At 36.4% G+C, this 144,179-nt stretch overlaps 1 protein-coding gene across 2 annotated transcripts; it reads left to right on the plus strand.

Annotated features, from left to right (window-relative positions):
- Nucleotides 1-2,137: 2,137 nt before the first annotated feature.
- tafa3a (TAFA chemokine like family member 3a) lies at nt 2,138-110,456 on the plus strand. 2 transcript variants are annotated; one of them, XM_051897019.1, is made up of 6 exons: nt 2,138-2,291; nt 10,250-10,382; nt 78,412-78,524; nt 102,436-102,585; nt 105,434-105,558; nt 109,713-110,456. In XM_051897019.1, the coding sequence occupies exons 3-6, from the start codon at nt 78,413-78,415 to the stop codon at nt 109,722-109,724; spliced, it is 399 nt and encodes a 132-aa protein (XP_051752979.1). In that variant the 5' UTR covers nt 2,138-2,291; nt 10,250-10,382; nt 78,412; the 3' UTR covers nt 109,725-110,456. The 2 variants fall into 2 exon arrangements, with proteins under 2 accessions (XP_051752979.1, XP_051752978.1); XM_051897018.1 differs by lacking the exon at nt 2,138-2,291 and having other exon boundaries at nt 9,918-10,382.
- The last annotated feature ends 33,723 nt before the right edge of the window (nt 110,457-144,179 follow it).

The raw sequence follows: 144,179 nt of genomic DNA on the forward strand, positions 1-144,179 counted from the left end.
TTATTTTGTTGCTAATGCTAATATCTTTTCACATTTCCAGGTTTCTCAGAAGCTGAAGTTGTCATAGTTGGGTAAACGTTTATAGCGGTGAATGAGAGACTTCATTAAATATATTTTTTGTGTTTTCATTTGTGTGATGAACAAACTCAAATAGTGTTTTTACAACTTTCAAAAAGACGAAAGTCAGAAGAGAGAAAGATCTCATTTTTACCGTCACTCCCACAGCTGTATTAGAAACACCTTCACAGCAGCGTTAAAGGTGCAATATGTAACATTTTCTGTCCGCTAGAGGTCGCTAGAGGCCTATTCAAAACAAAGGCGTAGCTTGATGACGCCAAGTTTGAGCACGGAATCTTGGGACATGTGGTCTTCACCTCACAGTCGGTGGAAAATAATCGGGATAGGACTCGGGCAGAAATCATGTTCATGGATGTGATTATTAACGTTACTGTAGTATGAAGCAGAGCAGGACCGAGTGTTGTGGGAGCTGAACGAGGCCCCTGGAGCGATTGCGCAACACACGCCTCACGAGCGGCAGAACTTTTATTATGCCACAGTCGCCGGCACCACTTTTCCAGTCATGAGTATAAGGTAACACAGCTCTGTTTATCATATTAGATACATTTGAGTGTGTTGAAAATGATGTTATAACGTTACGTTCGCTCAGCGGCTGCTGTGAGACACTTGTTGCACACTGCAGTAAGCTAGATCGATTTTAGAATATCATATTAAAAGCTGGATGGCTTGTGTTGATAAATGGCATCGAATTAATTTTATAACGTAGCCTATTGTATTATGGAGAAAATGCTGTATTACTGTTACTAAAAATAAAGCTGCATCTGTTTATGCTATGTTAGCTACTTCACAAAATAGTGTTTTTCTTTGAGGCATGGTAAAGCATGGTACTCACAAAAAAAATCAAGAAAATTAGATTTTCTAAACGTGTTGCGCTATATAACAATAATTTGTTTTCTGTCTATAAATATATCAAAACAGTTGTTCCCTTGTCTATTAAAACATGTAATATATTAAAGCGTCTTTGGTGTTTTCATGGTTTCTACAAAATAAAACAGAGGAAACCGAGGGTAACGCGGGTATGACGCAATTGACAGGCGATTGCAATTTTCTCACGATTTACAAATAGTTGCAAACATTTGGGATATTGTAAGTACTCAAGTGAACAAAATATATAACACTGGCCTAGTGGTTTTTGGATATTTTACTGCAAAATTCTTACATATTGCACCTTTAACTTCTTTTTTTTTTTTTTGTAATTTGATGCAAAGGTAATATAATACTAAGTATAGTGTTATAAATGTACATAAAACTTTTCAAAAATTAAAATATAAAAAAACTGCAGGATTTACGATATTGATGACCGTTAACACGCGTCATCACAGTCTGTGAAAAGGGTCTATTTATCGTGAGAGATGCTGAGAATAAGTTGGATTATAACTACAACTACTTTTCCTGTACTTCTTGTACTTTGAAGTTTTTCAAATGAACTTATCACAGTATAACATTGACACTGAAATGGTCGATTTTTAAACAAGATTATGAAATCGAACATTTTCTATAATAAAAACAAAAGAAAACTGTAGATAAAATCTTTCACTCACTCATGCTGAAGGCGTTTCAGAACTCTTTCTCATTCTAAGCTAAAGACTGCCATCTACTGGCTCTCACATGAAATTACAAGTATTTGCCTAAAAAAACAAAAACAAACCACCATTATAGAATTGGACTATAAACCTTGGTTTTACAATTTCTGTTTCATTGTACTGAAAATCATTCATGATTCTTTTCCATTCTGTTAAAACCTTAATTAGAAAATGTATAATTTTGCTAGCTGAAATATTTATATTTGCTTTTCCACAGGAAAGACATTAAGAAGGCAGTGAATCAACCATTCTATGACCAGCTGCAGATAACAGGTTATATGGGAGAATCTATTGATTAAAGTGTAAACGAACACACAGTAATGTGTACATATGTCTCCATGTTTGTGTGTTGTGAACCTGTTGCATCATGTTGGCAATAACAGGAACTCGTATTGAATTATTGATTCACTGCTGCTTTCCCCCTGAAACCATTAGTTCCTTATTCTCTCTCTCCACGTTACACTTCAATTTTTTTTAAAAAAACACACTTGACAAGCTGCACTCATCACATCCACAGAGGAGACCTTCTGAGTTCAAATGAAGGACTGTGGTTTTGTACCAGCCATCTTATTTGGACTCAATGAATAGCTGTACCCTGTTAGACTGGAGGACACTTTAGTCTTCCTGGATGTGAGTTTTTTTTAATTCTTTTTTTTTTTTTTTTTTTACACAATATCTCTACATAGTAGGCTATTACAAAAACACTCTGGATTTTTGCTTTCTGTGTGTTGTAAAAGGTACTTTCCAAGAAAAGGGTGAATGATGAATGAAATTAATAAAAGGACGTGCTTATATTTCAGAAAATGTTATTCGACTGCACCTTAGGAGGTCAAACTAAATAGTATACCATATATATATATATATATATATATATATATATATATATATATATATATATATAATGTTTTGAGTATATGAACTCTTACTTTCTATTTATTTTATATGAAATTTATGGCATGCCTGTTTTCATTTAATTTCATTTAGGAATGAAATTAAATGAATACAATTTAAAGATGTGTGCTTGCATTATAAAATAATACAAAATAAAATAAAATATTGATTTTCTACAATAAAACAAAAATAAAATGTAAAACTATCTACTGAGCAAAAATGTAGGCCAAAATAAAATAAATAAAATAAAATATTCTACAATAAAACAAAATAATTTTAAAACTATCTACTTTTCTTGCTATATATACAGTGGGTACGGAAAGTATTCAGACCCACTCTTTGTTATATTGCAGCCATTTGCTAAAATCATTTAAGTTCTTTTTTTTTCCTCATTAATGTACACACAGCACCCCATATTGACAGAAAAACACAGAATTGTTGACATTTTTGCAGATTTATTAAAAAAGAAAAACTGAAATATCACATGGTCCTAAGTATTCAGACCCTTTGCTCAGTATTTAGTAGAAGCACCCTTTTGATCTAATACAGCCATGAGTCTTTTTGGGAACGATGCAACAAGTTTTTCACACCTGGATTTGGGGATCCTCTGCCATTCCTCCTTGCAGATTCTCTCCAGTTCTGTCAGGTTGGATGGTAAACGTTGGTGGACAGCCATTTTTAGGTCTCTCCAGAGATGCTCAATTAGGTTTAAGTCAGGGCTCTGGCTAGGCCATTCAAGAACAGTCACAGAGTTGTTGTGAAGCCACTCCTTCGTTATTTTAGCTGTGTGCTTAGGGTCATTGTCTTGTTGGAAGGTAAACCTTCGGCCCAGTCTGAGGTCCTGAGCACTCTGGAGAAGGTTTTCGTCCAGGATATCCCTGTACTTGGCCGCATTCATCTTTCCCTCGATTGCAACCAGTCGTCCTGTCCCCGCAGCTGAAAAACACCCCCACAGCATGATGCTGCCACCACCATGCTTCACTGTTGGGACTGTACTGGACAGGTGATGAGCAGTGCCTGGTTTTCTCCACACATACCGCTTAGAATTAAGGCCAAAAAGTCTCATCAGACCAGAGAATCTTATTTCTCATCATCTTGGAGTCCTCCATGCAGGCTTTCATGTGTCTTGCACTGAGGAGAGGCTTCCGTCGGGCCACTCTGCCATAAAGCCCAGACTGGTGGAGGGCTGCAGTGATGGTTGACTTTCTACAACTTTCTCTCATCTCCCGACTGCATCTCTGGAGCTCAGCCACAGTGATCTTTGGGTTCTTCTTTACCTCTCTCACCAAGGCTCTTCTCCCCCGATAGCTCAGTTTGGCCGGACGGCCAGCTCTAGGAAGGGTTCTGGTCGTCCCAAACGTCTTCCATTTAAGGATTATGGAGGCCACTGTGCTCTTAGGAACCTTAAGTGCAGCAGAATTTTTTTTGTAACCTTGGCCAGATCTGTGCCTTGCCACAATTCTGTCTCTGAGCTCTTCAGGCAGTTCCTTTGACCTCATGATTCTCATTTGCTCTGACATGCACTGTGAGCTGTAAGGTCTTATATAGACAGGTGTGTGGCTTTCCTAATCAAGTCCAATCAGTATAATCAAACACAGCTGGACACAAATGAAGGTGTAGAACCATCTCAAAGATGATCAGAAGAAATGGACAGCACCTGAGTTAAATATATGAGTGTCACAGCAAAGGGTCTGAATACTTAGGACCATGTGATATTTCAGTTTTTCTTTTTTAATAAATCTGCAAAAATGTCAACAATTCTGTGTTTTTCTGTCAATATGGGGTGCTGTGTGTACATTAATGAGGAAAAAAAATGAACTTAAATGATTTTAGAAAATGGCTGCAATATATATATGAAATGAATCAAATTGTACTCACTCCAGAAATTTAGGCCTAAATATGTTTTGAGTATATGAAGTTTTATATGAAGTTTATATTTTATATTATTTTATTTTTTTATATTTTATATTTTATATTAAGTTTATGGCATTCCTGTTTTCATTTAATTTCATTTAGGATATATATAGCAAAATATATATATAGCAAAATAAAATAAAATTAAAAAAATAAATAAATAAATAAAAATATTTATATTCTACAATAAACCAAAGTAAATATATCAACTTTTCTTGCTATATATATATATTTTCTGTTCAATAAGAGTATATCAAATGAATCAAATTGTACTCACTCCAGAAATGACCAAAAATTTAGGCCTAAATATGTTTTGAGTATATGAAGTTTTTATATGAAGTTTATATTTTATATTATTATATTTTTTATATTTTATATGAAGTTTATGGCATTCCTGTTTTCATTTAATTTTAATTATTGGATATGTATAAATATAATTTAAAAATAAGTGTGATTGCAAAATTAAATTAAATTAAATAAGAAATAAAATAAGAAATAAAATAAAAGTATTTATATTCTACAATAAACCAAAGTAAATATATTTACTTTTCTTGCTATATATTATGTTCAATAAGAGTACATCAAAAGTATCAAATAGTTCTCACTCAAGATATGAGCAAAAACAACGTGTTTCATAAAATATATAAAGGTTAGAGTTATATAAAATGACACCTTGGCTGTAAATCCACTCTCTGTATTTCCACACACTCAAAAACACTATTGTATCCACCAGTCATGCCCATGTGTCTACACTCAGTGTGCCTTAACCTTTAAGAAAGCAACAGCAGTGTGATTGACTGCTTGGCCCTGAAACGAAGGTATCTCAGGAAACATATAACATTTTATCTCAGAGGCTTGAGTTTCACCCTTAAGCGAATGACTAAATGAGATATGCACCAGAAGTGCTGGCTACAAATAAATAAGAACAAATGTGAGCTTATCCTCAGCATAACGCAGATGTGATTCTTTAGTCATCGCTGAGCCACTTGACACTATAGTTCTCATGTGCCTTTCACTATGTTTTGTAACCGTTTGAATTCAGAATTTGTGCAAATGACCCAAGTGCAGGTCGTTACATCACGCACATTCACAGCTGTTATTTCACAATCATGTCATGCATTGCCCTAACCTGGATATAGCGGCATCCTACTTCAATTTTGTTTTGACACACTGCCATCAATTCTTTCAGAATATTACACGGCCAGCGAAGATGAAGCACCTTCAGTGCAAAGGTTATATAACGCAGTCCCACAGACACACATCCATCACTGATAATGAGGACAGATTACTCCACAATTCAGCTCCTTCATGTTCTTCATCTTCTATGTGCTACAACAGCTGAGGACGGGAATATTGGGTTTCTGTTTACTAGTCTTGGATCAGTTTTGCTTGTTAATTTCATATAGCACAAAAACTCTGCTGTTCATCTGAGCATAAGGGCTGCAAATGTTGGTAGTTTTCTAAATCACATCATTACATTACATGGCTATCATGTTAATTTAAGAAACCTGTGGTGAATCAAGGGTGAATCAAGAAAGCTGTCAAGAACTTGTCACTATGAAATATGAAAAGGGGTCTATTTTAGGACCATAAAGTTTTTTTTAAACATTATGACAGTAATATATAGCACATTCCTTCATATCCTCTCGTCCAATTGTCATTAGTGCAAAAAAATCCATCCATCCATCCATCCATCCATCCATCTAAACATCCATCCATCCATCCATACATCCAACCATCCATCCATTCATACGTCCAACCATCTAAACATCCATCCATCCATCCATCTAAACATCCATCCATGCAAACATCCATCCATCCATCCATCCATCCATCCATCCATCCATCCAACCATTCATCCATCCATCCATCCATCCATCCATCTAACCATCTAAACATCCATCCATGAAAACATCCATCCATCCATCCGTCCATTCATACGTCCAACCATCTAAACATCCATCCATCCATCCATGCAAACATCCATCCAACCATCCATCCATCCATCCATCCATCCATCCATCCATTCATCCATCTAAACATCCATCCATCCAAACATCATCCATCCATCATCATCCATCCATCCATCCATCCATCCATCCATCCATCCATCCAACCATCTAAACATCCATCCATGCAAACATCCATCCATCCAACCATCCGTCCGTCCATCCATCCATCTAAACATCCATCCTTCCATCCATCCATCCATCCATCCATCCATCTAAACATCCATCCATCCATCCATCCATCTAAACATCCATCCATCCATCCATCCATCCATCTAAACATCCATCCATCCATCCATCTAAACATCCATCCATCCATCCATCCATCCATCCATCCATTCATACGTCCAACCATCTAAACATCCATCCATCCATCCATGCAAACATCCATCCAACCATCCATCCATTCATCCATCTAAACATCCATCCATCCAAACATCATCCATCCATCCATCCATCTAAACATCCATCCATCTAAACATCCATCCATCCATTTAAACATCATCCATCCATCCATCTAAACATCCATCCATCTAAACATCCATCCATCCATCCAACCATCTAAACATCCATCCATCCATCCATGCAAACATCCATCCATCCATCCATTTGTCCAACCATCTAAACATCCATCCATGCAAACATCCATCCATCCAACCATCCGTCCGTCCATCTGTCCAACCATCTAAACATCCATCCATCCGTCCATCTGTCCATCCATCCATCCATCCATCCATCCATCCAAACATCCATCCATCCGTCCATCCATCCAAACATCCATCCGGCCGTCCGGCCGTCCATCCGGCCGTCCATCTGTCCATCCATCCATCCTTTGAAATATTTAAACATGATCTTATTGTTGTACTGCTACATTGTAAAGAAAATCTCAAAACTCATTGTATTTTTGTATGGGCTTTATTGAGTTTTACTTACTTCCTAAAAGTTGAGATAACTTTTTTTTTTTATCAGTTTGATCACATTGGACAAATCAATTGGATAAACAGAGTAAATTAAGTTTAATTTACTAAAATCAAAAAAGTTTTTTATAGTGTGATTTATGTAGATTTAAATGATAATAAATAAGAATCACATTTGTCAAGAACATTGGTGCATCCGAAATGGCATACTGTCTGAGTAGTTACTACATTTGAATTCGAACTTACTTCGTGACCATTAAAAAAAAGTATGTTCTATATAATATGAATGTGTTTCGAATTAATGTAATCCAGATGTACTACATCCGCCATGTTGTCATTATCATGTGACCTACCAGCGTCATTTACATTGCTTCACCTCCATTCATAAATGTTCTTCCATGGCCTCATGGGATAGTAAAGTGTCCATCGAATGCACACTTCAGAATCTCGTGGGACTGGCGACATAATCTGCCCTATTAACATAACTCCTCCCCTGAGTGAGTTGCACTCCTTGCCAGAGCATTTAACAGCAGCATTCAAGTAACGTATTCTTATTAAAGTTACTTATTAAAGTTAACTGATATGGCTTTAAAACGCATGCAGATAATAATCTTTCATGATGACGAAAAACTGCAATGTCACGTGAGTGTAGCCACAATAGAGATGATAATCAAAATGATAATTGTTAGTTTTGACAGAGTATCCGAGGCACGAGCTGTAAAGGCTCCGCCCTCTTCTGCAACTGGGGTGGGGAGCAGCAGCTCATTTGAATTTAAAGATACATGCACGAAAACGGCATGTTTTTCCTTCCATTCAAAAATAGGCATTTATAACATGGTAGAATAAATGATCTGTGGGGTATTTTGAGCTGAGACTTGTCATGAAAATAATGTCAAAAAGCAAAAATCTTCATGGTCATAAAATAGGCTTTATTTCTTTTGTGCAAAATATATATTTTGTCTGCATTTTTGGGGTAAAATGGGACTTGTTTTTTGTGAGAATTACCTATTTAATACTGACTTGATGTTGCATTTGGGTCATGAGATGACCTGATATATTGATTTATTTATCTATTTTAAAAATTTATATTTGTAAAAGTTCTTAAAATGGACCGACAGTACAAAAGGCAACAACAACAGCAGAAAGCATTGATCGGTTTGTGCAGGGCACGGGCCATCAGCGGGAGGGTTTTGTTTATGATGCTAGTAGAGTGTCTATGGTCATTAAAGGTGAACACTAATGTACTGTGCATCATCCCTGAGCCAAAGCAATCACTGACCTCATTGATTATTCTTCCCATCTGCTTCTTATGGAAGTGGGAAGCCAGAGCAATCTGATGAAGTCATAATAGTACTGGAATTACCATATGGAACCATTTTATGAGTGAGACCTAATAGAGAATAACAGACACATGCAAAGATGCACATTTTTCTTTGAGGCTTCTGAGAAATGTTCAGTCATCTTTGCAAAGTAGAATCATTCATGCAATGCCAAACTCGGTTGCAATAAAGCTTCTCAGTGCAAATCATGTTGGAATTGATTGAATAAATTAAATTAGGGATAGTGATCAAAGTTCTGTGCAATTTGGGGTTCATTAACAGATGTGTTGAATTATTCAACCTGTATTACACTACTTTTGATTCAAAATGTATTTTGAATTTTAAACAACACTGTTTTTGCATTATATAAAAAATATCAAATCAAGTGGCATCTAAATGTGGAGTTTTAAAAAATGAATATGCTTGTTTTCGTTTGGAATTTTTTAATAATAATAATAATAATAATAATAATAATAATAATAATATATTTTTTAAGACAAACCAAACTGTAGCTCTAAGATAATAACACACAGGTTGTTATAAAATATGTTAATTTTAAATATTTATCATAAGTGATGATAAACTATGAAAAGATACGCCTTTAAACAAATGTATTTTCACCACATAAGGGGGAAAAATCATGTTAAATCATAATTATGACAAAAAGTCTAAATTATAACATACTAAGTCATATTTATGAGATGAAAAATCTAAATTATGACTTAAAAATCATAATTGTCATTAAAAAGTCAAAAGTATGAATTAAAAAATCGTCATAATTATGATATGAAAGTAAAATTATGACTTAGTATGTCAATTTCGATTTTTAAATCTCATATTTAAAACTTAGTATGTCATAATTTCAACTTTTTATCTCATATTTTTGACTTTTTTTAAAATGTCGAAATTATGACACGTCATAATTATACATAAAAAGTTGAAATTGTGACATAAAAAGTCAATTATGAAATATAAAGTCCTAATTACAATATAAAAGTTAAAAAAAATCTTTTTTTTCCTAATGAGTCGGAAATAGGCTTCCATACAGATGTCAAAAGGTCTGATATTTTGTCATCTATGGCAATGACATTCATTCATCACGTACAATGAGTCAGTAGCCACCAGGGGGCGCCATTTCTCCACAGCCCCGCGCGCACAGAGATCTCCCATGGGTTCAGAACGGATGCTTGAAGTGCTGAACACTTGAGAGGCGAGTCGAGCACCTCACCATCCCTCTCCACACAACACAGCGAGCAGCCATCCTGAACACATGACTGCAGCAGCCAAAAGCCTTCACTACATAACCACATGAGAAGACTATAATGGATAAAGGGATTTTGCAGATTTGAACCCTTCGTTATAATAACTGCAACTAAAGATCTCATCATCCATGCTTATTCAGATCCGTTCCAGCGCGCAAAGTTCAGACGTATCTGAAGGAACTTTGGAGAGTGGGAGTTTGAAGGACTCATTTGAGACTTTCTGAACTGGTGCAGGAATCGTTTTAATTTGATTTGCATTCTTGTTTGAATCTGTAGGTGATGCTTTTCTCGGGAGCGTTTTTGCGCAAAGGGAAATTATCAGTCGTTGGCACTGCTGGGGTTTTACTTCTGACAATGAAAAGCAAATGAAACGGTTATCCCTTCACTCTTATTGACGGCTCAACGACAGGTAAGTCCTGGGTTATTTTATATTAGAAATTAGCCTTGAAATTAGAAACATTCTTTGTACATCTGAGTTATTAAATGAGCAAAGCATGTTGGAAATAGTCTTCGATTTTATTACAATTGTGTATTTATTTTTAATATATTATAATTTAAGTTCCAAATAAAAAATAAATAAAAAAACAACAAAAACTATATATATATGACTAGACATAATCATAGTAAATAACTTAAACATAATTGACAGCTATTCTTCTCTATTCCTGATTTAAAGTGTATTGATGCAGATTTACTATGTATTTATTTTATAACTGTGTGGAATTTTGATTAAAAAAATGATACAGAGCTGGTGTTATGAAGATGGTAATGGTAGTGAGAATACAAGAGCTGAAGATGATATGATGTCGATGGATTTGGTAGTTAATAATAGAGAGATGATGGTGACCACTAAAGTTGGACATTGCCTATTATGGTGAAACACATGAGGAACACCCAGCCGACCAATGTGAAATCCTCTGTGGTGACGGGTTTGAAAGGTAAATCGGCTTGTTTGGATCTGAATCATTGCTGATTGTTGTTGGGGTTGCAGATCAATGTCACATTACCCATAATTACTGAACAGTTATTATAATAGTCAGCATCTGTGCTGCAGGCCACAGTACAGGTGCACCCTTGCAAATAAATTCAATGACTGTGTCCGAAATATTCATAATGCTGCCTTATCAGGCAATAATGTAGGAAAGCATGCTGGAATCCAGTGTTTCTGTAAAGTTTGGCTGACATTCCTTAACTCCTTTCCTTAAAAACCTATCCAATAAATTCCCACTTTCCAAAATGAAGTCCCTCCCTACAAGTTTTTTCCTGGAAGTAGGCTACGTCACATTTACCAAAGTAAATTCCCTGCATTCCTTTCTGAAGGGGTCTATCGCTATGCCCGAATCCCTTCCAAGGGTTTACCTTCCAAGTGAGATCTTTGAAGGGATTAAGGGTGTATAGGGGACCAAAAAAACTGTTCCTTGAAACGCACTTGTGCGTCATCTTGCCGAGCCAATTGGAGGTGCTGTCATCGCACAATTATGTACACCACTTACCTGTGCTAAGAATTATGGGAGCGAAGTGTCCATCAGTTGTACCCTTTTTTAAATCCTTCATTCCAAAGGGGCCAGTTTTGAGCACTTCGGTTTGAAACAGCCCTTCAGTATGCTGGCCATGATTGTCCTCACTCCGAATTGGCCTTGTTTCATGTTGAATTTAACATCAACTACTGAAATTGCCCCATCTAGTGGTTTTTAAAGCATTATATATATATATATATATATCCTTCACTGACAATGAATCCCATAAATCTGTGTGTGCAGTTCAGCGGTTGGTTCAAAGAATAAAAATGGCATTTGACAGAGCAGTTGAAAGTAAATTAATTTATGAATACCATTTTTCCTTTCAACTTGAATTGTATTCCTACTAAGCATTGTGGTTATTAAATATTCACTTGGCTGTCTAAGGCTCATTTACATTTGTTCTAGATCATCAGAATTCAAAGCCTTAAGAAATTTCGAGTTCTGAAGTCGTAATTATGATGTGATGATTTACAAGTGATTTGGTTCATTTAAGTGATTTTGTTTGGAAGTAAATGGACACAGTTAAGCACTTTCTTATAACTTTCGCTCTTTTCACATCCTGACAAAGACAGGCTTTTTATGAAGCCTTTTAGCGCTATTGGAACAAAGTGAACAGCAAAGGTTGCACAATGATGTTTTATCTGTGTATTTTATCATTCACATGCTGCCGACAGAGAGTGTCACGTATGTCTCTTGTCTTATGAACTGGCAAAATAAGTAGTATTTTCTGGCATGCTTTTTCACTATTATTCATCAACAATGCACAAAATGCATACAGATTTAAATAATCAGTGGTTGTGTCCGAAAGCTGAAAAATGCTGCCTCCGCAGGCAGGATACAGAGGTAGGAAGGCAAAGAGGCATGTCCGAATCCAATGATGGTGTCACATCCTGTCTGCTGAGATACCTTCATCTGATCTATTTTTGAAGGCAGGATAGATGTATCCTTCACTGCCTACAGTATGATATCACACAATCCATGATAGTTGAGCTATAAAAATAAATATACCATCTGAAAGTTGCAGTTGGTGGTCAATTTCTGTGTAAACATACATTTTTTATCAACTTTTTTCACTTTTGATGTCATTTCCAGCGAGAAATTACTATTGAAGTAATTAAATATTCGCTTTGTTATCATCAAAGCTCTCTCTAATTTGTTGCAGATCATTAAATCGTTTTGCTGTATCAGAAGTCTGTCCGAAATCAGTTTTGTGAAATACGTCTGCTCATAAATGCTGCTTGCAAAGTCATTGCCTGATTGGGCAGTGAGTGATGCAACAAGTCAGCTGATGCAACCAACATTTACAAATGACAACTTAATTATTACCAGTAGCAATTAGCTTTCACACGATTCTTTAACTGACACTCCCACGAGTTCCACTTAAAGGAATGAAAATTTTCACTCAAAAATTTTCATAATTTACTCACCCTACCCGGTGGTTAATAAAGGCCTTCTGAAGTGAAACGATGCATTTGTGTAAAAAAAAAAAAATCCATATTTAACAAGTTATGAAGTAAAATATCTAGCTTCTGCCAGACCACCTTCCATATTCAAGTTATGAAGAATGTGTAAACTGGCGTCACGTCAGTTACACTTTTTCCGTAAGTTGAATAGTTAGCTTTTTGAACCTCTAGAGTTTTACACTTTCTTCATAAAAAAGAAAGTCATATACACCTAGGATGGCTTGAAGGTGAGTAAAGCTTGGGGTAATTTCATTTGAAAGTGAACTAATCCTTTAAGAGGTGTCGTCAAATAAACAACACTGTCTGTTAAATCACTGATTAGGCAAGTAAGCAGCTACCTTTGGTTTCAGTAGTGGTGGGAGAAACTAAGCTTTTCAAAACTCTGAATCAATTGAACCACTTGCTTTGCAAAATGATTCACTGTTTCGAACTGCTTGAAACACAACAATCTAGTGACACCTGCTGGTTGCAATGAAAACCCAGCCCAAAACATGCATAAAAACACCTTTTACAAAGCAATTGCAAATGTTTTCTTGAAAGGTTAAAGGTAGGGTAGGCAATTTTGGAGAGGCTAGCAATAGCAAGCTAGCTTTGAAAGCATAAGATCCCACCCTCTCTTCAGAGCGCTTTCCAAAGCCACGCCTCCTCCAAAACACATGAACGCACACAGCCAGAGCAGAATCTGCAAATTGTCACGAGAGTAGTTCACCTAAAAATGAAAATTCTGTCATTTATTACTCACCCTCATGTTGCTCCAAACCTGTAAGACCTTCGTTCATCTTCAGAACACAAACTAAGATATTTTTGATGAAATCTGTGAGCTATCTGGCCTCCGATAGACTGCAACACAACTACCACTTTCAAGGCCCAGAAAGGTAGTAAAGACATCATTAAAATAGTCCACGTGACTGCAGAGTTTCAACCTTAATGTTATGAAGCGACGAGAATAGCTTATACCTTTTGTGCGTAAAAAACAAACAAAAATAACGACTTTATTCAACAATTTCTTCTCTTTCACATCAGTCTCCTATGCAGTTGACATAGTAATCATACAGTGCAGCGCTTCCGGGTTCTACGTTAGAACGGCAGCTCATTATTGGCCGGCTCCTGCGTCAGCATCACACGCATGCGTCGTGCTGCTCACGTGAACAGCGTCGGCCAATAATGAGTCAGCGTTCAGACGTAGAACCTGGAAGCGCTGCATTATGTTTACTACATGTTTCTTACTGAGTCATATATATATATATATATATAATATATAACAAAAAGTGTTTCTGAAAAACATTACCTACCCTAACTTTAATCTATTAAATGGAGTCTAGAAATCATCAAATACCATTAAATATATAGTGTCTGTATAATGTGTGTTCTTTTATTAATTTGTAGGGCTTGTTCTTGCAGGTCAATAATTTTATTATACAAATGTGTCATTACAAATGTTTACAACTTTATAAAACTGATCCGAGATCAGGTAAAAACCATGTAGAGACTGGTTCATGGGTTCACTGAGATCGCCCCCTGAAATTTAGAAACCTTTTGAAACCGTTATATTGTAACGAAGCCTCGTTTACAGTTAATCATGTGACTTTGGCAGTTTGATATGTGCGCCGAACCACTGATTTGAAACAAAAGATTTGGAAAGGTTCACGAAGCAGTGTTTCGAAAACATCCATCACTAGGTTTCTGAAACAGCCTATGTATTAGTAATCAAGACCAATGGCGTATTCACTTATAGCCTGTAATGAGATCCTAAGTGTGAAAATGAAAATGAACCGTGCCGTAAAACAAGAGCAGAGCAGCAGGAATGAAAGCGAACACCCCTGCTTATCTTGTCAGCAGGGCCGTCCCTGACTTCACCAACTCTCTGCACAACTTCTCCTCCTTTTACATCCCCTCCTTTGTCTCCATCCTTTTCATCTGCCCTTCATCTTGCTTTTCGTGTCTCATGTGCGGTCAGCTGTTTTTTGCAATTAGCGCTATCATCGCATTTCATCCAACAGAACAGTGGCTGTAATAACCTTACGGCTTTTGTTGCATGCTGATACTATTCGCCCTTGATTAATTGTGCTCCCAGGAGAGCGACTGGAGAGCCGCTGTAGATCTTCCCTTTCACGCCCCGTGACAAGTGACCCATTACTGTGCTTTATAGATTGCCGTCAGCAGCCTTTGAAAACGCCTGTGGGCCTGTTGGGCGATGATTTTATTGTGCCGTGTTATTTGTGGGAATTGCTGACAGACGGACCAAAGGGCAGCTGCGGATTTTTTTTCGGTTTGTTTCACTGTGAAACATGCCGCTGCTCTGTTAGTTTAAGTCAATGTGTCTGCTGGGCAACTTAAATTGGTTATGCTCTCCGGGTCACGCAAACAAAGGTCACAGCATCGCAATCTGTCTCACATCTCAGAGCATCATTTGACAGTCTGATGACAGATCACAGTGCATTACAGAAACAGACGCTCGCTTTCACCCACATATTGGCATTTCAGATCATTTTCTGCAGCACCACTGAGAGAATTTGTTACTTGTTGTACTTTTCCTATAAAAGGAATAATTTACCCATAAATACAAATTCTGAAATTCAAATACGTTTTTTTTTTAATTAATTATTTACTTACCATCATGTATGGAAGCTTGTTTCTGCCACAGAATAAACAACAAAAAAAGATAATTGTAACTGTTTTTCTCACAATTACGAGTTTACATCTTGCAATTGCAAGTTTATATCTTGCATTTCTGACTTTTTTCTTGCAATTCTGACTTTTTTTCTTGCGATTGCGAGTTATATCACGCAATTCTGACTTTTTTCTCAGAATTGTGAGATAAAAAGTCACAGTTACCCTTTTTATTTTTTATTCAGTGGCGGAAACAAGCTTCTATAATCATGTAATTGAAAACCAGTATGAGCTCAAAAGAAGATCTTTTGCAGAATGTCCTGGCTGCTTATTTCCATGCATTTACTTCCATGCTAGTAAATTTCACAAATAATTACAAAGAAACAGCAACACATTGAATTGAACATGACATTTTGACACTGAAAGGCTGAAATGTTTTCTCCAATAATATTTTGGTTACGCTTTATTTTAAGGTGTCTTTGTTACACTGTAATTGTACATTTAAGCACTGAGTAATATTAAGTAACTACTACATGTACTTACTCTAGGGTTAGGATTAGGGTTTGGTTTAGGGTTAGTTGCATGTAATTATGCATAATTGATAGTTATTACTACAGTAACTACATGTAACATATGTAAAAATGACACTGTAAAATAAAGTGTTACCAATATATTTTTTTTAATTTACAGTGCAACAAAAGTGACCATAAAAGTACCATAAAATAATTCATGTGACTTATGGCTAGATTTGACATCTTCTGAAGCCATATAATGAGGAAAATACCAAAATGCAAGCTATTATTCACTGAAAATCTTTTTAAAATCTCATTCACTCCTTCATTCATGCAAATGTGTCATTCTTGGTTTGATGATGATGACAGAAATGTTATCTTTAGGCAAACCATTCCTTAGCTAGAGGTTGCAGCAAAAGTATGCTTTCATATGTTTCAGAATATTGCTCTTGACAAGATTAAAATAATCCCTTGCATTTCTCCTTCCTCTTACAAAAAAACAATGTTTTTTTCCCCTAATGAACTTGATATCCTACATTGAAAATGACAGCATTTTAATGAAGAGTGCTTTTCATCTGACAAGATAGTAAAGGCCAGTCAGATTTGAACAGATATTTCTCATTTGTAGCCGTGGTCAAGCTCAGGTACTATCCATTTGAGAGCGTGTGACCTTCTGATCGGTGAGATATAGATAGATGGTGGTCTAGCACGTAGGAGGAGCTCTCAGACTTCCTCTTAAAGGCAGGTCAATGCGGCAATCGTTAGCAGTAATAGGATGACAAGATACTTTTTTACAGACATTTGCGCTAGCAATTATACAGGACTTAACATTTGCTTTTAAGGTCAGGAACATTAGAACAAGACTAATGGATTTGTGAACTACACATGAAGCATTTCTTTATCACATTTAGTTTTCCTCTGCAAGTATACGTATGTGTAAGAAGCAGGTGCATGAATCACTTCTGCTGTTGCACAATGATTTCAGGAATAGAAGCTTCTGGTAAGCAGGTGGTGTCTAGCGGCCTTTTTGTTTCCTACATCAGTGGTTCTCAAGTGGTGGTTCGCAACCCAGAATTGCTTGCATGTCTAAATGCAATTCTAAATGCAAATTATAACATATATGAATTATATTTATTATATATATTTTTAATTATTATTTAATTATATAAAATAATCCAAATGATATTACTAAATATAATAATATTAATAATAATAATATAAAATAAATATAATATAGTTAATAATATAATAATAATATTTTGCAAATACTTTTTGGTAAAAATAGCACTCTATAGTAAATATATATTAACATTGTTATATTAACATTAACAAATGCTATATATTATTAATAAATTAATAATATGCATATTATTTGGAATATATATATATATATATATATACCAAATTACTAAATATAATAATAATAAAAATAAAAAGTAATATATTATGTGGTGTATGTGTGTGTGTATATATATATATATAGAGAGAGAGAGAGAGAGAGAAAGAGAGAGAGAGAGAATTTATTGATTATATTAATAAATAATATTATTATTCTAATGTTATTATTAATTATATTAATTTTATCTATAATATATAAACAACAAATTACTAAATATATAATAATAATAATAGAAATTATATATATATATATATATATATATATATAGTGATATTACTGGGATGGTAAATAATATATAAATATAATTTAGTATATTATTCATATAAATAAATAAATAAATAAATATTTCCATCCATTGCATCTTGGTATGGGTTTTATCCAGTTCTGGAGATTTAATCTGTCTCATATGCCCAACAATATGCAAAATTAATGCTCATGATAGTATTATTACATTTTTAATTTTATTTTAATGATATTTTTGCTTACTTCTCCTCTTGATGTCTAATGTAAAATCATGGTCCTGAAGCAAATCCAGTTGAGAACCTCTTCTGCATCTGCTATAACAGTCCAACTTATATTTCTAGCCACACCAAGCGATCATAGATCATCACTCGGGCAGATTTCATTCGGAGGGAGGGGTGTTTAAGATCACTATACATGCATGAGATGGCATGTGATTTATTGCAGAGGCGAGGCAGAAGTGCGAGAGGCCCGTCCAGCCTGTTTTGTTTCCTGAGGAACAGAGCGCTGTAGTCGTGTCCTCGGCCTTTAGCCTGTCGAATTCTAGAGGCTGTAATTTGGAGATATTGCTTTGCATGCTTGTGAGAGGGAACTGCAACCGATGCGAGATGGATTTGCCATTGTCTTCCTGCTTCAGAAATGAGGCTCCGCTCGGTGCAATCACACCGTTGCTGTGTCAAATTGAAATCATGCAGCCAGTCTGGTCTCTGTTAGCAAGAAACGGATGAAACACAGGCACATTGTAACAAGGGCTCAGAAACTAGGAGCTTTTCAGTCTAAAAAACAATGTTTTATATGTTACCTAGGGTGTGATGAGATCTTGTGCGACGAGATGGGTTGTTCAATAAAACCATATGATTATTTGCTTTCGATACTTTTATTAAAACCAGTTATTCCCTCATTATTATATATGTATTTTAAGTCATTTTAAAGACACTTAGGACTATTTTTATTACCGTAAAAAATATAGTCAGATTAATCGACAAAATAATCAACGATTACTCGATTACCAAAATAATCGCAACAACAGGCAACAAAGGGAGTGAGGCCATGTTGGGCTGCTTTAGAGAAAAGGAAGAGTTGTTGTAGTAGAGTGTTGTTGCCATGCTGTCATTTTATGCCAGATTGCTTCACAAACGAGGGTCAATTCAACGCTGGATTTGCACAAAAGATTAACATGATGGCACATGCTAGTCGATGAGTTGAATCAACTCCACAGCAACTACATAAATTTATCCACTAACCATTCAGAAATGTCCAGATGCATTTTAAAAGTTGTAACTTCTTCCTGAGTCTCTCCATCAGTGTCCGACTCCGGTTTGAACAATGTAAGCTGAACACTGTTACTGACAATCATCATTTTGGCTGCGTGAGATTCTCCAGCTTTGTTGTTGTTGAGTAACCGAAGCGCGAGCTGTTAAAGCTCCGCCCTCTTCTGGAAAGGGGGCCGGGAGCAGCAGCTCATTTGTATTGAAAGGGACACACACAAAAACTGTGTTTTTACTCACACCCAAATAGGGGCAAATTTGACAAGCTATAATAAATGATATGTGGGGTATTTTGAGCTGAATCTTCACAGGCACATTTTGGGGACACCAGAGACTTATATTACATCTTGTGAAAAAGGGCATAATTGGTTAGGCAGAACATTACCAGACCAGATAACTTTGAAAGAACATTCTGTTAACATTGCTACAAGAAAGTTTGTACATAACTTTGAGAAAATCTTGCCAGAACGTTCTCCGAGGTTCTGAGAACAGTCCTTGTTAGCTGGGATGACAACATGCCCATAACAACTAGCCCCAGTCTTCCCGTTTACCGTCTTCACTTAGTGTGTTTTCATTCATTTTAAAGCATCCACCTGGTTTTTACATTCATGCAGAGCTAGCATGGATAATGAAGCAGCGATGGGGATTTTTCCTCCATCGAATCCTAATCTTTGGGTTTGTAATTAAAAGTACTAAAGCAGTCTCAAAACAGCATGCCTGAATTACCAATTCAGAGCCACTGCAGAGCATTGAATCTGCAAATATAGCAGCTACAGCACACATTGAGATGGATGTCACACTCGACGTAATGTGTCCAAAGCTCAGTTGCGTAGCCAATTGAGAAAGCTGTGATGGCTCATAGGAGCCGTGGCTTATCTCACTGTGTGTGCAAGAACAATGACAAAGCCTCTACAAAATAACAACAAATAGTCAAGTGACAGCACAGAGAAGAAGATGCTGGTCCCAATGATGGCTGTTATATAAATTAATGAGTTATATAAATTAAAGGATTCTGAAAAAATGTGCCATGGTTTCCACAAACATATTAAACATCACTGTTTTGGACACTGATAATAATAAGAAATGTTTCTTGAGCAGCAAATCAGCATATTAGAATGATTTCTGAAGGATCATGTGACACTGAAGACTGGAGTAATGATGCTGAACATGATACTCCATTACTCCAACTATTTATTATATTTAATAATTATTACATTTTGAAGACAACTGAAACAAAATGAATATGGCTGGCAATAGATTAACCTAATCATACTCTAATGTTTAATTTGCCATTAAAGTGATAAAAAGCATATTATTATTCTAAAGACATCATGATAATGTTTCCAAAATTAATTATTTTTTCTCACCCACTATTGTAATGTTATGTTAGATGTATAAACCATATCTATTGCTGTCTATAGAAAATCATTGTGATTAATCTCAAGGTTGTGTACTTTAGACATAGTCTAACAAAATGAAACAGTATCAAATCCAGCAAAAACACTGTGTTAACTTTGAATTTCTTCTCATATTTTCCACAGTCTGCTATAGGATGCCCTCGTGGCCCCTTTGGCAAGTATGTAAACCCCTGTGTTAGGCTTATAGGCAATATTTCATACTTGATGAGCTTCGACAGTAATTACATTCCGCCTCACAAAATCTGTAAATGACCAGGCCCAAATGGTATCAGTAGGATTTTTTTGTTTTTGCATTTTCTGTGTGGATTTTAGGGCAAATCTGTGGAAACATTAATCCTAACCTAACCCCGATTTAAATAAATGTAACTGCAAATGCATTGAATGAATTTCACAGGATTAAATGTTCAATTTAAACCTTTAGCAATAAACACTAACTTTGGCTAGAAAAACTGATTGTAATAGTGCTTCTTTCGCTTCATTTCATTTCATTATGAAATTAAAGGTGATTTTTCAACATTAAAATGTTTTCTTCCATGCCATCTTAATATGTTGAGACAGCTACAGTGTAAGTAATCCATTCACAGTGCTGGTTAGTAATTGATTACATGTAATCTGGATTACGTAATCAGATTCCAAATATTAAGCACTTAAAATACTTGTAATCAGACTACAGTTACTTTTTTATTGATTACAATTTGTAGTAAAATGGTAGTAAATCATTCATAATTTGTTGATTCTCCCTAATTCTTTTTCATAGTTTAAATTTTCCATTCTAAAAAAAGCCTATCGCATATATACTTTCAGAAAGTGTTGTGAAATTGCACACACAGACATTTCAAACACATTTTTTTATTATAATTTTTTTAAATTATATTTTCTTTCAAACACATTTTTATTATAATTTTTACTATTTTTTCTTTCAAACACATTTTTATTATTTTAAAATGATTTATTTAAGTATTAGCTTTTCATTAAACTCACAATCCCCCCCCCCAGTCTGGGAAACTGTAACGTAATGTAATATTTAATGCACTTCATGTTGTTGATAAAGAATGAAATACATTTTCTTTCTCTTTGTATTTTTATATCAATATGGTACAATATTATCCTATTTAAATTAATGGGACAAACAAGTTAGGTCAAAAGTAATCTAAAAGTAATCCGATTATATTACATTAAATGTATAATGTAACAGATTACGTTACTAACCACAATTTTTGTCATGTAATTTGTAACAGACTACAATTTGCAAGTAATCTACCCAGCACTGACCATTCATAGGTTAAATCCCCTGAAATGTATGACACCATCTCATCATACATAGCCAGTGTTGGGGGTAACGCATTACAAGTAACTCGAATTACGTAATCAGATTACTTTTTTCAAGTAACTAGTAAAGTAACGCATTACTTTTAAATTTACAACAAAATATCTGAGTTACTTTTTCAAATAAGTACCACAAGTTACTTTGTTTTCGCATTTATTGACTGACAGCTCTCTTGTGCCCATGTTAAGAGATATCGGGAGTAAGTGCAGAGGTGTTGTGTTCACAGTGTAAACATGATGGTTATTCTAGACTAGTTCTAGACTAAATATGAGCATACATTTACTCATTTACTTCTCCTGCATCTTATTCTTCTGTATTTCAGAATGGCAGCACAGCTGAAAAGTTTGAGCTGCGCCCTCTACTGTACAGGAGTAAATTTGCATTTCCTTCAGCCTGAGGCTTATTCATTTGACTTTTGGTGTGAAAGGGCCTTTACATTTACCAAAAATAGAACATTTTTGTTGTTATAAAAACAAACAAAGAAACAGCCCAGCCCAGATGAGAAAAAGTAACGCAAAAGTAACACAACATATTACTTTTCATAAGTAAGTAACGCAATTAGTTACTTTTTTAGGGAGTAACACAATATTGTTACGCATTTCATTTGAAAGTAACTTTCCCCAGCACTGTACATAGCAACAAACTCATCCAATGATGTGAGTTTGGGGGCGGGACGCTCTTTGTGTGCGACCAATAACAAACAGGTGGAATGATCTGGAAACCTACTTGAAAACAGTCATTGTTTTGCAATTCTGTTTGGAGACTCTAGTGTTGCAGAAGTTACTTCACCTTTAAATTGTTTTTAGAGGGAAAATCCATTAAACTGAATTTAGTTGTACATCACATAAGCAGCTAGTTGGGAATCATTACTCTAAAAATCACATAACCTTGATTATGCAACAGCGTAACCTTGCGGATATTTTGCAAGTGATTATTCCCTGCGCCGACGTGCTCTTTCTTGAATGCAGCTCCATGTGTGATTGGATTTAGCAGAGAGCAGGGCGGCTTTGTGAGCGCAGAGAATGTGAGTGGGCATCCTGGAAGCTTCTGTGCCACCACATAATGCTTGACTGATGTGAGGAGTGAGAGACAAAGAGAGAGAGAAAGAACGAGATGCTGAAAGAAACAGAAGGAGGGAAGGAGAGGGAAGGGATAAAGGGACAGAGAAAGAAAGGGGGATACAAAAACGACAGTGCATGAGAGAGGGATGAGGAAGACAGGCGACAGAGGCCGCATGTTTTATAGATGCCATTTAAAAGAGCGTGCTGGAGTGGAGGCAGACTGCAATGAACTGTGACCGCGACAAAACACCAAGACAATAAACAAACAAATTGGTTGCCTTGGAGTCGTCAGTGTGCCATCCCGCCTCCCACCGGAGCGAGAACATCCCCACATCCTGCACGGTGTGTTCCTTTGAGATTAAAACAGGAAATGCATCTCTCTCAGTCTCATTCTTTCTCTCTGGCCACCGGGTCTCGATTGCTCTCATTTTTTCTTCTCTATCTCTCTCTACCTCCTTATGTCCCCAAAGGAAAATGTTATTGCTCAACGGTTGCTTTTTCATAGCTCATGAGATCTCAGTTATGTTTCATTCAAGTATCAACTTTTTTTTCTTAAAAAGGTGAAAGACAAAAAAGGTGATAAAACTAAAGTTTGGATTGGCAAGATTTTTTTTGAAAGAAGTCTCTTATGCTCACCATGGCTGCATTTATTTGACCAAAAATACATTAAAAAAGTGATATTGTAAAATATGTACCCCCCCCCCCCCCATTTTTATATATTTTAAAAGGTCACATGGTCCTTCAGAAATCATTCTGATATGCTAATTTGGTGCTCAAGAAATATTTCTTATTATTATCAATGTTGAAAACAGTTGTGCTGCTTAATATTTTGAGGAAACTTTAATATTTTTTCAGGATTATTTGATGAATAGAAAGTTCAAAATAATAGCATTTATTTTAAATAAATATGCAAATGAATTTGAAATGAATATTTGAAACATTGCAAATGCCTTTACTGTCACTTTTGAATGATACAATGCATCTTTGCTGAATAAATTTCTTATATATCATATCTACAGTGTGTGTGTGTATATATATAGGTGTGTGTGTGTGTGTGTGTGTGTATATATATATATATATAGTGAGATTACTGGAGTAATTTCAGAAAAGTAGGCTGGAGTAGTAGGTAAAGCAGGTCTCCATTTGCTCTCCATTTAATATAATTTTCTTGTAGAAACATTATAGATATAAAAAGATCTCAGATTTTACTGTTCAGATGTTCTTTTTTCATTGATCAGTGACATTGATCAGATTATTTTTGTTGATTTTGATGAGAAATATTTGAGAATACATTGAAATTTTTTTTTTTTTTGCAAAAATCTGAGCAGTTTGACTTTTTTTTATGGCAGCAACTATTTACACTAAGTGAAAATAGCATATTTTCTTAGTGATAGATGCTATTTAGGTGAAAATAGCGACAGATTCTATTTACACCATGTAAAAGTATCAGTTCTTTGCAATAAGAGTAAATAGTAATTAGATGCTATCTATACTTTATATTGGCAGATACTATTTGCACCTCAGTATTTTTGTACATTAACAGGAAGAAGTAATATCATAGAGTGTAAATGATCATATTTATTAAAATATGATTATTCACCCTTATTGGGAGAATAAAAACCCTCCCTACACCTTCCCCTAACCCTACCCAATAAACAAACAATAAATAATAAACACTTTTAATATTATTAAACACTCGTTTGCAGTTTATTTCCACTTTTAGAACATTAGTTTCATTTTTATTGAAAATAAACGCGAGCTTGGCAAACGGCAGATTCGAACCCCCTTGATTGCGTTAAAAGCCAGGTTTGCAAGCCTTACTTGCTATTGCTGCGCCACTGAAGACATTGAATTCCATGGATCTTTTTAAAACTTGAGTGGCTCAACCAGACATTGGTGGACGGAGCTAGTGTAAATAGCATTTGCCAACAAGGGATGCTATTTGCACTTAGTGTAAAGAGCATAGATGCAAACTCCTCACCTTTCAGTAACAACTCACCTTTTTGAGATCAATATAAGTCCCCTATGGGATTTGCATAGATCCAGTGAGAACGTGTTTTTATAAGGGGGGTGGGGGTTGTTTCAGTAAGTACTGTACAGTGCTTACTTTACTCTTTACTTTTAAAACTGACAATAAAGGGTATTTTATGTATGTGATGTCTGAGATGTGGGACCAGTGAAGAGAGAAAGGGCAAACAGGTTGCAGTTCAGCTCAGTATTGCCATCTAATCAGCCAATATTGTCTTAAATAGCCTGCATAGCACTTCATCTTTTATAACATGAGATTTTGACCAAATGTATTCAATCTTGATTTTGGTAAAATGTTGCAACAATATGTTGTTTTTTTCATGAAAAATTACAGTTTTGGACATATAAGGTAATAAAAATCCCTTAAAGTAACTACAAAGGAGCATGTAAAGCAAATATCTTTAAAACAAATCTGTGCGGAGCATGCCCCCGCCCCACGCAATGTTCTCACCTTTTTTTCCCCTTACTAGTTTGCATCCCTGAAAGAGACACTCCAATTTTTTTATTTTCCCTGAAACTCTAAAAGAGACACGTAAGATTACTGGAGTCTTTTTCTCAGGGGATAAGTATCCATTTAATCTCACTGCTCTGATCTCATAAAGAGATCTCATTTGTAATTTTACTTTCCTATGTATCTACATATTTATATCTGTACCTCTTGTTTTTATTCCTACTTGCAAACACACCAAAAGTAATTGTGTATATATGCTACGGTAGTTGTGTTTTACTGCAATAACATCTGTGTGTTGCTTGAGTTTGAATGTAATTCTTATAGTCCGTGAGCCGGTCGCTGTATGTCCACTGGTTGCCCTGGGCTCCATCAGGCTGAGTTTATGTGGCAGTCTTGTTGTGAGGCGCTGTGTAAACACAGTGAAATTGCTCAGGGCCAGATTTCTCTCTCCACACTCTCTTTTCGATCCCACCGGACTTATTTTCAATATGCCACTCTCAAAGCAAACCATATTACCATAAGCTCTCTCAATATAGCAGGGCTGTGCAGAAAAATATCATCCCAGGCTGAAATTTTGATGATCAGCTTAGCGTGACTTTTTCAATTTTCCCATGCCTACCTGATTTCAGATCGAGCGCTCATTAGTTTACTTTCATTTACATGTTTGGAAAGCACGGACGGACAAATTGAGATGCAGTTGGAATTTAGATATAAATGACATTTTTTTGTACAGCCACTTTGTTTTAGTCACTGGGTCTAACAGCAGTTTGACTTACTGGCTTATTATTATTCTCAAAGCCAGGGTGAGAACAGGTTTTGGTTATTAAAGGGGTGGTTGATTAAGATTTCACTTTTTTAACTTAAGTTAGTGTGTAATCTTGCTGTTTGAGCATAAACAACATCCGCAAAGTTACGACGCTCAAAGTTCAAAGCAAAGGGAGATATTTTTTTTTTTAAAGAATTCTCAGTTTAAGGACTACAACAAACGGCTGGTAGGGACTACAATGAGCTTCTTCTCGGATTGGTGACATCGCTAACCCTAAAATTTACAAAAACCCTGCCCCCGAAAACACGCAACAAAGGGGTGAGGCCATGTTGTAACACATATGCAATAGCATGTCATAAAAGCAAGATAAGTCATAACTGTAATTAAACTATACCTGTTCTATCTTCATGCAGCATATATTCTCTGGCTCTGTAGGCATCTTACAACAGTTCCCACATGATCGATTTATAGATTATCATGACAGAATATGCTAATCAGTGACTTTAAGATATCCCACATCAGCTACATAAATTAAACAACTAGTAGCCCAATTCCAGGGGAAAACTGCAGACTTGGCAACACTGGCTAGCACACCAAAACGGAAAACCCACGTGACATGGCACGGGAACAAAAGCGACTTCAGCAGATGTTAACACAGTAAACAAATCAAGTGTTTGCTAGCAATAACTACACTAAAAACAAGAGACAAAAAACAAATACACTTAAAGGCTGCTGCCGACTTCTCCTGCCTGACTGCTTCTCCTGTAATGCTTTGTAATACTATACTATTGCCTTCATTTAAAATTACTCACCATGATTTTTGTTATACTTTCCACCTCAATTGTCAAATTTTTGCCTGAGGAGTTAAGCATAGCAACCATTAGGATCAGTCCCTGACAAGAACATTTGGGTTGTATGAGGATTGTGTCCTTAAAATACCTGTAGAAATTCCTACAAATATTCAGTTTACAGACAACTAATTTACTGCTTCATTCATTGTGTGCAATTAAACAGGACATATTTGTCCTGATTATCTCATTTGTTTACAATGAGCACAACATATAATTAAGACATGAGGTGTTTGCAAATGGAGACCATACGCTGTAGAGTTGTGCTCCACCATTACAAGTCACGGATGTACCGCCCACGTTCCTGACAGCATAATTGTAGCAGTGCTGGAACCGGCCTCAGAGGCTGCCATCTAAGCTGGAGTCGTCCCACTTGCCCTCCCCTTCTGTGGGTTCCCGCTCCTGCCGCACACCCATGCCACGCTTGTTGTAGCGTGTCGGCGTTTGGCAGCCCTTATTCCTTCTTCTTTCTGTTTCCCCAAATCTCCATTATCTCCAATGCCGCAGAACGTCCTGAGGCCTTTACTGTCAGTTCTCAACACAGCTCTGAACGTTCGGTTTGGCTTTGCGTTTTCAGATAAAGCGGGTGTTGCTCTTGCGCTCTCTGACGGAACAGAAGAAGATGTAATTGGGTGTTTCTTCAACTATGGGCACTTTTGCCCTGTGGAAAATTAATTTCCTCAAAACACTCTTCAAGCTCTCCAATAAGTTTGCTAACAGTGTCCAACAGTGTATACACATGAATCACAGGGGAATTCTGTCATTTTTGCCATTTCTTATGAATGTCATATACAAATCACCATTAATTCTGTAAACGACAGCGGTGGATCTATCTATCTATCTATCTATCTATCTATCTATCTATCTATCTATCTATCTATCTATCTGTTTTTCTCTATCTATCTATCTATCTATCTATCTGTTTCTATCTATCTATCTATCTATCTATCTATCACAAAAAACTTTATTAATGCCACAATTGATGGAAATGATAATGATGGAAATGTTTCAAAAAGAAAAAATCTATACAATGAAATCAGCCTATAGTTGAAGAGACTGCGTTTCCTTTTTTTTCTGTTCCTTCACTCTGCACTTTTTACGTCATCTCCCTTTCTATCTCTCTTTCTCTCTCTCTCTCACGCTCAAGCAGCATTTGTGCACCCCAGCAACCTCTGCCAGGTCCGCCCCACGCCTGTAATCATTAGGCTGCAATTTGGGGCTGAAAATCGCAATTATAGGCTACGGCAATCGGTTGTTATTTTTCTCTGATGCTTGTTATTTCTGTGTCGGGGCAGAAACGACCCCTCTCTGATTGTAATTAGGGGAATACGAGACAATAAAGCACACAATTATGTGAAAGGTTTCCGCACATTTTGCGCTTCTCAGGCAGGGCTGGGGGCGGGAGTCCCCGGGTGTAAACTGCAGCAGTGAAGAGTTGACAGATTGAAATGGGCGCCCCTGGCAGTTTTTGACCCTCTCATGTCTAATAAATAAGCTTGCAGAGCAGAGATCGAAAGATCGACAGAGGAAAGATTTCACTCTCTTTTTCTCTCCCTTTTCCACCACCTGCTAGGGCACTTTCTTCTGACCTAACATAGAAAGTCTTCAAGTTACTCATCGTCAGACAATTCTTTGAAAGAACAGCGAGAACTTCAAAGGAGGTCTCTGATCATAAATTCATTCCACGCCGCCTTGTCTTGGCCTTGATCTATGACAAAGAATATGAAACAGATATCGGAATATTCACTTTTGTTATCTCTCCCCCCACCTCAAACCCCACCCACGAGTTGGACTTGGCTCAAGGGCAGCTTTGGGCACATGGCCTTTTGATCAAGTCGTTTTCTCTCATATGTATATGTGAATATGCTATGTAGAGATAAAACTAGATGTGAAGATCGAAGCAATTCGTTAGTTGGAATGGAGCCGTTTGAAAACCTAACAAGCGATAGCATAAAGATTCCGTATCGCTGGCACATTTTGTGGGGGAGGGAAGTCAAATCCTTCACGGTCCAATCGAGCCTGTCAGTTTTAGCAGTCAAACACAATATGTGCTTGTTTTAAGTGTTCTTATGACCATCATGGGAGTCTAACACTGTGCTGAGATTTAATTTTTTTGATTGAGCCCTGAAATTAAACAAACATGCTTTGGAACACAATCGTTAAATAGTTTCAACATGTCAGGACATTATTAAAACTCATCAATCATTGGTTTATTCGTCTACAGCGTAATAAAAATCAAGACTAGCAAATCAAGTCAAAGTTGGTTTGTGTCTTTTCAACAAAATGGAGGATAAATAATCATTCTTTTTTTTGATGCTTAAACATTATTTCTTACAAAGCCCCAAAATGGACTTGGGAAAGGGCAAAAAAATGAGACGGAAGGAAAATTATATTTTAATGCTTTTGCATTCTCTCATAAAACTTTTGTGTTTGCCTGAGAAACTTTTGTTTGCTGTGATTTCTTTTAGATCTGTAGATATGCAAATATTGTTTACTGATGTTCAGCTGCAAATAAATTATGACTTAGTTAACATGTATGTGATATATTTTAAGAAATATCTTAGTCAATTCCACAATGCAAAAACCTTTCCATGCCAGGCCCATAGTTGACAATATTGTAATGTACATTTTTACATAATTTTTCCTGTTGTTTTTAAGAAAAGATTCCATAACAGTAAACCATTTAATGACAATAACAAAACTTCAAAATACTCAAAAAGACATCGCTGGTCGCCATCTATTGGTGAATTACCATATTAGCCGATATATTGGGGTATTACTGTTGGAAACATAAGCAAAGTCTGGACGCATACATAAAATTCATGGTGATTTGAGAACTATTTTTGTGGCCATTTCTGCATATGACTTTTAAAACATTCTGACAGTGTCCCCTTCATATCTGTCATATCATACTACAAGAATTCAAGATAATGGAAAGACATTTTGTGCCCTTTACTTATCTAATTTAAATGTCTTTGGTAGATATTTTTACAAATGAGATTTTCTGGAAATAAGCTTGCTGGAATTTTGCATATTTTTAAGCTGAAAGTATTCATTTTACACATTTATCTCATTGATTTTGATTTTCTTTGGAGCCAAGAAACTTACAGAACAGCATCAACCAGTCCAACAAACACTCTCCCCCCAAAAAACAAATAATAATAATAAACAAATTGTAGTCACAGGGGCAGTACCCTCAAAGGGACATCTTGAAAAACGAAAAAGTTTTTTCTTTGCGTTTTTCATATACAAACGACAACGTTGTCAAAATGATCCCCGTTCACACAGATCTGCGAAAACTACTAAAAACTATGTATTATTTATGCCAGGCCAGTAGATGGCGATGTCACTTTGTAAAGAAAAACTACGTGCCTATTGACTGAACATACAATACACATGCACATGATGTCACTGTTTTCACAAATTCACTTTTTTGAAGTATTTTTTCACAGAGAAAATAATGGTATTGTTTTCAAAAACTTGCACTTTGAAACCCGTTTTCAAAAGTTTGCATTTTCAGGCCACCAAAACACCATTGTTGTGTAAACGAATGGCCAAAATGCATGAAAAGTTTTCCATTTTTAGTTAGAAAACACCCTTATTTCCCCTTAAAATGTTCATAGCAGTACCTTAAGGGTACATATTACTTCAGATTAGTAATATGTACCCTTGAGGTACTGCTATGAACATTTACCTTATCTTTGTACCATATCTACGTTGTACAGTTGTCCCTGTCTCAGCCTGACAAGCTAAAGGTTTTTTTCTGACAGTGAATAATTGAGCTAATTGAGAAGAGGTGTAATATTACTCACTGTTCCAGACTAATATTGACCTGGTGGAGGAAAAAAAACTGGTAAAGGTTTCGATAAAAGAGGTACAAAAGTCATATCTATACTAGAAATAATATTACGAGACTGGGCTCTTTTGACTTAGCAACCACCTACAATATCTTAGAATCATAGTGGCGAGTTTTGCAATACTCATACACCAGGCATTTTCTTGTGTAAAAATCTATTTCCTTCGTTTATCACATGCTCTTTCCTTTCTAAAGCGCAAAAATGTTTGAATTCTTAACTTTGGACACTCATTGATAGATCAGCAGGCAACCAAAAATGCTGCTATTTGCAAATTAGGCCCATTAGGCACATATGGTTGGACATCTTGAATATTTATGTCACAGTCACTTTTCAACCATTCTCCGGGTTTGCTTCTAGAGCCATTTTAAGCACAGTCCCACATACTTTCGATTCTTCTTTTCCACAAGGCATTGTGGTGGGTTGGATTCCAAAGCAACATTTTGAGACAGTGTCAAGAATTACTATGTAAGGAGAGAGAAGACAATGGCTTATCTGCAGCGCCTCTGCATCTGTGGAGGTGACTAATTTCTCCGAGCTACGGAACCATCACTTAGAGTTCAGCGGGGAAAAAAAAAATGATAACGTGTGAGAGAATGAGGCACACCAAGATTGGATGAGCTCTGCTCTACTTTTCACAGGAAGGAAGAGCTGCCCACATCACTGGAACCTGACATGCTCTCTTTTCCCACTCTATGGCCTCCTGTCTGTTTGACAGCCTGATCCATGTTTACTTCCTCTCAAAAGCTACGGACAAATCATAGACGGCCATGAATGCCTCCCCTTCCTCTCCCTCAATCTTTTTTCTGTGTGCGAATGTGTGTTCGAGACGCCAACCCTGATGTTCCCTCTCTCCTGCCGGTATTTCCACTTTCTCAATGCATGTCAGCCAAGTGGAAAAGACCTGTCAATCAAATAAAGCATGCACACACGCCAGTGTTTCCTAAAGAATTCTTTTTGTGCAGAAACCCATGCAATCCTGTTTCAATCAGTCCTAACTACATACTTTATTTTTAACATTTGTTTATTTATAATTACAATTAATGTTGGCATTAAATATTTAAAAAAAATATTATTATGCACCTTGACCACTACAGTACATGGCATAATAAGGATTTTTTTTTCTACCATTGGAGCAATTTGAGTTCATGCTCATTAAACGTATCAGCTCATAAGAGTCCTCTGTTCACGAATGGTACAGTGCATGCAGTGCATGCAGTCGGCGAAGAAAGACATGTTGTCTACAACATTTTTTTATGCCATCACATTCAACTCAGACTGCCAACTCACGATTTGGGTAAAACATAATTTCTTTTGTCATAGCGCTGTGCAGGAAACTCTGGCACACACATAATTAAACGTCAAAGAGCACATGCAGATCTTGCAGTAAAAGTAATTCCACCCTTCCACAATTACTCTGAATTTTGACAACAGACAGATGTTGCTATTGATTCATTCTCTCAACTGAACGTGTCTCTTGAACTTACATAAAACTCATTACACAAAACTTTCTTGATGATGTCTTTCCTAGAGGTCCACAATTAAATGTCAAATAATCATATACTACCGTTCAAAAGTTTTGGGGCCTGTTAATGTTTTTGAAAGAAGTCGGTAACATTTTACATTAAGGTTCCCTTTGTAAAGGGTTTATAAAGGTGTTTGTTAATGACTAATAACTTATTTACAAATGCATTATAAGTCGTTGATAAGCTGTTATAACTGCATGAATAAAAAGGGTGACTTTAACATAATACCTGCCAAACAGTGAGCCATTTTTAACTCACATGTTATAAATGCGTAATAAATGTATTTATTCACACATATTTTACTCAGAACCAGATTTTCTGGTTATTTCATGATGCAGCAAAAATATACTGTTATGGTGAGACTGAAGGATGATTTATTTGTGGCTTTCTCAATAATATCTCATGACTTATGTCACTTTTCTCACTGTTGCTCATCAGAATTTACCCATGATACTCTGTAAAAAGGTCATGATGCCTATTCAGAGGAATGTATAAAAACTGATTTAATGTTTTTCAAGATGAAATTATCAAACTTTATTTTGAAAAAAAAAAAAAACATACGAGCACAACCATAACTTGATGTGATATTAATAATGAAAAATGTAATTACTTATTAGTTATTATTATTATTAGTTACCTGTGAATCCTAATGAAGGTTGAACCATTTATTCATGAGTTATAAATGTTAGTAACCTGTGAAAGTGAACCTTAATGTAAACTGGGGACACGTGAATCATGTATTTATTTATAACATTTATAAATCATGAATAAATGGTCCACAGGTATTCACTTCACATTAAGGTTGACTTTCACAAGTACTAACGTTTATAAATCATGAATAAATGGTTCACAGGACATCACTTTACATTAAGGTTCACTTTCACAAGTTACTAATATTTATAAAGCATGAATAAATGGTTCACCCTTCATTAGGTTTCACAGGTAACTAATATAATTAAATTTTTCCTTATTAATATCTCATCAGTTATGGTTATGCTCGTATGGTTTTTTTTTTTTTTTTTTTTTTTAAATAAAGTTTGATCATTTCATCTTAACAAACATGAAATCAGTTTTTATACATTCCTCTGAATAGGCATCATGGCCGTTTTGCATCATAGTCGAGTATCATGGGTAATGCACAGAGTAAATTCTGATGAGCAACCGTGAGAAAAGTGAAATAAGTCATGAGATATTATTGAGAAAACCACAAATAAATCATCCTTCAGTCTCACCATAACAGTATATTTTTGCTGCATCATGAAATAACCAGAAATCTGGTTCTTAGTAAAATATTTGTGAATAAATACATTTATTAAGGATTTATAACACGTGAGTTAAAAATGGCTCACTGTTTGGCAGGTATTACGTTAAAGTCACCCTTTTTATTCATGCAGTTATAACAGCTTATCAACGACTTATAATGCATTTGTAAATTTAAATTTATTCTAAAGTTATTAGTCATTAACAAACACCTTTATAAACCCTTTACAAAGGGAACCTTAATGTAAAGTGTTACCATGAAGTCTCTTATGCTTAACAAGGCTGCATTTATTTGATAAAAAAAAAAAAATACAGTAAAAACCGTAATATTGTTAAAAAAATTTTTAAAAAAAGTTTTAATATATTTTCAAATGTAATTTATTCCTGTGATGGTAAAGTTGAATTTTCAGCATCATTACTCCAGTCTTCAATGTCACATGCTCCTTCAGAAATCATTCTAATATGCTGATTTGCTGCTCAAGAAACATTTCTTTTATGTTTGTGGAAACTATGATTTTCAGGTTTCTTTGATGAAAAAAGTTCAAAAGAACAGAATTTATAATTTTGTAACATTGTCTTGACTCTCACTTTTGATCTAACTGACCACAAACTTTTGAACGATATATTCATGATCATTAGATCGTCATCATCATAATGAAAAGCTTATTTCTTTTATTAGCCTATACATAAAATGTTCTAACTTTATTGAAAATTAAAAATACACAGAGAGATAAAAGGAAGGAATCTTGTCTTTAATGACCACAATGATGAATGTGTCTCACAGAAATCTGGCCATAAAGTTGTACAATCCGTATAAGTGGGCACTTAGAGGGAAATCTTTCTAGGGCTAAATTAACTTTTAAACAGAGCGCTGACCTACAACCCACATCTCAATAATCACTGACATCTCTGCAATAATTTTGAAAAGATGCTCAGTTTCTCAGTGTGTTCAAACAGTTTGTGTTAGTAGTGTTTTTTACTTGAACAAACTATTCTCATTCACTTCCATGCGCTATATCTTGTTCATTAAACTCTCTCCCTTGTGAAGCACATGCCTGCTTTGGCCTTTTCCCATTTCAGAGACTGACTATATCACAATATGATATGGGCTGTAAGTAGCACATCATTGGTGGGACATACTGTACTGAATGAATATGCCCATACACTGAACGAGTTGGTGTTTTTTTGAGGCCGAATGACTCAAGACAGCGCTTAACGAACGAGGACAGCACTTGTGACTGAATGAACCAAACGAGTTGTACCGAATGAGAATCTGCTGACAGTGACTGAACAACTGAATTAATGCACAGTTTTAAGCCCAAGGCCCTCAGGCTGAAGGAGAGCTTGGGTCTGGAGAAAAGTATGAACTATTATAATTGATTGTTTTTTTAAAAAAACTTTTCGAAAGCAAAAATCTATATAAGATACCAGTTTATCTCGCTACAACATTATTTTCCCTGCCAACACTTTGCAGTTTAGAATCAGAACGAGCGATGCCCAAATAATAAATGAATGACTCTTTTGAGTCGGTTCACTCGTGTAAATTGGCCAAACGTCATAGCAACATTGTCTGAATAGGTTCGACATTAAGTTTGATTCTTTCAGACAGTTCATTCACGCAGTGAATCGTTTGGAGACGTTTCTCATTCCATAAAACAACGCAATAGACTAAACAAAATAGATCGAAAGAGCGAAGTGAATATTTACTTGAAATCAAACATAGAAATCCATCCTTTTTAGAGTCGAAGAATTTAAGTTAAATCTCAGCACATGCATCCTGTGAATGACTCTGTACGATCAGGGATATTCAACCAGAAAAGATATCACGAAACAAAGTAAAGTTAAAAGTATACGAATTCATTTAAAGTACCATGATATTACCGTGTTTCTACTGAATTCCGTCAGCTGTTTAGAATCAGAACGAGAGATTCACGATTCGCAAATGAACAATTCTTTTGAGTCTGTTCTTTTTAATGACGATCAAACGCTACAGAAACACGGTTAGAATCGGTTCATCATGATTCAGTTCGAATCATTCCGACAGCTCTCTGACCTGCTAATAGTCGTTTGAGGCGGTTTCTCATTCCGTAAAACATTAACAGGAAACTTTCCGAACCTAGGGAACACAAATAGCACCGGATTAAGTGGATATTTACCTACAATCCATAGAAATACATATTATCGTTTACGAGCGATGAAGGTCTTTTCTGTGTTAAACACATGCACGTGCCACTCCCGAATGACTCTCCAGGGGCCCGTTCTTTGTACGTTGCTAACTCAGTTAGCTGGATTTGATTGATGACGATTTGGCATGATCCGTAAGCTTAAACCTGCTCGGGAGCAGGCTTATTACATGTAAACAGGATTAGATTGCATCTTTTTAAGCGGAGATGATGCTTAAAGTTTATCCCAGCCACTGCTACTTTCCCACAAGAGTACCCCAATGTAAACCAGGGACAATAATAATGATTTAAAAATAAATTTGCAAATAATATTATAATGTCGTGTAGTATATCATAATATAGACACAGCCAGTTTTATCCATTGAGAGATTCATTCGTGAGGGAATAATTACCTAATAATTTACCGATTAATTTCATCTTACACACATGATGTACAGACAGTCTATGCCCTGAGTGCATTAATTTGAATTATGGGAGTGGCTTGATGAAGCGCAGGAGATGCAGATAACTTGATCTTGACCCTTAAGAAACTTTAATTAATGCTGTCAAATCTGCTTCAAAGGTAAATGAGTTACTAATTACAACATTGAAATAAAAAGTGTCTGTACAAATACTAGAAATCGTGAATATAGCCTAGCCTAAATAATTGGGTAATTTTGTAAAAAAACAAACAAACAAAAAAAAACCATTTTGCACATTTTGTTTATCTATTATAACATTTATGTCATTCTTCTGTCATTTTATTCGCTTGGCTGTTGCCTTATAAATGTCTAGAAGTTCGCCAAGTTTTTTGTCAGGTGTCTTTTTTAAATATATGATGTCATTACGTTGCCGTCTTGACTCCAGCCAATCGCTGCATTGCTGATTGTGGTTTCGAGTATCGATACATCTGCCCTTTTCAGGGAACACGAGAATGCGCAGTAATCTTAATCCAGATATTTTAATCCAATCCGCAAATTCGTTTGAAGAACCAAATTAGCCAGAGATCAGTTATCACGATTAGAAGATCTAGCATCTGTCAAATCGTCTCAGATGTATTTAGCGAGGTACGAAGAATGGACCCCTGGTAAATCAGAAGAGTATCAAAACAATACATGAAACATCAAATGTATCATGGGATTACCATGTTTTTTTTTGGACATGCACTGTGGTTCTTTGAATTAGTTTAAAGTACTATGTAAATATCAGACAACACTGAGAACATATGGTAGTCATTCATAGTACAAAATTGCATTGTATTACCGTTTGATAAGTTCGCTGTGCTATGCTGTGGTAGGCTACTGCTGTTGTTTTAAAGGGTGGTTTTGATAAACTGTATCGTGTGATTAAGTGGTTTAGAGATGATTTGTCTTTGACAGTTTGTGCACCTTGCATCTGGCTTGTTTTTTAACCACTCCTCACTTTCTCTCCTCATTAACACACCAGCTGGCAATGCAGGATTTGTTTTAGTAGCCTACTTCTTTTAGAGATGTTTTTTGTTTTTTATTATATGTATATATATATATATATATATATATATATTAGTCATAGTCACTCATACTACAATCATTGTCACAAACAACTGGTGAAATTAGGAAGTTGATAGAAAGAGTCACTGAACAAATCGCTTAACAAAATAGAATGAATCTTTTTGGTGAACAGATTCAAAAGATACAAATCTCGAAATCCCCAGCATTAGCTCCTGCATATGCATCTACACCTACACACACACACACACACACACACACACACACATGTCTGTGCATTCATGTACAACTTCGAAAGCACTATTCTCCATTATTTATAGCCTTGTATCTCAGGCTTAAAATTCAGGGATGGTATTGTTGTGTGTGTGTTGATGAAGGCCAGAGTGTGTGTGGATGGACATGTCATTTTGGCTCCTCATTAATGACAGCGAGCGAGCATGAGCCTCTCTAATGCATTCTCCTACCTTGTTCTCTCTCCTCCGTAAGTGGCCTTTGCCTTCCCCTGACAGGACAGAGCCGGTTCTCAACACAGGTGTGATGTTCGACAGACAATTTTCCAGGCTTTTTTTCCTTCAACCTCCTTTTTTACCTTCATTCTCTCGGGTCCCAGGGAGCACCGCCCCTGTGAGATGGAGGGATGAAGTGGGAAGAGCAGGGACGAGAGTGGGCAGGCGAGTGGATAAAAAGGCTGCTGTTCTTTTTCATTTGTGTCTTTTTTTTTCTCCCCCTCATTTTCCCTCTTCTCTCAGCCAGCTTTTTCTCTGGCTGTCCTGGTTTTTGGTTCTCCAGGGCCAGGGCCTATATTCGGCCGCCATCGGTGTGGGGCTGAGGTTTCTCTCAGATTCTTTGGTTTAATCAACATTCAGCAGGCTGATAAAACAGAAAAATTCAAAGTGGAAATCCAGCTTTAGTTGCTCTCTTGTAGTGATGGGCGATTTGGTTTTTCAATGGCTGGTGCCGGTATCTACAGCACATGGTGGCTTATTGCTGATACAATACCAATGTATGAGTACATTTGCAGCTAAGGCTGGCTGAGTCTATATCAAATATTTATCAAATAGCTGTGATGATTTTGATCGCAAAGTAAAATTATGCAACATTTTGAATACTGTAGTGATCTTTAATGCACGACGATCCTTTCTTGTCTTCGTTTGAGAGCATATTTAATTAGTGTCCCTGGTTAAAACTTCTCATTTAAGCTAGTTGAATCAACCATTTTAGCTGTTTGTGGTTTCTGTGACTGGGGAAAAAACTCTTTAGGCTACACAAATCAACCTGAAGGCTTACATGATGGTAAACTTTACTAATGTATATCATTCGCCAACATAGTTATTGTCTAGTTAGTCTCGCGTAGCCAGACCTTCAGATTGACAGCAGAAGGTCTGGACTCTATCGAAACTTTCGTTGGCCAAGGACCGTCCAAGAGGACGTTTGAATGACATGTAATGCAACCAATCACAGTTCGCTTTGTTCCGCGTTATGTTTAGGGTCGTGAAAATGTAACGCTGATGTCCCTACAATAACAGACCAGTGTGCATCTAATAATTTATCATTCAAGAACTTTGTGCAAGTTTACTGCAACAATGGAGCCGTGAACTTCACATGCTTTTAAATCCAGCGTTTAGTTGATCCTGATAAACACTCATTCTCACAGTTTGGCGTCACAGCATTTGTTTCCAGGCTGACCGTTAAAGAACGTGACACACACGTTTCCTGGACATTCTGTAGAAATCAACCAACCAGATGGTGTTTCCAGTTAAGTGTGCCATATGCATCAGACGTTCAGCCAGCGGTCCGTGGGTGTGACGTCTGAGGCTGAGACTGTTGTCTAGTTAACAAAGCATAGGCAAATTTCATTTGAAAGTGCGCATGACTGTGCCTTACTTTAAAGGATTAGTTCACTTTCAAATGAAAATGACCCCAAGCTTTACTCACCCTCAAGCCATCCTAGGTGTATATGACTTTTTTTTTTTTTTTGATGAACACAATCGGAGAAATATTAATAAATATTCTGACGCATCCAAGCTTCATAATGGCAGTAAGAGTTACCAAACGAGTATGAGTTGAAGAAAGTGTCTCCATCCACATCCATCCATCATAAACATGTACACGGCTCCGGGGGGTTAATAAAGGTCTTCTGAAGCGAAGCGTTTGTGTAAAAAATATATCCATATTTTTACAAGTTATGTAAGTAAAATATATAGCTTCCGCCAGACCACCTTCCATATTCAACGTACGAAGAAAGTGTAAAACTTTTGCAGTTCAGAAAGCTTACGCTACACCCTACGCCTTCCCTATTCAACTTACGGAAAAGTGTAACTGACGCGACGCCAGTTTGCACTTTCTACGTAACTTGAATACGGAAGGCAGTCTGGCGGAAGCTAGATATTTTACTTCATAACTTGTTAAATATGTTTTTTTTTTTTTTTTTTTTTACACAAACGCATCGTTTCACTTCAGAAGGCCTTTTTTAACCCCTGGAGCCGTGTGGAATATGTTTATGATGGATAGATGTGGATGGAGACACTTTCTTCAGCTCATACTCATTTGGTAATGCTTACTGCCATTATAAAGTTGGGATGCGTCAGGATATTTATAATATTTCTCAGATTGTGATCATCAGAAATAAGAAAGTCATATACACCTAGGATGGCTTGAGGGTGAGTAAAGCTTGGGGTGATTTTCATTTGAAAGTGAACTAATCCTTTAAAGTTTAGGACTTGAAATGAGAATTAATTATCTTGATAAATAGCAACTAAATTCAGGTTCAAGCTATTAGATATTGCCTTGTTATGTTTTTAGTTAAAATTGACTTCAACTTATCTCTTGTCACGTATAGTAAAATATGTTTGGCACATATGTAAAGAATGTTTTCTGCTAAATGGTCTATGAAGGCAATTGAGGTTTTTAAATTTGTGGCAAGATCTTCAATAGTGTTCAACAGTTGGGTTACCAGAAGTAAAAATTTATTTTCTCAATAGAGAAAGCGTTTTTTAATGATTCCATAGAAACTTCAAAAGAGACCTGACCTTCCATTAGTTTCAAGGTTGTTCATTTATGGTATAGACTTCAATTAGCAGTATTTCAACTTAACAAATAGCATTTACATCTAAATATATATGGTTTTATTGTGTATAATCAATTAATATAAAGCATTAACATTAAATTGTGCCATCGAATTTATTTGATTCCATCATTCACGATCCTTCATGGAACTATAATTATTTCATAAAATAGTCTTGTACCTTTGTCTGTTCCCAATTGTTTTCTTTTTCTTTTTTTAACTGTAAATCAAAGATTGTAATATTGTGACTCATCTCTGAGCTGGTTGGTTTGGTTCATGTTCTTTATTTAAGATTTTTTTATTAAAATCCTTATGGAGAAAATGAATAAGAAAATTACTTTCAAGGCTACTAAAAAAAGTGGGTGATTGCTGTTAAAAAATGACCTCACTTTTCAAAATGAACTGTCAGGGATCATGTGATCATAAACCGCACAATTACTTCCTTACGACCGTTGTATGTACATTTCGCTAATGGCCTTCGAATGCCTTTCCCTTCCTGTAGCAATCCCGAAACTGCCATTTGTAATTCGCCCCATAACGTACAGAATGAGCTAGTTAATTTAATAAAAGTGGGATGCAAGTAGTATAGATTACTGTTTACACCAGGGTGCAAATAGCATCTGCCAAACTTTATTTGTGATGTTTCATTTAAGGTTTTAATATTAAGAGCTGTATCTGTAACAAATGTACAGTTCCGTAGCTCGTTCACAACATGGCTGTTCTCTTAGTCAATTATTTGCTAAATGACAGTAAACAAACACAAGAGCAGAATGATCTCTTTTGCCATCTGATGTTAATAAAATTTTCTTCCAGTCAGGCTGCTATAATGAGACTTATCCTTTGTAAATAATCGCAAGTATGTACAGTAAATGCCATAAAACGAGGGCTACTGCACAATGGCTGTCAGCAGACTCTGCAGTGAGAACTGTATTAAACTTGCACAAGAAAATCAATTTGGAAAATATAGAGGCAATTATTTTGTCTCCCACACAGCCTGACAAAATAACTGCCAAGTGAAGCTGGGAGGAGAAATAAATAATGAAAGAGAGAGAATGAGAGCAAGCAGTGAAGAGACGTGACTACATGAGACGCATTAAGAATCTTGCAGCCACACAAACCCAAACAGATGCTTTAACATGATTTACGACATATGTTAATGGTATTGAGGAAAATACCTTTAAATGTTGCATTATTGTGTTTGTCCTACTAAATTTTAAGTAAGTAATTACGCGAGGGCGGGACAGCTTGTCACTCACATGAGGTCACAGCAATAGCAAACCACAACCATCCAAACAATTCCTGATGGACAAAATCAAGTCCCGTCCTACATTTTTTTTCATCTTTGAGAAGCAGTTTCACTCGGATACACTTCACAATAGGGAAGAAAAGACTATTGCAACTTATCGCATCTGATATGTTCCCCATAGTTTGCATGAAATAAATATGCCCCTGCGAATACATTTTTGGGGAATTTTTTTTTTTTTTTTAAATTTTATATGTCAACATGAAATCAAAATTGATCCCATTTACTGTCTTAATGCATGTTTATGGTCTTATTGCTAACAATTCATTACTGTAAATTATCCCAAAGAAGGTGTTTGCCTTTGTAATAATTAATTTAAAGACCCCCTGTGGTGAAAATCAAGTTTTTAATGTTGTTTATATGTCTTTGTGGTGTTTTTAATATGCTTTAAGACAAACCATGTGCAAATTCATATGTCAACACCATTGCTGAGTATTTTCTCCTAAAAACTGCAGTGAAAAAAAGACAGTCTCAAACCCGCGGTTCGAAATCGCTGGTGTCTGTGACGTCACAAACTACCTTGTAACCAATCACGTCAACTTGCCGGCTTTAGCATATCATTAACAGCGAACTAGCAGGGGAGTCTCGAGAAAAGCCAGGTTATCCCAGTATATTTTTCTGTTGATATGAAAAATCGTGTAGATTTAGCAATATGGCGGGTGTATGATGTATATTACGATGTTATGATGACCTATATGCCTTTCTCCACCGGCGTTCTGAGTTGTTAAAGCTAAGGATACTGATTGTTAGAATGCAGCTGTCTGACTCTGACATGGCGAACGGGAACATGGTTTGTGTAACATTAGCAACACATTATTAGCTGTTTGATAACATAGTCAAGCATAAGGCTAACATTAATTGTATGTGTCTGATGTTGTAAAGAGCGATACCATTGTGCAGCGTTTACCTCAGTAAGTTGACCGAGTGGATCTCTGAACTGGCGTGAGTGAGAGGAGGCGGGGCTCATTTGCATATTCATCGATCCATGTATATTAAATGAGGCAAGGGTGTAGAGTTACATTCAAGCTATTTTAAGGCATGAAGAAAAATTTTTTCACAGGAAAAAACGTTTAAATATGTCATTTTGGTGATCAAAGATGAGTTTTAAGGGATACAATTATTGACTACTTGGGGACTTTAAATACATTAAAGATGCTTGTTTTTCTTCATAATATCTGTTATATAGAAACCACTTTTCATGATCCAGTCAGTCCCTGATGGGAAAGACCAGGTCCTGCCCTACATATTTTTTCTTTCTGTACATGAAGAAAAAGTGGATGTGAGTGCATGAACTTATAGACCCAGTGCACTGGAAATCTTTTCCCAAACACACAAAGAAACAAATATTTTCACAAATGTAAATAAAAAATTATTAAATAATTAAAATAACTAAATTAAAATTGAGTTATAAAGAGCCACTTACTATAGAAGAAGGTGGGGCCATTGTTTGAGGGGTTTAAAAATAAAATATGTGAAATTTTCTAAATGTATTATTTCAGCTGTCAGGCTGTTCATTCTTGTCATTTTTAAGGTTGTTTTAGGTGTTACGTTGTCATGGCAATGGAGTCCTTGTCTACAGGCAAGTGACATGGTGACAGATGCTTTCTGGGATGCTGATATTTAGACTGAATTTTGTTGTTTGGAGCAAGAAACTAGAGGACTTTCCATGGGCAGAATACGTCTAAGGGAGTTGGTCAAGGATGATGAGCTGTCGGGTACCTGCAGTGTGGTGTGTTGCAGATGAGTTATTCAATAATTAGGTGAGTTTATTTGCTAAAGACTGTCTGCAGTGTGAATGCCTAATGTGAATCTTTTGTAAGATGATGCTTTTTCTTTGATGAAGCTTCCCCTTTAAAAACACATACATTTAGTTTCAATTTACTTATCACTGCACAACCTACACATACCAGCATAAACACTCCCGATAAATTATGTTATTAAAGCATCTATGCTCACAAACCACTGTTAATTTTAACAGAAAAGCAAGCATACTGTATGCAGGATTTGCCATGGCAGAAAGCCCGCAAAGAGCTCTCGTTTTAAAATCACTAAAAAGCTGTCACTCGTCTTGGTTTATCGCGATCTCAAAAAATTCTGTTATAATAAATGAAGCGGCCTGCACAATGAATCGCTTATTTACACAATGTCTACACTTTGTTTGTTATTTTGAGAGGATTTATGAGTGTGCAGGACTCAGAATCAGAATCTTCAGTGCTAACTTAAAGGGATAGTTCACCCAAAAATGAAAATTTGCTGTTAATTTACTCACCCCAGGCCATCCAAGATGTAGTTGAATTTTTTTTCTTCAGTAGAACAGTAAATAAGATTTTTAGCTGAAACAATGGTCCTCTGTGATTCATATAATGGAAGTCAATGGGTGCCGTCACTTTGAGATTAAAAAAAACATATGCAGACAAAACAAAAGTAATACCCATGGCTCCTGACGATACATTGAGGCCTTAAAAAATGAAACGATCGGTCTATGCAAGAAATTGAACATTATTTACAACATTTTTACCTCTAATCCACAGCCAAACGGTCCTGAGAGTGAGCTTTTTGTCACTTAATGACGTCTGCGCGGGAGCGACCTCACATGAGCTGACGCTGTTTGTTTACTACAGAGAGGGAAGTTGTGTGTTCACCAGCAATACGAATGTCTAAAGCTGTTTAAAAGTACAGGTCATCACAATGGCTGACGATTTCGATGTAACACTAGACAATTGTGGAATTTTATGCCATTTGCCAGCGCTGTGTGTAAGAGGTATAAATGTTTCAAATAATTTTCAGTTTCTTGCATAGACCAAACATTTCACTTAAGACCTCAATGTATCATCAGGAGCTGCAGGTATTAATTTTGTTTTGTCTGCATATGTTTTTTTGAATCTCAAAGTGGCGGCACCCATTGACTTCCATTATATGAATCACTAAAAATCTTCTTTAGTGTTCTACTAAAGAAAAAAAGTCACCTACATCTTGGATAGCCTGAGGGTGAGTAAATTAACAGCAAAATTTCATTTTTGGGTGAACTATCCCTTCAAACACCTCTGATTGGCCATTGCGTTCAAGAAATCAACAGATACATTGTGATTGGCTACATTGCTCAACACTGCAAAACAAGCTCTTTATAGCGCAAACACAGATTCGCACTGGATCGTTTGCCAAATCTGTTTCGCCAATATGCTATTATTATGAAGAAAACTGATCCTAGACCAGTAGTTATAAGTATGTTTTTGCTCTAAAAGCAGTCAGAAGCAGCAGCAGGCAGTGGTTTGATTAGGAAAATTTGACGCTAGTCTCAAGTCTGTGGCCAGGGGAAGGCTAAGCCTTGGCCAACCTTACACACGCTCCTCCTATGTTGGTAATGTGTTTGCAGTCCATGTTTTTTCTTTGCAAGACATGAATAAATTTTTTTTAATTAATTCATCAAGCACACCATTGCACGGAGAGAAAGATAGTACTCTTGAAAAGCTAATACAGAGTATAATTAAGGATTGAGTAATGAGCATTTTAAAATGTATTAAGGTATGCAGATTGTTTTCAAGGTTGTAATGGGAATATTATTGTTACTGTAATCTTTAAGCTAATCTGTATAATAAAATAATTTCAAATTACTGTAATTTTTCATGCCCATATATTTGTTTATTTGGTAAGTAACAAAATAATAAGTGGTATTATATACAGTTGAATGGTCATTATCCCCCAAAATAAACTCGTCCAGAATGCTATATGTTTTTATTCAGTGTATTAAAAGAGGTCGGCAAATACTGAAATACTCTAAACAAGAGAAACTGATCTGCTGTAACAGGCAATTTCACTGTTTAAGTGAAAGGATTGAGCAGTTGGTTTAGTGGATTTTAAAATGTCCCTACCGATGTTAAAACAGAACCTACGTCCTTGGAATGAATTATTCTGTTTCTGTAGAATTTGACGGCATTGGCAATTATCAGGGAACGAAAAGGCATTTTGTTGGGTGCTGCACTTTTTGTAGAGCTGATGGAAATTACTCTGGACTGTCGTGTTGGACAGAGAATGAGCCAGATGAAGGCTCGGGATCCATCAAGATGAATTCATTAACTTGCGCTCTACAGAGAGCTGATGAATGGACGGAATTTATGATTTTGGAGGTGTGTCTAATTCACGGGCTCCTCCCATCTCCACAGGGTCTATCTATATGCCTGTTGCTCTCTCTTTTTCCCTTTCTGCTTCTGTTTCTGGCCTTTTGGGTAGGCTGATGTAACCGTGTGACAGAATCTTGCAAATAGAGGAAAGAAAGAAGAGGATGGAGGGATGAATTTGTAAAAGAACGAGTGGGAGATTGTGAGGACAGGAAGACACCAAGTGGGAAGATCAGGTGATCTGAATCTTATTAGACCAGCAAAGCATGACTGTAGTTCTCAAGGTCTTGACTACATTCTCAGAGGGCTGATTATTTTTGCCTACATTTCAATTTGACCTCACTGGTTATAAAAGAACGGCAAACTGCTCATCCAGTCAAAGACAGTGAGGCGGATTGACTAAAGTGACACTTCCCAGCAATTTTATTCACTAACCATCAACAATTCAGCTTAACCAGTGACTTTATTTAGTCTATAAAGTAATAGATCAAAGCAGATAGTGTGAGCAAAAAAACTGGCACAATTCATTCATGGTTAATTTTCACCAAAGTCCACATAACCACATTTTGTCCTCCCACATCTGCAGTAGGGGTTTTATTTTGACTGATTCAGGGGTGAATTTTGAGTGAGGACTCTTTAAACTCAAATCATATGGTGTGTGTTTGTGAAGGTTGTTATTTGATTTAATACCCAGTATGTCACCGAGCTTTGAAATATTCATAGTTTTGGATATGACAGCTGTGAGAGCTGGAATATGGGTATGCGTGTACTCATGACAGCTGACGCAGAGATAATGATAAAGGTGACAGAAAGAGAGGCAAAGTCGGTCAGTTTTGTGCCACTGAGTGACTCTTTTATTGACTTATTATTGCTGTTTTTGAATATACAGTAGCTGCTGTAGAAAACAGTTTTGATGTAAGTGAGTTAGGATAGATACTAGAGCTGAGCAGTATGGCTAAAAAAAATTGATCTCAGCCCTTCAAAAATATTTGTTTTATTTATATATCAAGATATTTATTTATCTGAAGTGCTGGAGAGGTAGATTTATTGATTTATTTATAGATTTATTTATATTATTTATTTATAATGGAAGGTAGACTTCCTTGAACATTTTGTGATAGGTAAATAGATGCAGATAAATTATTGAATCTATTTTGCAGTCAGCAGCTTGCCTTTAACTGATTTGCAGAATCGAATTTTCCAACTCTCACACCGTTTTTGCTACTGAGTAAGGAAGAATCATAAAGCTAATCTAATGAGACTACTTTAGAAAATTGTATAGCTAAATAATAAGTGCTGCAAAATCATTGCAATATTTACAAAGTCGTTTAACTTTATATACAATACACTTTGGTACCAAGTTGGTACTGAAATTTGAAAAATGTGATGATACCAGCATTTCCCCCTAGCATTTGGAGTGCTGTTGAGCGGATTCTTAAACACCTCTGATTGGCCATTCTGTTAATGCACTCAACAGCTATGTCTGTGATTGGCTACCCTAATATATCCAATGATTGACGCCTACTTTCAAACGCTCGTGTGTAACTGTTTAAGCGTTTGGTGAAGAGTGTCAAAGATGTCCATTTACAATGTTTTTGAAGCATTGATCATTGTAGCCAATCACAGACATATCTGTTGAGTGCGTGAACACAGTGGCCAATCGGAGGTGTTTAAGAATCTGCTCAACAGTGCTTAAAATGCTAGGGGGAAATGCTGGTATTGTCACATTTTTAAAATGTCAAGACCGACTTGATACTAAAGCCAGTACTTTTGACAGCCCTAACAATATCATTATACTGAATATTCAATATATTGTCCAGCCCTAGTAGATACAATTGAAATGTAAATGAGGCTGTTATGGATAAATGTACAGTCTTTCTTTCTTGAATTTTTTTGGTGTTTGGAAATCTTTTGGAAAAAAATGTATTTTCAAGGTTTTTCCTGAACATATTCATACATCCATGCCTCACAGCCTTGTTTAACATTACATCTTCTACATGTCAAAGGTCAATGGCTTGTTGACACACATTTAAACTTTACTGTAAAGTTCCAAGTAGTAGATGAATGAATGAATGAATGAATGAATGCCTGTGAGGAGAAAGATGTGGGAAAGCATGATGTCATTAACAATTCTTTGTTGTATGTCAGACAGTAGCTACTCTACTTTTTGACCGCTCATCTTTGCAGACTCTCATTGTGTACATTGTGTTTAAGCCATATTCTTAGCCCTTATACATTTAAAACGACATTTGAAAATGCATACCGCAACGTCATTATAAATTTATTATATGGATTTAAACTGTAATACTATCATGTCCTATGAATTTATTATTTAGGGAATATGTAATAGAGCTGTAAACAATTATTCTCAGCACTTAGTAGTGAGCTGCATTTGTGTGTCACAACAAATATTGGATTAGCTAAACCACACCTCAAGTAAAATAATAATACTCTCATACTGTATGAGGGTTTGTAGAATCGGGCCATAAATACATTACATAGTATAATATTTTACCATTGCTGTATAAGGGATTTTTTTCTTTCTTTCTTATAATGATGATAAATATATTTGAACAAAATGGAAAGTATGCTTTGAATACTGTAGGTTTTGGACTTTTTCATTTAGCATTTAATTTTCCATTTTTTAATAGAAGTATGTGTTAGAAGTTAAAATTGAAATGCTCAGATCTAATGTGTAAATATACTAAAACATCAAATGTGTTAAATTACCAACTGCAAAAACTGTACAAACCCTTAATTTAACTTGTTTAATTAGCACTAGCGATTACTCTGCGAATTTTGGTATTTTTTGTTCAGAACTGAGATGATACTGCATCATATACTGTTAATCATCTCGCCTAAAAATAGTCAATTGCGTTGTGTGGAGTCTCACAGTAACATTTCTTTATTTTATTTCCTCCGTTGTTTATCTTATATTTTAGCGTTGTCTAGGGACTTGATTTGATCTTAATGATGTGGCATCAGATTGTATAATGATGTGTTCATTCCTCCGAGCCACTTTCTTGTTTTTCTTCCTGTACTGTAGAAGAAGAGCACAAGAGAGGCCACCCGGTAAACAAGGCTAAAAATAATGACTCCTAAGCAAGGTTTGATTCGGCCAGCTCTTTCTCCTTGTCCCACAGGAATTACTCTCTGAATGCACACGGCATTGCCTTGAATTTTTCCTTTTCTATGTCCTCAGAAAAATACAAATGCTTATTCAATGGCTTTTGTTTACCGAGTCATTGACTTGAAAGTCCACCTATACATGGATATAGTATTCCTCTCTGTACTGTGTGTGTGTGTACAGGGTGCGCATGTGTTTATTGCTCAAACAAGTTGTTTTTTGCACACAACGAATCAATTTAGTAGCAAAGCTAAGGCCTTGTAGAGATGAAGATGCAATATAGTAGGGCTTTGCGTTATGGTGGTTTATATCATGTGACGATAGAAATGGGTTCAAATGGTAGATTTAGCAATGCCTTTTATATTGCTGTTCGAAAGTTTGAGGTTGGTAAGATTTTTTTTTAATGTTTTTGCAAGTTTCAGCAAAGGATAAATTGATTTCTAGCCCTTGCATTAGCTTTACTACTAGATATATTTATGGAGATGAGATATAAAAACCACCCTGTACAGCTATGATCAGCTGTTCGGCTGAGCTTTCGATGTTTTGTTACGGAAAGGCTGATCGGTTGGTTCTTGTCACATGACCTGCGGTGCATTCTGAAAAGTTGAGAATTTTTCATCTCGATGCGCCTGGAAAACGCACCGCATGTGCGTCGCGACCCGTAAAAACATTTAATGTAAATGCACATAGCTTAAACACAAAAATACTGTGATTATATTCCATTACTCATTTAATACATTTGTCTACATTAATAATAAAATTAGATACGAATATCCCACATTTCTGCCATGGTTCAGTTAGTTACTACAGTAAATCCATGGTAAATGATGGCGATATGTATCGTTTCCTGTTTGTCAGCGCTGTTTCATCTGGCTGTAAACTAATTTAAATCACCGAGACATTTGTGTTTTTTGCTGAATTCATGCACTTCTCACTGGATCTCACACCGCTGTTTAGTGGTCACGTGACCAAGACCGATCAGAGTAAACACATTTGCTCTAGTACGCTCACGCTACCGTTTGAACTTTGAGCCAAGCGGATAAATGATCCACGTGGTGCACCGTTCAAATGGGTTTTGTTCCGCTTTTGGCGCATTAACATTATCAAACATTTATCGAAATTATTATATCGCAATAATTATCATTACCGTTTTATCGCGCAGCCCTAAATACACTTTGTGTGCACAAAATAGATGCTGAACACAGTCAAAACGTGCCTTCTGAGAAGCGCTGAGTGACCATCTGTTTCGGTCACTGATTTCAGCCCTCCAAAACCATTTCTGCCCGAAATCGAAAATAGCTGTTTCCGCCAAAAATTTTCGGTAGCTGAAATTTCAGTTCATCCCTAGTAAATTCACCATACAGACCAGATGTTTGTTTAAAACATACAGTATTCCAGACTTTTTGAGCTTCTGTGGGAATGTATATCCCTCATAAAAAGGGTGCAAATGACTTTAATTAAATTTAATTTACATAAAAATGACACTTCTGTCGTCATTTACTCTTACTCATGTTGTTCCAAGCCTGTAAGACTTTCCTGTCCTTCTGTGGAGCATAATAGAAGATATTTTGAAAAAGAAAATATATTTTTTTGTCCATTCAACATTGTTTTGTGTTCCACAGCAGAAAGAAATGCAAATGTTTTGGATCAACATGAGGGTGAGTCAATGTGCTAAATGGAAACGCATGAAATGATGATATCAAAACGCAGTAAATGCTGGTACTGTGGTGCTACAAAACGGCAGTAATATCCAAGCTTGCAAACTGCAGATGGGCTCTATTACAGGGTAGTGACATTTAGAATTATGATTCATAAGTGAGTACTACGCACAACTGTGTGGCTATACTTTGATAACTGTAGCTTTTGACTCAAGCTTTTAAGGGCCTTTCAAGTTTAAAGACTTCCCAGAATTCTTACGGTAGACTGGCTAAAGCATTTCCTGTGATGTAAAAATGGAGCTGTAGGATGACAGAGTGCGCTTTTGTTGAGGTGACGCTCACCTCCCTGTAGGTTTGATCCATTTGAGAGCCTGTCTTGCTTGTGTTCTCCACCGTCAAATTGAAACAGCTTCGTTTCCCCAAAACTGAGACATCTGCGGATCAAGCCATCTCGCCTGTGTCTGTACTGTCGGGCCTGGTCTCTTTCACAGCCCCAGCTGAAGACTCGACAATGGCGCGATGTTGTTCGCATACCTGCCGTGTCAAAAGATAAAAGCCTCTCGTCTTTGTGGCGTCTGAATACAGATTGCGATGCGGTGGCACTCTCCATTCTCTGACCTCCTGCCCAGGCATCTGGCGTGTTTTTGCGCTAATGAATTGCCTTTTCATAATTAGAAATGTCACGTTCTTCTCGCAGACAGATAAGCCAAAATGACAGCTAATAAATAAAAGCTGGAGAAACAGAAAAAGCACTGGGTCTTCTGGATTAGAGAACAGATGCTAGGGCTGCTTGTGTCGTGCTGTATTTTCCCCGTGTTTGGCGGAAGCCCGTGAGGAACATTGCCAACCGATTAACAGCTTCGTTTGGCAGATTCGTTGTTTTCACACCCTCTGATGTGAAACAAAAAGGAAGTATGACATCACAGAAAGCTTGACAGGAACATGCAGAACTTTGTCTGAAGGCTAGTTTCGCCCGCTTTATTTGTGAGTTGCCCTCTCCAGCTTTGCGCCGTCTAATCTTCGCCCAAACTTTTGAGAAGAATGTCAAAGTTCATTGATCTCGTTTCAGGTCTGAGTACAGCTGCGCAACGTCTTGAAAGAAGAATCTGATCGTTAAAGTTCATTGATTCTATTCTAACTTGAGAAAGACAAGAGGTGCGCTCTGAGCTCACCTCCAAACCTCTTCAAACCTCCTGCATCATCTTGACTAGCTCACCTTCACCACATCACTGGTTAACATTCAGCTCACCGTCAGTTCCAGCCTGACAGGTCACAGCCTAACTGAGAATTAAAGATTTGTTTCTCTGCAAGGATGGAATATCTTCTTTCAAGCTAATGAGAGGGGCTCAGGGCATTCCTGTCCTGTAGAAACATCCTTAGCATACTCATCCAGAGGGCTAGCAGTACCTGCGGTCTAAGGGTCGATGAACCGTTCGTAGTGCCACCTGAACTTCAAGGCTGTCATAAGGCCTTTCTTCTGAAGTGGATAAAGAATTGTGGTACTACTGGATCATGTTGTATCATGTTGCTTCTTGGTATTTCAGTGCAAAACCTGTGTTCTTCGGGACACAAATTAAGATATTTTTGATGAAATCCGAGAGGTTTTTTTTTTATCCTCCATAGAAAGGTGATAAAAAAAATGCGTTCGAGACTGACAGGGTAGTTACGTTGCTTTCTATGGGGGATAAAAAAACCTCTCAGATTTCATCAAAAATGTCTTAATTTGTGTTCAGAAGATGAACGAAGGTCTTACGGGTTTGGAACGACATGAGGGCAAGTAATAAATTACATAAATTTAATTTTTGGGTGAACTAACCCTTTAACTACAGTAGTGGCCAAAAGTAAAGTTCCGAAGGGGATATTTGTTTTTTATGACCCTACAAGTTCGATTAAACAAACAAAATACGCGGAAAATATTTTTTTTCTGACAAGGCAAACTACAGTTACAGGTTTTATTTTACTATACAAAAAAGCATAGAAAAGCAAAAAGTGGAGATGATCCTCACAGCAGATCACGAGATCCAGGGGGCGGGATTGGATCTAGAACCAACTCCTCCTACTTTACATATCCCTAAACCTACCCGTCTCTGCCCCCTGGATCTCGTGTATTCTGCAGTGAGGGGCTACTGAAAAAGATCACAAGAAAAGGCATACATTGACAACAACATAATCAGTTATTAATATTTCTTCTTATTAAAATGTTCTCTCGTGTGTTCATCATTTCTTTGTATGACAGCCTGGCCAAAGATTATGCCTGCACAATTTGGCATGTTTCATTGTGTTATCACAAATAAAACATTGGACTCCAAGCACAACTACGTAATATGATTACAAAATCTGTAACAAATTTTTAATAATATTTAAATAAAGGGTGATGTCGTCAGTTTTCCTAGGCCTGACATGTCACTACTGTACTTGCAGTTTAGTTTAACCTATTTTTATTTTATTTTATTTTATTTTAATCTTTTGTTCTATATTTTTATTTATTTTTATGAACTAAATTAAATTGAAATTTCCAGCCAAAATGTAAATTGTCAGTCTTTACTCGTCCTCATGTCATTTCAAATCCATATGGCTTTCTTTTTTCAGAGGAAAGAACATTTCAGCATATACTTACTCACTTTTTAGCAATAAAAGTAATTTTCTTTTCCTTTTTTTCAAATTGCAATTACATTTTCAGGCATATTTGCATTGTTACCTGATTTGCATAATTCCTTTATTGAATTGTGTGCTAAAACAACATCAACGAGTGCATCTAAACAGCGCTGTTAGCCGACGCAATGTATTCTTGATGAGATGTAGATGCCCATCATTATATAATGTCCTGTAAGTTCAAAATCAAATCAACCTTCTTTTTGTAAAATATGATAATTGCTGATGAATTGATTGCTCAAAATGACAAATGTGCAGATTTTTCTCAGAACAACAGAGCTTCAAAATACCAGAGAAATACTAATTATGCTAAAAATGAACCCACGGCTCACAAACTGTTCACGGCGGGAGAATGCTAAATTTGCTGCAGTCTTTTGTTTATTTGATCCGTCAGTTTCCCCTGTTGTTTGCAGATGCAGTTCTGGAGGAAAAAAAATCCAAAATAGGTTGGGAATGTTGCTGCTGTGCACAGCTACATTATGTTCTGCCTCCAATTCCAAAGAGTTAGATGTTATGCCTGATACATTCTAATGCTAGTATGCTAATATGCTTCGGGTTTGTTGCTGTCAGGAAATGAAAAACGGTTGGTCACACACTGAACTGTTTCCCTCACCTTATCTCTGAGCCCGGCCACAATACAGTAATGAAAACCGCAGGCTGTTCCTTTCAGAGCTCGACTTTCTTACGGTGATAAGGTAGATGTGAATACAATGTGAAAGGCTAATGGATGAAGATGTCCAACAGGTTCATGCTGTCATGCGACTGAATTAAATAATGCCACCATAAATCAAGGAACGCTGCCATAAAACTATAAGTCTTTGTCATTGTACTGACACACACACAGCAGAAGACTGTGCAGGCTTTTTGTGTATTCTGCAGAAATCTTCACCATGATGAAGAATCATCTTCTTGATTTAAAAAAAAAAACACAAGATGATCCTAAAAATGTAATTATTAGTGAATCTTGCTAAGTTAAGGCTCTGTTATTTTTAACCATTATCCAAGCAAAGGAATTTTTAGATTTGACTTTGGAAAGAAGGTATGGGTGATATGACCAAAATCTTATTTCACGAAATGAGTTTTTTCCACGATAACGATATCGATATCGATAACGATAACGATAACGATATTTGTTATTAAAAAATAAGAACAAAGAAGCAAATTACAAACAATAAGACAAATACAATATAACAAAAATATTAATTAAACAAATTAAGTACAATAGGTTTATTTAACGTAGTTAGAAATGGTACAGAAATTGAATAATCAAATGTAAAAATAAAATACTGCATAGTCTTCATTGTATGAATTAAATATAAATGTATTCTTATTAAAGCTACAAACGTTTTTCAGTCAAGAGCAGTAAGTTATTTTCTCTTTTGTTTGATTTACATTAATGACACAGAGCAGCAGGTTTATTAGGCTGCTGTCACTTTAAGACCGAATGCACATATCCATTATACTGATACACGTCCGGTTTACATCCAACTGTTTACTTTCACTTGAGACATAACCGACTGTGTTTACATGAATACTCCATCACACGATGGGCATTTTGACATAATTGTGTGTGTATTCGACCATCCAAGCGCAATAAAAGACGTGAAAGAGAACTGAATTCACGATCGTATGCTGAGAAACGCAGCTTCCTGTGCACGCGCTTCAGCAGTGTGCCAGTCAGCATTAGCACCGCATTGAGTTCTTTTTCACAGCTTATTGTGCTTAATAACTCTTTTTAACATTGAACACGTCCTGCTCTTGAACGCGTCTCATTTATCAGTTTTGTCAGTCTAAAGTGTATCTTTTATCAGTCTAAAGTGTATATATTTACATACCGTGATATACACAATATAGCAAAATCTCTAAGCATAGAGATACCGATACCGATACTGTCGCCACAATATATATTGTCATACCGCCCAGCCCTAATGGAAAGTATTTCCGGTCTTATATAATGTAATCGTAACAACCAAGAATAAAGCTGTTGCACAAATAAATAAAAAAAGACTCTATCTAAGGAATATTTTTGCCTGCTGTTATTGCTTTATAGACATGGATGTGTATGTCTCTGCATGACACAAAATAACTCATTGAGGTGAGGACATGAAGTATAGGAGGTTATTTGAGATCACGCAAATGGAGACTACGTTCGTTTAGGGTTAGTCTAATTCTTGCATTTGTGATAATAGCAAAGTGAAATAAAGGGAGGTTTGGGGGGTTTTACTCATCAGTTTTGTTTTGTTTTGAGGCACTGCCTATCAGAGATTATGGATCTTAACTAGGTTTTTACTTTGTCAATAAGAATGATCTTGTGCTATTTTGAGCGTTTGCTTGACAAATGATTCGGGCATTCAATGAAATTCATTTACTTTATCTTTTGGATGGAAAGGCTTATCGTCTTCACATTAAATGTAAAATCAGATAAGCCCTCTGGAAATAAATCTGTAGAGAGCACATTATATTTATGGATTTTCAAAATACAATTTTATAGCTTCTGTCTGTACCATGAGGAATTTATTTCAGTATTTATTCAAGTAAATATTTGGCTGTACTGTTTCATAGTAAGAGATCTGATGGAAATAAAATGACTTGCCATTTGCATTTGTTTATTTTATTTATTTATTTATTGCATTTAGGCCTAAAAGTTACTCTTTAAAGGGATAGTTCACCCAAAAATGAAAATTCTGTCATCATTTACTCACCCTCAAACCTGTATAAATTTCTTTCTTCTGCTGAACACAAAGGAAGATATTTGGAAGAATGATTGTGACCAAGCAGATCTCGCCCCCCATTGACTACCATAGTAGGAAAAAAAAAATATTATAGTAGTCAATGGGTGGTGAGATCTTCTTGGTTACAAACATTCTTCCAAATATCTTCCTTTGTGTTCAGCAGAAGAAAGAAATTTATACAGGTTTGAGGGTGAGTAAATGATGACAGAATTTTCATTTTTGGGTAAACTATCCCTTTAAGTCAAGACTTCTAGATACACAAGCTCGATTGAACGAGTTTTATTTAACTCAACTATTGTTTAAAAATTACTGTATTGCTATTGTTTTTTATACAAATACCATAGAAACCATATAGTTAAATTTTACCATAGTATTGAGGTGCTATATGTGTTATCATGATCTAAATGTATGCTATGATGGAAGACCAATGGTTAATTAGAACAAAACTCAAACAGTCAGAATATTTAAATTTTACCATATAAAAATGCGGTTGTTGCAATTTTTACAGATGTTACTGTTTTTATTAATGAACATTAATTTTCATCTGCATCCTGACTCAAGCTACTACTACTGTCAACTCAAGCTACTGTCAAATGTGCATTTCTAAGAGACAAAGCATGTAATATTATTAATATTGCAGCCTGCACTGCAAACTGTGCTGAAGATATGCGTCATCAAAGTCAGGCAACCTGTTTCATGACTTGGAACAATATCTCCCATTAGCACATGCAGAAAATAAATTTTTATATTTTAAGGAAAAATTCATAAATGTGAAATGTGTGTCATGTTCTGACACTAAAGAGTAGTTTAAAACCACAATTACTGGTCTGGTTTCTACAGCTTTCACTTAGGAGCAAAAATTTGACATTTATCATAATTATCAAGATCGACTAATATGAAAAATTATATCGTGATCATTTTCTTGATCATATATCGCCCAGCCCTACACCACATGAATTAAGTATTAGCCAAGCATTTGTGTCTTTGTTTGCATACTTGCATAAAGCCTGTTCTTAGACGCTTTCATACTAAATCTGCTTACAATACAAGGCATATTACATTTAAGGGCAGTGTAAGACATCTAAGCCCTAAACCTCAGCAGCATGACATATTTGAGAACTCCTAAGAGCACTAAACTGTCTGCGCACAGGCAAATTTCCAGTGCCACTACGTTAAAGTCTGTGTGATATTGAAAATGATGTCAAAGCTGCCTTGGAGGAAAGGGGAAAGAAACAGAGGACGTGAGGAACATGTTTCAGAACCACGGACAGCAACCCAAATAGGCACTACACATTAGCAAGTGCTTAACGTCTAGACTCTGCTAGTTCTCCAGAATTATAGAATTGGGTGCAAATGGTTTATAATTTTTTAGTGTTCTTCAGTCTGCCGCTGGCACTTGTGTTTAGTGCAGTAATGAGGCTCTGTTGACAGGACCTTGTAGTCGAGCTAATGGAGCGTGGGATAGATTTGACCAGCTCATCTCATTAATTGTGGCTGTGTGACATACCATTACCACCTCGACCCAGATTAAGTGGACTATATTTTAACATTCAGAGGTCAGCGGTGCTAGCTCTCGTTCAGATTGTCCCGGTCACTGTGACTTTTTAAAGTCACTCTGAAATGTGTTTGCAACCCACTTTACTCCCATAATATGACGTTTCCGAGTAAAAAGGAAATTTAATGAAGAAAAATGTAGGTGGGGTGATCATGGCTGGTGGTCGGAGGGTAGGGACTATAATGAAAAATTACAACATAACATAATTGCAAAAGATTCTGATTATTCTGTGAAGTGGTTGAGGTATTTGTGTGAAGAAAATAAAGAGGGGCAATTTTGATGTTTAAATCTGTCTCTCTTTCTGCTTTTGGCATGATCTAGTGCCCCATTTTTGCATCTGGAGTGCTGAAAGGATTCCAGCCACAATATTGCCTTGAAGAGATAATTTATGTAGAGACAATTATGTAAATCAGTGTTTTGCATACACATATTAATAATTGCTCTATTTTAGGTTTAAAAGAATATTCTGGGTTCAAAATAAGTTCTATCAGTAGCATCTCTGGCTTGCTGTGAATTACCACAGATCATTTTGACCTTCAGTTTGTTAAATACACTTGCACCATGGAAGTCTAAGGGGTGAGGTGTTCTGAAATAGTTAAAAGCAGTGTTTGCATTAGCATATTATTATAACAGGAATTTTCTGGTTTCAAAATAAGGTAAAAGACATGTTAACAGTAATGCAGTTACAATTGAGGTCTATGGGTAGGGCATTCCTTTGGGTGTGTGTTAAAACATGTTTATGAATTCTTCTGTACAAAAATGATAATGATATTATGCTCAAAAAAGTGATATTTACACTGTAATGTTGTCTAAATAATTATTTAGCTGTATTACTGTTCTAGGCAAAAGAATACTGTCTTCACTGTAAAAAGTGGTAACCTGCAATTCTTCTGTGAAACACAAACATAGTCTGAAGAATTGTAGTGGTCAAAAACACCACAACAGTAGTTGGGTCATTCCATGTCAAATCAACCAAACTTCGGAAACTTCCCCGGCTCAAATTTTTGATTTTGTTAATATTTTTTCTGTAGTAAGACAAACATAAATAGTGATGAAAGCCAAAATATTAAATGTCACAGATGTATATTTATTGAGTAATCCACTGTTTTGTAGAGGGGGGTCAAAATGACCATTTTCACCTGAGATTTGGTGCCAATTTACAGGGGTGTGAAAATGACTTTAGAAAGATGGCAGAATCATTATTTTATTTTTACACAGAGATTGGTAGGTCTATTAGTAAAATAGGTTGACTTTAGCAATCTTTGTCTCGTTATATGCCAACAGTGACAGTTCAAAAATGGCAAAAAGCACTTCTTGTATTTTTTTTGTCTCAAGTTTACATGCCTGTAACTCAAGAAGTATTAAAGATATCTTAATATCCTTTTAGATTCTGGTTCTTAACAAACTTTTCTTTTGGTATCTTCATTTTAAAGGCCCTGGTTCAATTTCAGAGATATGGAGATCTTAATGCTGCACCATGAGTAAATTGTACACATTTTCAGTAGTCAAAAACCAAATGTGGGTCACTTTGCATGCAGCTGATACTTTTTTCTTTTAAAGAGGAATATTTGAAGAACAAATACTGTTAAAACTAGATCTTTCTATCAACAAATTGCATAGAACATACCTGTTTGAGTGCCATAAATATTCCTTTTCCAAAGTTCTAAAAGTGTTCAAGATATCTTAATATCCTTCTAGATTCTCATTCTTAATAAACCTTCCTTTTGAAATATTCATTTTCAAGGCCCTATATAGTTAAATCCCATAGATATAGGGACCTCAAAGCAGCTACATGTTCAAAATCAAATTGTTGAATTTTACCCATTTTCAGTGATCGAAAACCAAACGTGGTTCACTTTGCACACAGCTGATACTTAATGCATTTAAAGAGGATTGTCTGAAGAATAAATATTGTTTAAACTAGGAATGTATCTTGCCAAAGTCTGTCTTCAAAGTGGTTCGGTATAATTCCCTCCCAGAGCTCCCAGATTTTATTTAGCAAATGTTTTATACAATATTCCAATTTTGCAAAAGTTAAATTCGCAACTTTAGATGGAAATATAACTAGTACATTTGACTACTTACGGTATGTGTCCAGTCCCCATTAATTGTAAGTGTATGCAAAACATGAACCAGTACTTTATTCAAAAACTGTTCCTTTTCTGCTCCTTGGAAGAAACTAAGTCATGTGGGTTTGGAATGTCATCCAGAATGTTCTTTTCACCGCAAACCAGTTCATTTTTTTCTTAGTTCTTGTTCTGAAAAGTTAAGAAGTAAGATCTAAAGAGTGAGAGTTGGAGAGAAGGTTTGATATTGAGTGAAAGAGAGGGGACAGAAAAGAGGAAAAATTATTTGAAAAAAAGGAGTTGACATAAATGGAAATAAATAGACATCTCTCCCTCACCTGGGTGGCCCCTGGGCTACGCCCCTGAACTCTGTGCTTTGGAACTGCAATTGTGGAGGCAGCGCCCTGCCCCAGGCTACCTGCAAGGGGTTAACTGGCAATTATGTCTGTTTAATGCAATGTCAAGAGCATCTATTCACAAGCAATGAGAACGCTGTTCCCCTCAGAGCTCTTCCCTCTCTTCATTTTACACATAAGCAGGCACAGACTCATGCAGATGGCTTGCCGACAGCACAATCTTTCCCGGAATCCCTCAGTTGTTCTCTGATATTCAAAAGGAATACATTTGTTAAAGGAGTATTAGCATTTTGAAGTCCATCAAAGGGCTCTTTGTAAGTAAAAATGAACTGCATAGTGATGCCTTCTTTTAAAATGGCTGAGTTGATGGCAGAATTTTTTCCAGTTCTATCCAATAGTGACTAAATTGTTATTTACTGAATAAACTACAGTGGCCTCTTTTTTGGGCAAATATTTCACCACTTTCTTATTACAGTGTGTACCTATTTAACTTTATTTCTTATTTTAACTCATGACAATATGTGATATTCCAAGTTTTCTGCAGTAGCTTTGTGTGAGGGGAAAAACAGATCAATTGAAGTTATTATTCACTGATTATCTTTTCCAGCGCTGCTTTCATATCTCATTTGCATATATTCAAATATGGTAAATCAAAATGTGTCAAATGTCATGTGGTTCTCTTGGGTCTAATAAGCAGTCACAACATGCCAAATTTGAATATGCAGATATGGAATAAGAGCTATGACAGTGAAATTTTTTTATTTATTTTTTATTTCAGTCTGTTCTCAACACAAAGCTACTGTGAGAGATGTAATGTTGTGCACAAGTCATATGGTTTTGTGGTTGTTGTTTTTTTTATGTGGTCTTTTTTAGTTTTTTTTTTGGTCATTTTTATATTTGGAAGCATAAACATTATGCCTAACATCTCCATTTGTATTCGACACAAGAAAGAGTCTCAGATTTGCAACAACATAGGCCTAAGCAACCTGAAGCTCGAGTCGCCATTGGCTAGTAAATTTTTTATTTTACTCGCCAGACTTTTTACATGGAATGCAAGAATAATGCAAATAAAAAATTCTACATAAATATAATATAATAAATTTCAAACTCTATTAAAGGGTTAGTTCACCCACAAATGAAATTTCTGTCATTAATTACTCACCCTCATGTCGTTCCAAACCCATAAGACCTTCGGGTAACACTTTATTTTTAGGATCTTTTAACTAGTTAAATTTATTAATACTTATTAAGCACATATTAATGCCTTATTCTGCATGACCTTATTCTACATTCTTAATGGTAGGAACCCAATACCTAAACTTAACAACTACCCTACTAACTATTAATAAGCAGTAAATTAGGAGCTTATTGAGGAAAAAGTCATAGTTAATAGTGAATATGTGTTCCCTATACTAAAGCGTTACTGACCTTCGTTCATCTTCGGAACACAAATTAAGATTTTTTTGATGAAATCCAAAAGTTTTTTTATCCCCCATAGAAAGCAACGTAATTACCGAAATTCAAGGTCCAGAAAAGTAGTAAAGACATCGTTAAAAAAGTCCATGTGACTGCAGTGGTTCAACCTTAATGTTATCAAGTGATGAGAATACTTCTTGTGTGCAAAAACAAAACAAAAATAACAACTTTATTCAACAAATTCGTCCCTCCCTTACCATTCTCCTACGCTGTTTACGTTCAGCGCTTCCAGGTTCTACGTCATAACGCCGGCCCAGTATTGGCCGACGCTGTTCACATGAGCAGCACGACACATGCTGACTGATTTACTCGCATTGCAGAGTGTTGATAAGGGTGAGTAAATGATGGCAGAAATTCCATTTGTGGTTGTACTGTTGTGTCTACTTAGTGTCCAAATCCAGTTTGTAGCTGCTGTATGTTCAGTCATATTTTTGTCCATCTGCTGTATATACTTTTTATCTTTATTTACCGCAGTTTCCTTGCAGCCGAAACATAGCCTTACGGTCTTAATTAAGTTATGAATAATATATGGAAAGAGTGTTTATATCTCTTGTAATGTGTTTCGGAATCATGGTGATAACAGCAAAACATTTTGTGTGTCATAAAAGCAACGACGGATTTAGTGAAGCCCTGCTAAACACAGCTTTATGTAACACGTTCGTTTATGATGATATCCAGTAATGTTTTTCCATAAGGCTGCGGGGGAGTGTAAATTTGCAGCAAGACAGCTATAGGCAAAATAAATATTAATCTCTGTGCATAGCAACAAATTTATACAGAAGTCAAGACTATGTGCATAAGAATAAATGGAAGAAGGTGGAAATGTGCTTCGGCAAAACCTTGAGCGCAAATTACTTGTGTGAAATAAAAAGAAGAACCCAAAATCTTTACAAAGAGTCTTTAAAAAGAAGAAACAAAGTAGTTAGAAGTCAAACATGCTTTTTACTTTGTCTATCAGCTCTCTACGAACTAATGCACACATATGTGCCTCTTTTGGATTCTGTTGCTGGTTTTGGATAAACGATCATATTTGTGCTTTGGTACATACATAGTAGTGACTCTATTTTCTTACAGTTTGTAGCTTCATTCCTGTGGCTATCTTGCTGAGAAGCTAATCTGTATGCATTAGGAGTGACCTGCATAATGATTTTAAAGAATTCAAGATTGTGGAACGTTAACAACTGAAATAAAGGAATAAAGGCTCAAAATTGCTCTGAGAATTAGCTTGTCTAAACATGCCAGAGAACTCAATTACATATCTAATTAATGTCAGCAGCGTCTCACAAGGCTAAGAGCTGTAGCCGTTTTTTATTCGCTGCCCTTGAAAGGAATTTCACATTTTGCAAACAAGCAAATATGTTGTGCAGATTCAGTACAAATGAATGTCATCTGCAAGGCTTTGAAATTTAGTGCTGCTTGCTAAGGAACATATCATGATTACTACTGCTCATTTCTTAAAAAAAAAAAAAAAAAAAAAAATAGTATGAAAGTGCAACACATCCTGCACCATTTGTGCTCCAGACGTGAATAATATTTCAAATCATGTGGTATGTTGAGGAGAGGTGTACTATTACTTTTCTATATGGTCAGACTTGCAATTTTCACCTGGCAGATGATAAAATAGGTAAAAATATAAATCCCACAGGCTTACATTGAACCAGGGACCCGAACCATGTCTAGAGACTTGCGAATGAGTTCTTTTGATTTTAATCAGTAAGCGACCACCCAGAATACCCTAGCAACCACATAGCAACATGCTAAAAAACAGTCGGAACACTAGCTGTATCAACAACATTGTTGTATATTTGATTTGAACATGCAGTGTCCATACTTTATATTTATGAATGAAAAAAAAATTCTAGAGAGGTTGGTAATATTTAGGAGCCTATTCAAGATTCACAGAGTTCACACACACGCACACGCACGCACGCACACACACACATTGTGTTTTCATGTTTTATGGGGACTTTACATAGACATAATGATTTTTATACTGTACAAACTGTATATTCTATCCCCTAACCCTAAACCTAACCATCACAGAAAACTTTAGCATTTTTACATTGTCAAAAAAAACACATAGTATGATTTATAAGTATGATTAGTATTTAGTATGATTTTTCCTCATGGGGACCTCAGTGTTCCCACAAAGACGGGGATTTTTGCCATCTTTGTTGAGATATTTTGTCCCCATAATGTCCCCCCCCCCCCAAAAAAAAACAAAAACAAAAAACATACGGTACATACTAGAGTTGTCAAAAGTACCAACTTCGGTATCAAGTCGGTACTGAAATTTTAAAAATATGACGCTTTGAGTGCTGTCGAGCGGATTCGTAAACATCTCTGATTGGCCATTGTGTTCAAGCTTACACAGATACACATGGGAGTGTTTGAAAGCAGTTGTCGCCCGTTTGAAAGCATAAGACGCCCGCTTTCAAACACTTCTGCTCCCGCTTTCAAATACAAACACTTCCGTGTGTTAATCATTGTAGCCAATCACAGACATATATGTTGAGTGGGTGAACACAATGGCCAATCAGAGGTGTTTACGAATCCGCTCAACAGTGCTCAAAGTGTCACATTTTTAGAATTTCACTACCAGCTTGCTATCAAAGTCTAGTACATACTAGTACATACATGTATAGATTGATTGATTGATTGATTGATTGAAGGGTATTTGATGACCCAGTGAAATGATTCTTGTTTTTGACTTGAGTGGTTATCGGTTGCTTCTAATGCAACTTTTAATAAACCAAGCAAAATTGCTACTATTTTTTTTTTTTTTTTTTATAATAAATGGGTGCACGTTTTTATATTGTGACTTTGCCAGAACAGAGAGTGGGTTGCAGAGCGAGGTGGATTGTGTACTGCTCTAGAAAACAGTGTCAATTGAACCCATTTGCATCCATAAACCAGCTTAAAGTATCAAAAAGAGCTTGGAACAGGACAAACACAAAGAGAAAATCCTTTCCCAGTTAAATTGTTGGTGTGTAATGACTCGCTGATGCCAGAAATCGAATAATCTTAACGTGGTGGTGGCAAAAGTGTAGGCCGTGGTAATTCTTTTGCTTTATTTTGTCATTCCATTATTCCTTGTGCTTACTCATCAAGTGGTGTTTTTTTCCCAATGGTAGAATGGTGCAAAAAGCGCCTCTTTAAACTCAGATTATCTTGCTAACCCTTTTGTGGACTCTCTTGCTCTCTCTCTCCCTCCCTTTCCCCGCTTCCCCTTTGCAAGCTGCATTGGTCAATAATGTAAGACTGCATGCTCGCTGCTTCTTGACAGCAGGGCAGCAAATGGAGCAGCCAAACCTGTCTGCTGGTACTGTGAATAATGCAAGGAGGCTGTTCACCAGGCAGCACTGTTCCAGAGGCACACCGTCTTCTCGCCGCTTGCTGACTAAGACTAATGCGGAGAGAGAAAGATTCCTGATCCTAGATCAGCACTCTCACTCTGCAGACCTTCACAGCAGGTGTTTTAAAGAGCCCTATTAACACAGCCAAAGCAGGTCTGAGAGTTTGTGGTTTGCCTTTCCCTCTTTTGCTTAGCTTCAATTCTGCTGCTCTCAACCCATTAATGTGAATCATTTGTTTACTTACTAAAAGCTTAGTGCTTAATAAAACACTAGCTTATAGTAACGGTCGACCAGTTTCTGGAGAGCAAGGCAGCCGGCACATTTTAAATAATTGCACTATTTTAGTTTGACTTTAGTTTACATTAGTTACTTTGGTGCTATGGGCTGAACTATAAAATGAATATGATTAAATATTGTAATTTTATTTTAGTGTAATTTAAAATATTACAAATATTTCTTATATTAATCGGTAATCAATTTATAGTTATTTACCATGTCCTGCATGTTTCCTGTTAGTCATTTCCTCAATTATTCTATTCTATTCTATTCTATTCTATTCTATTCTATTCTATTCTATTGCCATTTTGTGAATAATCAAGTTAAAATTTCTGAAGTATATTTCTAAAAGTCTTGTATACATTGTTTATTTCAGAAGGCACTGCAAATGAGGAATGACCAGTATTTAATTATTTTTTTAAATTATTTTAATTATTTTTTTTTTTCCCGCCAGTGTTTTTTTTAAAAAAAGTTGCCAGCCACTGCCAGCGTCTTTGATCATTTTTACAAAACTTTCATAGCCCCAGAATATTTTGTTGTATGAATATCTGAACATGCAAAAAAAAAAAAAAAATATATATATATATATATATATATATATATATATATTGCATAAACATAAGCAATGCCTTGTTTCTGCTTCTTCACCTGTGTTTTGGTCCGGAGATACTCTACTCTTTCAGTAGTTGCATAATAGCATATACCGTATAACTGTGAAAACACGAAAAGCTGGAAAATTCTGTCAATGGCTGGAAAGTGTAGTCTCATAAAATGATGGAAAATTCCTCAATGGCGGGGAAAGAGTAAAATGAGACATGCACAAAATTGTTAAAATGTATGAACTCTTATTTTGCACAATGCTTTAAAATTATTCAAATCATTTATTCAAAATTTATTCAAAATCCCTCAAAAATATTTTTAAACAGGAAAATGTGCATTATTGTGGTGATATTGGCCATTTGATCTGTGCATCATGGTATATTGGTCGACTGCTACTTGCCTTCTGTACTGTTTTAATGTTTCACAGATATGATTTAAATATATACAGACGTGTAGGAAGCTGAAACCTGGTTGCAGAAAAAAGACAATATATTTCAGACAATATGTTTCAGACAATATATGTCATTTATTGCATCATTCTTTTATCTGTGGCTTATAGAAAAAAGTCTTGCTGTTATTGTCTGTACAGATGACAAGTGCAACATTGAAGAAAACACAATTATCGATCAAACTCGCAGTCATAGAGTGAAAATCACAGCAGATCATTCTTTTCTGATACAAACTCTGCAGTGTCCAATGTTTCACGGTGGTCTGGTGGTGAAGGGAGAGTATAGCGGTCTGATGTTAATTGACAGTAAAAAGTGTTTCATGTTTGAGTCCAAGAGAGAGCCATGAGGTGATTGACACTTGCAAGAACAGAGCAGCATGATGTCATATGATTCTCAGTTACTAAACCTCACTGCAAAATCATCTGCTTATCATACACACAAATTATCGGATGTGTAAAACTGTAAGAAAATGTTTTCTTTTCAATGAATAGACCCTGCACAAGGGTGCATTGTGTAGAGACCCTCTCCCTGAGTTCAGCAAGACCTCTATTTGATGTTCACAGTTTAATCTGAGAGATGTTAGTCTTCACTTGATAAAACAATTTATCAAGTGAAGAAACGTCACATTGTAGCATTCTGGTGAGCTCAATAATTTTTTTTTTTTTTTTGTGGGAACAACAATATGCTGACTTTATAACAGTGTGCTGACTTTATAAAACAGCGTGTTTTATAAATGTTTGGTTTTGCACCTGTATTTGAGATATTTTTGGATGTGCATGCTTTGTTTTTTAGTCTTCACTTGATGCCCTTGATGTTCCCTGTTGAATGTTGGTTTTACACCATTTATGATTTTGAATACATGTGAATATTCTCTTTTTTTCAAGTGTTTGTATACAAATATTATGTAAAAAAAAAAAAAAAGATTCTTCCGCCAAGAAGTGTAGCTCTTCAGAAGCGGAATGGTTGCAGTGGTGCAGTGATACTGATGTAATGCGGTCACAGGAACGCGGCTCAACCAGTCATAATCAAGGACTGGAATAATCTGTTTTATAACCTTTTTTAAACTTTTCTGTTAAATAACAATACAAAAACCTGGCCAGCATTTGAGTTTATACTTATAGACATATTATAAAATTATATTTATATTATGTACATTCAAAAGTTTGGGGTCAGTAAGATTGGAATAATAGATAATGTTTATTTAGTAAGGATGAATTTAATTGATCAAAATGACAGTAAAGACATTTATAATATTACAAAAGATTTCAAATAAATGCTGTTCAAATCAAGGAGTCTTGAAAAAACAATCATGATTTCCACAAAAATATCAAGCAGACAACTTTTTTCAACATTGATGATAATGATAATATATTTCATGAGCAGCAAATCAGCATATTAGAATGATTTCTGAAGGATCATGTGCCACTGAAGACTGGAGTAATGATGCTGAAAATTCAGCTTTGTCATCACGGGAATAAATTATATTTTAAAAATGTCTTGATTTTAATCCAAGAATGCCCATTTTATGTCTATTTAGAATATCAGAGAGAAAACTGCAAAATAAAGAGCCCAAGCCCACTTGTATGAGTCACTTGGCATCTCTAAAGTGCCAAGATCTTTAACTCATTTGGCCTTGCATTTTTCTTTAAACTACAGCATGCAAACTGGAATGCAATTAATCTGACTTCATGCACAGCACTACACTGTGAAGCTTCACTTTGTACAGAAATTTTTAATTCAAGACTTTTTTTTAATGCCTCTAAGCAGGTATTTATTTCAACTCTTAAATCTAGCTCATGCCAATTTGTGGGTTCTGTCATCAGCATTAGAGCTTTCAGACTCCAGGGCTCACAGTTAGGAGGAGGAGTATTTTCTTATGACTGACAAAAACAGAAGCATAATTTTCTGCTCAGGCAGACACAGTGTCAGCTGAAAAGCATAGGGGGAAGCCTGGAGATCCACTCAGCATGCCTTTGATCGCATTACGGCTCTTCTGGCCTTCAATATGCTTTCAATTTGTGTCAGATTTCCCCCTCGTGCTTTAGCATTAGCATTTAGCAATCATCTGCTTGAGTGAAATCTCGGTCGGTGGAGGAGAGAACAGTTTGGGCTTTGATGGTGGAAAAAATACTAGTAGTTTGGAAACAGGGAAAGTGGGAAGTGGGAGAGCCCAATTTTCAGATGAAAGAAAGAGTTAAAAGCAGTCAAGGTTGCATACTGATTGCTTTAGTTATTTAGAATGCACTTCGCTGGCTTTATAGAGACTTTTGCGTGGAAAATGCACTAGATGACGGCGCCTAGCTGAATTTACATGTTTAAGAGTGTGTCGGTTTTCAGTGTTATAATATTTTTTTTCTATCCTAGGCACCACTTTTAAGTAGGCCATTTGTCTATAGGTTGATTTTTTTCACCTTTAAAACGTTGCTCTTGGTCTGACATATCCAGTAGCCCCAGGCTTTTTTTTTTAAATTCCACAAATGGTGCAGAAATAGAAACCTTTAAAATAAACAAGACATTTCAGATATTTTTGGATGTGCATGCTTTCTGTTTTTTTTAATCTTCACTTGATACACTTGATGTTACCTGTTGAATGTTGGTTTTGCACCGTTTATGCTTTTGAAAGAACGTGAACATGATTTTTTTTTGTTCTTCAAATGTTTGTGTACAAATATGATGTTAAAATAGAACGCAATGCCTTTTAGGTTTCACTGTCTGTGACATACGAGTGTTTAATGGTTTTATGTCCTCTGATAATCTATTGATAAATAATGATACATTAATCTTTTTTAAACTTTTCTATTAAATAATACAAAAACCTGGCCAACATTTGAGTTTATACTTGTAGTAGAATAAATAGAACAATATTATAGTGTCCCAATCAAACATGACGTGATAAAACATTAAGTGATAAAAGGGTATCCATGTTAATCAGTGTTTTTAACCTAACAATCCAAGTAGCCCCACCCACATACTGAAATCTCATTGGACCAAAGTACTGGTCATGTATATTAATAATAAAATTATGCCATGGTGGAGTGAGTGTAACTGTTGATTGTGTTCTAACCAGACATCACGTGACAACATTACATAAGCCACTGTAAGAGATTGTGACGGCTTTTGCGTCACCAAATAACTCTTGCTAATTTAATGCAATGTTTGGTTTAAAATAAAATTAGGACGGAACATAATAAAAGGGTTATTTTCTTAATCCATCTACCATTTTCATTTTTCACCATACAACTGTTTTATTAAAAATGTAATTCAGAGTATGTAATTAGAATGAATGCTGTAATTCCTTATATAATTAATGAACCTAATTGTAGTTCTCCCCCTATAAAATGAGATACATTTTTTTGTTCTAGCTGTATTTTTCACCCAATGCAAAAAATGTCCTCTGATCTGACATTACATTTGACACATTCCTTGCGTATCCTCTTTGGAGTTGTATGCTAGTCCAAGTCATTCTGAAATGTTTGACCTCTGTCCCTCAGCGGGACCTATGAGGAGAGACCTGGAAAATGAGAGACACTTGCAGAATGAGTCGGGCACATCCACAGGGCAGTCTGAGCCGAGACGAGATGTGTGTACATGCATGTACCTGTACGCGTGTGTCTATAATGCAGGAGTTTTAAACCATGGGTCCACCGGTCAAATGTTTGAGCATAAACAACATCTGCAAAGTTACAATGTTTTCTCGAATTCTCTGTTTAAGGATTACAACAAATGGCTGGTAGGGACTATAACGAGCTTCTTCTCGGGTTGGTGACATCACTAGCCCTAAAATTTACATAAACCCTGCCCCCGAGAACACACAACAAAGGGGGTGAGGCCATGTTGGGCTGCTTTAGAGAAGAGGAAGAGTTGTTGTAGTAGAGCGTTGTTACCGTGCGGCCATTTTACGCCGGACGGCCTCACAAACGAGGGTCAATTCAACGCTGGATTTGCACAAAAGATTAACATGATGGCACATGCTAGTCGATGAGCTGAATCAATTCCACAGCAACTACATACATTTATCCACTAACCATTCAGAAACGTCCAGATGCATTCTAAAAGTTGTAACTTCTTCCTGAGTCTCTCCATCAATGTCCGACTCCGGTTTGAAAAATGTAAGGCTGAACACTGTTACTGACAATTGTCATTTTGGCTGCGTGAGATTCTCCTGTTTTGTTGTTGAGCAACCGAAGCACGAGCTGTTGAAGCTCCACCCTCTTCTGGAAAGTGGGCTGGGAGCAGCAGCTCATTTGCATTTAAAGGGACACACAAAAAAAGCAGGTTTTTGCTCACACATATTCTGAGCTGAAACTTCACAGACACATTTTGGGGACACCAGAGACTTATATTACATCTTGTAAAAGGGGCGTTATAGGACCCCTTTAAGATAAGGTGACACTCAACTGGATGCTAGCATGTCTTAAGTTTCATGGCTCTATGCCATCAGGAGTGAAATCTATGCCATCCTTGTTTCAACAGACGTTTGCTGGTAGACTAAAGACAGGTTTCCAGTGGCTCAGTTCGTGTTGTTGCGGAATCTTTCATCCTGGAAATGAAGAGCACAGGAGTATTCGTAAGGAGTTTTCGCTGTGTCACAAAGTGGAAAGATCACCCAGAAAAACAAAGAAAATCCTTTGTATTCTCAGCTCGGTGAAATGCATGCAATCAGTGTACGGTTTGACTTTTACAGACGAGATATGCAAGACTTTGACTATAGCTTCCCCCATATTTTACCAACCACTTCTTGAAAAGGCTGTCTTGAAGCTGCAAGGAAAATGATGTTCAGCTCTCACATTCATATAGGTGTGTAATCATGCAGAATTCTCTTTCTTGTATCTATATTGCATTCTCTTTCCTTTTTCTCAGTTTTTTTCCCCCCAATCTTACAACAAATTGTTCCAGTCGTTTAAAGTCATGTGTGCCTGTCGGTAAACCATATAGCATCAGATATCATCCTTTGAGTCAGAACCAGGGTGCAAATTAGCACCGTTTTCGACGAGGACAATTTTTGTTATGACAAAGATGTGAAGCATAATTTGCTAGTTCCTACTGCTAAATCACAAGTTAAGGTCTTTGCACACTGAGTTCGAAATTGTTGTATGCGTTTTTACATATTCGTCATCCTAAAAATGTGTCACGCACAGAAACCTTGCATACTGAGTCCGGTGTGTATTAATTAATCCGTTGTGTAAAAATTCACAAAACAATACAAAATAGAGTCTTCAAGCAGTGAGGATGATTTTGTTGTCCTCTCTCTTCTTAAAAAGAGAAAAAAAAAGAGGAAATATTGGGTCCATCTAATTCTGAGATTGCATAGAGAGGAAGGAGAGTTCCACTTCCTTATCAAGGCACTGCAGGATTATCCCAAGAGATTCAAAGTTTACTTCAGGATGTCAGTGGCTCAGTTTGATGCTTTGCTAGCGATACTGGAGCCACATATTAAAAAGAAGACCACTGATATACACTGCCTGGCCAAAAAAATAGTCGCTGTTTGGATTTTAATAGGCAAATATTTAAAAGTCTATGGATGGATCATTATTACAGTGATTATTATGTTTCTAGCATGTTATATGTTTGGCAACAGTCCTTTTAACCCTTAAAGATGGAGTGTGTAGCTTTTCATTTCTCAAACAACCATGTATTAAGATGTATCATGGCCATATTCCAGGATGACAATGTCAAGATTCATCAAGCTCAAATTGTGAAAGAATTGTTGGGAGGGAGTATGAAGAATCATTTTCACACATGAATTGGCACTGACCTCAACCTCAGTGTAAGTTTTTGGGATGTGCTGGAGAAGACTTTCCAGAGTGCTCACCTCTTGCATTGTCAATACAAGATCTTGACACACAAAAAAAATGCGCCTCTTGATGGAAATAAATGTTGTGATGTTATTTTCATCAAGAGGTGCATCATTTTTTGGTCGAGATCTTGTATTGACAATGCAAGAGGTGAGCACTCTGTAAAGTCTACTCCAGCACATGTAAACATGATTGACACAACGTGAGGTCGTATTTATTTTCTATTCATCAAACAAAAACATTAAGCAGTACAACTGTTTTCAACACTGATAATAATAAATGTTTCTTGAGCAGCAAATCAGCATATTAGAATGATTTCTAAAGGATCATGTGACACTGAAGACTGGAGTAATGATGCTGAAAATTCAGCTTTGCATCACAGGAATAAATTTAAAATTTTAAAATATATCAAAATAGAAAAGTTATTTTAAATTGTAATGATATTTCACAATATTACTGCACTCTACTGTAACCTTGGTGAGACTTCTTTCAAAAAACATTTCCCAAAATCTTACAGACTCCAAACTTTTGCATGGTAGTACAGAATACTACAGTATTTTGTTACATTTTTTTTTTGACAGTTTCAAACGTTTGGCTAACCATGCTAGGGACATCTGAGACTGACCTGAACAGATTGCACCACAATAATTGCTTATAGAAATTCCTTTAAAACATTGACAACTGAAAGTTATTGTTTTGCACATCAGTCTGAACTCAGATGCAATAGAATCCATTTATAAAAATCTACATATATTGCTATTGATTTCACCAACTGACTGCCATCAAACGCTGAGCTTTGAAGGCTCCATATTGGCTGGTATTAGAAGTTTTCAACGCAACTGAACCAAAAGGCTTGTCACACACAGTGTTCTGCCCACCATATGTTGTCTTATTAATTTTAACACAAACACATTTTGATAGTGTTTCTGATCAAAAAATAAACCGTATTGTTGAGTCAGTGATAACAATATTGTCTGACAGGTCTTCTGTAGATAAATAGATTGTGTATTGTCCACATTCATCATTTTTTCTTTTCTTTTTTTTTTTTTTTTAGATATCATGAAATAAGAGATCTAGTGTTTAAATATTATTTGTTGTGGACATCCTTTGAAAGAAAAAGCACATTTGGTCGCAAATAGACTAGCCCATTTGAAGTGAAAGCTTAATTTATAGTCTAATTTTGATTGTTTTATATGTAAATCAAAGTTTTAAATTGTATTTGTTATAATATTTAGTTTGATGATCACCATGTTTTGAAAGCTAAGCACCTCCTTTGACTGAGCATTTGTAGAAAAAAGGAACTAATACAGTACTTCAGACCCATTTTGAATCCTATTTGTAGAAAGTGCCTAGCGCCCAAACGTCTGTTTTCCCCCTCCTGGCTCTTGCTTGTCAAGGCCCATCAATGGTGCTGTGGACCCATAACTACACCTGAGGCCCTCTTTTCTTCCTCTGAATACATCCCTCTCTCTTTCCTTTCAGACCTTCTCCATCTTTGATTCCCCACTTCACCCAGCAGATGTCTAGATCTTAAGTTGCACTCCTGTGGTTGGCTAACTGGCAGACGCGAGCCTCGCGTGCCCGCTTCCTCCAAGCCCTGTGGGGAAACGCGCCTACCTGGGCGGCTCTGTAATTTTGTTTTCTCTTTGCTTCTTTCATATGAGCGCACTTACATCCACGCAGCAAGGTCAAGCGAGTCTGGAGAACTTGTATGATTCTACATCTGCAGGATTAAATGCATTTACCGCCTCCGTTCATACGAAGAGGGTGAGTTTGAGAACCAGAGAAACGAGAGATTTGACGAGAAGGACTAAAATAAATATGTCAGACATCTTGCCATCTGCACGAGGGGCATTCCAAAGGGACTAATTAGCCAGCCGTGGTGGGCTGGATTGCTCGTTTGAAAGTGATTCGCTCTTCTAGGGGAAAACAGGTGGAGGAGTTTTTTTCCTCTTCACTCACTTTATTGCGTTTGAGTGGTTTTGCAATTGCACTTTTACTCTTAATGCTTGTTCTTTGAATGTTTTCTGAAATGCCTTCATTGGTGTCTTTAATGCTGTCAATCAGCTGCTGATGTTGGTGTCCCTTAGGTGTATAGTGTTCTACACATATTGCAGTGAGATGATGAGACTGGGGAGAAGACGCTTAATAACTTGTTGGTTCTTTCCTCCCTCTGGTTTATGTGTTTATGTGCTTTAAAAGTGAGTCATACTGCCTCAGAGGGAGTGAAGAATTGTGGGTCCACAAAGGAAAAACAGGATTTGGATCATTTGGAATAATATACTACTATTATTTTTGCACTATGTTGTGCTGTTTGCATTGTATGCACATTTTATGTATGCATCACATAAGTCTGCGGTGTATTGTGCAAAATGTGCAAACATTTTTTTTTAGGTAAGAATGCAAAAGAAAGTGATGAGTTTTATCGCAACATAATATGCCACATTTATTTGGAATAGAAATCTTTTGTAACGTTATAAGTCGTTACATTCACTTTTGATCAATTTAATGATTCCTTGCAGAATAAAAGTATTAAGGTTACTTTATTTTAAGGTGATGTAGTTACATTGTACTTACTCAAATAAGTACTGCAAAATATTAAATAACTACATGTACTTACTATAAAGTTACGGTTAGTGTTAGTGTTTGATTTAGGGTTAGTAATTATGCATAATTTTCTGTTATTACTATAGAAAGTAGATGTAGTAACCCAGCTGTTGGGTTAAATGTTTGCCCAATGTGCTGGGTAGTATTATTTAACTCAACTATTGTTTAAAAATTACTTTATGGCTGGCTTAAAATGAACCCAAAATTTACTTAATCTTAATCACTTTAATAAATGTTTATTGTTTAATTATTATTCATTAAAATTATTAATAAATGTAAATTGCCAACATATTTTGGGTTCATTTTAAACAAGCAATACAGTAATTTTTAAACAATAGTTGAGTTAAATAAAACTACCCAGCAGGTTGGGAAAACATTTAACCCAACTGTTGGGTTAAAACAACCAAATCACTAGGTTTGTCCATTTTCAACCCAATTTGGGTTGTTTTTAACACAGCATTTTTTAGAGTGTAGTGTATACTCTTACTGTTTCTGCATTATGTAGTATGTATACTGTGCACAGAATGCAAATGTTTGTACTATTCACATATTATTTTAAAAACTTAGGCACTATACAGTATATACTGACCAAATTAATAGTGAACTTAATGGCTGCCTCCATCATACCCTGAATTGGATCATGTGTTTTGAGGATTTGATTTGGACCACATGAGGGCTTGTCAAAAGCTACATTGTTTGTTTCTTAACACTAAAAATGCAATTGAATTGTTCTGCCCTTAAACCAAAACATGTCCGCTTAGGAAAGTGCTGTTACACGCCTGGGTTTGTTAGGAAAAAAAAACATTCTGACCTCTTTGGCTCCTATTTACCCACGTCTCTCTTCAATCAATACGTGCGAGCCCTTTGGGTGCATGCAGGGCGACGTCAGCTATTTACAGTGTGTGTGTTTTCAATACTTCAACTCCAGTGACTTGTCAACGACCTCATAAGCTTGTGAACCCCATCGGCTTTGTGCGGTTATTGCGGGCAGAGAGGCTAATTGTGCTTATGGGTGGGAGAAAGAAAGCACGGGGGAAAGAGAGAAAGAAAAGACGCTGGGTTGATGAAGGATATGAAGCTCTGACAATGTGTGCAAAGACTTAAATTTTCTAATCAAGTTTTAAAAAGTGCTTATTTCATTTTTTAATTTTGTTTGCTAAGGCAATAATTGCTGTTTTTATTTCTCGTAAGAGTTAGGAGTCTGTTGTAGTTTGTGTTATGGACATGAATGTTACCTCAGATTGTGTGGCTTGTTGAGGAGAGGTGTTAACTCTTTTCTGGGTAATCAGACTTGACATTTTTCACCTGGCGAATGATTAAAATGGAAAACAGTACAGTGAAGCAAAAACTAAGCAACCACTTAACACAGACGGCAGCAGGTTTATTAGACTGCGGTCACCAAGACCTAATGCACGCTTTCTTTTTCAACTGTTTACGTTCTTAAAGGGTTAGTTCACCCAAAAATGAAAATTCTGTCATTAATTACTCACCCTCATGCCGTTCCACACCCGTAAGACCTTCGTTCATCTTCGGAACACAAATTAAGATATTTTTGTTTAAATCCGATGGCTCCGTGAGGCCTACATAGCCAGCAATGACATTTCCTCTCTCAAGATCCATAAAGGTACTAAAAACATATTTAAATCAGTTCATGTGAGTACAGTGGTTCAATATTAATATTATAAAGCGACGAGAATATTTTTTGTGTGCCAAAAAAACAAACTAACGACTTGTATAGTGATGGCCAATTTCAAAACACTGCTTCCTGAAGCTGATTCATAATGCTCCGAAGCTTCAGGAAGCAGTGTTTTGAAATTGGCCATCACTATACAAGTCGTTAGTTTGTTTTTTTGGCGCACCAAAAATATTCTCGTCGCTTTATAATATTAATATTGAACCACTGTACTCACATGAACTGATTTAAATATGTTGATGAAATGTCATTGCTGGCTATGCAGGCCTCACTGAGCCATCGGATTTCAACAAAAATATCGTAATTTGTGTTCTGAAGATGATTGAAGGTCTTACGGGTGTGGAACGGCATGAGGGTGAGTAATAAATGACAGAACTTTCATTTTTGGGTAAACTAACCCTAAAGTAGGATCGCGTGGGTGCTTGAATTGAGATCGCGATCTTTTTACGATTAATCATGCAGCTCTACTATTAATTTTTGAAAACGTTTCTGTGAATGTACTCTGAATGCTCAATGCTTCAGTTTTTTTTTTTTTTTTTTTTTTATGTTTTAAAAACGAAAGTTTCTCACTGTAGTAACAGTTAAAAAATGTTAGACAAACATCCAACTAAACTTTTCAGGTAAAAACGTTCTATGAACGATGTATAAATAATGTTTTGTGCTAACATTTTGAGAACATTATTATAACTTTGAACAAACCTTCTGGAAGAACGTTTGTTAATAACATTGAGAGAACCTTGCCATGATGTTAGCCATAATTCTGAGAACATTCCCTGTTAGCTGGGAAGCAGCTTTATAGTAACACGGTAAAAACACTCTATGCACTACCAGCTGCATAGAAACAACCACCAGAACACCCTGGCAACAGAATAGCAAAGCCCCAGCAATCATCTAGAAATCCCCTGCATAGAAACACCCTGGCATCCACTCAGAAGTCTATTAGCTGTATAGGAATGCCCTGGAAATCATCCAGAACACCCTACGCTGTGGCAGTCAGTTTTTAATGTGTAAGCACTACTGTAGAAATCTAGTCCTACTATATATAAATTTTATTTTTCTTTATATCGACGTAGTGTTCATTAACATGTTTTAAGTCCTTTTTTGGCTTGCAAAATGCAACTGAGGGCTTTTTCTCTAATCAAATAGTACTGATTCAGAAAACGCCTGCCTTGATCAAAACCTCAAATTGGGTTATTTGCATGCTTCTGCTGCGGCCACAAACCAAACCAATGTTCTTTTAGTTTAGTGTAATGAAGGACAGGGAAACCTCCAGAGTCTGACTTACTGCTGAACATATGCAGAAAAGCCTCACAGTCTCTGCCAAACATGCATCCCCTCACATGGAGCCCGCCTTTGCTGTAATTTGAGGAGAGATGTTGGCAAAAGACATGAAAAGATGCCTGTGATACTGCTGTTGTCCCCCCTTCACAAGAATAAGACAAGCTTGGCATGTCGGCACGATGATTGCTTTTGTGTGTTCTGGTCTCTCCGGACCCCTCAAAGACAGAGAGGGAATTACTGGCCTGCAGCCTCTGATAGTATATCAAGATTACGGTGCTTTCCAGACAAGAGCGGACCACCGCCAAAGAGCGAGATTGTGTCACTCGCTAACACATTTGAAGGATGGCTGATATTTGAGGAAATTAATGGCTGTTTGGATTCATGTCTGCTGCGTTCTAAACTATTTCGCATTTTGAGGATTTATGGGTCATGTTGTGCTTTGGAGTCATATGTTTGACTGACTGCATTTCAGGATAAAATTTAATATTTAATCTGACATTTAAATGGTACTGGAAATAGGCTATTTTCTGGGTGTTTGAGGCAATTAAGGGAAATTGCAAAATGGTTTGTTTGCCAAATGGGGTAAAATGAGAATATTTCCCTACAGAAAAATAGCATGGTATTCCATTGAAATGAACAAGAAATCAAAATAGCCATTTCATGTAACAATTTGTCACTTGTAGACAATATGATTGAAGTGCTTGCACATGCCTGAGTTTTGGCTACAAAAAGCTGTTGAACATTTCCACGCTTATTATTCATTACTGAACACATCTTGACCTTTTGTGACAACATGCCCCAATAGTTTACACAATATGGTACAAGTCGTTACAACAACAACAATCGTCTGAATATGCTAGTGTGGTTAATGAGATATAGCCTATATAACAACAAGCCCTGTTCCTCAATATCAAAGTACTGTAGTATTACCATTTGAAAGCATTATTAAACCATGGTACTTATATTTCCATGTGTTTGATGGTGTATTTAAGATAAATTAGCTGTTTGCTGACTGTTATTTCCCATATGTCATTGAATCATATGGTAATAGCCTTTATGTATATTGTGTGTTTGTAGGATGCGGGAGAGGGAACTGCAGCGTGTGGGCAGGAGATTGCTGCTGTTGGGCATCTGTCTGCTGTCTCTCTGGGGTCAGCTGAGCCTGGCCTCAACACATCGCAGCCATATTGGTGAGTTGCATGCAAATATATACACATTAACTTTAATGGGAAGCATTAGAGAAAACAGACTATCAAACAGACTTGGGTCAAGATCTTGACCAAAAATGAATGCACCTCTTGATGGTAATAAATGTTGTGATGTTATTTCCATCAAGAGGTGCATCAGTTTTTGGTTAACTTCTTGTATTGACAATACAAGAGGTGAGCACTTTGTAAAGTCTCCTCCAGCACATCCCAAAAACTTACACTGAGGTTAAGGTCAGTGCCAATTCATGTGTGAAAATGATTCTTCATGCTCCCTCCCAAACATTCTTTCACAATTTGAGTTTGATGAATCTTGACATTGTCATCCTGGAATATGGCCATGAAACATCTTCCGATATGGTTGTTTAAGAAATGAAAAGCTACACACTCTATCTGTTAGAGTTAGAAGAACTGTTGCCAAACATAAAACTAGAAAGCTAGAAACATGATAATCACTGTAATAACGATCCATTCATAGATTCTTAAGTATTTGCCTATTAAAATCCAAACAGCAACTTTATTTTGGCCGGGCAGTGTATTTATATAATTAAATTGCAACCTTTGCGATTTGATGTAGTGAAAAAAATTGGTGTTGAATTTACTTTGAAACAATTTTCATTTAGAAAATTTCACAAATTTCACAAAGAAACAGCAAGTAATTTTTTGTTTTATTCACAACTACAAAAAAATGTTTGTTTTTTTATAGTGTAATTGCACCAAGCCACTAAACATTTAAGTTTTATTTCAATGAATTATGCAACTCTGGATCTGTTCTCCATTTGAGTCTCCGTTTGATCTCCATTTACTCTCATTGCTCCTGTCTAAGAGAAACCATTGAGATGTAAAAGCAATAACTTTTGTGACTTTTCTTTCTGAAGTCTCTTGAGGGGAGTGCAGCGTTAGGTCAGTGGAGCCCAGTTGCAGGCCAACAGGGGCGCCAGAGGAGAAGGTGTCATGCTTGTCACTGAAATCTCATTGTAAGGAGAAAGCAACAAAGTGAAGGAGAACCCTGGGCAAAAGGTATAAGATGTGAATACACATCGCAATAATGAGACCCCGTCCACAGGGGCCGAGTGGCAAACAGTAGTGGACCAAGAGAATGTCGAATTTGAGCACATACACACACAGACATTAGCTGCGTATATCCTGGCGGGGCTGTGTCTTCCTTTCTCTGTGTTCGCCAAAAGCTGCAAAGACCCATTGGGGACAAAGCCAAGCAACAGCGACAATTAATCTCCTGTTATCAAGTCAAAGGCCGACTCTAAATAAAATCATGCAGCTTTTCAGGCACGGCGACAAAGATAGCAACAAGTTTAGGAGGCCCCATCCTTCTCCCGGTGGATGTGTACGTGCGGTATGTCGGAGGTAGAAAGGGTGATTGATTACAGCGCGAGTTGCCCAATCATTCACCCTGTGGTGGGGAGAGAGTGGCTTTCCACCCGATGCAGGTTCCTCAGCTCCAGGCTAGCACAGAACTAATCACAGAGTAACTCCCAGTGGCTCGGGGAGGTCAGGCCAAGGTGTTACCCAGTAAACAAACCTCTTTAGCCCTGCTGTTTAAGAGAAGTGTGGGCCTCCTGCTGCTTTGGAGAGTCAACCTCTCAGAACACCCTTAAGAGAGCACAGATCAGCCCAAAAACACCTCAGGGACAACAGCAATGCCAGGACTCATTAGTTAGTCATGAGAGAGAGAGAGAGAGAGAGAGAGAGAGAGAGAGAGAGAGGGTAACGTTGGGTGGAAGAAGGAAAGATATGGCATGAGATGAAAAAACAGAGGCAAGGGAAATGAGAGAATATCTGGCAACTTTGATAAATAAATAAAAACATAAAACTTGCAGAAATGCAATAAAGTCCTAGTTGTTTTGTGGGTCTCCCTAATAAACATGGACAATTTAAATGTGTGCATTTCTAGAGAAAATGTTGCTCAAAGATTGGTCTTTTATATTTTAGGAAATATTTGAGATCTGTCTTTGTTTCAGATATTTGTTACAAAGGCTGCTTTAAAAATATGCTGCAAAATCCTTTTCCTTATTGGTATTTTTCTCTGCTTTTGTCCCCTGTAAAACTATCTTAACATCATTAAAACAAAATAAAATCCATTGAGAAGCAAAAACAAACAAACAATTAAATAAAGTATATTTTTTCAGACAATATAACTTGAATTACAGTTTTCCTTACCCTTTGGCAATTTTATTTCTTTAATGCATAGATCTAACAAAATGAGTGAGTTTTATGTTTAAAACAAGACAAAAACAATGTTCAATGTGCTTGACTGAAAAATTGTTTAAAAAAATGCTACTTAAGTAAATTTCCTGATAATTTACTCACCTCGATGTCATCCAAGATGTTTGTCTTTCTTTCTTCAGTCAAAAAGAAATTATGGTTTTTGAGGAAAACATTCCAGGATTTTTCTCAATATAGTGGACTTCACTGGGGTACAACGGGTTGAAGGTCCAACTTTCAGTTTCAGTGCAGCTTCAAAGGGCTCTACACGATCCCAGACGAGGAATAAGGGTCTTGTCTAGTGAAACGATCGGTCATTTTGTAAAAAAATTAAATATATATACTTTTTAACCACAAATGGGTTGCGCCACGCATTACGTAATCACGTTGGAAAGGTCACGCGTGACGTAGGTACCGAGTAATGTACCGATCCAGTGTCTACAAAGCGAATGTGCAAAGACTGTAAGTCAAACGGCCTTTACAAAAAAAAATGCAAAACAGCGATGTCTGACAATTTTGAAGTTGGAGGAGAAAATGAGATGGAGTTTTTTGCCCTACAGCGGTACTTTTGCCATACAGTACAGTAAGAGCTGAACTCCATCTTAAAATCCCCACGACTTTTAATTTTCTTTAAAACAAGATTTGATCAAGTGGTATTCACTAGATGTTGCAGGTCATACTAGATTAGGTGAATACCCAACTCCATGTGTGTTCTGCAAGACTTTCCCTTAAACATATTTTATTAGACTGTCCCGCTTTTAATGCAAGTAGACAACATTTTTTATTTAGTAATCTCACTTAAGGACTTAGAAAGATTTTACCAGAAAAGGTTTTAACATTTTTGTAATATGTAAATGTAAAGCCTCTTGTATATTATTAACTGCTGTATTTTTATTTTTGGTTTTTATTTTTATTGTATTTTTTGCAACTCTTGTATTTTTTTGTAACTCAGTTTTTGCCATGAAGATAGCCTCAGATGCTGACATGGCATTAAGAAGCTATGCTACAGTGAGAGCTGTAAAATTGGCATTGATATCATTGATAGCTTTGATCATTTGTTCTTGGAAGAATTTGTTGGGAAATAGTTTATATTGAAATTTCTGATTTTAGATTACAGACTGGCATATCTAAACTCAGTTTGTGAAACTCAAAGCAATATGTTAGAAATGTCCCTTTTGCTCACCAGTTACCAGTTATCTTATTGCTCTCTAGGAGAAACAATTGTAATATCATGTTTATTTCCTGTGTTGATCTTGAAGACGCTGATGCATCAATGTAAAATCTCTCCATAGAAATTCATAGAGCAATAAGATCATCTCTTGCTGTTGATTACATGGAATGTTTCCCTCCTCTTCTCCTTAAATAGATGCGTCTCCATATTAATGCACAGCAATCAAGCATTTTCTGATTTGTTAGTCAGTAGCTGCAGGGGGAGATTCTGCAACGCACGCTGGAATAATGGAGGCGTGAAAACTACATTGCAAGAGCTGATTATCAGATTTAATCTGACAGCTGGTCTCTTTTCTTCAGATACAGGGCTTGAAGTGATACACCATGCAGGTCATAAAGTTACAGATGTAACTGGTTCTGGAATAATGTTCTGTGGATGTTGAGATGAAATATGGCCCCAAACTGAATTGAATTTTTAATGTCAATGAGATCATCAAAATATTTTATTCTGCAAGGTTAAATTGCACATACCCACTTACACTTTAACTCTTGCACTTGTATAATAACCTTATTTGTCTTGATAAATAATGGTTGACATTATTCATTAGCATGGTCTAGTTAGCCCCTGCTACTGCTAGTAGATTTCATAACAACGCCATTTATACCTCACTCCAGGTATTTTAGAGCTTCTTGGTTGATATTATAAATTACATGAGGGTTCCTTGCTGGTATTGTAAACATTTTTAAATAATCTTTACAGTTATTTCCATATGCGAGTACATGTTGGCTGGCTTGTCACAGACTGAGTGGGCTTGTATGTCTGCAAGGGAAATTGTGCACACCTCAGTGCACTTTGTGTAGAATAGCATAGCTATAGCTTGTTCCAGGGAAAGATAGGAGGAAGACATTTTTGGACTGTGATATTCTGGTGTCTGCAGGGCAGGTCAGTGTTTCCTCTGGGACACTGGACCATGTGGAACACTTCTCACGGTATACTGGGGTAAAGACATGATAGAGAGATAGATAGATAGATAGATAGATAGATAGATAGATAGATACTGTGGATGGATGGATGGATGGATGGATGGGTGAACGGATGATGGATACAGTAGGTAGATAGATATGATAGATAAAGAGATACATACTGTAGATATGATAGATAGATAGATAGATAGATAGATAGATAGATATAGGTACCATGGATGGATGGATGGGTGGATGGATGGATGGATGGATATGACAGATGGATATGACGGACGGATGGATGGATGGATGGATAGATGAATGGATAGATATGATAGATAAAGAGATACATACTGTAGATACAATAGATTATGAAGAGATGGATAGATGGGTAGATAGATGATGGATGGATGGGTGGATGGATGGATATGGTAGATAATGAGATACTGTACATACAATAGATAGATAGATATGGATAGATATGACAGATAGATACTGAATGGATGGATGGATAGATATGACAGATACTGATAGGATGGATGGATGAATATGACAGATAGATACTGATTGGATGGATGGATGGATGGATGGATGGATATGACAGATAGATACTGTCAGGATGGATGGATGGATGGATGGATGGATATGACAGATAGATACTGATAGGATGGATGAATATGACAGATACTGATTGGATGGATGAATGGATGATGGATGGATGGATGGATGGATGAATAGATGGATGGATAGATAGATAGATAGATATGACAGATACTGTATGGATGGATAGATAGATATGACAGATAGATACTGTATGCATGGATATGATTGATAGATACTGTAGATACGATAGATAGATATTTTAGATAGATAGGTAGATACGATGGATGGATACTGTTGATAGATACAGTAAATAGATACTGTAGATAGATAGATGGACGGACAGATACAGTATATGGATACAGTAGACAGACAGATATGGCATAAATGTCCTCAAACAATTTTTTTATAGTTTGACTTAAAGTACTGCATGTGACATTTAAAGCAAGTAGTAGTAATTGTTTCAGTTGTCATAGATGGCATTTGCCTTGGGTGAAGTTTGACCATTTGTTTGAAACAACACAGAAAATGTGAAGGAAGTGAATGAAAAGCAGCCAGCAAGAGTCTGGCACATATGAAGTCCTTTAACACAGTTTAAAAAGCTTCCCAGGAGTGTGTAGAGCTCATATAGATAGAGGGTACTTCCTAAGAAGCTGATATATAGATATTTTTTGGTCTCCACATAATTAACTTCCATATAGTTATTTATTACTGCAATGTTTTTTGAAAATGCGGTATGTAAATAACATTGAATTGACATTTCTTAAGTGCTGAGTGGACGCTAGTAATAGTAAAGCAAGAGTAGCTGTGCCCAAACTGCACTGGAACTGTAAGTATATAATTTTAAGCAAACATATAGCAACAGTAATAATCAATAATAATCAAATAAGTATATTAAGCACTGTTTAAACAAGTTGTTTCATGTCATTATCACCAGCATTGTAACTCATCTGACTTCTTATACAGAGCTCATACACCAAGCTTTTACCCATGACTAGCATCTCATTAGTAGCCATTGAGACTTCCTGGCGGTCAGTCTGTGACTCTGAGCAACATGATTTTTTTCTATTTTGGGCAGAATAAAAGGGGATCATAATGGTTTTAACTGACGGCAGCAATTAGCAGAGAAGTGCTGACAGCGTTCTAGAGGGCCGCGCTGAGAACAGAGTGTTAACATCGCCATCATGAAGCCTTTAAAATTACTCACTCTGTTTTTTTTTTTAAAAAAGGCTCACATTTATGTGTTCTAGGACCCTGCAATTTTGGCCATTAATTTTGAGGTGGTAAGTGTGACAGGTGTTTGACTGAGCTTTGGATTTTTAGGCAGAATTTTAACTTTCTCTAACTTTTTTTTCTGCCTTATTGAAGAGTGCATGTAAGATACGTTTCATTTTAGTTTGCCATTCACTATATAGCCTGTCAATTGTTATTACTATATTGAAAGCGATATTGCATAGTAAGGCTAAACAAGGAATCGTTTGCACACCTCCTGTAGAATCGCATTTCATGATTTCGGTTATGTTTTTTTTACCAAGCTGAGGATATGTCAGGAAACTCAATATTTCTCTCTCAACACTAATAAGGAATTCCTTGCTGTTATTACTAGAACAGATTGATGGCCCCAGATCGTAAATTAAAGATATTTGCTTTAATAACTGTCCCTTTGAAACTACCCACTCAATAAGTGCAAGTAATAATACAATATCAATCCTGGAAGACATTTACGAGCAGGCATCCTTTGCAAAAACAAGACGAGGCGAGAGAACTATTGTGAGAGATTTTTGTGGATTTCTCGGGTTGTTTGTTCCCTGACTCCCTTCATTGGTTTCCACTACCCGCCTCGTTTCTGCTAGTTACCCACAATAGGTAGTTTAGCCCAAGTGAAATGGAATGTTTTACATTGGGACTTGTACAGTATTTAAAATGAATTCTATCAGTTCATATAGTCAGTTCATACCATATGATTCATTGGTATTATTTCATTTTTTTTTTTTTTTTTTGGTATTATTTCAAAGAAAAATGATTTTGTCTTGTCTTTGCAGAGTGAACTGTATAATAATAATAATAATAATAAATGATTATTAATAATGATATTTATTTGATTATTTATTTAAAAATAAGAGTTTCTCTCTAAAAATGTTGCACTATGGAATGTTGTCTTACTTTCAAAAGAATTAAAGCACCAGTATGTTACCACATTAAAAATGAATTAGTTTCGTCCTATTTCCAGTGCTGATTCTACATAATACATCAACATAGATTCCTGTATTTGTGAAGTCAAATGTCTAAACATCTGGGTTGAATTTTCCTCCTTAGGCCTACCCATTGACTCAGAAACCATCTGTAGTTTAGTGTACTCCTAAAATAAAGCAGATATACAGTGCGCATTTTAATTTTAAATGTCTTTCTCTTCCTGGAAAATGGACCAAAAATACTGATGACTCATCTTGTACACTGCAATTACATTTTATTCAGCATACAGGGGCCTTTTGAGTCAGAGATGCTTAGAAATGTGAATTACCATGAATCTACATAATAGCACAAGTTAGACTAACAACATTCTCTTGAATTTTGTCCCAATAAGCCTAAAAGAGTAAAAATGTAACACTGAACAATGCTACTGATAGGGTCTGTAAGCTCCCAGCATGCGTTACTGCAAGTTGTAAGATTATTGTTGTGCTGTTTGCTGAATTACTATTAATTAGTCACTATTAGGTATAGACCCTTTTCACATATCCACGGTTCTCAGAAGCAGAAGTTGTCATAGTTGAGTGCACATGTATAGTGGTGAATAGGAGACAACAGCAAATATAATTTTTGTATTCCCATTTGCTTCAATAGCAAACACTGTAAACCCGAGTAAGTTGTCAAAACTCAAAAAAATGAGTACTCATTTTGTACTCATACATTTTAATTTGCTCTTGACATGAAATATTTGAGTAAGCTCATACATTTAACTTAAAATCATGTAATCTCAACTTAAATATTTTTAGTAATGGAAACTTGGCTAGCTTTAACTAGATAATTCAGTAAATGCTAACTTGCTATTTGGTAACACAATGCTTTGATATCATTAGCATAGCATAGCAATTGCTGCAATATAGACCATTTAACATATTTCTGTTCTCAAACTAAGCTTGCCACCTGTCTGTGCAACTGGGCCTAAATCTCCCACTTAACATTCATATTGCACAAAAAACTTTATATAACACTTAATTTTAGCATTTACTCTCCCTTTGTCTAAGTTTGTCTAAATTAAAAGAAACATGTTCATAAACTCATTAACTCATGAACAATGAAACAATTCAAATGACCTAAAACAAAGTCCCTTTAAGACAATTCATTTCACTCGGCGGCCATCTTTGAAACGCCTCTTGGGCATGCAATTGCAGCTCCTATCTCTTTGAATGGGGAAACATCAAATTCTCCAAAGCTGTTTGCCAAGCTTTCGATTAAATTTCATATTTGAAATCACCAAGAAAATCTGACATGCAACTGTATCATAAATTTTGTTTCTAAACGCTCGAACCATGACAAAAAACTGTATTTTTCAGTCTGGGTCAAGCTAATGCGTGTGCGCAGTTCTAAGTGCATGTCTCTATAGGAAGTGCACGTCTGATTGTTTCTATAGGAACCGAAGCTTCTAACGGCCGCTGCAGTGATGCAATGACTTTACCAATTGGCGATTGGCTCTTATTTAGAAGGCGGGACTTATTCCGCCATATTGCGTGTTGCACTTTCCCCCATTCAAAATATTATGAGTGATGCGTCTTGTGTTATTCAATAGTCTTTGCTTAAAATGTGTCAAGTTTCATGGACTCAAAAGAAAAAGGAAGTTCTATATACTCATAAAAGTTCATTAAATTGAACTAATTTGTTTAATTTAAGTTTACCCTACTCAAACCAACTAATTATTTTGAGCATTAGGGTTTACAGTGAAAATATAGCTGTTGTATTAGAAACTCTCATGCAGCAGTGTCAATTCGTTTTTTGTAATTTACATAATATAACACAAATTATAGCATTATAAATATATATTACATTTTTAAAAAATGAAAATATTAAAAAGTTTTCTACATTTGCGATGTTGATAACTGTGGAAACACGTCATCACAGTCTATGTAAAGGGTCCATTTGTTATGTGATAATCTTTTGTAGTCCTATTAACAAAAACATTATTCGCTCTCAAATGTGGACGCATATCAGTTTTGTTGTGATTAATTTAGCATTCATATCTTACATGCAGCCTAATCCCTGTCTGGTGACCCACAGTGACCAGTGATAGTACTAGAAAAGTGATGCTGGTTAAATTATGCAAAACAAAATGTTCAGTGTCAGGGAGCGATGTGGTGTTCTCAAATGTGAATTAATTATGACCAGCAGCTACCATTCAGTAGGTTAATGACTCTTGAACAGACCTCAGTTAAAGTAATTTAGACTATTAAGAATTCATAATTGTAATATTTCACCTCTGGCTGGCGGCAGCTTTGCTCAACACTCATTGTAATTTGGCCGATTAACAATTAATACTTGCAATATTTCACCTTGACCCGAAATGGCGTAGTTGAATAAGTCAGAGCTAGTCATGGAGGTTTTTTATGCCTTTTGCCATGGTTTTGGTTGACAATCTACTCTGGACCTTGGAAAATAACACCAAATGTGTTTGGAATGGGTGAGTACATAATTACAATTTTATTTTTTGGTGAACTATCCTAAAATATTGCCTACAGAGATGTACAACCTTCAAATCTCAAAGTTACATTTGAGAAATTGCACTATAATTGAACTAAAAATCTTTTAATACAGTACATTCCAGTTAATATAGCATTTATTTCATGTGGAACATGCACTATATTTTAAACGATTCTGAATCAGAGAGAGTTGTGTTTATTTCAGTTCATGGGCATGGCTTTCCTTTCCACCTCGGTCTGTAGACAACAGCACAGGAAGCTGATTGGTGTTGTTTGTTTCCACGGCAGCATGTGTGATGACATCTCTCCTGTCAGTCATGTTTTGCAGGCTCAGAGGAGAGTGTATGTGTGTGTATGTGTGCATATGTGAGATATAAAACACTACTGACACTTTGAGGGTGGGGACAGCATGCTATTTAGAGCAAACATGACTGTAGTGAGAGGATGCATTCGGAATGAGCGAGAGCACGCGGGAAAACGAACACAGAATTCCCTGCTAATGGAGGTATTAGGCTGAAAGTGGCTCCAAAACTGACAATGTGCCATAAAAGTAGTCCATTTAAGTAGCCTTTGAGCATATTTCAATGTATATCAGTATGTTTCATGTGATATCACATCATAATTTCATATATTGTGGACTAGCTAGAATGTGCTGTTAAAGCCATAAAGTAATATCGAGCCTTTATAAAGAACTTTTCATTTCTTTTTCATTTCTTTCCTCCCTTTATTTTCTGATAGTGTCAGGTGCTTTGATGTGAATGGTATGCAAGTTTTTGACCTTGGATGCTTCTCTAATGGATGGAGAAAGTAACTAAATATTGAAGCTATCGTCTTGAAAGCTAGACAAGACAAGAACACCCAGACAGGCAGGTGTAATAAAAGTCTCAGAAGTGAGAAAAGTAGAATTCTCTCCTCAGTTCCCAAATTAACTACAGAGCAGCCAGGGCACAATTTAACTATGGAGAGACATATATATATATATATATATATATATATATAAGTGCTAATTTTCAAGCGTAAACATAATGTACCTACGGAACTTTGTATTACAGCACAACTTACTAACTTACTATGAAACTACTTAGTTTTATTCCTTATTTGCAAATCACTCTGAATAAAAGCATCTGCTAAATAAATAAATATAAATTTTGCCTAATGTATCATCTAATGTTTGGCCATTTTAAGGAATATTGATCAATAACTAACTATACCCACTTGGCTGATTAACAGAAGCATTATTTCTCCCTTGTGTTTGTTTTAGAATCTACCAACAGCCTTTTCTGTTTTCAAATAATTTATTTATTTAATTGCTCATTTGCTTATTTACATATTTATCTATTTATTTATCTAACAACATATTACTTAGTTAATTTATAACATTGAATATTATGATTTTAATTGCAATAATTCAATTGTATTGTTCTACATCACATACAGTGACCCCATTAAGTAACATGACACATAAGCTACAATTAAATTTTGGAATGTTTTTGTATTATATAACAAAATATCAAACCAATTATAATTTATATTAAAGAAATATGCACATTTCAAGCAAAACATTGCAAAAAATGGTTGTTTCTCAAATGTGGTAGTCAAACAATGGCACTTTGTTTGATATTTTATTTAAGATAACATAATTGTGATTTAAAGTGACCATGAAATCAAAATGGAAAAAATTGTTTTTTATGGAATAATGCATTATTTATTATAAATGATTTATCCATGCACAATTTTTTTTTTTTAAATTCATGTGCCTTCATAACTTTCCCTCCCTCTTGCATTGACACCTCAGTCTCTTTTCTGAAAATGTTTGTCTCGGCTCGAGGGCGGGGTAACCTGTCACTCACATGAGATCGACCAATAGCACACCGCAACCAACCAATCAATTCCCAATGGACAAAATCAAGTCCCGCCCATTTTTTTCGTTTGAGAAGCCGTTTTACTTGGATATATGTCACAAAAGGGAAGAAAAGATGATCACAACTTCCATTTCATGCCGACTTTAAGTGTCTTAATTTTTTTTGAGGCCATTGTACAGTATATATTGAAATTATAGTGGCCATTGCTCACTTTGCTAGTTTACTAGTTATTGGCATCCATTGAAAAGCCCATATAATATGGCTGCTTATAATTAAATGTCAGTGTCATCAAATTTAATAAATCATTATAAATTGCTCAAAAGTTTACATACCCCTTGCAGAATCTGCAAAAATGTTAAAGGTGCAGTATGTAATATTGACAGCTAGTGTTTGAAATGGGTACTGCAGTCCAAATTAAAATATATTGTTTCCCCCGCCCCCTCCTCCTCAGACTTGATACACAAGCAGGTTGCCAGATTGGGGACATGCAACAGGATTGAGCTCAATTGACATTGGAAAGCGTTACGACGAGCCTTACTCTGTAAACACATTTCCAGTAATTATCCACATTTTAATGTGCCTCATCGTAGAGCTTTTTAGATTGATTCCAAGGCTTTTAGGATGGGTAGAATCTGCAATCTCTGACCTGGTTTGTTTGCTGGCTTCCATGGCTGACAGCGTGTGTTTTCTGCTGGCAACACAGGGGCGGGGAAATACTATTGGGTAAATTGGCAGTGGGCGGGATCACACAGACCAAAACAAAAACAGGCATTCAGACACGGAATTTCAAAGTAGAATACCTGACTGTAGCTTTCTTTTTCAGAGAAACGGGCATTTGAATTTAGCATGTTTCCTAAATCTCTGCTAAGATATTATGGTATTTTTATGCTTTAGTACAGTCAAAAAAATTACATGCAGCACCTTTAATAATTTTAACAAAATAAGAGGGATCATAAAAGTTGCACGTTATTTTTCAATAAATTAATTCTTAATGCATTTTGTTTCTCAATCAAGGGTATGTGAGCTTTTGAACGAGGTCATTTTTATAAATTCAGCTATTTGTCTTGTAGACTATATGTAAAAATTTATGTGAAATAGCTTATTCAGGACAGTATTAAATAAAAATAACATGCAATTTTTAGGATCTTCATATTTTGGTAAAAATTATTAACATTTTAATATGTATCTTCACAAAAATTCATGGATTTAAAATCTCACAGATCTTTTTGCCTTTCTTTAGAGTTAATGGCATTTCTGAAATGCTGTAATAGCAGTATTCTTCACCTTTACTTTCATCCACTATTTGCCAAGTGCGTGTCAAACAGTGACAGCGACTCTATTAGTTTCAGGGTGTTGCTCTTTTTCACAACAACTGAAATGTAATAACATTCAGAGACCATTGACTGAGATAGGTGTGTGATTCCTCAAGGGAGGACCATTGATCAGGGGCAGCCATTAATGGCGCAATGTGGAGATGGATGGTGTTGGACAGAGGTTCATTTGAGCCCTTGGCCGATGTGTTCTGAATCTGTCAGCTACAGCAATCTGTCACCAAACCTTTGGCTTGACCACTATGTGCACCCTGGTGTCTGGGAAAGGATACAGCAGGGGAAGGAAAGAGAACCAGAGAGATCTTTCAAATGGATACTGCTATGATGAATGATATTTACAGAGGGAGAATGGTAAGCAATGATCTGTAGAGTATTTTGGAATCACTATCCCTGCCTCATTAAGCTGTGTGGTTATGTGTTGACCCAGAATGCGAAAATAATATTTCTCAAACTGTTTAGGCATTCATGTAAATGCAGATTTGTTGATTATCGCATTATGGTTAATGCGATAATTAGGGAAAAATCACTCATTTGTTTTTAAAAAAAAATAATGCCAACGGAAAACTCCGGTTGTGTTAAATGATAATGATGCCGCTGGTGATGTCTCAAGGCATCATCAGCGAAATGGATTTATTAATAATGTTGACTTGTGCTTAAAGGGTTGTAATGTTTATTTGCAGAAGGCTGTCTGGGAAATTAAATGACTGTACCTTGTTATTAGCAAAAATATTAAGAATTTGTGTTCGCACAATAGAATTTCAATTAAAAACCATAGTGTTTCTGAAGTATAAAAATATTCCAATAATTTAATTATGAAATTTAATTTATTCTGCCGTGCCATTATTATTTGTAAAATAAAGTGTTTCTTCATATTTTGTATTGTATAACTTAAGATATGAGCTTGGGTATACAATTATACAATTTTTTGTTGAATATTTTATATTGTAATGCATAATGCATAATAGAAGCATTCTCAATACTTGGGACAATAATGTTTCTTGAGCAGCAAATCAGCATATTAGAATGATTTCTGAAGGATCATGTGACACTGAAGACTGGAGTAATGATGCTGAAAATTCAGCTTTGCATCAGAGAAATAAATTACATTTTAAAATATATTCAAATAGAAAACAGTTACTTGAAATTGTAATAATATTTCACAATATTACTGTTTTTACTCTATTTATAATCAAATAAATGCAGTCTTGGTGAGCATAAGAGACTTCTTTTAAAAACATTACAAATCTCACTGATCCTAAACTCTTGAACGGCAGTATATATATATATATATATATAAAATTCATAAATATAAAATATCAATTCAAAATATATATAAAATTTAATTAAATTAAAAAAAATATATAAAAAATTCCACGACAGGGGGAAAAAATATTCAAATTTGGGCTAACAACTCTCAGACTAGACAGCTAGCATACAGTACCATCAAAAAGCAAGCCTTTATGATTTACAGGTATTCATGTGTGTTTCTATTGTGTGCTTTTCAGTTTCTGTTTACACCAGCATGAGGTTTTAGACCTCTGCCCAGACTCACTCCTGTTTTGGGAGTGTTGACTTCATATTAGCGTTCGCTAACCACAGAGGTACTTTAGCCGTTGTATGTGTGTTGTTTTTCAGCAGAACCTGAACGGCCATATCTTGCAGGCGAAAATTTGCTGTCAGCAGCCCAGCCCGGGCTTTCCACGGCTCGTTGGTTATCAGCGTGCGTCTTGTGTCAAGGAAAAACACAGCGTATTTGTGTCAAAGCTCTGACCCGGTAAAGAACATTTGATGTGACATCTATTCATTTAGACTTTTTAGAGACCATCTCACCCCTCCCCACACCCAAACACCTCTGATCAGGTAACCAGTGCGGCGTCGAGACGGAGCGTTTGATCTTCCATTTCTGCAGACCGCAGATGGCTAGCTCTCCTATCGCCTCATAACAATTTCATAAGTGACTTGCTGTAAATTGCCATAGCGATGGTATGGTAATTGGGTTGCCACTCTGCTTCACTTGCTCTCTCTGGTCACAGAAAAAAAAAAGGAGAGAAGCATTTCTCTTTCTTTTCGCTGCAGTCACACTGAGTAATAAGTGTTAGGACAGATGGAGTGAAAGTGAGCTTGATCATAGAGTCGAGGAAAAAGAGTACACTCATTTCCTGCAGCGCAACTTGCCGAATGTGCTAGTAATGTGCAACTCAATGTAGTTGTGCTGAACTGAGTTAAAGAGCATTTCCTGTGCTGCCTCTACTGACCACCCATGTCATCTAAAAATGTAGCTGCACTTATTATTTTATTTATTTATATTTGGTTGTTGAAGTTTGTAGCTTTGCTTCTTGGCATAAAAATTTGGTCTACAGTTGTAGGTTAGTTAGGAAATTTCCTTAGGCAGAAAAATGTGTGTGTCTGTAAAATTTTTTTAAATGTTTTTGAAACAGAGCATGTGAGTGCTCTCTATGTCAGTGCGCTCCGCTCAATCATGAGTCCCTTTAAATGCAAATGAGCTGCTGCTCCCGGCCCCCTTTCCAGAAGAGGGCGGAGCTCTAACAGTTCGCGCTTCGGTTGCTTAACAACAACAAAGCTGGAGAATCTCACGCAGCCAAAACGACGATTGTCAGTAACGGTGTTCAGCCTTGCATTGTTTAAGCTGGAGTTTGCTCGTTGTAGTCCCTACCAGCCGTTTGTTGTAGTCCTTAAAATTTGATTTCTGGTGTAATATATGGTGTATTTTTAAAGAAGGCAGTATTCATTTTAATAATATTAATAATAATGGATATTGTTTTTTATTATTGTGTAATTGTATCAATAGTGCATTTGTGTACCTATACTTTTGATTTTTTTATTATTGTCGTGCAGCACTGATTTTTTAGTACTAAGCACAGTGCACGTGTGAAAAGTGCCTTTTTTTAAGGAAGGTGTTCTGTGGATGTGCCAGTGTGCTCTGGTCAGTGCACCATTAATGAATACTTCATGATGTTATTTAACTCTCGGATGACTAAATCAATATTACCCTTCCTTCTTCATTGAGCATAGAACATTGATGGAGGAACAGATGGTTCTTTACTGCCATGAAGAGTCAGTACATCTTGAACATATCAGACTCCTTACATCATACAACACACACCATCTCTGCTCCATTGAACCGGTGAGGCTGATATTGTCTGTCAAGTGCCTTGGGATGAAAAGACTACAGAGAGTTTAGCGATGAATGTGTGTTTGGTTCCAGGATGAACCTGGTGACTTTGTGAATACTTTAATGAATGTTTTTAAGCATGTTGCATTAGGCATGTGTCAGGCCAGTGGTGTAGTGTGTAATATAGCTGTTTGTGAATAGAAAAGGTCTGCAAAATTTTAGTTTTTGTCAGAGATATTGTCTTCCAAAAGAAAGAAACAGTTCTGCCTGAAACAAGCTGTCAGTAATTCCAGTCTTACTTTCTGCACAAATCTATGTAGGTTTGTAACAAATGTGCATAATGCCAGACTGTTCTACATTGGCTGCCCACAAACAACATCTACTTTGGCCCAACCTCAAACACTGTAGTTGTAGTTGAGGCCTGGAAGAATTTGGTTTGTGTTGCCGACATGTCGAGAAGAAGCTGTCTATGGAAGCTTGTTTCTGCCACTAAATAAAAAATAAAAAAGGTAATTGCGACTTTTTATCTCACAAGTCTGACTTTTTTCTCGCAATTGCGAGTTTAAATCTCTAAATTCTGACTTTTTTTCTCAGAATTGTGTGATATAAACTCGCAATTGTGAGTTATAAAGTCAGAATTGCAAGATATACTCACAATTGGGAGTTATAAACACAATTGCGAGCTATAAAGTCAGAATTGCGAGTTATTTCAGAACTGTGTGACATAAACTCGCAGTTGTGAGTTTTAAAGTCAGAATTGTGAGATACAAACTCAATTCAGAGAAAAAAGTCAGAATTTTGAGTTTATATCTTGCAATTCTGACTTTATAACTTGCAATTGCGACTTTATATCGCGTAATTCTGAGAAAAAATTTTAGTTTTAGTTTTATAACTCAGTTATAGTTTTCTGCAATGCGAAAGCAAATCCTCTTTGCATGAAATTCCAAAGGATGAGGACACAAGCTCGAATTGATACGGTAAAACCGACACCATTGTTACTGTTCGTATCACTGTGTATCAAGTGCTGAGGAAGATCTGGAGCTGAAATTCAGATATGTTGATGGCCGTTTCGTTTCCGACATGTGCTGTAAGCAGTAGACCAGTCACAATAGACTGGCCATCTGACCAATCAGAGCAGAATAGGCTCTTGGAAAGGAGGGGTTTAGAGAGACTGAATCCTTTATCGCACCATTTTAAACACTGTGAGGACAGAGAGTTGATGCTGCAGTGCATATTATGAGAAAATTAAAGTGTTTTTCAATCTTGGATGCATGTAAACTTATTACAAGACACCTCCAAAACTAAATTAGGAACCTTTAAAATAGCACAATGGGGCACTTGACTGAATATCATTGCATTAGCAAGAAGTTTGATTTTATGAGAAATCTGCGTTTGCCTAGTTTATATACAATTATATAGTGCGATGACATTTATACATTTTTACATGAGATTTAAGTGTATTTTTTGGGCCAGTATATAGTGTGATACAAAATCCAATGTGGTCTGCAATGATTTGTTTTTGCTCTAGGTTAAACAAACTGTCCCTGTAGTTATTAGCTTTGAGGCTGCAAACAGAGCTTTGTGTTTCAAACATATAAGAGGAGTTAACAGATATGAAGAGGCTTTGTTATTGCTCATGGGTAATTGTTGCCTGTCACATGAAACGAAAGCAGATTGTACCTTTAAGGACATCCCTTTATCCTTTTGTTTAGCATGGCAACATAATAGCTGTTTTGATGTGTCCTCAGCTAATGACGGTTTAATCATTTGTTTACTACATTCATCTGAGGTATATGGATATATTTTGTCAGCGTTTGCTTTAACGGTTAAGCACCTTGCTCTCATATTTTCATCCAGCGTCTCCGTCACAGTGTTTCTAGGTGGAAAAACAACCTTTGAATAGCAATTTTGTGTGAACAAAGTCTGTCATCTCTCTCTCTTGCACCAAAGCAGAGGGTGGCTGTGTTATGCTAATTCAATAGGAGCTTAGCAGGAACATTTTATGTATTTTCTCTCCTTTTTTGTTATTTGTCAATATGTTCACTGACTATTTGTGGAAAAAGAGCCGCTCGGCTCCAAAAAAGCTCATCAATGACGGACTGGAAAAGCACAAAAGTAAGGCATAAGGGGAAAAAATGCCTGCTTAATGCTCATACTTGCATCTGAGGCAGCAATCTGTTCTGTTTTATTTTTAAAATGGCCTTTACCCTTGTGGAGAATGTCACACATCCCAATGTTAGATGATTTTACCCTTCAACTCGCATTAATGAGAAACTGCATGGAGACTCTTAGATCCTAACCACATCTGACAAGTGCCAGCAACATTTGCAAATCCTGTGAAATAACCATATGTTTGTCATTGCTTTAGAGACTTTTTGGGCGAATGGAAAAACCATGTTTTTATTTTTTTATATAAACTATTGTATTTGGAAAGGTATTCTATATTTGTAAATTAAGTATCCGGACACTTCAGTCACACATAAAATATTATAAGCATCATTGCATGAGATAATACAAATTTATAAGTCATAAGACAGGAAGTTATTAGGTTTGAAATTAGAGATGCACCGATGTATCGGCCAACAATCGGTATCGACCGATAAAAGCTATTATTATCACTATTGGCCATCGGCCGATTGTTTAAAAACTGCAGATGATCAGGGCCAATTATATCCTTTCAATCAAAAGGGTACGGAAAAACGTGTTCAGACTGCAACTCATACATACTGTGTGTGAAGAAAATCACTCTTGTTTTGAATTTTAACGCATTAACAGTTTAAAAATAGTGACGTTAAAGCAGGCTCTTTTTGACCCTATGAATCACCCGTAGTTCAAGCCAGGGTTGCCAGATCTGCTGTGTTTTTTTTGCTACATCAAATATTATTTGTAGTGCCTCCCATCCAATAATCGCAAAAAGCTTTGTGCTTCATTACTTATGATCAGAATTGAAGTTTCAGTTTTTAAATTCTGTCCATTTTCTCATGAAATTCAAACAATACATGGCGTTTTGACGCTATTAAATGTGACATGTCAGATCGCTGTAATGCCTCAATTTAGGCGGCAGCGCGGAGCGCAAGTCTTTTCTTCCTCTTCAATACAAGTTATGTCTCAAAAAACATGCATAAACATCAAAGGTATGTTTAAAGATATAGTACAACTTACCAGAATGTATCATGTCTCATGTAATCACTTTATTTGTGTTTCAACCGTGGAAAGGCGTCAATAAAACAGCTTGTGAACAATATGTCACATCATGTCACATTTACCTCAGGAATGTTTTCCAATGTTCACAGTTCCTTAGCTATCTATATATATAAAATAGAGAGGAGCTTATTTACTGTTAATTATATGTTTGTGTAAATTTGCCATGAAGACAACAAAGTACTTATGAAAACTACCTTATGTGATACTAAGTTTTATACAAACATTTCCGTTTTTACTTCAGTGTAAGTATTATATCTGAAAATAAACAGCAGCTGAATATAATACCTCTGTTATTAATTGTAACCAAATGAGAGGGTTCCCTGTAGTTTGCAACATTATTTGGGAAAGAATTTTTTTTTCCTCAAGAAAAACCAAATTATCGGTATCGGCATCGATCAGTATCATTCTGAATATCGATATCGGCAGAGAAATGTACTATCGGTGCATCTCTATTTGAAATACTACAGTTCAAAAGTTTCGGGTCAGTAAGATTTTTTTCAGCAGTGAATCATTAAATTGATCAAAAGTGACAGTAAAGACATTACAGTACATTTCTATTTCAGATAAATCCTGTTCGATTGAGTCATCAAAGAATCCTGAAAAAAAAAGTATATCAGCAACACAGATAATATTAAGAAATGTTTTTTTAAGCACCAAATCAGCATATAAGAATGATTTCTGAAGGATCATGTGATACTGAAGATTGGAGTAATGGCTGCATTATTTACATTTTAAACTAGGGCTGTCAAACGATTATTTTTTTTTTTTAATCTAATTAGTTACATGATGTGGTGATTAATCTAATTAAACGCAAATTAATCGCACATCAAATTTGGAAAGAAATTACCCCCAAAAGATAACTTAAAGTCATTATTGTGTTAAATGAGAAAAGCATCAAATAGACATTACAAAAAGTAGCTTTAAAAAGAAATATATATTTTTTATTTTTTTATTTTATTTTTTATTTTATTCAACATAGAGTTTATTACACACAAACTTTTAGGCTTCAACAGCCCATGAGGGTGAGTAAATGATGACAGAATTTACATTTTTGGGTGAACTATACCTTTTTATTAATATGGAAATATTTTTTTTTATTGAAATGATACCCTAAAAATAAGAAACTAAAACTGCCGGTAGGTGGTGGTAAATGACTAAACGAGTAAGTCATTAAGTCAATCATTAATTTGATTCATTCAAACAACTGATTCATTCAGGAATGAAGTACATGGGCTATTGAATTTTTGGTTTGCTCAAAATGCAGATTCATTCAGAAATGAAACACCACTGTGTGTTGCTCGGAGATGCACAACAGTTCTGCTCTGGCTTTGTAATGGGTTTTTTTAGGTAATATTTTCGTTGACAAAATTGAGCAAAAGCAGACAATATTGTGTCTAAAATGTAACACAATATTAACTTATTTATTGAATTGTTGCATTTGCACTTGTGCTATTCGGGACAAAAACAGCACTCGTGTGATATTGTGCTCGTTACTCGTGGGGTATTGCTTAACTATATCATGATATAAATATGAGACGACAACTTATAAAGGGGCATTTTTGCCCTAATATCCTGAATTTTAGGGTCATTCTACTGCAGTCTATAAAGGCTCCACCATGCAATGAGTTGTTGCATCATGTTCGTCACCAGTCAACTGTATGAAATGTAAGATGAACTACGTAGGTCTGGGGCGGGGCTTGTGCGTTAAATGCATTAATAATTTTAACCCATTATTTTTTCCCATAACTAATTAATTAAATAACTCACAATCTTACTGTTTTTACTGTATTTTTGATCAAATAAATGTATAATAAGCTTCTCATTTAAAATATAGCTTCTCATTTATTTTGGCTTTTGTCAAATAACATAAACTAGTTTTGATGCGTTTATCATCTTTCTTGTTTATCCATTCCTCACCTTCCTCAGTGCTTGTCAATGTGGGATCAATGGATGTGATTTGTGGCATTGAAATCAGAGCCGTGCCAGCTCCCATTACTGTTAGCGCCCCGATCGTGCCCCCTCCTGCTGCTGAGGCAGACGTTCCTTGACTCTGCCAGACGACCAGCCTGCACACCTTAAGTGAAACATATCGATCGCAGCTATTGCAAGTCCATGGAAATTTTGCGCAGATGTCCAGAGAAAGACACGACACCTTCTTAGAAAAGGTCTCACATCAGTCGAGTATACAGAGCCAAGAAGTAACTGTTTAATTCTCTTTGTTGGTCCTCAGGCACCTTGCTGAACACTGGCCACTTAATCTTCACAGGAGCCGATTGCTCACGTACACACACATACTGCCTATAGATTTGGTTGGCTTGTTTATGACCTTGGTGAAAGGGTTGTGGTTTAATCAGTACTTTGCACTGTTTCTCCAGGCCCCGCCAACCTATTCCTGCAGTGTAAGGAAGGCAGCTATTCTGAGAAAGGTTTCCCACAGCAGGCTGAGGGCTGATCCGGGATCAGGTGCTCCTGTGTCTGTGCTGATCTCTGTGGCTGTGCCAAAAACATTCTGTTCCAGGAACATGACACTTTCTTTGTTTTGCAAATTTGATTCAATTTCAGTGTGACCTCGAGTTAAGGAACACATTTTGATCAGTGCCAAACATAGAAACTGTTAATCTTTCACTGCCAAAATGAAAAGAGTTTTCACAGAAGCTCTTGAGCGCATAAATAATATTGTTTACATTTATTCATTTGGAAGAACATTTTAACCAAAGTGCCTTACGGTTCACTCAAGATATGTGTGCTCTGGATTGCACCCATTGCATTGGTGTTGCTGGTGCCATGCTCTTCCACAACTCATTTTAAGAGGGCTGATGGAGAAAACGTCATTTTATGCTGCTAGTTTAAAAACAAACATACAAACAAACAAACCTTGCTGTACCCATTATTTCCTCAGGTTTTAAGAGCAGATTTTTTTTTTTTTTTTAAGAATTTAAAATTCTTAATTTTATTGATTTTATTTCTTTATTTTAAGAACGTTCACCCAAAAATGAAAATTACCCCATGATTTACTCACCCTCACCCCATCCTAGGTGTGTATGATGACTTTCAGACGAATACAGTCAGAGTTATGTTAAATAATATCCTGGCTCTTCCAAGCTTTATAATGGCAGTGAATAGAGGATGAGATTTTGAAGCCCAAAAAAGTCCATCCATCCATCATAAAAGATATCCACACGGCCCCGGGGGGTTAATAAAGGCCTTCTGAAGTGAAGCGAAGCGTTTGTGTAAGAAAAATATCCATATTTAAAGGGTTAGTTCACCCAAAAATGAAATTTCTGTCATTAATTACTCACCCTCATGTCGTCCCAAACCCGTAAGACCTTTGTTTGTCTTCGGAACACAAATTAAGATTTTTTTGATGAAATCCGAGGGTATCTGATCCACACATAGGCAGCAACGACATTGCACCTTTTGAGGTCCAGAAAGGTACTTAAAACCATCGACGTAACTACAGTGGCTCAACCTTAATATTATGGAGCGACGAGAATACTTTTTGTGCGCAAAAACAAAACAAAAATAATGACTTCATTCAACAAATTCGTCTGTCCCCTGTCATACTGCTAAGCTATTTTCGTTGCAGAGCTTCAGTGTTTACGTCCGAACGGCGGCTCAGAATTGGCTCAATACTGAGCCCGCGTTCAGACATGAAAACCAGTTAAGCTGAAGTAACTCAAAAAATTCAAAAAGTATTTAAAATTTCCCTTAAAACTCCAGCTTGTGGAGTAACCCAGCCCAGTTTGTTTTTCTTGTAGATTTTTACAAGCACTATGAGGTTTGAAGATACACAAATAAAGGCGGTAATGCACATTGAATGAATCAAAGCAATCATTTTCTATAAGCTGTTGGAACAAACTCCACCATTGAATATTCAATTTGCATCTGCTCAAACTTTTTGAAATTAACTTTGGCCCTGCAGTGTGTTTGGGCTGAGAGATAATCACACAAAGGGGGTTCAGCCCTTCACCCGCCAGCGTTTGCATCGGTAAATCTCTGTTTTTCTTTTCCAAGCCCACAATCGGCCTGCCGCTCGACAGACTCTTTTGTGCGCACGTTAAAGGCTCTTTATTGATTGGAGGCAAAATGTTTTTAATGTTGTTGATGAGATTTTGAGATTGGCCAGCTAATGGGAAAATGGAGGCCCCTTTTTCAATCAATTTTTAACTCAAGTCTTAAATTGAAAATCTTTACCAATGCAATTAAGGCTGATTTGAAAGGTACACTAAAACTTTCAAAATGTTTTTATTCTCTTTTCTTTTTTTAACTCCTCAATTTAGAGCTTCAGAATGATGTGTGAGTACACACTTCTATATGCTAAGTAATGCTCCTCCTCGCTGTTGTTCAGTCATAGGTGAAGGATAAACAAAACAAAAAAAGAAATAAATCAATTGCCTGAAAGAACCTTGAAAGATGCTTGAAGGTCTATGATTATCAATTAATCATTTTATTTGTAATTATTAAAGTGAATCTTAAATCCCAACCTGTTGATCATAGAGACTTCTGATTTTCTTCTGAATTCTGACCTGAGACAAATCAAACTGCTTGCATTAGCATTTATTAAAATGTACACTGCCTCCACGTCAAATTCATTTCTATTGCAGCCACCGCCAGCAACAGAATATGCATTAGTGCCTCATCGTTTCCTTTGTCGGCAAGGGGAGTTTGAAACAGCTGGTTGATTTTAATAGACTCTGTGTCCTTGTTGTTTTTCCTCAGTGCACGTCAAAGCGGGAACCTGTGAGGTCATTGCAGCCCACCGCTGCTGTAACAAGAACAAAATCGAGGAGCGCTCCCAAACTGTCAAGTGTTCTTGCTTCCCTGGGCAAGTTGCTGGGACAACAAGAGCAGCTCCTTCCTGTGTGGATGGTAAGAGTGTTTTTATTTGTTGTGTGTGTATTTGTGTTTGTGTGTGTGTCTGCTGTTTAATTTTATTAAGCTTTATATATATATATATGTTATATAAAATTAAAGGGGACCTATTATGCCCCTTTTACAAGATGTAATATAAGAATGTGTCTGTGAAGTTTCAGCTCAAAATTCCCCACAGATCATTTATTAAAGCTTGTCAAATTCGCCCCTATTTGGGTGTGAGCAAAAACCTGCCATTTTTGTTTGTGTCCCTTTAAATGCAAATGAGCTGCTGCTCCCGGCCCCCTTTCCAGAAGAGGGCGGAGCTTTACCAGCTCATGCTTCAGTTGCTCAACAACAACAAAGCTGGAGAATCTCACACAGCCAAAAAGACGATTGTCAGTAACGGTGTTCAGCCTTACATTGTTCAAACCGGAGTCGGACACTGATGGAGAAGTTACAACTTTTAGAATGCAACTGGACGATTCTTAATGGTTAGTGGATAAATTTATGTAGTTGCTGTGGAGTTGATTCAACTCATCGACTAGCATGTTCCGTCATGTTAATCTTTTGTGCAAATCTAGCGTTGAATTGACCCTCGTTTGTGAAGGAGTCTGGTGTAAAATGACGGCATGGTAGCAACACTCTACTACAACAACTCTTCCTCTTCTCTAAAGCAGCCCAACATGGCCTCACCCCCTTTGTTGCATGTTCCTGGGAGCAGGGTTTATGTAAATTTTGGGGTTTGTGATGTCACCAACCCAGGAAGAAGCTCTTGTAGTCCTTGAAAAGCGATTTCTGTAAAGGAAAATATCTCCCTTTGCATTGAACTTGAGCATCGTAACTTTGCAGATGTTGTAAAAAAAAAAAAGTACAAAAAAAAAAATCATAATCAAGGACCCCTTTAACATAATTTTAACATGACAATTTTAACAGGTTTTTTTAAAAAGAAATACAACAGCTAAGTTATGATGTAAAAGAAAGAACAAGTATTTCTAGGTCACTAATGAAGCAAATTTGTGAGATTGACCATTTGAACTTTGTATAAACATTCTACTTTTCACTCAAATTGGACTTCTGAAATGATATATATATATATATATATATATATATGTGTGTGTGTTTGTGTGTGTGTGTGTCTGTGTGTGTGTACTATATACATGAAAAGATGACCGTACTACTATCATGTTCCATGTCTAAAAAACATGGTAATATCATGGTATAATTTACAAAAGAACACAGTAGAAAATAGCTAGACTGTTTTTAGCTGCTTTTGTCTGTCTTTTGCCTGTTCTATTTTTTTAAGAATTAATGCTCCTAAATTAAACTGTCAATTTAAAGTTGGCTGTCTTTTTTTAAAGTCTAGCCGCCCCTCTTTATCTCAGTCTCATCTCTCTGGGCTGTCACTTCAGAGTCCGTTTGAGTGTGACACCGTCATCCTGCTGTTCGCTCGAGTGCAGCGTGGGCTGCTTGTCTAATAACATGTCATCGGCCCCCCTCACTGGACAGGTCAATCGATCTTGATCTTCTTTTCTGCCCTCTAATGCATCTGACAGGCACTGCCACCCCCTGCTGAGCACCGAGACCACAGCGCATGATTCTACCTGCTGTACGAAGACAAAAGCCACTACACTTAAGACTGAAAGACACTTGACCTCTCTACACTATTTTTATGCTGTAGATTGTCTACATACTGTCGGTTTTAAAAAAACTGAGACCACGTTGGAAATCAGGATTTTTTTTTGTTTTTTTTTTTTTTTTTTTTCATCTTTTTGACTCGTTTCTTTATTCTGATTATAATGTAATTTGTAATGAAAGAATATAGAAAATTTCACTAGTGGTCTCAGGTTTTCGGACACCGTCCATTTTCAAAGAAGTGCCTGTAGAAAGCTGCAAAAAATAGAATTTGCTATTGAAATATACAATTAACCATGTTAATTATAGTTATGTTATATTCACTGCGCTTATTGTTATACTATAAAAATCATAAATTAATGTGGGATTTCTTTCACATAGTGTAAGAATATCAGTTATTCAACTATTATTTTGGTTTTTTAGGAATGTTCAAATTTTGACCATCACATTGTTTGACAATCACATTTTTCATGTTGAAAGATATTAAAGGGCTTGTTTTTAGAATCTCCGGTAGCCTTTTAATTGATCTGCCTCTTGTTATTGTTAGTCTGTTGCTGGTGTTATTTACTGGACACAAAATTTGCATACATCTCTACATAAAAGGTCATGACTATTTGTGGTCTGTTTTCCTAAAAAAAAAAAATGTGGTAAAAGTTTCACCACAAGACTTATTAGATAAATGTTTGATTTTATCATATTGCTAGATTGAAAGCTATAATAGACATAGACTTAGTCACAAAACTTTTGTTTTAACAGCCCCTTAAATTATCTTCCTCTCTGCTCTGAATTAAAAATTGAGGCCTAAATCTTGACAGTGTCTCCCCTCTACTTCTCAATTCCTCTTAACCCTCAACATCATGCCAGCTTCCCCAACTGCAACCCTTGTCATCTTGACATGAAGGTTGAACTTTTTCTCGAAAGACATACAGTGAGCGTCAAGCCCACTGAATTGATGGATTCAAACCGTCAGCTTTGAATCAAAGACCTCCTCCTTAACTAGCCTCATTGTTTTTGAGAGAAAGAGATAGAACGAGGTAGTTTCATTTCTTTTGACAGTGAACGTGAGCGAGATCTTCTGAGGTTTTCTCCTCCTCTCAATCTTCATTGATTCATCCTTCAAAATATTGGATACATGGTGATTTGGGGATGTTTCTTTCCCGTTTTTGCCAGTTCCCACAGAGTGAGCGGAGTGTTGAGATTCTCTCTTCTTCCTGTCTTTCTCTCTGCGCAGCTTCTATAGTAGCACAGAAGTGGTGGTGTCAGATGCAGCCGTGTATGGAGGGCGAGGAGTGTAAGGTGTTGCCGGATCTAAAAGGTTGGAGCTGCAGCACGGGAAACAAAGTCAAGACGACCAAGGTGAGAGGGAGCCCATCCAATTACAGTCCTATAGCCATCATAATAATATAAAAACCAGCTTAAGAAATATTTATATGTATATATATATATATATATATATATATATAAACATTTCTACCCCTAAACAAACCCATCACAGAAAACTGTCTGCATTTTTGGAAATTAAAAAAACACTTTTTAGTATGTTTTTTAAGCTGTTTAGTTTAGGAGGACACAGGAAGTGTTTACTTTGTAATACCCATGTTATTATACACATTTGTGTCCTCATAAACCATGTATACAAGAACACACACACACATGTATATATAATATCGAAAAAGATATACCCAACATTTCTGAATTTAAATGAACATTATTTAACTAAATAATTTTTATCTGTTTTTAAATCAAAAAATGTTTATCCTGGTGATTTATTATAATATCAGTAAATTATAATTAATATAATTAGCATTTTGAATTGGTCAAATATCATCTGATTTTACTGTCGATTTATTTAAAAGAAAAGATTTACCCCACTTTTCTAAACTTTTTTCAAACTATTTTTTAATATTTTTTTTTTTATCCTGATAATTGTTATAATATCAGGAAATTATAATTAATATGCTGATCATTTGAGTGATATAATCTGATTTTACTGTTGATTGATTTAAAAGAAAAAAGCCTTTTGCTAACTAAGGCCCGTTCACACCAAGAACGATAACTATATTAGCGTCAGTAGATTTAGAACGATTTTTAGAACTATATCTTTATCATTATTGTTATAGTTATCATCCTTGGTGTGAACGGGCCTTTAGTCATCACTTCGTTCTTCCACAGAATGCACTAGTTTTCTTCTTTCCTCGACTGTCATGCTTTCAGCTTGTTAGTGGTTCTTGCATTTGACACTGACTTTAAATAAAACACAATCTGGGACCCTAGACAACCTTTAATGTGCAAAAAAAATTCCCAGACAAAAGAAAAACAATGTGACATTGCATTTAGGAAAGTCAGAGTAGGGCAATGATGCACTTCCGCAGGTTAATGCGAGTTATTGTTTTTATGTTTGCCGCCGTGTGTTTTGCGAGCCACTGTGTTTGTACGGTTGACACGCAGGGCTTGTAGCCATCCATCAGGCTGAGAAGTTTGACTCACCAAATGCCTGCGCTTGAGTTGAGTCCTCCATTATTCATGGGGCAGAGGGGCCTGCGTGAGGCAGACCTTTTTTTACTTTAGCCCTGTTAATAATTCATGCCACTGCACTCACGTCAACAGCAGGCAGACCTCTGAGGTGTTGGGAGCTTCTCTCAAACCTGGGCTTGATTTTGGGGCCCTCCAGGCCACCGTCCATGCACATGGACATGCAGTATAACCACAAGAAGATGATGAGGGCATGATGGGATTGTTTAATCTGTGCAGTTTATCAGAGGTCCGATCACTCTGATCATTACTTTAACTTTTCAGCAGATCCATTGATTGAATTATGCTCAATTGGACATTTGATGCTCTGCATAGACTACCGTAGTTTTGGGGTCAGAAAAAAATCACATCATAAAAAAAATCACATCATATCACATTTTCCACAAAAAATATTAAGCAGCACAACTGTTTTTAACATTGATAATAATCAGAAATGTTTCTTGAGCAGCAAATCAGACTGATTTCTGAAGGATCATGTGACACTGAAGACTGGAGTAATGATGCTGAAAATTCAGCTTTGCATCACAGGAATAAAATATATTTGAAAGTATACTAAAATACAAAACAGTTATTTTAAATTGTAAATATATTTCACAATATTACTGTTTTATTGTATTCTTGATCAAATAAAAGCAGCTTTGGTGAGCATAAAAGACTTCTTTAAAAAAAAAACCCCAAACAAACTAACAAACAAAAACAACTCATGATCCCAAAAAACAATATAATATTGAGCAATATGACAAATGTTGTATATGAACAGTTCTCAGTAGCTGAAATCTAGTCTAGTGAGTCCCCCAAATCTCATGTCAGAACCAGAGAGGGAGGCAGGAAGTGAAGGAGACACCTGCCAGCACACCTTCCACTTCCTCTATGTGTCCTCCGGCAGCCTGCTGGCAATGACCTGAAGGTGTAGATTACACTGGGCTTCCCTTAGCAGCCTGCCAGTCTGGCCTCATCCACAACTATAGAGACCTGCCCTACCCTGGCCTCTGAACCCAGAGCCATGCTTTTGTGTTACAGAGCTGGAACAGGACCAGACTTGCATGCTAAACCCTCTCAGATCCAGAGGAACTAACGGCTCCGGTCCCTCAGTGTGTCTCTATTTCAGGCCGCTACCGCAGACCTCATGCTGGTGGTGTGGTTAATGACACTTGTAGGTGACAATAGAATGTGCTTGTGTGAGCATGTGTCAGTCCCCTCACTAACACCTCATGCCTTAGAGGATTAATTCTAATAGAAGAATTTACCATTTTTATAGTGCTGTAGGCCCTCTAATATTCCAGAGGTAATTAGTTAACACTCTGTGATTGTTGTCGTTATGTTATGATCAGTGTTCAAACTATACCGTGGACTTTGGGGGAGCCCACTTGATTTTTTTTTTGGGAATGGGTGGGGGTATATATCTTTATACAAAGATATATAACAGCTACTAGTGTATACACTGCTGTACTTATGCAAGCACTATATCACTTTACAGGATTTACCCTATTATACTTTATCGACACGAATTGATAGGTGAAACAACAAACAGCCACCCACATATAGTCTATAAAAAAGCATCAGGCTTTTTCAAGCATCAAGCATCAAGCATCAAGCATCATTTGAGTTCACATGAACAACGGTTAAAGTTACTCGTCAGGCTACAGAAGAATACCATAATTCCTCTGTTCAATTAGGCCTAAGACATCAAGAGTCACGCAGACCTATAACAACCCTGCCACAACACATAATTGCGAATAACATGCCTTACCTTAACACAGGCCTGGGGTCAGCTTCCTTTGCTGTTCCAGTTAACATGTACTAAACATGAGTGGAATTTGCACCGCAGCGCCCCCACACCTTGATGCTCATGACAAGAATAGCATGTATAGTTATCTTTATTGAAGTTAATTAGGTTTAAATCACCGTCATGCATGAATGAATATTTTTACAATTTTACACATAATAATCCACGATGATCACATTACACAAAACTAAAATTGCACATCAAAATAACACATTGTAAATATTTTTTGAGACCCCCCCATAATTTCACAAATCATGTTTTCAGGGGAGCCCATGTCTTATTAAGGGGAGCTGAGCTCCCCCTAGCTCCCCCGTAGTTCGCACCCTGGTTATGATGATATAAACTGTGTTGTAATATTTATATGGATTACGCAGAACATTAAATGCATTTGATTGTCAGATCTTTAGTTGGAATATATATATATATATACACAAAGTGTCTATTTACACTATTTACACTAAGTCTATTTACACTAAGTGCAAATAGCGCCCCTTCTTGGCAAATGCTATTTACACTAGCTCCGCCCACCACTCAAGTTTTTAAAAAGACACGCAGATTTCAAAGTCTTCAGTGGCGTAGACTTGGCTTTTAATGCGATCGACGCGGGTTCGAATCCGCCTTTTGCAGAGATTGCATTTATTTTTAATTAAAATGAAAATAATGTTCTAAAAGTGGAAATAAACTGCGAACGAGTGTTTAATAATGTTAAAAGTGTTTGTTGGGTAGGGTTAGGGGAAAGTGAAGGGTTTTTATTTTACCAAAAAGGCAACATCCATTTAATCATTTTAATAAATATACTCATTTACATTCTATGATATTATTGCATCCTGTTAATGTACAAAAATACTGGGGTGCAAATAGTATCTGTCAATATAAAGTATAGATAGCATCTAATTACTATTTACTCTTATTGCAAAGAACTGATACTTTTACATGGTGTGAATAGAATCTATCGCTATTTTCACCTAGTGTAAATAGCATCTACAGCTATTTGCACTTAGTGTAAATAGTATCTATTGCTAAGAAAATATGCTATTTGCACTTAGTGTAAATAGCATCTATTGCAAATGTATCTTCTGGTATAAATGGTATTGCAAAATCTCTGGGTTGACACTGATTTGTATTCAGTCCAGCCCTACTGAAATCATATGCTGACATTTATGAAATGATAACTTGGACTCCTCTTTTTCAGGTCACTCGATAGTCTGGGACCAATATACATTTGGGACTAGCAGCATTTTTTTTTTTTTTGATCAAAGCAATGGAAATGAAGATACATAGACTTCAAACTACTTCACAACTATTGGGATCAAGTTGTTGGACCTCTGAATACTAATGTCACTTGGAATGAACCATTTAAACACATGGAGTTTTTCTCTTCCTCCTCCCCCCCCCCTCCCTCTTCTACAGTATTTTCGCTCTGCCAAACTCCCAGTTTTTGTTTTATAACAGTGTTGGACAAGATCATACACCATGTAAAATAAATATTCCATAAAAATCAAGATGTGGACCAGTTCAGAGACAGTTCTGCAATTTCGGAACAGTGGATTACATTTTTGAAGCGAATGTGGACTTGAAAGTTTCACTTATTACTTGAATCATATGTTCCAGAGGCACTAATATTCAGTCCCCTATCCTTTGGTGCCAATATTTTCTTTCTTCTACTATGGGCAGACGTTTTGATCAATGTGAGGTGTGTGATTTTTGGGTATGGTTTTGAGGGCACTCAGCTCCATTTTGAAACGGACTTGAGCAAGAGGCAAGTATAACGATAAGAATTACAGGTATTAATAATGGATGAAAAGTTGAAGTGGTCTACGGAAGCAGCGAAAAAGAAGATAGCAAAAAGATTTATTGTTTGTTTTTAAAAGCCTTGGTGGCCAATATTGAGTCAAAGTGTCAGTATTATCTCAAATAAAAGTATCTCTATGGGAAATCTTGTCCAATTTTAACTTTGAAGAATGATTACTTTGCCATCATAAAAGAGAAAGTGCATTTAAATGTAACATCCACCCACAAACAGAAGAAAAAGAATAAACAATCAGACATCTTTCATTATCCATCTGTCACGACGCGTTCGCCAACTTTGATAAAATCTTCAAGAGCATCAAGATGTCACATGACTATGCTAATGTTCACACTGAAATTGACATGTAGCCTCTTTCTTTGATATACAGATTTATGTGCAGACACCACTTTATTAGCATTCAGTCTGTGAGTCACGTAGCGCTTATGCAGCTGTCACAGAACACTTCAGACTGACTTGCATAGGGCAGGGCTAATGCTATGAGCATAATACCATTTGCCAGCTATTTTGTCTGGCTAATTTACCATTAGCAGTATCAACAGTACAACAAGGAGTGGCACTGCGAGGTTAGTCAAGATGTCATTTACTTTGACAAGCAAGTCGCACAAAGGCTAGCCCCGAACATGTCATAAACATAACATTCAGATGTTGGAGCGTTCATAATGATGGACTAATGTACTAATGTGTTTAGCTAATTGCAGACAGTGAGCAAGCTTTCAAATGAAAGAATGCGCCATTAGCCAAGACTAGGAGATAAAAGCAGTTAGGAGTGTGTGTGTGTGTGTGTGTGTGTGTGTGTGTGTGTGTTGAGGCAGTTTTGAGTGCTTTGAATGTGTTTTCAGGACATTGTGCTGCGTGGCATTAGGACGAAGGGTCTGACTGTCCTCTGAAACTTAGTACTCACAGACCTTTCTTGCCCTTGAATCACGGTAGGTGTTCGACTTATTCATAACAGTGTTGTGAGTAATTAACTAATGTCTAGTTTCCACTGAGCGGTACGGTACATTACAGTATGATACGCAATTATTTCCATTTCGATTGTCAAAGTTGTGAATGGTACTAAAATACTGAACCGTACCGCACCAATTTTTTGGGACCCTTCCGTTAGGGTACCTAGCACAGTAGTCCGGTACCTAAAGGGTGGAGCTAGACTCACTGCAGATCGATGATTGGTTGACAACACAAGAGGCACCATTTTTTTTCAGTTGAAACACAATACGCTGCAACACAATGTCGGCGCACAGCAAACAAACAACCACATGCCGAGAAGCAAGAACAAGATCTGCTGTATGTCCTCCTTTGTTGTTTACTGTGTCGTTTGGTGAAAACGAGCCATTAAAGTAGCAACTTTAGAAACTTTTACTTAAAGGGATAGTTCACCCAAAAATCAAAATTCTGTCATCATTTACTCACCCTCAAGTTTTTCCAAACCTGTATAAATGTCTTTGTTCTGCTGAACACAAAGGAGGATATTTGGAAGAATGTTTGTAACCAAGCAGATCTCGCCCCCCATTGACTGCTATAGTTTTTTTTTTTTTTTTTTTTCCTACTATGGTAGTCAATGGGGGGCGAGATCTGCTTGGTTACAAACATTCTTCCAAATATCTTCCTTTGTGTACACTTGAGGGTGAGTAAATGATGACAGAATTTTCATTTTTCATTTTTTATCTCTTTAAACACTAAAAACTAAGTAGTGTGACAATAATAAAGTACTTTTTCCATTCAAATGTTAGCTTTACAGCTAAGCTGAGGCAGTAATCAAATGATTCTAAAAGTGTTTTCTGTAGATGTAGCATTCAGAAGTATGATTCTTTTTAGTAAATTGGCTCATTTGGTCTGTGAACGATTCATCAGTTCATGTGCTGCATTTTGTGCATTTTTTTTTTTTAGTTACAAAATGTTTTGTTAAATTTTGCGACTCATTACGGCATTTTTTTAAAAGTAATTTTTAGTGTAAAGGAAATATTCACAATTCATAAACAAATTGTTCTTTTGAGTCAGATCTTTTTCAGTGAATTCAGTGACTGAACGATTTCTTCACGAAATGGACTGCACAAATATATTTGTATTTTGTCTTGTCATTTCCTGGGTTTGTTGAGTCAGTAAGTTACTGAGTCAAGAACCATTTGGAAGATTCAGTCCAATTTGTGAATGAATCATTCAGTCCTGATTCATTGAAATTATCCAAAGCAAAAGTACTATTTGTTCACGAGTCATGCTGCATCCAAAATCTCTTACTATATAGTAGGTACTACAATTGGTTTGAAACTTACTTTGCAGCCATTCTATACAGTACTACATAATTCATGTTGTCATTGTCACGTGACCTACAGCATCAGCTGCGTTGCTTTACCTCCATTCACAAATCCTCTACCATGGCCTCAGGGGATAGTGAAGTGTCCACTGAATGCACACTTCAGTATCTTCACCGGAAGTAGTAGGTCATCCAGGTACTTTTTGCCTACTGTTTTATGAATACTGTGATTTCGGACATACTACTTGGCCCATATACTGTTTTTTTGCCTACTAGTATGGAAGTAGGCATATACGGATGCAACGTCAGAGACGAATATTTTTTGTTTTTGATTGTACACAGATTGTAATTTTTCATAGTGATATATTTATAAATCGTCTTAAATGGCTTCCATGTACTTACCTATTTTTTGTTAGTTGCTTATCTAACTTTATATTTATCTTTAGTTTTATCTAACTTTATTAGATAAGCAACTGTTAGTTGCTTATTTAACTCTTACTTTCTGAAAATGGTACCTTGACTAAACTTCGGTGAATTATGAGTGGTTTGCAAAGCTTCACCAACATTAATCTACAATTAGTATTTTTAAACAATTTAGCATTTGTTGTTGAATGTGCGCATATAGGCAACATGTTTGGAGAAGTTTCAGGCTGTCTTGACTCTATCTCAGAACTCTTGCCTTCAGAAAACTGTAGGTGTGTCTGCATGTTTCAAATATACACAGTAAGCATGTATAGTATGCAGAGAGTGTAGTTAAAGAGCGCCATGTTATATAAGGCCAGCTGTGGAGTCTAATGAGTGGTATCAGACTGAGGACAGAACCAGATATGAGACAGTGATGATACCTCGTTGAGAGACCAGGATTAACCAGACTTTGCCATGCTGGGTGTCTCAGCTGTTAATCCATCTGGGCCAAGGGCAGTCGCAGCAGCCACAGAATTCACATGGCTTTCCAGAAGATCCTCAATGAACCCTTATGAATTATCACGCCTAGCATCCTTATCTACATGCGGAGCGAGCTCGGCCACTATAGAGGAAGCTGTGAGGGGGATTGAGTCCACGGGCATCCGGGCTCATTAGGGTGCAGGGAAGACACAGGTAGGAATCGGTTTGTTTGCCTCATGTCGCATCACCTAACACCAACCACTGCTTTCATCACCATCACCCGCATCTGAATGGTAATGGGGACATTAGGAATACAGTCACAATACAAAAGGTTTTGGAGGAATGCCAGAGCGAGAGCGCAAAAATGGCAGGTTTTATTTGGATTCATTTTAAGTGTTTGTCGCTTCTGAGGATTTCTAGTAATTTCTAGTAAGATTTGCATAATGATCAATGACCTCAATGAGGTTAATGGATGGTGTGGAAAGGGCAGTTATGTATGGACACTTGCTGTATTTTTTCTCCTTGACCTCTATATGATGCCAGATGAGAGGGATGAATGTGAAACTGGAGAGAAAGAGATTTATGTAAATGAAGATTATCATATTCCATGTTTATAAAGTAGCATCCAGACCTTCCCATCAATTCCAAAATCCCAGGAAAGGATTGCATTCATGCGCATTGTGTGGCTTAAGTATGGGGTTTTGGCACTAACTGGACATGGATTAGGTGTGTAGCATACGTCGATGCATGTTGTTCATCAAACATGATGACCAGATGGTACATGGAAGATTTTAAAGGAGTAATCATCACAAAAATTAACATCTTATCATTATTTACTCACCCTCATTCCATTATAAACTTGTATGACTGACTTTTGTCTTTGGAACAGAAACTTCAAGTAGAATTTTGTCATACAATAACATTTCATACTGACCACATCTAACCAAAAAACACCGTAGAATGAGTTCATACAATTAAGGGCGTCAAGGACGTCCGACCAGCTGTTTCAAACTTATATATTTTTTTTTTTTTAAATCTGAACATGCATAAATTACATTTCAGAGTTTAATAAATGGAGAAGGTTAAGTGGTAACACTTTTCAATAAGGTCTCATTAGTTAGCATTAGTTAATGTATTAACTAACATGAACAAACAATGAGCAGTACATTTGTTACAGTATTTATTAATCTTTGTTGAAGTATAATATACATATATATATAATTTAGAACTACATGAGGTTGAGTAAATTATGACTTTATTTTCATTTTGGAACTATTTCACTTTTTAACATATTTCATTATTTCAAGGCACAATATGTAAGATTTCTATATTAAAATAGCCAAAAACCACTAGAACAATGACTTGTGTACTTACATTATCCCAAACGTTTCCAACAATGTTTAAATCCAGAGAAATCAGCAGTTTTAACCAGGACACGGACTGTGTCATTTCGTCACCTGTCAATGACATCATATCTGCGTTACCCTCGATTTCCAGTTTTACTTTCGTAGAAACCATTGAAACACCAAAGACGCTTTAATATATTATGTATTCTATTAGACGGGTGAGCAACTGTTTGGATACATTTATCAACTAAAAACGAATCATTGTTATAGAGTTTAACACAGTTTTATTGTTTCAATCGCTTGTTTTCTTGATTTACCACGAGTACCATGTTTTTACCATGCCTCAGAGACAACACTATTTCATCAAGTGGCTAACATAGCATAATCAGAGAGGGCTTTTTCCATCATACAATATATTTTTTAATTAATTGCATGTAATTTAGCAGCACAAGTCATCCAGTTTTTATTAGGATGACATTTTAATATCGATCTAGATTACTGCAAAGTGCAACAAGTCTCTTATTCCAGCCATCGAGTGAACCCACGTTATAACTTTCAACACACTCAAATGTATTTAGTATGATTGTTTTAGCCATGTAAAACAGTGCGTTACCCCACATACGCAATGAAAAGAGCAGAAGCGGCCGAGCATAATAAAATCTCTGCTGGACTCCCGCGGCTCTCTGCCCGCCCTGCCTCATGCCACAGTAACATTAATAAAACTTTTAATACATTAGCTCATCCATAAACATGATTTCTGCCCGAGTCTGTCAAATTGCTTTCCATCAGCTGTGGAGGTGAAGACGACAACTCCCATGATTCCACACTCATTCATGCCGTCATCAAGCTATGCCTTTGTTTTAAATAAGCGACCTCTAGTGGCTAAAATTACATATTGTGCCTTTAACATTTTTGTCGGCTGCCACAACATTCCATATGAGTTGCTACAAAGCCCCTAATTGACATTTGGAGGAAAAAACAAGAGATGTGTGCACAAGAAATGTCTAAATGCATACAACAAAAAAAATTGCAATTGAGAAAATTGTTTAAAAAAAGTTTTATGGCTTTTTTTTCTCTCTCTCTCGTGCACACAGAAGTTTAAACATCACTATTAGAGTTGTGACAACAATTTGTTTTTTGTCATTTTGCTAAGTCCAACTTATGTACATCATATTTAATTTTTGGTGTCAGTTGGTGCATTGATGGATCCATAATCAAAAGGTGAAGAAAGCTAACAACATGCACGTCATCTGCGCCCTAAGTGGTCACACATATGGCACGAAGGGCCAAAGTAAGGTTCTCGAAAAAGCCATTAGATCAAGGAGACACTGTAGTGGCATGAGTGTTGCAATTTGACTTTAATATGAACGCTGTCTGTTGGCATTTCCTTCTGAGCCTGACAGCGCATTGATAAGCATATCGCCATTATGCTTTGAATATGAAATCACGCATTAGAATGAATGCTACACGCTGGATGTTTCATAATCCTTGGACATCCTGATTGAAATGCACAAGCTGTCATTTGAAGGATACATGAAGAGGCAGCTAATATAATCTATTGGAACTGTCATGTCAGTGTAGTTTTATAGTCCAAATTAACCCGTCCTCATCTATAGCATTTCTGCCCACATGCAAATTGTTATCCAAATCCTCTCATAATCCTCAGATTTGTACATTATATCACGTTTATGGAGATAAGCAGTGTTGCTGCTGCCTTTTGATGTGCTCTTTGAAGTGAATCGTGTACGCAATTATATGTAAAAGCTTCGATAATGTTTCTCTTATCAATGGAATGACTCATGCTCTCATTTAGGTGCTGTGCTGAAGCAGCCCTGTGTGCAGAAGAGTTCTTCATCGAGTAATAAATAGATACTTCAGCTCACTCGGTCAATAGCAAACTTTCAGAATCTCAGCATCTCTATGAGAGCATTCGTCAAGGCTTTCTTTTGTATTGTTGTGTCAGTTTTCCCGTCGTAATTGAAACTGCGCTCTCACCACAGGGTAGTCGTGATAACGAACATAATTAATTAAGTAGAAATTAAGGAGACATACTCCCAAAGATCAGACCCTTGGGATGCAGGGGAGGAGGATTCGGGTTACGCTTAGTAATCTAGACCGCAGTCTTGTTTGGTTTAAAGTCATTAAATTACAGTAATGACTAATTTCTTATTCGTGCATGCAACTCGCCAGAGACCGCCACGAGTTTTTAATAAAGGAACGCGACTGAATGAGAAACATTGCGGCGCGTGCGAGAGAGAAGGAGAGAGAGCTTTGTAATTGTGCGAAGTAATTCAAAAGCGCATTAATAAAACAATACAGAAACATTCTGAAATCACTTGAGATAGCGCACATTTGCATAATTCATTAAGATTAATCAGACCACAATACGTTCAGCTGCTTCGTGGTGGAGAGGGCAAACATGAGAAGACCATTCCCTGGAAAGCCCTCTTTAATCTACAAACAATGATGTAAATCTAGGCTTGGATACTGAAATTAACCTCTCTGCACCTCGTAACCCCATTAGTACTGAAACAAAGCTCACCTTACATCTATAATAATGCATTAATATTAAACACTTTATTCATATAAATCCTCAGAGCGTTCCGTTTCGTTCTTTGTAGGCTAATGTAGTCAAAAAGTTGGAAGTGAATTAAGAGAATACGTACAATTTACTGTACAAAGATGTTAGACATCTGTTGATTGGGTATTTGATACTTGAATTGTCTCAACAGTTGAGTTGAATGCATTAAAATTGTCCTTTTTGGTCTCAGTTTGACTGCTGCATAGTGCATGTGGTAGTATTTCAGCACAAAAAATTGCTGTATTAATCACCCTGCAATACTGTGCTGAAATAGTCATTATTTTCAGCACAAAAGCCTTCATGTACACCCATCAGGCATAACATTATGACCACTGACAGGTGAAGTGAATAACACTGATTATCTCTTCATCACGGCACCTGTTAGTGGGTGTGAAATATTAGGCAGCAGGTGAACATTTTGTCCTCAAAGTTGATGTGTTAGAAGCAGGAAAAATGGGTAAGCGTAAGGATTTGAGCGAATTTGACTAGTGCCAAATTGTGATGGCTAGATGACTGGGTCAAACCAAAACTGCAGCTCTTCTGGGGTGTTCCCGGTCTTCAGTGGTCAGTATCTATCAAAAATGGTCCAAGGAAGGAACAGTGGTGAACCGGCAACAGGGTAATGGGCAGCCAAGGCTCATTGATGGGGAGCGAAGGCTGGCCCGTGTGGTCCGATCCAACAGACGAGCTACTGTAGTTCAAATTGCTCAAGAAGTTGATGCTGATTCTGATAGAAAGGATGGGGCTGCATAGGCTGACCCCTGTCCACTGCCGAAAGCACCAACAGTGGACACGTGAGCATCAGAACTGGACCACGGAGCAATGGAAGAAGGTGGCCTGGTCTGATCAATCACATTTTCTTTTACATCACATGGATGGCGGTGTTCGACACTTACCTGGGGAACACATGGCACCAGGATGCACTATGGGAAGAAGACAGAACTCATCTCTATTTCTAAACTAATTTTAGTACTTATTTTAATTAGTTGCCAAGGCAACATATCTAATTTTCGAAATGTTTAGGTTTTTCATCTAATATTCATATTGGGTTACACTTTATTTCGATAGTCTACTTTAGACATTTTTCTAACTATAGTAACTTTGAAGCTACTTGTCAACTAACTCTCATTAGTATTAGTGGACTGTTAGGTTAGGGTTAGTAGAATACATTGACATGTAGTTGCAAAGTTACAGTAGAATGTCTGTTGAGGAACCAACAAAATAAAGTGTTACCTTATATTTTATTAATTTCAGCTGTATTTCAATTACCAATATATTAAGCAGACAGTCTACTAATACAGTAAAAGCTATAGTTGATATGCAGATGCAAAGGTACTTATAGTTAGTAGCATGTCTAAAGTGAACTATTGAAATAAAGTGTAACCTTATATTTTATTTCATTTCAGCTGTATTTCAATTACCAAAAAATATTTTAAAATCCCCCTGTAGTAAATAATTTTATCTCTTAAAACTCATCTTGAATCACCAAAATGATTTAAACGTTTTTCCTTTGAAAAAACAAAAAATTCTTCATGCCTTAAAATAGCTTGAATGTAACTCTACACCCTTGCTTCATTTAATATACAAGGAGCCATGAATAAGCAAATTAGCCCCGCCTCCACTTAAAGCATTGATTTAAAGCATATTAAAAACGCCACAGACATATAAACAACATTAAAAACTTGATTTTCACCACAGAGGGTCCTTAATAGCTAGTTTTAGTTCTAGGTAACAGTAACAACACTACATTTTCTAGTGATTCATCATGATCACTGGATGGAGAAGAGTTACAACAGGCCCGTAATAGAAACTTGAGTGGGCTTTTTTTTGACCTGAGCCAGTAGGGAACCATCTAGAACACCCAGGTTATCACCTAGCAACCATCTAGAACACCCTAGCAACTGTATTGTATTGATGTATGAAAAACTATTCGGAACACTTTGTGACTTTTGCGTGTACAAGCAATATTCACCTTCGCTGCCATTATGTGCTATAACACTGGATCTCACAAACCTTCTCTTTCGGTTTGGTAAGAAAAAATTGTACATGGTGTATTTTGAGATATCTAGAACAATCCAACAGCACTTATGTTTGTTTTTCTTCTTGTGGCATCAGTGAAGCAGAGAAGATTTGCTTTGAGGCATGAAATGAGACGGGGAGACGACTGTAACAAGGAGCAACGGCAATCTCAAAGACCGTTTTTTGTAGGTAATGGTGCCCTTTAAGAACCTGGTGGGCAAGTAGCAGGGTTTCATCTTACACAAACACCATCTGGTGGGCTTGTCGAGCCTGCACCTTGACAAGATGAATTAGTTTGAAATACTGTCAGATACACAGAATGAAATTAGATTTTCCAGTTAGTAATGAAACCTGACGGAGCTTAATAAAAAAGCATTGGATCCGGAGAATACTCGAGTCAAACTGGGTAAAAAGTCGCACCTGAGAACTTTGGCGTCATGTTGATCTAATTGCTCAATATCCATATAGCTTTCATCTTCAAACTGTATGTTGTAACTTGGTTATGGGTGAATTTATTTTTGAGTGTAGATTTCAGTTGCATGTGCTGTTCGTCATGAAGAGGGCTGTTTCAAGGGCTTATTTGCTATGACTTTGATTCTCTAGAGAGAGACAGAACTTTTATTAAAGTTTTCCACATGAAACCTCATCTGACTCCATTGCATGTTATTTAGCAGTGACTCAGACAGGTTCTTTTAGACTATAATAAAACTCTCTTTCTCTCAGAATTCTCTCAGAAGTCTCTTAAACCAAATGCAACACTCTATTGTTTACAGCCTTTAGAAATCAATTCTCCTTTTTGTGATGTGCTGTTTTGACTACGTTCTGAGGTTGCACAGGTCAGCCTTGAGGACTAACCAATTAAAGCTTTTAATGTTAAATTTGTCATATAAAAATATAGGACCCTATGTTTTCTGCGATGCGGAAAACGCTGACAGATTCGCAGAATCCAGTCATATAAACTCAAAGGTCTTTATGGCAACCTGTCAAAATAAAAGTTTGGAGAAATTGTGACAGAAATATATTACTATTGTACAGTAGAATGTAGCTACATCTCAGTGTAATAATAATAATAATAATACTATCACTAATAATAATAATAATAATAAATTATTATTAAAACTTAATAAAAGGAAAATTTTTCTTCTGTTTTAATTTTAACAGTAAAACTCTGTTGTGCAGCACTTTGTTTGTGTATGCCTTCACTTGATTGCCATAAAAAAAAATTAAAAAAAAATTTCATAAGGCCCTATTATTGTAGGGCCCTAAAATTAATAATAATAATAATACATTTAGTTGTTTTTATGAATTTATTTAATTAGACATGCTTTTTGATGACTGAAATTTAATTTATTAAACATTAAAACAAAAAAAAAAACAAAAAAAAACAACAACAACAAAAAACAAAAAAAGAAAAAAAAAAAAAGAAAAAATGGAAAAAAATTCCCAAAACAATGGAATTTGGGAAAAAAATAAAACTAATTTCATAGGGCCCTAAAAATATAGTTTAACCAGCACAGTGCAACACAGAAAAGGGTATTAATTTGAAGTAGTAGTGTTTTGTAGTCCATTTAAAATAAAAAAAAAAGTAATAGTGTTTTGTAGTCCATTTATAAAATGGTTAGTTCCTGTCCTTGATTCTGATTGGTCAATAGCTGTGTTTTATTCACCATAAAACATGGTTATGACCGCTTTACCCAACGGTTCTGTGTATCACTACACAACACCCTTAGCAACCACTCTTAACAATGTAAACTGTATGTTCTCAATTGGTTGTTTATCGAAGCTTACTATGTAGATCTAGAAGAGTATTGTGAGAAAGAGATTGAGTAAACAAGTTTATTACCTGCATTCAGATTTAGCATTTTCCTTCAGGTCAGTCCTATGTTCATAATAAATAATCTGTTTAAATGTCCGATGTATTTTCTTGTCCTTTTAACAGTTAAGGGGATTTCCCGTGACTGACAGCACTAGTCAAAGCATTTGTCAGTTGCGTCTTGTTCCGTGTTCACAGCAGTTCAGTCTTTTCAATGTAAAAGTCTTCGCTACTGACTGACACACTCATAAAGACAGTCTTTGCCGCCATCTAATGGCATAATAATGTAACTTTTGTTGCTGTTCACGGTCAGGGACTATTTTTTCCGGCAGAAGGAAGGCTTTTAGTAAGAGTTTACTTCATGAAAGTTGCATTGTTACAAATTTTTGGTTTGTATTGTGTTGTAACCGTTTTATAAAAGCAATAAGGTACTCGAGGCTAGTGCTTCGAGTACCAATACAGCACAGCCTCGAGTACCTTATTGCTTACATACGTTACCATTCAGAATTTTTATTTTTGAATGAACTATCCCTTTAAACTCCAACCAGATTTATAAAATTGATATTACTCTGATACTATTTACCTGTTATAAATAGCAACTTCCATTTTTGCAATGTTTTTTCTCAGCTCTAATCATAAGCATTTACATGAACTGGTCCACGATCAGTTTGAGGGTTATGAAAGGGGTCCTTGCATTAAAAACTTTTGAGACACCCTGCTTTAAATGAGTAGCAGATTGTAGCTTGGCAAACAACAGTGTGCTGCTTCCCATCAGGTGTGCAGGTTTAGTGTCCTACGAGCGAGTTTGGAATGAGCAGCCAGTCTCTAATCAGATGTACATTTTTGCCCCATTTATGCACACGCCACACCAGCTGTCACATATTGTTTGCGAACATAACCCTCGCACGCCTCCAAATACTCCTTCTTCTCGACTCTTTCCTATCAGCCTTATTTCCGTCGGTAATGAATGCAGTGTTTTGTGAGGTTTGTGCGGCCGCCGTGCCTGAGGAAGTTATCCTCAGAACCTCATTCTCCGCTCCCTCTCTGCATCTCCTCAATGCCCAGGGGTCAGCTGAGGGGGCCGCAGTCATTTGAAAAGGAAATTATCTTTTGTGATTCTTACCAAAAGAGATGGAGAGCGAGAACGTGAATGAGGAGGAGAGATGGAGCGTCTGAGAGGGGGGAGAAAAAAAGCCTCCTTTCTTTTGCAACCTGTGAACAGGTTAATGGGAGCTGGTGCTGGAATGAGTTGATACCTATCTGCTCCGAGAGAGAGACAGACAGAGAGAGAGATACACATAGAATGACTATTTGATGGCTTCCTATCAGCTTCTTTCTCCTTGGCCCCATTTCTTGATATGTGCGCATTTATTTATTTATTTATTTCTTCTGCTGTGGTAAATAGCTTCTTGGGGAGAGAGCCAATTTTGTCTAATGGGCAAGTTTCCATAAGGTGGGTCAGAACATTGATAGCAAGGCTGATGAGTTGGCAGGAAAGGTGAGTGCTCACATTCGACAACCCTCTCATTATAAGGCTCCCTCAAGAGAGGATGTTGATGCGAGGAAGGACGAAACGCTGGGATGAGAGTACTCTTTTGATGACTGTCAAACATGTAAAGTTTGCATTATCATTAATGACACTCGTCTCTGCATCTTATTTGTCGATACACACACACACACACACACACACACACACACACACACACACACACATACATGTATCTTGCATTTGATGTGTCTTTGAGCTTCTGCTTCGTCATCACAATATACCAATACGAAAGGAGTGCAGGATTGTGTTGCATTCAGAATTGAATTGAAAATACCTTTTTAGATTCCAGATCAGTTTCTGGATTTGAAATTAGAAAGCATGATGCAGAACTGCAATTTGCAATTGAATATAAGGGAGGAAAATATTCATAGAAATGGAAACTGTAATTTTTCAAGACAAACTTTGAACGTTGGCTTGAAAAATGCCTTGTCTGAAAAGTTTGAAGGATTAAAGCCCTTAAAGGGATAGTTCACCCAAAAATTAAAATTATCCCATGATTTTACTCACCCTCAAGCCATACTAGGTGTATATGACTATCTTCTTTCAGATGAACACAATTCGAGATCTATTTAAAAATATCCTTAGTCCTCCAAGGTTTATAATGGTTGTGAATGGTAGGCCAAATTCTGAAGACAGAAAAAATGCATCCATCCATAAAAAAATGAATCCATATGACTCAGGAGGGTTAATAAAGGCATTTTGAAGTGAAGGGATGTGTTTTTGTAAAAAAAAAAAAAAAAAAAACCCATATTTAAAACTTTATAAATTCAAATAACGAGCTTCTGGTGGACGACCATACGCATACTGCGCACGTCAATTTGGAAGGAAGAGCAACCTTGGACCTGACGCGATGACACACACGGAGGTGCAGAGGAGAGAGCAAAACAAAACACCGGTCACGAATTAGAAGTTTAAAATGAGAAATTTTAAAGAGAAATGTCGGAGGATTTCGATATAAGAGAAAAGGAGCTTGAGTTTGTTGCCCAGCCATATTTGTTTGAACCGTGAGAGACATCTAAGCTTACGATTGGCCTACCATTCACAACCATTATAAATCTTGGAGGACTAAGGATATTTTAAAATAAATATATATTTTAATATATTTTATGTATATAAATATGCACTATATATATATTTTTTGCTTGAAAATATTAAAAAAAAAAATCAATTTGTTTATCTAAGTGTGAATTTTAATGTGGTATAATTTTTAAACATAAAATTTTGTAACACTTTAGTTTAGGCTCCATTTCTCACTATTAACTAGTTGCTTATTAGCATGCATATTACTAGGATATTGGTTGTTTATTAGTACTTATAAAGCACATATTAATGCCTTATCCTGCATGACCATATTCTACATCCCTTAACTTACCTAAACTTAACAACTACTTTACTAACTATTAATAAGCAGTAATTAGGAGTTTATTGAAGCAAAAGTCGTAGTTAAAGGATTAGGAAAGGTCACGTGTGACGTAGGCGTCAGTACCGATCCAGTGTCTACAAAGCTGATGTGCAAAGACTAAGTCAAACGCCCTTTACAAAAAAAGGTAAAACAACGATGTCGGATGAATGAGAAATGAGTTTTTCCGTCTACGTCACACGTGACCTTTCCAACGTGTTTACGTAATGCGTGGCACATCGCAGAGCAGTGCAAGACGAGAATTTGTGGTTAAAAAGTATATACATTTCATTTTTTTTTTTAGAAAATGACTAATCATTTCGCTATAAGACCCTTGTTCCTCGACTGGGATCGTGTAGAGCCCTTTGAAGCCGCACTGAAACTGCAATTTTGACCTTCAACCTGTTGGTAACTGTTAAAGTCTACTATATGGAGAAAAATCCTGAAATGTTTTCTTCAAAAACCTTAATTTCTTTTTTGACTGAATAAAGAAAGACATAAACATCTTGGATGACATGGGGGTGAGTAAATTATCAGGAAACTTTAATTCTGAAGTGAACTAATCCTTTAATAGTTAATAGTTCGTGAGAATTGGTACCTAATATAAGTGTGACCAAAAGTTTTTATAGAAATTGACATTCATTTACAAGAATACTTTACCTGTGTTGAATGTCTGTGAATTGCAAATCAGTAAATTACAGTGGATAGTTATTTTTACCGTTGAGTTAAAAAACAACAACAATCTATCATATATCCTTTAAATCTTTGTGTATACTATATTCCAGTCTGTCTGATGTGGTATATTTGCTTTCACCTATAAGCACCACAAAATCATTTGCATTGATATCTTTAGATATCATTTGTATCTAAAATGCTTTTATTAAGTCTGCTTGAGATGCACAAACCCCTTTCGCCTCGTGCCCCACTTCCACTCAGCATAATGCAAGTGTCGCAACATACCGCAGAACGTACTTGATCTGTATTCGTTACCCTAATCACCGTCAAGTCCCTCAACAGGCAACACGGCACAATTCATCATCCAAAGCAATAAAGGGTACGGCACCCACCGAAGGCCAGAGGCTTATTCAAGCTCTCCGAGCCCTCTGAGTTTGGAGGAACCTTCTAGAACAGATGCTCCTCACTAATTATGTGTTGTAGTGCAGTACCCAAATGCCCACTGCTGCCTTCTTGCGAGAGACCTGGTCATCCATGTCTCATATGCTGTCTCCAGTTACCGGAGGGCACTCCCCTCCATCTGTGTGGGACCAGAAGAGTGCCAGCGGAGGTACCGAGCCCAGCCGAATGAGTGCAGTCTGGGTTTCTCCTTAAGCCCAGGGCCCTCAGTGCAGGGAAGGGGATGGCTGTTAACATTCATTGGTAATTAGCAGATGAGATTCCCATGCCTGGAGCGGCAAACACTGCTGGCACCTCCTCCTCATCAACAACATGTTTTTCTTGTTGTGACATTGGGTTCATGTCATTACAGAATCTTTCCTTCGCCATCTACTCCACTAATACAAAATCACAATGCTATTAATGCACACTTGATGTTGTCATAACATAGACTTGTATTAGTACCAGTTTGCTACTGATTGAGGATATTAAAAACACAGTGCAATTAAAAAATGAGCTCTAATGAATTATCATCAACATGTCAGTCAATGCAGATCAATTACACCAATATTATAACTATCAGCTGAGCACATCTGGTTTCTGGTCTATTCCTGCCTAGAAATGTAATATGAATGGTGTTACTAACAACAGCCCAATCTTCCAGTTTAGCAATAAAAACTGATTTATTATTAGTCACTTTTGAAATATTAATGAGGTAACCGATGAGGTTCGTTTTTGTGTGTTACACAGCACGTTTGAGCTTCCGGAAGAGGTTTGTTCTCGCGCATGTAAAAGCCTAAATTAAATTTGGACTAAACTGTTCTATTCATATGGATTCGTTTTCCGATCTCTTTATGAACTTTTTGAAGCACCAAAGTTTTAATTGCGTAGCTGTTTATGGAGGGATAGACATCTCTCAGATTTTATCAAAAATATCTTAATTTGTGTTCCGAAGATGAATGAAGGTCTTACGGGTGTGGAACGACATGAGGGTGAGTAATAAATGACAGAATTTTCATTTTTGGGTGAACTAACAATTTAAGTGTTACCATTATATTTTATATATATTTTTTGCTTTAATATCCATAAAAATGCAATTTAAATATTTATGCAATTATTTTTTTTCTCTTTTTTCATACATAAAAATACTACTATTTAAAATGGTTTAAAATCACATAGGATAACATAATGAAGTAATGAAAAAAATCTAATAAATCTTGTAAAAAATAAATCTAATCTTTTAAATTGAGAACATTTTTAGGTATTTTTACTGCAAAATCCTACAAAACTGGGCTGTTTCTTATAATGTTTTGTATTTTTACATTTACAGCCCCATTACCTAGCAATTTCATGTTGCTAGCAAATTGTGCAACAGTCAAGAAAGAAAAAGTGTCATGTTTTGACCTATCTATCTTGAAATCTAAAATGTTGTTTTCAAAATGCAGACCAGATTTAGCAACAAATTCTGCTTTATTATTAACCAGTTTTGAAATATATATTTTGTTTATTTAAATTATATTTTATATATTTTTGCTTTAATAGATAAAAAAAAAAAATACTCAATTTAAATATTTATCTAAATGCATATATTAATGGTCAATTATTTTTTACTCAGTTTTTTAAAAATTGTTCAAAGTGCCACTATTATGCTATATTAAAGGTTCCTAATTTTGTTTTTTGCCTCCTACAACGGGTTTACATTCTTACAAGGTCAAAAAACACTTTAATTTTCTCATACTGTAGATTGCACATCACCTAATTGTCCCTTCGCCGGGAGTTTGATTGACAGGCGATCTAACCAATCATTACACTGAATCTGCCATTTTGTCCGACAAAGCAGTCAGGTGAGTTAGTAGATTAACGTCAGTGGACTTGAACTTGGAAATTGGTGTGTACTGACGTCTTTGTATTTGATGCTATAAATTAACTAGTAGGAGGAGATGATCGGTTCATGAGCCGCTTGAACTGAGGCACTACAGTGATCTGTCACGACACATTAAAGAGCCACAAAAATGGTATTTATTGTTTAGATTTCTTTAAAAAATTACAAAATTCGAAATTTGAGCCTGTTTCATATCAAAGGTAACCTGCTCTGTTTTGTCTGTCGACACGTTGTCAGTGTCCTCTTTGCTCCACTATGTATTTTTCACTGTGTGAGAACAAGTGGCATGGCTTGTCAGACATAGCAACAGTAACTAAAGGGGGCGGGTCTTTGCGAACGGTCAGTTGACCTCAAAGAGTCTGAAAACTGTTTTAGTCTCTCTCTTCCCCCTCCTTTCTACAAGCCTGCTCTGCTCTGATTGGTCAGACGGCCCAGTCTGTTGTGATTGGTCAGCACTTACAGTGTGTCAGAAATGAAACGCTCATTACCATATCTGAATTTCAGCTCCGGAGGCTTCCTCAGCGATAGTATACACCTTGACACCAACAGTAATGATGGTGTCGGTCCTCATAATTTTGAAGAGCATGCAAAGTGGATTCACAGCACTGAAAACAGCGTCTTCTCAACATATCGACAACACGAACCAAACTCTTCCAGGCCTCAGCTACAACTACAGTGTTTGAGGGCCAAAGTAGACACTGTTCACAAGCAGCCAATGAAGACCATAGGCTGGCATTATGCAAATTTGTTTGTTACGTAGGTATGTAACAGGAAGCGAGACTGGAATTGCTTACAGCTCATTTCGGCAGTTTAGAATCACATTTTTTAGGAGATAATAACTTTAATTGTTGTGGACTTTGATCTTTAAAACTTTGCAGACCTTTTACATTCACAAATAGCTATAGTAAAGGTAATATAAAAAGCATAATAAGGGCACTTTAAAGTTATATAGTATAACATGTAATGAAGACTCTCATATCAGTGGCCTAAAAAATCATAAAAGATCTAAAAAATGATTCTAATCTTACATTTTTAAGTACTTTTGTTGCAAAATCCTACAAAACTGGGCTTTTTAGATTCAGAGCCCCAGCACCTATAGCAATTTTATGTTACTAGCAAGTTAAGTGCAACCGCCATTTCAAAGTCAGTAAGAAAATGTGTCATATTTTGCCAGATCTCCCTCTATGTGTGCTTTACTCACAGAAAGATATTTTTACATGATTATCTAAATGGAAGCACACGATTCCAATTTGGCAACAAAGCAAAAGTCGTGCACTAGCATCACAACGGCAACTGTGGACGGCGCTGACATGGCTTTGTCAGTTTGAAGCTGCCTGCAAAATGAAACGAACTAAATGTGTATCATGGTCCCAGAGCTCTCTAAGAATAGACATCTGAATTTAAACCTAACACCAGTTTTCTCTGCTCTTAACACTGCACTCTCTGCTGAGGTTGTTAGCTCGTTTAGGGATGTGAATAATTCAAGGAAAAAAAGCATTTACATCCCCAGCAGCTTGAAAGAGCTGGTGGGCTCATATGCATATGTGTGTTTAACAAAAAAAAAAAAAAGATAATAAGAAAAAGCAGGGGGAGGTGGGGGTCAATATGAAAATCTGTGGACTGTGTCCGTCAGTCTGTGTGTTTATAAAAGCCCAAAGCTAATGCACAGGGTATCCAAGGCCTATAAAGGCGCGGGTTAAATAAGGGTGGGAGGAATTCACAATAGCAGACAAAGCTGCATAAAATGGCAGCGAAAACTCAGTGGACACAATGTCAGATGTTCTCCTTATCAGTGTAAGGCAGTAATATAGTGGTCAGAGTAGGTGAGAGAGCCAGTTGACAAGTTTTTGTGATGACATTAGGAGAAATGTTGGACGCTCTGTGCTGTTTGAAACTGTAACCTAGTGTCTGTTTTTGTATGTGTGTGTGTGTGTGTGTGTGTTTGTATTTTACAAATAGGGTACAGCCTTGAAGGGTATTTTTTGTTCATTTTTAACAGTCGTCCAATGAAAGGAGATTCTTGACCTTCAGAAAACTGAGTTTAACCACTTTTGGAGGTCAAACTAAATATTGCAAGACCTGCTTTTTTTCTATTTTCTATTCGTTTAAAGTGCAATTTTGCTACTCCTTTTAAACATTCAGCTGTGTAATTTTGTCAATAGATATATGGATGTATATACACATAAACTAAACTGTCATTCAAAAGTTGGCATGGGGTCAGATTTTTTTTTAAAGATTTTTTTTTTATTATTTCAGCAAGGACATTAAATTGACCAAAAGTAACAGTAAAGACGTTTATAATGTTACAAACGATTTCTGTTTCAAATAAATCTGTTATTTTGAACTTTCTGTTCATCAAAAAATCCTGAAAAATAAAACATGTTCTCAACATTGATGTTTCTTGAGCAGCAAATCAGCATATTAGAATGATTTCAGAAGGATCGTGACACTGAAGACTGGAGTAATGATGCTGAAAATTCAGCTTTGCATCACAGGAATAAATTACTTTTTAAAATATATTCAAATAGAAATCAGTTATTTGAAATTGTAATAATATTTCACAATATTACTGTATCAAATAAATGCAGCCTTGTTGAGCGTAAGAGATTTTGTTTTCAAAAAGTTATTTGTTCAACAATTTTTTTCTAACAATAACTTTTGTAACAGTGATGATTAGTTCCTCTCTGAAGAACACAATATGAAATCTGTCATCTTCTGTTCATCTTCTGTTCCCAAAATGTGCAAAAATCACCTGAGCTGTTAATGCCATGTGACTTACTACTTTGGAGCCAGAAAAATGGTGTCATGCTTATTGGCTTATGTTACTACAAGTACATGCACAGTCTGAAACCCTTCATATACAGGTGCATGTGATGTCTGTGAAATTTCACACAATTCCCTCCAGGAAAAAAAAAAGGTAAAAATCTACTGAAAACAATATCATACTTGTGATTTATATATTACTGGCATGTTTTTGGTCATTAAAAATGTATTTTTTCTACAATGAACATGAATTCTAAAACTGTTAACATATTAAGGGGCGTTCTGACATTTGATTTGTTTAAATAAAGCAATAAGCCCCAAGAAGCCGTGGTTTACGGTGAATTTATAACAATAACTTTAAATTCACTGTAAACCACGGCTTCACAGGGATTATTGGTTTTATAAAACGGTTACCACACAATACAAATATTAAAGCCAAAAAAATATGTATCAATGCAACTTTCATGAAGTAAAATCATTAAAAGCCTTCCTTCCGCTGGAAAAAAATAGTCCCTGACTGTGCACAGCAACAGAAGTTACATTTATTACGCCATTAGATGGCGGCAAAGATTGTTTTCATGAGCGAGTCAGTCAGTCGTAAAGACTTTTATATTAAAACTTGTTTTGAACACGGAACAAGACTCAAATGACAAATGCTTTGACCAGCGATGTCAGTGTCAGCAGGGCACGGGAAAACCCATTAAATGTTAAAAGGACAAGATCGCATTCAAACGGAAATGCGATCAAACGGATTTTTTATTATGAACATAGGACTGACCTGAAGGAAAATGCTAAATCTGAATGCAGGTAATTCACTCGATATCTCTCTCACAATACTCTTCAACATAATGCAGTAAGCTTCAATGAACAAAATCAGTATGTTTACGTTGCTAAGAGTGGTTGCTAAGACAAACGAAGCAACACACACTCTCAGTGGCGCATCGATACTTATGTAATGCGGTCAGCTGTATGTTTTCAGGAATTTTACGATGGCTTTGAACGCGGCACAACCAATCGGAATCAAGGACTGGAACTATCCGTTTTATAAAGCATGTTTTAAAATTTACATTGTATAACAGTTTATCATTTTGTACCCTCTTTGTATAAAGTGCCATTTTCATTTATGTGTGAGATGGAATGAGAGAAGCAGCAGAAATAGAATTGCTGCCTTGTTTTTTTTTGCCTCAGCTCACACTGCCTCAGTTCAGCCTAGAACACATTCAGCATGACAGTGTCCTTGTACTGTCAGTTGTTAGTGAGGAATTGAGTGCAGAGAGGATATCCCACAAGTCACAATGCAAAACTGCAGGTAAACATGTTGCATGACATAGCTACATTTGCCATTTTGTAGAATACCTATTACAAAGTCAATTTTTAGAGGTGCTATTCTTCTTTTTCATAACCGCCCGGACTCCTAGAAGCCCCCTCATCCTTCTTTTCTTTTCTATAATGACTCGATCACTCATTAAATCAGATATTTGATCATAATGTCAAATATCAACGTGATCCAAATGATGATTACTAGTATATGTGGATTGTGTTTTCACGGTACACGTGTGACATTCAGTTTATCAGGCTGAAGCATATGACAGGAGCTCTATAATGAGTGGAAGCCAGGGCTGTGGAGGCCTGCAGGAAAAATGATATATGTGCCTTCAAAGTCTCAAATCTATGTGACCAGACTGGGATCCCACACTGCCGAATGGCTGCTGCTGTATCTAATCACATCCTGTGGGACAACATAGACAGAAGAAAAGAGTAAGTGTGTGTATATCTGTGTGTAAAAAAGATAGAGAGAGGAAGAGTGAGGTGTTTTTTTAGTGTGGGTGTGTTTGTGTGTCTTTGAGATTTTCTCAAAATGGCTGTGGCAGCAGCTCACTCTTGCTTGGCACGATTCAGTATCGGTAACCATTTTTAATTTCCCATTAGACCCTTTGCGGAGATCGATTTGTGCTCTCTACGTAACTCATTAATTAGCTGTGATGCATTTGTGACTATGAGGAAAGGCCAAATGGTGGTTTGCACAAATGTATGTATGTATATTCACAGCAGAACAGATGGACACACGGAAAAAAAAAAAGTGTGAGGGGGTGTGTGTATAGCAGTGGTGACCGGAACACTGAGAAACGCCTTGCATCATATTATGCGGTATCAAGACTAAATCTATGCAGAGGAATCAGTGAAAACAGTATAAATGACACCTTATGTGTGTTGTGTGTGTGTAAATATAATATATAATATATATAGCTTAACTTTTTGCATGTCTATGACTAATATATTTGCATATTTAATGCAATGGTGCAGGTCATTGTGTCACATATTGCATCATATAGCTACTAACCACACTCATTGGCATACTATAGTCTTTAATACGCCACCTGTCACATGACATCTAAAACAGTGGATCTCAACTTGGGGGCCTCAGAATAACTACAAAATATTTATTATATTATAGCTTTGAAACATTAAGAAATTTTATTCATTTTTGTACCAAACCAGACAAGGTTTTAGCAACAAGTAAATTGTCCACATTAAAAGTGAAAAAAAGCTGCATGATACATCACAGCCAATCAGAAACTGATGTTTTGTATACAGTTACCTGCGGCAGAACATTGAACCAATGAGACTTCACTGTAGGCAGAGCTACGCAGCAGCACCACAGAAATGTACGTCCTGATTTTGTTTTGTTAGACGCGTTCCAACATATTTTGTTGATCCTGCAACAACAATCCTGTCCAAAAATTTAATCCTAACCATATCCCTACCCCTAAACCTTACTTCTACCCATAAGTTATCCCTAAAATCAGAGGGAAATGATAGGTGAATAACACTGATGTACAAACACCCAACTCTGGTTTTAAGCTTGAACTTGAAACTTGTCGTTGGACGTGAAAATGATAACTGCGTCGGGCTGAAACTAGCAAAAAAATACCTGTGTCACACCTGTGTTTACCGAACTGTAAACTTGTCCCTCAAATCTGATTGGTTGTTTGGAATGTTGTTTAGGGATCAGTAAAGATGTTGAACTTAGTAAAATCTGGTTCTGCCAACAGAAGCTGAAGGCGGTGTCTATTTACACTGACTTAAAATAGAGTGGTGCAGGGATGACGTATTTTTGTATGCCAACCCGGAAGCAAGCATCACTCTGGTTCCGTCGACAAAAAAACCAATAGGATTTTTCCATTGGCTTTAGGATTATTGCAGAAAGTAAGGTCTGCGACTAACAAAAGCTTATGATTCTTTCACGATTTTTTCATCTTAATAATCTTCACAAATGAACACAACCTTTATGAATTTTGAAGCGTAAATACAATCGGCAGAAGTCAAAAGCTAAAGTAGGCTATAAGCGAACTACACCACGATCACGTGACTTCGACGTCACCATCACTAAGCTTCCGGCAACTCTTTCAGTCTTTGTTTAAAAGGATTTTCCCTCAAAGTTCGAGTTATAATAGTTTGATGATTATAAACACAACAAGGCTGTGAAAGCGAACTAGTGAGTAGATGAGTTTACCTGTTTAGCTGATGACGTTTAATGTCCCAGAATGCCTCTACCATCTCATTTAGCCACTTGTTAAGCAAAAGCCTACAAGATTAGTAAAAGCTTTTTAAAAATCACAAGAGGGTATTACTTATGTATTTTATATCATAGAATAAAATGTGAAAATATCTTGAGCTTTTCACCAGAGACCTTATTTCAAGGGTGTCCAACCTCGGTCCTGGAGGGCCACTGTCCTGCAGAGTTTAGCTCCAACCCCAATTAAACACACCTTAACCAGCTAATCAAGGTCTAATTAGGCATACTAGAAACTTTCAGGCAAGTTGGAGCTAAACTCTGCAGGACAGTGGCCCACCAGGACCAAGTTTGGACACCCCTGCCTTATTTCAAGCATTTAGCCAAAAACTCGTTCAAAAAACAAATTGCCTTCAGGACGGTGGAACCAGAAGTGCTAAAGTGCAAACTCATTTTCAGGTTTTGGCCTACAAAAATATTCATCCCTGCACCACTCTATAGCCAACTGTTTCAACTATTTTCAATAGCTCCGCCATCCATTTCTCAGAAATTGTACCTATTTTACAAATAGCATAGTATTTCTATTTATTTTTATTTCATTTATTTTTTCCACAATTTGTACACATAGCCTCTGCCCAAATTTAAACCGTGTAACAAAATGTCCTCATCAGACCATTGGTTGTGGTTGCAGGTAACTCGAAAAGAAATTCAGGTTAATGTGGGAGAAAAAAAATATTGCTTTTTGCTTTATCACGTCATATCTGGTTAGGACACTGTTAAATTATTCAATGTGTTGCTTTTTTTCTCGCTTTTAGCACTTACGTGCTAATTTTGGACTCTTCTTAGACATACAGGACCCCTCACACAATTTAGTTTCTTCAGCCTGATCCTCAAAAACTAGCACAACTTCACCTGAAAGGAGGGTTGCAAGATGAGCTGCATGCATTACAAACCAGACCTCTTCAATGTGAGGCTCAACACCACTAACAATTATGTTGACTATTGACTTTTCTCTCCGAAGGTGTGATCAATTGCCGTGAAAGTAATGACATCGCTTGTTGTTGTGACCCGTTCAGTGAGCAGGCAATTTATTTTTGGTGACAGAGGACTCATGAGAGACGACAGGTCGTCAGAGGTTTGGCAGCGATCAGAGAACAGAGAAATCTCTCGGGCCGAGCGACGAGGCGCACCTATTAGACGCAATTACTTCTTCTGATTGACTTGCTGAAGTATGCTCTTCCAAAGCACAGCCATTAAATTCAAGACTATTCACATATCTGTATGAATGGACAGTGTGGCATTGCGCTATAAGAGTGGGTAGAAAGCATTGTTTTTTATTTGTTGCTGGCATAGTAGAGTTCAAGAAGCAAAATGCCTTGAAACCCATATACAATATAAATTTATTTGGATGTCAAATTTAAAGGATTAGTTCACTTCAGAATTCAAATTTCTTGGTAATTTACTCACCCCCATGCCATCCAAGATGTTTATGTCTTTCTTTCTTCAGTCAAAAAGAAATGTAAGTTTTTGAGGAAAACATTCCAGGATTGTTCTTCATATAGTGGACTTCAACAGTTATCAGTGGGTTGAAGGTCCAAATTAGAGTTTCAGTACGGTTTCAAAGGGCTCTACACGAAGGGTCTTATCTAGCGAAACGATCTGTTATTTTCTAAAAAATTAAAAATGTATATACTTTTTAACCACAAATGCTCGTCTTGCACTAGCTCTGCGATGCGCCACGCATGACGTAATCACGTTGGAAAGGTCACGCGTGACGTAGGTGGAAGTACCGCGGTAGGGTGAAAAACTCCATCTCATTTTCTCCTCCAACCTCAAAATCGTCCGACATCGCTGTTTTACCTTTTTTTGTAAAGGCCGTTTGACTTAGTCTTTGCACAATTGCTTGTAAACACTTGCTCGGTACTTCCGCCTATGTCACGCGTGACCTTTCCAACGTGATTACGTCATGCGTGGCGCATCGCAGAGCTAGTGCAAGACGAGCATTTGTGGTTAAAAAGTATATAATTTCTTATTTTTTTTTAGAAAATGACAGATCGTTTCGCTAGATAAGACCCTTATTCCTTGGCTGGGATCGTGTAGAGCCCTTTGAAGCTGCATTGAAACTGCAATTTGGACCTTCAACCCGTTAGTAACAGTTGAAGTCCACTATATGGAGAAAAATCCTGGAATGTAATCCTCAAAAACCTTAATTTCTTTTCAACTGAAGAAAGAAAGACATAAACACCTTGGATGACATGGGGGTGAGTAAATTATAAGGAAATTTTAATTCTGAAATGAACTAATCCCTTAACATGCTGATTTTGTGTGATTGAATATAGAAAAAAATGCACTTTAAGATATATACACCCTAACCATTGCAGTACATACCAAAAAAAAAAAAAAAAAAAAAAATCACATTTTCCCCAAGACTTCGATAACAAAAATGAGAGAACATAAAAGAGATAAAAGCGACTCGTACAGCAACGCGGCCTTCATGCGTGACATGGAAAAGGTTGAGTGGGCGAAAAAGACACTTTTTTTATTTCATCAGGAGATTGTATTTCTCCGATAACCGGCTCGGAGTAAGCAGGATAATAGATTAGATTGATGAGCTCTGAGATACGGAGTTTCCTCGCTGAGAGCCGCTTTAAAATGAACTCTTTTCTCTCCTTTCCCCTCTCACATCTGCGTCGGGCTGTGACACAGATGAATAGGCCAGTTGAGGACAGGGGAAAAAAGTCTCCCTTAGTTCTCATGCAGCTCCCGAGAACAGAAAACAATCCATCTCCGTTCCCACTCCCACCGTCCCCTTTGCTCAGACAACCACTTGATTCCTCCATTTTCTGTCTTTTTACACCTTTTCCCTGTTGCTCTTTGCACACTTGTGCAGTGGTAGCAACTTTCAGAACTTTATATTGTGATCGTGCAGTGATGTGACACTGTCAATGTGAAGTTCAATTCAATTCACATTTATTTGTATAGCGCTTTTCACAATACATGTCGTTTCAAAGCAGCTTTACAGAAAATGCATGTCAACATTACAATTTAGAGTAATCTGCTATCAGAGGTGACTGTGTCCAAATTATGTAATTTTAGAAATGTACATATACAAATCATGCTGTTAGCTAACAGTGTATTCATTTAAGCAATGTATTAATTTAAGGCAGAAACAATGAGCTCATGGAAGTAATGAATACATTGTTAACAATGATTAGGTTATATAGCTAAATTTGGAATGGTGCATGTTGATCCAGAGTTTGCGTCATGTGAAGTCTTCATAAAAGGCTGTATCCAAACTGGAGCCTGATGTACTCTCTAGTCACCTCGGGATGGGCATCCCAGAACAGAAAAGCAAATGGAGAATAATTAGCGTAGCTGCTGTTCATAACACTAAGCAAAGATAATAATGTGCATTTGATCTGATATAACTGGAGTATTAGGATATGAGATGCATTATGTGAATGCTTGGCAAAAGAGATGCGTCTTTAATCTTGATTTAAACTGGGCGAGTGAGTCTGAGCCCCGAACATTATCAGGAAGGCTATTCCAGCGTTTAGGAGCCAAATGTGATAACAAAGTACCTTTAGTTTAATGTGTATGGCTGCATACCAGTTTGCATACTTAAGGCCCCAATATATTTCAAGGCCAAAACGAAGTTCGTTTTGTGTTCATTTTAGAAGATCAAAACAGCTTGCCAAAGCAAACTTTCCAGAAAAGTTAGCTCTGGCTGGTAAACACCTTCGAAATACCATTGGTCCATGGCGATTGCGTAATAGGTAGGTGTGGCTCCGCCTTCGTTGACGTGGAAATCTTCTCCGGTTCATTTCTTCTGTGCTTTTGATCAAATAAATGCAGCCTTGGTGAGCATTAGAGACATTTTCTTTCAAAAATATAAAAAAAATCGGTAACACTTTACAATAAGGTCTCATTTGTTATCATTAGTTAATGTATTAGCTGACATGAACTAACAATAAGCAAAACATTTGTTACAGTATTTATTAATCTTTGTTCATGTTATTAATTAACATTAATGTTTATTAATGTTAATAAAAAAAACGTGAACTAACATGTTCATGTTAGTTCACAGTGCATTTACTAATGTTAACAAATACAACTTTTGATTTTAATAATCTATTAGTAAATGTTAAAATTAACATTAACTAAGATTAATAAATGCTGTAGAAGTATTGTTCATTCTTAGTTCAAGTTAACTAAAGTAATATTTACTAATGAAACCTTATTGTAAAGTGTTACCCAAAAATCTTACCGACCCATAAGATTTGAATGGTGGTGTACATACATCTCAGGGGAAAAACAGTGCTAAATGCAAATTAAAAAATGCAATCACACTTTAAACCGGAATAAGCTGGGCTAACTCAGAAAATTTGAGGTAATCAGTTACATCAAATTTTTTGAGTTATGATGTTCCCAATTTTAAGTAAGCAGAACTATCAAGTTTTGAGTTTGTAGTACTCATGCTTGTTAATTCCTCCTAACTACGCTGAGTTAGCCAACTCATACATTTTGATAGCAATTAACATAACATATTTAGTTAATTAACTTTTTTATTTTGAGTTCTTGCAAATCAAATGAGTTATATACTTCACTGTAAACCCTAAGAAAATACAGAAAATGGCAACTTGCTAATTTGCTAACATGTTAACAATAGCATGGTATAGCACTTACTGAATGAGTACAGCAACTTAAAACATGTAACTTACCTGCTCTCAAACCAAGCCACATGCGTTACTTGTCGCCATGATATTAACTCTTCAACAACCCACATTAACAGAAACTCTTCTTAATTAGCATAAGAAAACATTAATCACTACTAAATCTCCCTTACCATTAATCTTGCACAAAAAAACATAATATAACACTTAATTTTAGCATTTACTCTCCCTTTCGAGTGCCATGGGCAAAGCATGCTGGGAAACAGAAATCTCAGCCCAGTTTCAATTAAACTTAAGTTAGTCTAAATTAAAAGAAACGTGTTCATACAACTCAAAACAATGAAACAGTTCAGTTTACTTGAAATATGTCAGTGCTGTGAACTCAAAAGAAAAAGAAAGTTATAAATAGACATAGCAGTTTATTTAACTGAACTAATTTGTTCAATTTAAGTTAACCAATTAAGTATTTTGAGCGTTCGGGTTTACAGTGCAACCATATAGCAAAATTATTATGTTTTTAAGAGGGATTTTTCTCCTATTAAAAAGGGAGGAAAAAACATTTTACCACATCTTTTAGTTGTTGATGTCAAATTCGCTGCATCCATTCCAAGTATTTTGGTACAGATTCATCATCATTCATCTTGTAAAAGCTGGCCAACATAGGTAGATGCCAACATGGACAGGTTGCATAACATCCTTAAACCACAAACAAAAAATAAAAGGCAAACAGAAATGTATTTCATGCAATGAGTTACTGGCTTCAAGTGTGTGAAATGAGACATTTAGAAACCAGACACCCAAACTACAGTATATAGACAATGTAAATTGTTGGGCTTGTGCAGTTTCAGTGATTTTAAGGACATTTTTGTTTACTTTCATACAAATGGCAGTTTTATATTGTGTTGTCTTGACATTGTGAGTCCTGAAGCAAATCCACTTAAAAGCCACTATAAGAGCACACAGGCTTAAACACTTTGTTAGTATAATCTTGTGTAATTTTTTTCTCACGTAGCGTCTTCATTCCAGTGACATAATACCGTGTTCTCGTCATCAGCTACAGTAAGCAACGCAGGAAAGAGTGAAGTCCCACTGTACTGTGTTTTTGTTTTAATTAGATATCAGGAAGGCACAATATGCGAGAAGGAAGAGTACGAAAGATGGGGGCTGGCGTTCAGAAAGTGTAGAGGAGTGAAAAAGGAGGTTTTGTTAATTCCATAGCTGTCTGCTTACATTTTTATCCTCATTACTCTGTGTGAGAATACGTGCGCGCGCACCCTGTTGTGTTCACGAGCTGACAGGGAATGTTTCGGGTGAGAACGCAATGGTTTGTGTGGCACTGCAGAAATTGCAGATGCTGTGGTGGTGGGTGAGAGAACGAGAAAGTGAGTGAGAGGAGAGGAGAGCGCCACGCTCCTGGAATGCTAACGACACCTCGCCTCACCCTCCGACGAATGTTTCAAAACAAAAAAGAGGAGTATGCAGCACTTTGGAACGCTGGCAAAGGAATTGAAATGAATGGTTTGCCCCAGAGCTCTTAAGCTTGTGACCTTCAGTGTTCTGTCATGTACTTTTCACATGAGATGGGCTTTTGAATCCTAATATTTGAGAGTAAAGTATTGCGCCCTCTGAATAAAAATTAGGATGGGGGGGAAATTCTCGAGCAGATGACTTATTAATTTTTTTTTTTTAAGAGGTTGTCTGACCTTGTTGTACTCGTGAAAAGGCATTTCTGAAAACTAGGATACAAATTTGATTTAGGCCTGTTAAAATATACACTACTGTTCAAAAGTTTTAAGATTTTTAATGTCTCTGAAAGAACATCTCTTGTTATGCTCACCAAAACTGCATTTATTTGTTTAAAAATACAGTAAAATAAGTAATATTGTGAAATATTATTACAATTTAAAATGAGCTGTTTCCATTGTAATACATTTTAGAATATAATTTTTTTCCTGTGATGCAAAGCTGAATTTTCAGCATCATTACTCCAGTCTTCAGTGTCACATGATCCTTCAGAAATCATTATAATATGCTGATTTGCTGCTCAAGAAACATTTCTTATCATTATCAATGTTGAAAACAGTTGTGCTGCTTAATATTTTTTTCTTGATACTTATTTTCATGATTCTGAACAGAAAGTTCAAATTAATATAATTTATTTGACATTTTTTGTACCAAAGTCTTTACTGTCACGATTGATCAATTTTAATGCATCCTTGCTAAATAAAAGCGTTCATTCTTTAAAAAAATTCTTACTGTCCCAAACTTTTGAATGGTACAGTATGTGTCTTCAGGACACTTGGAATATAGCACAGAATCAACTTTTATTGTACTTTCTTTGTCATTTTGAAGCTTGATAGTCTTTCATTACATGGAAAAGATTGACCATTGGATTCTTCAACCTTCCAAACAAGTCATATGGGTTTGGAACAACATGACAGTGAGTAAATGATTTCATAACTTAATTTCTTGATTAGCTCATCACCTTGAGCACCTGACCTGCCCACACAAGAGCAGTACCAAGCAGGACGCCACTGGCTACACCTGCCAAGGGACGGCCCAATCTACAGGTCTTGGAGCTGTCAATGCAGGAACGCACAATAAAGTCACAGAAAGCATCTACCTCCTGAAGAACTGTCGATACATCACGCACACATGCCCAGACGCACCCTGCCCGAGGGGATGGCCACAGAGCCGGACCCAGCTGTCACCTCTCCACCATTAATCCACTGCTCTGGCCGACAAAATCCATCTCCCTCTAGCAGGGGTTTGACAGAGGGTAAAAGCGCCGCTGAGATAGCCGGGTTCGGATCAATCGCTTCGATCCCAGCTCCTATGCCAAGACCCATTCATCAGCCTCTGGTTGTTATTGTTTGTTTCTTGCTTTCCTCAACAACCCGTCTCTCGAGTTTTAGAAGCAGCAGGTTTGGGGTTGGGAGCAGGGATGTGAAAAACTGTGGCATGAAGTCAGGAACTCAAGCCCTTGAGCTTTCACTTCCTTAGCTGTCTTTTAGGGGATGTTTGAGAGATAAGAGAGAGGGAAATTATTAGAGTTGTGTATAACGCTCGACAGGTGTGGGTTTGTCATTGGCCCACGCTGATGTCTAGAGAGCAGTGTGGCGCAAATTTGTTTCTTTGTTGCATTCTTAGGGGGTTTACACGACACTGTTTTTAACTAAAAACATAAAACTTTTTATGCATTTTGGCCGTTCATTTACAAAACATTGGAGTTTTAGGGGCCTAAAAATGCTAACTTTTGAAAACGGCATATATATATATATATATACAGTCAAACCAAAAATTATTCAGACACTAGATATAACAGGACACTGTAGTTCATTTATGTAAGTGAGGATAGCAAAATAAAGTAAACTGTGACATATTATACCCAAAAATTATTCATACAGTGGACTACCAATAAAATTGGAACCAAAAATTATTCAGACACTTTGACCTGACCATGTTTTGCTTAAGTGTTATCTGACATAAATATATATATATATATATATATATATATATATATATATTTATATTTATATATATGCCAATTGATTTCTAATTTATATTTTGTTCAATCTCCATTTGTTTCAATATTTTTAATTATATTATATCATAGATATACTGTAGTATCCAAAAGTCAGAGACCACATTAAAAATTGGGGATTCCTAATCTGATGTAGGCCTGTTAATATATATATAAACTACCATTCAAAAGTTTTAATATATTAAAGAATTATTCCTATGATGGCAACGTTGAATTTTCAGCATCATTACTCCATCTTCAGTGTCACATGATCTTTCAGAAATCATTCTAATATGCTGATTTGCTGCTCAAGAAACTTTTCTTATTATCATCAATTATCAATTTTGAAAACAGTTTTAGTGCTTAATATTTTTTTTGTGGAAACGGTGATACATTTTTTCAGGATTCTTGTGATGAATAGAAAGTTCAAAAGAACATCTTTTCATTTCAAATATAGGCCTAAATAATTTGTAACATTATAAATGCCAGATTAAAAAACAAAGATCTTTTAGACCCCAACCGGTAGTGTGTGTGAATATCAGAAGTTGAAACTAATACCAAAGGGAACTTTGGTAGAGAAAAAGATCAAAACCCCTCGATGTTGCCCTCAAGAATCTGTTAGTTTGATCTCACAGCTGAACCCTCACATCTACTGTATTCTGTCTGTCAGATGAAGTGTTTGGTTGAGTTTGTGTGGACTGTTGTGTGGGCTTCAACAGGATCATTCTTTGCTGTTTTCCTCTTCCTGATCTGAGCTCCTTGTGTGCTGCAGTCTTGGCAATTGGAAGCAGAGCTGATGAGAGCTGAAGTCTTGGCGGAAGTCTTTGGCAGCGGATTGTATGCTGGGGATCATCTGACGTGCCAATTCAGTGCTGAACAATGAACTAGCATAGCCACTGTGAACAAGGTGAACATTACTTATGGTTAATGAGGAATTCAAAAACAACTGCTGCAAAATGAGTGATTTAGAGGCATCTGTTCATAGTTTAGCTAACTTGAAAAACATCTTAAGTGCTTGAGAACACATTGAGAGGACTGATTTCTCCAAAGACATACTGTTGATGTTGCTTGAAGATAATAATAATGACTATAGCATTGTCAATCATTTAAAAATGTGATACATTTTTGTAAAATTTGTTAGTACATTAGCTATCATCAACAAACAATGAACACTATTTTGCAGTATTTCTATGTTAATATCTACTTATACTAAAACATTTTAACATTAACAAGTTGTATAAATGAAGTTCAGTCAATGGATCATGAACTAACATGAATGAATGAACAATAGTTTATTGATAAATTATTGGTAACATTTTACAGTAAGGTTGATTAGTGCAATGTGTAAATTTTAGGAGGATCTATTGACAGAAATGTAATATAATATACATAACTATGTTTTCAGTGGTGTATAAAAACCTTACATAATGAACCGTTATGTTTTTAATACCTTAGAATGAGCCATTTCTATCTACACACACCGCGGGTCCCCTTACATGGAAGCCACCATTTTGCGCCGCTATGTTTCTACAGTAGCCCTAAACGGACAAACTGCTCTACAAAGTGCGTTTGCTTGACTGGCTACTCTCTTCTGTCTCAGACGACAACATATTTGTCCTGTGTTGGCTACCGTAGCTTCTCTATATTGCAGTTTGTAACCTCACCTCTAGATGACGCTAAATTTTACACACTGCACCTTTAACATTAGTTAACGCATTAATTAACATTAACTAACAATATGCAATACAAAAGACGATATTTTGAAGAATGTCAGTAACCAAACAGTTGATAAAAAATATTATGGAAGTCAGCTAGTGTTTGGTTACCAACATTCTTAAAAATATCTTCTTTTGTGTTCAGAAGAAGTAAGAAATTCATACAAGTTTGGAACATCTTGAGGGTGAGTAAATGATGACAGAATTTTCATTTTTTGGTGAACTATCCCTTTAACTTTATTATTTAATTACTTCACCAAATACTATATTTTATCTTATTAAACTGACAGTCCTAGTATAGACACAAAAATCTACATAGAAATTATAGCTAAAAAATATGATCTCACCAAACGGGATGTCTATGTGTCTGTATGGGATTTTAAACCGTAACGTTTATAAACCTCATTCAAACACCAGAAAAAAAGAGAATATTACAGATAAGAAATGAAAATACAGAATATATATTCTAGGCTAGATCATAGTGATGATTAGTCTTTGATGTGAATGTGGGAGCTGCTGATGATAAGTGAACAATGACTGCTGGTCACATGGGCCAGAGGAAATACAGTGAGGCAGTATAGGATGCACAAGTTGGGGAGAACTTTCCTTTTCTCCCGTTCATTTATATGCTAAATGTGTTCCCCAGGGCTTCCGTCTTCCCTTTTTAATTTTGCTTATCTTTTTTTAATCAATTTTTCTTTTATCTCAAAAGTTATTTGAATGCTGCTATGTCTTATTCCTTTCTCAGCAAGAGTGCATGGGATATCAATTATTCAATGTAGGCAGACAGCAGCAAAATATGCTTTGCACCTTGGACTAGTAG

This window comes from Ctenopharyngodon idella, chromosome 6 (genome assembly GCF_019924925.1).
Source record: "Ctenopharyngodon idella isolate HZGC_01 chromosome 6, HZGC01, whole genome shotgun sequence".
Lineage (NCBI taxonomy): Eukaryota > Metazoa > Chordata > Actinopteri > Cypriniformes > Xenocyprididae > Ctenopharyngodon > Ctenopharyngodon idella.

Excerpts from the sequence above, each read along its gene's own strand:
- tafa3a (XM_051897019.1), top strand. The coding sequence starts at position 78,413 with ATGCGGGAGAGGGAACTGCAGCGTGTGGGCAGGAGATTGCTGCTGTTG. Across the intron at positions 78,525-102,435 it reads AACACATCGCAGCCATATTG|TGCACGTCAAAGCGGGAACC; the intron begins GTGAGTTGCATG and ends GTTTTTCCTCAG. Across the intron at positions 102,586-105,433 it reads AGCTCCTTCCTGTGTGGATG|CTTCTATAGTAGCACAGAAG; the intron begins GTAAGAGTGTTT and ends CTCTCTGCGCAG.